Source organism: Notechis scutatus, chromosome 14, assembly GCF_049901735.1.
Source record: "Notechis scutatus isolate UNSWTSFEM ecotype Mainland chromosome 14, rNotScu1.2, whole genome shotgun sequence".
Classification (NCBI taxonomy): Eukaryota; Metazoa; Chordata; class Lepidosauria; order Squamata; family Elapidae; genus Notechis; species Notechis scutatus.
In genome coordinates this window covers 4,860,656-4,982,551 of record NC_142022.1, presented here as the reverse complement: position 1 = coordinate 4,982,551, position 121,896 = coordinate 4,860,656, and the positions used below count along the sequence as shown (strand labels likewise).

At 45.8% G+C, this 121,896-nt stretch overlaps 6 protein-coding genes across 9 annotated transcripts; 4 read left to right on the top strand and 2 right to left on the bottom strand.

Moving 5' to 3' along the window:
• Window positions 1-586: 586 nt before the first annotated feature.
• On the bottom strand, window positions 587-5,111 carry CCDC85B (coiled-coil domain containing 85B). The gene is made up of 2 exons (XM_087943702.1): window positions 5,039-5,111; window positions 587-3,822 (listed from the first exon to the last, which is right to left on the bottom strand). Exons 1-2 carry the CDS (start codon window positions 5,109-5,111, stop codon window positions 3,110-3,112), a joined length of 786 nt encoding a protein of 261 aa, XP_087799828.1. The 3' UTR covers window positions 587-3,109.
• A 4,774-nt stretch (window positions 5,112-9,885) lies between these two features.
• FIBP (FGF1 intracellular binding protein) lies at window positions 9,886-26,544 on the top strand. Of its 3 annotated transcripts, none has more exons than XM_026687574.2 (11): window positions 9,886-9,933; window positions 10,735-10,884; window positions 12,151-12,349; window positions 13,996-14,122; window positions 15,236-15,336; window positions 17,707-17,840; window positions 19,342-19,450; window positions 21,772-21,835; window positions 22,859-22,945; window positions 24,497-24,594; window positions 26,239-26,544. In XM_026687574.2, exons 2-11 carry the CDS (start codon window positions 10,800-10,802, stop codon window positions 26,306-26,308), a joined length of 1,074 nt encoding a protein of 357 aa, XP_026543359.2. In that variant the 5' UTR covers window positions 9,886-9,933; window positions 10,735-10,799; the 3' UTR covers window positions 26,309-26,544. The 3 variants fall into 3 exon arrangements, with proteins under 3 accessions (XP_026543359.2, XP_087799653.1, XP_087799654.1); XM_087943527.1 differs by having other exon boundaries at window positions 9,886-10,129; XM_087943528.1 differs by having other exon boundaries at window positions 9,886-10,241.
• A 2,656-nt stretch (window positions 26,545-29,200) lies between these two features.
• EFEMP2 (EGF-like fibulin extracellular matrix protein 2) lies at window positions 29,201-51,607 on the top strand. The gene is made up of 12 exons (XM_087943526.1): window positions 29,201-29,523; window positions 33,571-33,656; window positions 36,186-36,234; window positions 37,710-37,946; window positions 39,535-39,657; window positions 41,041-41,157; window positions 41,751-41,870; window positions 43,989-44,108; window positions 46,727-46,853; window positions 47,615-47,810; window positions 49,410-49,626; window positions 51,165-51,607. Exons 2-11 carry the CDS (start codon window positions 33,579-33,581, stop codon window positions 49,569-49,571), a joined length of 1,329 nt encoding a protein of 442 aa, XP_087799652.1. The 5' UTR covers window positions 29,201-29,523; window positions 33,571-33,578; the 3' UTR covers window positions 49,572-49,626; window positions 51,165-51,607.
• A 2,481-nt stretch (window positions 51,608-54,088) lies between these two features.
• Window positions 54,089-76,941, bottom strand: MUS81 (MUS81 structure-specific endonuclease subunit). 2 transcript variants are annotated; one of them, XM_087943525.1, is made up of 17 exons: window positions 76,850-76,941; window positions 73,214-73,390; window positions 71,964-72,111; window positions 70,990-71,120; window positions 69,059-69,157; window positions 67,652-67,732; window positions 66,372-66,460; window positions 65,002-65,187; window positions 64,434-64,538; window positions 63,963-64,090; window positions 63,731-63,843; window positions 62,530-62,646; window positions 60,713-60,808; window positions 59,623-59,745; window positions 58,369-58,472; window positions 56,153-56,236; window positions 54,089-54,569 (listed from the first exon to the last, which is right to left on the bottom strand). In XM_087943525.1, exons 2-17 carry the CDS (start codon window positions 73,325-73,327, stop codon window positions 54,503-54,505), a joined length of 1,785 nt encoding a protein of 594 aa, XP_087799651.1. In that variant the 5' UTR covers window positions 73,328-73,390; window positions 76,850-76,941; the 3' UTR covers window positions 54,089-54,502. The 2 variants fall into 2 exon arrangements, with proteins under 2 accessions (XP_087799651.1, XP_087799650.1); XM_087943524.1 differs by lacking the exon at window positions 76,850-76,941 and having other exon boundaries at window positions 73,214-73,497.
• Window positions 76,942-85,880: 8,939 nt separating this feature from the next.
• Window positions 85,881-94,578, top strand: CFL1 (cofilin 1). Its single transcript, XM_026687592.2, has 4 exons — window positions 85,881-86,060; window positions 89,705-90,012; window positions 91,470-91,546; window positions 93,928-94,578. Exons 1-4 carry the CDS (start codon window positions 86,058-86,060, stop codon window positions 94,038-94,040), a joined length of 501 nt encoding a protein of 166 aa, XP_026543377.2. The 5' UTR covers window positions 85,881-86,057; the 3' UTR covers window positions 94,041-94,578.
• A 22,045-nt stretch (window positions 94,579-116,623) lies between these two features.
• Window positions 116,624-119,920, top strand: CD248 (CD248 molecule). Its single transcript, XM_026692809.2, is given in 3 exon segments — window positions 116,624-116,864; window positions 116,867-118,243; window positions 118,246-119,920. Coding segments are annotated over 3 exon segments (2,145 nt in total). The 5' UTR covers window positions 116,624-116,626; the 3' UTR covers window positions 118,776-119,920.
• Window positions 119,921-121,896: the final 1,976 nt, after the last annotated feature.

Here is a 121,896-nt window from a genome sequence, read left to right as displayed (position 1 = left end):
AGTTGCTTCTCTCCTTGGTTAGTTCCCATCCACTGTTTCTTGTCCTGCCTTCAAAATGCTCTGGAGAATAGCTTGACTCCCTCTTCTTTGGGGCAGCCCCTGAGATATTGGAACCCTGCTATCATGCCTCCCCTAGTCCTTCTTTTCATTAAACTAGACAAAACCCAGTTCCAGCCACCGTTCTTTATACGTTTTAGCCTCCGGTCCTCTAATCCTCTTGGTTGTTCTTCCCTGCACTCTTTCCAGAATCTCAACATCTTTTTTACACTGTGGGGATCAAAACTGGAAGCACTATTCCAAGTGTGGCCTTATTACCAAGGTATTCTAAAGTGGTATTAACACTTCACGTGGTCTTGATTCTACCCGTTGACGCAGCCTAGGATTGCCTTGGCTTTTTTGGCAGCTGCAGCACACGGCTGGCTCATGTTTAAATGATTGTCCACTAGGACTCCAAAACCCATCTCAAAGTTTATTGCTATTGAACCAGACCTGTGGATTTGGTTTTACTTCCCTAAATGCTCATCAAGAATCTCCGTCCAGGGGAATAAAGGCAAATCCCACCCACCCAGAAATGCTCCCTTCAAAGTTGTTGTTTTACAGAGATTTATTGACATTCACGCTTTCAAGAGGAAGAATCCTGACCTTCGTTTTTTTCCTTTCTCAAAAAGATTAAGAGGCCCCTTTTCCCTTTTGTCCTTCCCGGGATTCCAGGCGTTATCAATTCAACCAGATGTTGTTTCCTCTTTAAAATATATATTTATATCCTGCCACCCAGCTGCACTCAAGAGCTTGGGGGAAAATAATTGGCAGTACAACAGGGGTGTAATCAGGATTTTTGGGAAAAGGCCGTACTCTGACTGGCAAAACCATCGTATTATTTAATTTTGGTTTAAAAAGGAAAAAAAAACAGACCTCTTTTACGGACACAAGCATTCTGCAACTACAGGTAGCTCTCGACTCGCAATGGTTTGTTTAGTGATCGTTCGAAGTTATAACGGCATTGGAAAAAAGTTGACTTATGACCGTTTTTCACACTTATGACCGTTGCAACATTCCTGTGGTCAAAATTCAGATGCTTGGCAAATAGACTCATATTTATGACGGGGTGGAACAAAAGTCCAAGAGGGAAGCCAGATTCACTTAACAACCATGGTGGCCAAAGATCGTAAAAGGGGATGAAAACTCCCTTAACGCATGTCTCATTTAGCAACGGAAATCCTCCAGCCCTTCCCTTTGCCCTGTCTGGGGTGAATGGGGAGGTGAGGGGGGGGGTGTCACACAACCATCTGCGACCAGAGTAATAAACCCCACGCCATAATTTGCACTCACATTCCATTTTGGCACACGCAAAAATCAAGTGGCAACGAGTTCCTCAGACCACTCTCCTTTGAAGCTCCCCCTTTGGAGTCCAAAGCTGGATTTTAGAAATATTGCTCATCGGAAAGGGGGGGGAAACGGGGACACCCACCCCCTGTATATATTCTATCGAAATTCAAAGCCCCCTCCCCTTACGCTTCCCTGGGTAGAAGGGGAAGGGGGAAAAAACCAAGGCGCAGGACTTCGAAAAAGTGCAGCAACCCATTTCACGGCCTGCTAAACTCGGTTTAGCGAAGGCCCAGCCAACATTGTGCGCCCAAATTCTTAAAACTGGGGTATCTTTCAATCACAAAAAGGCACCCATAAAATTCCTATTTTTTCCCCATCCCCGTTTTGAATTCAAGCCTTGGCATTGTTACGAAGAAACTGGTTCAAACCTTTCAGCCAGGGAATAATACATTTTGAAATAGTTTGGCAATTTTTGTCCCCCCAATACTGGTGGGTGAATAAGTGGGATCCACCCACAACAATACACCCTAAATTTGCACCTCCTGCCCTCCAGCTCTGTTCCAATCCTGCCGTGCAGCGGCTGTCACTCAACACGGCTGCAGTTTTTATAATATTTTGCCCCCAGGGGTTAACTTTTCCGTAGCTTAACCTGTTGGGTTGTTTTATGTACGATCCCACCATCGTAATCCCAAAAATTCAGAACAAAGGATGGATGCAGTCATCTTTAAAAGTCCTTTTTGGAGTCAGGGATCCCCAGGGATCTCTTGGTGGGATCTGTTCCTTTTTTTGCAGGAATTAAAACAGGGAGTCAAAAACAGTGGATAGAAATGTCCCAAGGAATCACACACCCCTTTTCCCCCCCCCCACCCACCCCCAGATCCTATCCAAATTCAGGCTATAACTAGATTCGTGAACGCCGGTTCCGGGCAGCGAGAATAAAACTAACAAAATGGGGATTCTTTTCCTTGCAAAGTTCCCAGCAAATTGGCAAACTTGTCAGTCAGATTCCGAGCTCCATTTTGCCTGCAGGAAAACCAAGAGTGCAGGCAGATTTCTCCTCTTTCCTTTCGCCTTTGCCCAACAACCACCCTGCAGGGTAGGCCGTCCCCGAGGACATGCCGAGAATTTTCTGATCTGGATGCGAGGAAGTCGGAAAGGCGTGCAAAGAAAACTCACAATCCCAACGGCCTTTTGTGTTTCCCCGCTACCAAGCAGACCAAGGGGTGCCTTTTGAAAGACTCCTGTGAGACCCCCAAACCTTGCTACTCTCACTCAAGGGGGGGGGGTGGAAACAAGGGGGAATTTAGCCACAAAAAGTCCTCATCATATTTGAGAAGGAGGCGACGATTTTTGCTTCTTGGACCATCCTGCTTTTCCTGTCCAGCTGCCCTCAAAGGAGCTTTTCCGGCACCTGGCCTGACCCATCCAAGCGTGGTGGCGGGTTCGAACTATCCCCAGAAGAGATCCCTTTTTTTGGGAGGGGGGATGTAAAATCAGAACCCCGTGGAGGTAAGCAGCCTGCCGTGCCAGCCTTCCCAAACAAGCCTTCTAAATTTAAAATCCCCGCTGCGGAGTCCTGTGTGATCCAGAAGCTGGCTGCGTTTGTGCGGCAACTCTGGCCAGCCCAGCCTTGGGATCCTGGTTAAATACAGGGAAAGCGGGGGTTGGCTTGCCTCGCCTTCCTGCCTGCCTTCCATCCTTTCCCTGCCTCCCTTCTTCCTCTCCGCGGGGTTCCCACGCTCCAGGCTGCCATCCGTCCGGTGCAGCATCCTCCTCCTCCTCCTCACTCGTCGGGCGAGCAAGCGGGGTGCGGCTGGTCGGGGCTGCCCACGCTGCCCGTGCTGGAGCTGCCGTCGCCCAGATCGCGGGGTCCGCAAGGCAGGCTGAGCTCCGACGAGCCTCCGCCCGGGCTGGGGCTGGCATCGGGTCGGGCGGCGGCGGCGGCGGCGGTGGCAGCGGCGGCGGCGCAATCCTCCAGCGCCAAGCAGAGCTCCTTCAGCTCCAGGTTGTCCTGCGCCAGCCGCTCCTGCAGCCCTTCCAAGCCGGCCAGCTTGCGCAGGCAGCCGGCCACCTCGTCGCGCAGGACTTGCGCTGCGTGGTGCCCGAAGAGCTGCCAGTGCCGGGCCAGGCGCTTGGCTTTCAGCCGGTCCTCGTCCAGGAAGCAACAGAGGTCGCGCAGCTCGCGGTTCTCCGCCTGCAGCCGCCCGTTGACGGCTTTCAGCTCGCGGATCTCGCGCAGGTGCTCCTGCAGCTGCCGGTTCACGCCCTGGATCAGCCGGCCGCGTTGCACCAGCGCCGCCAGCTTCTCGGCCTCCTCCCGGCGCAAGCGGCGCACCAGCTCCTCCTTGCTGCAGCCGGCTAGGTCCGCCTCGCTGGCCGGAGCATCGGACGGCGGAGGAGGAGGAGGAGGAGGAGGCGGAGGAGGCGGCGGTGGGCTGGAGGACCGGCCGACCGGGGGCGGCGGCGGCGGCGGCGGCGGCGCGGGAACATCGCTCGCTCAGCTCCGGTCGGTGCAAAGCGGCGCGGGGGAAGCAACCGGTTAGCCCGCCCGTGCAGCGGCATCTTTGCAAGGCTGGATGCCGGGAGGAGCGAGCCGCGCTTTTGCAGCGGGACCTCCCTCTTCCTCCTCCGCCGCCGCCGCCGGGATTAACGGGACGGATGCCCGGGCGCGCTGCACCTCCGCCGGCCGGGAGCAGGTGCAGCAAAGGGAGAAGGGCGCCTGCGCGGCGGAGGGCGGGAGTGAAAGGGGAGGAGGGAGACGGGGAGGGGGCTGGGAAAGGATGCCCTGTCGGTGCAAAGTGGGTGGGTGGGGGAGCGGGAGCGCGCGGGCGCGTGCACGGGAACGGACCGACGGCGGGGGTGGAGAAAGCAGAGCTGGGGGGGTTGTTGTTTTTAATCCCCCAAGCCGGGAAAAATTGGGGAGAGGATGGGTGGGTGGAGGGAAAACGGAGCAGGCTTGCACCCTTTCCCCGCTTGCAATCCGGATTAAGGAGTCTCTTGCACCCACCCACCCAGCCTGGGCCACCCACTCACCCCCGGCAGCCTTCTGTGGCTTGGCAAGGGGCGCGCGTGCATTGGAGGAGGAATTGTGGTTAGGGGGCGTGGGTGGGTGGGGTTTGTACCCTTTCCCCACTTGCAATCCGGATTAAGGGTTCTCCTGCACCCACCCACCCAGCCTGGGACCACCACCACCCCAGCAGCCTTCTGTAGCTTGGCAAGGCACGAGCAAGCGGTGGTTCCCGCGCAAGGATGCGGAATTGGGATTGGGGGCGTGGGCGAAACGGAGCTGACTTGCACCCTTTTTCCGCTTGCAATCCGGATTAAGGAGTCTCCTGCACCCACCCACCCACCCAGGGACCACCACCACCCCCGGCAGCCTTCTGTAGCTTGGCAAGGGGCGCGCGTGCATTGGAGGCGGAATTGGGGTTAGGGGGCGTGGGTGGGTGGGGAAACGGCTTGCACCCGTTCCCCGCTTGCAATCCGGATTAAGGGTTTTCCTGCACCCATCCACCCACCCACTCACTCACTCCGGGGGCTGGGACCCTCTCCCCCTTCCAGCAGCCTTCTGCAGCTTGGCAAGACCCGGGCAAATAAAATTGGGAAGACGGTGGGTGGGGTGCGTGGGTGGGTGGGTGGATTGGGGGAGAAAATGGAGCAATCTTGCACCCTTTCCCCGCTTGCAATCCGGATTAGGGAGTTCTCCTGCACCCACCCACCCACTCCGGGGTCTGGGATCCCCGGGCAGCCTTCTGCAGCTTGGCAAGACGCGGACAAACCGACTCCATCCGCGCTCCCGCGGCGGGATGCGGAATTGGGGCAGGGGGCGTGAGGATAGGGATCATGGAGTGGGGGTTTGGCGTAGGACGCTTGCCGGGATGGGAGGGTTGGAGGAATCGGTGCAAAAGTACGATCGGGGGTGTCGGATTCAATTTGCGTGGGAAGGAAGAGCTGGCAACCCCGGTGGGTCGTGTGAATGCGGGCAAGCCTTGCTTGAAGACACAGGATGGGCTCAATCGGTGAGGAAACATCGAGGGCTCGTGATTTCTAGGCTTGGGTCTCCGAAAGGGGCTGGAGAAAGGGTCGAGGTTGCCCCGTTCTGCGGTTTGTGTCTTGGCCCCTGGTGCAGCAGGCTTGGGTCATGTGAACTCTGCCAATGGGTGAAAGGAGAAGGTTGCAGGAACCCATTGCCTCTGTCTGGCTCCAGAGAAGTAATTTCCTTTGCATTTCTGTGGGAAACCGGCTCTGAATCATTTGGCTGGCTCACAGACACATCCTGTCTGGCAACTTTTGTGTTAAAGTGAGCATTGTCTTAGTTTGCAGGATAAGATCCCAGACCTTGATTTCTTAAAACCCAGGGTTGGTTAGACCATCACAAACCAGGTTTAGCTTGATGGGCGAGTGGGTCCAGAACTAATTTCCCCCTTAAATCTAATTTTCTATTGGTCTGTTTGCAGGGGGATAAACCGAATTCCTCTTTAGGATTGCTTTGTCAAACGCTGTTCCCTCCATACCACCAAAAAAAAGGATTTAAAAGCCAAACTAAAAAAAAAAAAAGATTTAAAAGCCAAACTTTTAAAAACTTCAGTTTTATTTTTCCCTCTGCAAATCTTTTCCTTCTTGCCTTTATCAAACTGCAGCCCCAAAGCAGGGACCTTCTTTTGACTTAAACCTGATTATAAAAGGTAAATAAAATCTCAAAGAGGTAGTGATCTATTCTTTTATACCAGAATAAATCCAGTTTGCTATCCTGGCTTGAAACCGAAGGACAATATGGCTGATTCCCACCATGGTTAGCCAAACTATAGTTTAACCTTGTTAAATTACAGGTAAACCTCGACTTACAACAGTTCATTGAGTTCAAAGTTAGAACGGCACTGAAAAAGGGACACAGCCATTTTTCACACTACAACACCATTGTAGCACCCCCATAGTCACGTGATCAAAATTCAGCCACTTAGCAATTGATTCATATTTATGACAGTTGCACTGTCCTGGGGTTATATGATCCCCTTTTGCAACCTTCTGACAACCAAAGTCAATGGAGAAGACAGATTCACTTAACAACCGAGTTACTAATTTAATGAGTGATTCACTTAACAACTGCAGAAAGAAATAGCGATAGCCCTTAGACTTATATACCGCTTCACAGTGCTTTACAACTCTCTATTAAGAATCAGCCTCTTGCCCGCAACAATCTGGGTCCTCATTTTAACGACGGAAGGATGGAAGGTGAATCAATCGAGCTGGTCAGAACTGAACTGCTGACTGGGCAGAATTAGCCCACATTCTAACTGGGAAGGAAAAGGAAGATAGCAATAGCATTTAGATTATATACCGCTTCCCAGTGCTTTCCAGCCCTCTCTAAGCGGTGTACAGAGTCAGCCTCTTGCCCCCAACAATCTGGGTCCTCATTTTAATGACCTCAGAAGGACGGAAGGCTGAGTCAATCTCAAACTCGACAGGATTGAACTGCTGACAGTGGGCAGAATTAGCCTGCATTCTAACCACTGGGAAAGAGAAGGAAGGAAGGACTTATATACCGCTTTACAGCCCTCTCTAAGCGGTTTACAGAGTCCGCCTCTTGCCCCCAACAATCGGTCCTCATTTTAACAACCTCAGAAGGATGGAAGGCTGAGTCAACCTCAAACTGGTCAGGATTGAACTGCTGGCAGTGGGCAGAATTAGAATAGAATAGAATTCTTTATTGGCCAAGTGTGACTGGACACACAAGGAATTTGTCTTTGGTGCAAATGCTTTCAATATACATAAAAGATGCATTCGTCAAGAGTCAAGAATCATCGGGTAGAACACTTAATGATAGTCACAGGGTACAATACTGCATTCTAACCACTGGGAAAGGAAGGAAGGAAGGAAGGAAGGAATAAATACCCCTTAGACTTTATATCCCGCTTCACAGGGCTTTCCAGCCCCCTCTAAGTGGTTTACAGAATCAGCCTTTTGCCCCCAACAATCTGGCTCCTCATTTTGCTCACTTCAGAAGGATGGAAGGCTGAGTCAAATTCGTAAAATGGGGCAAAACTCACTTCTCAAATGTCTTGTTTAGCAACAGAAACATCGGACTCTATTGTGGTTGTGAGTTGAGGACGATGGAGTTTTCTGCAACACGCTAAAACCTAAACTCTGCACGGAGCTCCTTTGGAGTTCTGTCCATGATCCTCCTGGCTAAGGCCGGCCTTGATTCTTAGCACGCTGCCAACCCTCTGCAAATTTCCACACACACACCTTTTTTTTTTTTTCCTGTCGGGAAAAGACGGATAAGGGAGATGCACAGGCCAAGACACCCTTTAATTTGTTTTTCTCCGGGATTGGCAAGGTTCAAAGGGATGCAAGCCAGGCCATAAACCTTAAAAGAAAGGGAGAGAGAAAAATCCGATTTATTTTTTTGACATGCCTGGGTGCCATGCCAAGTAGAACTTGGTGTCTTCCTGGTTGCTTGAGGGTTTTGACAGCTCTGGCATTAAGAGGAAAGCAGAAAGGAACTCCTGCCTGGATGGAGTCTGCAGGCAGAAACACGGGTTTTTTTCAAAATGGGGAGAACCCCAAAATTTGCTGCAAAAGGGAGAAGGTAGCAGACGGCTCTACCGGTGGAAGGCTTGGGGTGGGTGTTTATTTAACATTGTCCCCTCCATCCCATCAACACCCCAACTGATAACTAAAGCCACTGTTCTGACCTAGGCTTTCCAAAATCATGAAGCAGACTCCTTGTCCCGATAAAACCCCTTTTATTTAGATTAAAGTGAATTCCTCGCCAGCAAAGTCCCGGCAAACAGTATTTTCATGAGATTTCACAACGACGGACCTTTATCAGGCTTGGAGAGTTGCCAGGCCAATAGCTTCTAAACGCCACACCATAGCGGCAATTACTTGGCAAGAAGTCAGGAACAGATCTTCACTCTAATGAAGTGAATTAATTGTCTCCTGCTAACACCACTCTCCTTGCTCCTTTTATTCCCTATGGGAGAGGCCATTCTCTGTCCACCTGTGTCCTTACTCCGGAGTCAATCCTTGTTCCATAACTGTTCCCTTCTCCTGGCAGCTCTGTGCATGCGCACATTGGGAACAGGCTCCAGCTGTTCTTCCTCACTGATCTCTGACTCTGAAGGGAGGGCCCTGGCCCCATCTGCGCCTCCGATGCAGAGCCCTCGTAAGAGCCTTCCCCAGACTCCAGGACTGGCCCATGTTCCTCCCCAACCTCCTCACTGCCCGAGTGTGATGGGCCACAACAGCCACACACCTCTAGGCACCGCATAAGTACAGTTAGTCCTCGACTTATGACAATTCATTTAGTGACCATACAAAGTTATAATGGGATTGGAAAAAAAGTGACGGTTTTTCACACGACCATTGCAAGAATCCCAATCAAAATAGAGACACTTGGCAACTGCCGCCTATTTATGATGGTGTGGCACCGTCATTGTACTCGGTGCACATTGGCTGGGGATGATGGTCCTTGTAAGCCTTATCTGGATGATAATATTGTTCAGTTATAACACTCCTCCTGCTTTCCAAGTTAACCGGTCTGTTTCAGCCTTTCTCCAGCCTGGTGTGCCCAACCAGCATATTGAGTGGCATCTCCCAGCACTCTACGCTTGCAGCTGGGGATGAGTGGTTTGGTAGTTAGAGAAATCCCTGTTTGGAAAGGCTTATTCCGTGGATTACAAATGCAATACTTGGTTATAATGTGAGTAGCCAAAACTCCAGATGAGCCCCATGCTAAGAGAGGACAGAATAACTGATGAATAAATGAGATTTTTTATTTAAAAGCACAAAGGGATCGATGTTCTTCAATGCTCAAAGCAATGAATTAATCATGCTTCTAGTCCTCAGCTTCTAGCCGCGAAGCCCGAGGGGATCCACTTTTTTATATGCACAATGAATTAATCATGCTTCTAGTCCTCAGCTTCTAGCCGCGAAGCCCGAGGGGATCCACTTTTTTATATGCACAATGAATTAATCATGCTTCTAGTCCTCAGCTTCAGCACTATTTCCAGTCCCAAAGCCCAAAGGGATCCACCTTTTTATATGCACACAACAGTGAATTAATCATGTTTCTAGTCCACAGCTTCAGCACTATTTCCAGTCCCATAGCCCAGAGGAATCCATTTTTAAAAAGTGCACAAAACTCATTAATCATGTTACTAGTCCTTAGTTATTTTCCAGTCCCATTTTAGGTCTCAAAATATGCAAGTATGCTTTTTTAAATTTTATTTGATGCTGCTCCTTCCAGAAGGCTTAACCGCCCTAAGGAAGCCTCCTCTGAAATGCATCGGATCATAACACCCATAAGCCCCATCCTAGGCTTGTTATGACCCATCTATGAACTATAACGATGGATGGAGTTTGCGCACGCGCTGTCTCCCCCCCAAAAAACCTAGTCTCGGTTTCCATCTTTACCACTGGCAAGCGCCGCCTGACAGGCCTTCGTGCACCTGCCGCTCATGCCAGCGGTAAAGATGGAAACCGAGAATACGGCGGGGGGGAGGGCGCATGCGCAAATCCCATCCAGGCCGGCGGCGACCCGGAAGAGATTCTGCTCGTGGTGGTCACGTGATAGCGTTCCATCTAAACAGCTGCAAATGGCTGCTGGTGGGTTTTTTTTGCAGCTGGAAAGGGGAGAAATGGATATCGAGGGGGGCCGTTTGGGATTTGAGGGGCCGTTAGGGGCTTGACTGGCTCGCCTTTTTGTGCGGACGTGGGCCGCTGAACGAGACGGGGAGGTTCTATCCACCAAGGCGGGGGGTGGGGTTGTTTTGTCTTCCAAGACTTGGGTGCCTCTGAGCATGTACAGAGTGCCTCGCCTCTTCCTTTTCTCGGGGAAGCAGAATGGTTGGCGAGGAGGGAAATAAAAACACAAGAAGGGCATTCAAGAAAAGAGGAGGAAAATAATAGCTATTGTGAATATTAATCAGATTTTTAGCTCCTTCTGTAAAATAGCATTTAAAAATAAGACTTTTCCTAGAGTGCATTATTTCCTGTGATTGAATCCCCATCCCTTTCTTTGGATAAAGTTTTTTTAAGGGGTCCATCCCCCAAAATGTGTAAAAATTGAGTACGGTTTTGTCGATTTCTCATATGAACATTTTAAAAAAATTAATAAATTTAATACACCACTTGTGCTTGCTTTTGGACAAAAAGGGTTTAACCACTCTCCTTTCTGTGGTGACCAGAGTGATTTTATTTTAATTTTTTCCCCATCCTTCAGTATAATATTTTTTGGGGTATTTGGCTGTTGAATTCCTCAAACACCATAAAACACAAGAACTTACAACCAGGTTGGGAAAACTCTACAAATGTGGGAAGAATTATTGGATGCTGTGGCTGGGAAGGTCTCAGAGATGGAAAAAAAGCTTGTGGGCTAGAACCATGACTTCTCTGCTTTCCTTCCAGGCTGAGGAGTGCAGCCTGATGCCGGCAAGGGATTTTGTGCTGAAAGAGAGGGACTCCCATCAATCATGACCAGCAATCTGGACATTTTTGTGGGTAACACCACCTTGATCGATGAAGAAGTCTATCAACTGTGGCTAGATGGATATTCTGGTAAGTCTCAATCTTTCACATCTGTTGTCCGTTTCTCATGAAAAAAGACAGTTTGAAACGGTGTCTCTCAGCCATGGCAACTTGAAAATGAGAGAACTTCAATTCCCAGAATTCCTGAGCTGGTTGGGGGAATTCTGGGAGTTGACGTCCACCCATCTTAATAGCTGCCAAGGTTGAGAAATCCTAATCTAAGGCAGGGGTCCCCCACCATGGCAATTTTAAGACTTGTGGACTTCAACTCCCAGAATCCCCCAACCTGCATACTTTAAGATGGGCGGACTTTATCTCTTAGAATTCCCCAGCCAGGAGTTGAAGTTTTCCTATCTTAAAGCATGTTGGCTGGGGAATTCTTGGGGAAATGAAGTCCACCCATCTTCAAGCTGTCATGTTTGAGAAACTTTGGAGTAGATGATCTCTAAAGTCCCAATCCTGGCAACCTAGGAGAATATAAACTAGATTCTTGCATGTCTTTCATTGTAGGTGTGATGACCCAAAGGGGCGTGACACAAAAATAACCAAGTCACCAAAATAGAATAAAGTTCCTTTAATGCCTCCAACTTGGCCCCAATGTCCAATTATCTTCCGCTGGAAGATAACTCTTAACTCTTCTTAACTCTTAAAGAAAAAAGTTTACGGAGGGAGTAAATGCAGTCCACACCCGAAGTAAAGTTAATTCAAAATAAAAAAAAACCAACACAAACCACACTGAAGTTATTACTATGGCAGGCAAGGATGATTAATTGCAGACTTCTACCAGATAACAAGGCAACCACAGTTGGGAGGAAGCCAAAACACAGATAAGCTCCGACAAGAATAATGCACACTTTGCTTCCAGCACTGGGCCATGCGCAGTTTGTCCTTTTAAACAGTCCTCACAGCTGCAGCCCATGAAGGGCATCAGGGCCCCTTCCTCCCCCATAGACCACGCCATTCACATTTTTCCCTTATCTGCCTTTCCCTGTGTGCCCTAGGATGAAGAGGGGATGGGCCTGGGTCTTCCTCTGAATGCCCAGCCGGTCTGTGCCCTTCCCCAGTTTTCTCCACAACCTCCGGAGCCACACTCCCACTCCCTGTCGGCTGTTGTTCCTGTCCCTTGGAGTCAGACTCCAACAGGGGCATGAGAGTAGCTCTTTGCATGCTTTTTCTTGGCTGTGATTGGTCACACTAGCCTTAAAGCCAGGCACAAATACTTTCAGTCCATGAATCTTCCGTCAGTGTGAATCTTACTTCTTCAGAGACAAACTTTTCCCTCTTGGCTTTCCCCAGTGGATGATGCCGTCTCTCTTCGGCTGCGTTCTGGCATCCTGGAGCAGACCGGCGCCACGGTTGACGTTCTCCAAAGCGACACCATGGACCATTACCGCACTTTCTACATGCTGGAACGTCTCCTCCATTCTCCCCCCAAGTTACTGAACCAGCTGCTTTTCCAGATCCCGCCTTGCCGGCAGACAATGCTGATCGAGAGGTAGGCTTGACAAATGGGGCAGTGGAGGAAATGCCCTGTAAGCTCCTGCCTCTCCTTCTCACTCGAGAAAGTAAAAACTCTTGAAACTTAGGTGCTTCAAAAGGAACCTTTTGCCAAGAACCTTCTGCTAAGTGATAGCAGAACAAAAGCAAAGCAGACTCTAAATCCCCTCTGGCAATACAGTTATAAATAAGGCATAAAAAAACCCTCCCTCCAGACCAATGTGGATTCAGCCAATCCACAGGTGTGGAGATGTTATTGTAAGGGCAGTCCTGAGAACCAGGTAAGCAAGCATTCCCAGGGTCATCTTCCGCTGGCTTTCAGAGTGAATCAACCCACATGGCCCTCCCCCCTTTGTACACTCCCCAAAAGGTGAGAAAATCTCAGGGCGCTTAGGTGCCAGGATAAAGGTTATAAAATAGCAGTTGTCAGAGGTATAAAAAAAGAATTACATTCAAGGTGTCCCCCCCTCCCCCCAGTTGAATGGCAGTATCACTCTAGGGGTCTGTTCTGACCCAAACCTTGTTCCAAGGAAACAAACACCAAACAGAGGTAACAGCAAAACTTTTTAATGATTCTTTACGAATTCCGTTCCTTCCCGGTTAAAAGGCTGTTTCAAACTAATGGTCTCTGATAAGAACGAGCCTTGCAAGGTGGTGCAAGGCTGCCAAGAACACTAGATAAAGTTACCAAGAAATATTTCAAACACAAAGAGTCTCCAAACACCAACCAAGATACTCCGGACGTCCACAAGGCTTGAGTGCGAAAACTTCTTTGCTTCCTGCAAAGAACTCCAGTTTCTCAGCTGGCTTTTATCCCTTGAGGGAGGGGACATTACCTTGCAGCCTTACTCCTGAGTTGCCCATGCTGCTGCGGCTGCTCTTTCCTTTGAGCAGCCCTGCGTGCACGAACACTGGGCACAGGCTCCTCGGGGGCCTCTTCATCACTGCTGCCAGCCTCCACACTCTCCAGAGGCAGCATTCCACTCCCTGATGGTCCTGGCCCCATCCCTGCATCACACACAGGCTCCTCATCTGAGTCCTTCATTCTCTGAGACCTCAGCCATCCGCACCTGCTGCTGGTGAACCACAACAGGATCTGACAGGGTCCCTGGGTTGGATTTGGGCCACACACTCACTTTGTGGCAACCCAGCTATTGTTTAGAAAAGTACTATATGCGAATCCAGTCCTGTGAGTCACTGGAGGTTTTTCATGAAGAGCCACTTGTCTGCAACAGTGCAGATAGTCCTTGACTTACGACCATAATGGAGCCCCAAATTTATCTTGCTAAGTGAGAAATGTGTTAATGGAGTGTTGCCCCATTTTAAGACTTCCCTTGCCACATTTGTTAAGTGGATCATTGCAGTTCTTCAATTAGCGACACGGCTGTCTGGCTTCTCCACAGACTTTGCTCGTCAGGCGGTCGCAAAAGGGGATCATGTCACTCCGGGACACTCCCACCGTCATAAGTATGAGTCAGCTGCCAAGGTGGCTGAATTCTGATCACGTGACCATGGAACGGTCATAAGTGTGAAAAACGGTCCCTAAGCCTCTTTTGTCAGGGCCGTTGTAACTTTGAACGGCCGCTCAAGGAACTGTTGTAAGTCGAAGACTACCTGTAGTAGCAGTGTTTTATTCCTTTTCAGGTACTATGCCTTCAATGCTGCTTTTGTGCGTGAGGTGCTGGGGAAAAAGCTATCGAAAGGGACCAAGAAAGATCTGGATGATATCAGTGCCAAAACCGGCGTGACTCTTAAAAGTTGCCGCCGGCAGGTAAGTTGAGGCCTGAATTCCCAAAACTAGCTTTTCTCTTGTTTTCAGTAACTCTGAACTGACTGGGGTGAAAGGCAGATATGTTTTGCAGATGCTTGATGATCCAGTATCCTGTAAATACAGTTTGTTTGTAATGAAGGCGGGATGCAAATAAATAAAATCGGTTAGATGGACCAGGGGCTGCAACCCCAGACCAGCATGGTTTGTCTCCCAAGATGACGTAAAGCAAGGGTCTTCCAACTTGGCAAGTTTTAGACTTGTGGACTTCCAACTCCCAGAATTCCCGAGGTGACATGACTGGAGGGGGAATTCTGGGAGTTGAAGTCCACAAGTCTTAAAGCTGTCAAGTTTGAAAACCCCTATCTATCTATCTATCTATCTATCTATCTGTCTGTCTGTCTGTCTGTCTGTCTGTCTGTCTGTCTGTCTCTCTAATCAATATATCTGTTAATCATCTATATCCTCTGTCTCTAATTTATAACATCTGTAGATCTGTCTATCTTATATCTGTCTATCATCTATATCCTATCTATCATCTGTCTCTAATCAATATCTGTAGCTATCTGTTAATCATCTATCATAAGGGTCTTCAAACTTGGCAAGTTTAAGACTTGTGGACTTCCAACTCCCAGAATTCCTGGGCTAACATGACTGGAGGAGGAGAAATTCTGGGAATTGAAGTCCACAAGTCTTAAACTTGCCAAGTTTGAAGGCCCCTGATTATCTGTCTATCTATCTATCTATCTATCTATCTATCTATCTATCTATCTATCTATCTATCATCTGTCTCTAATCAATATATCTGTTAATCATCTATATCCTCTGTCTCTAATTTATAACATCTGTAGATCTGTCTATCTTATATCTGTCTATCGTCTATATCCTATCTATCATCTGTCTCTAATAAATATCTGTAGCTATCTGTTAATCATCTATCATAAGGGTCTTCAACCTGGGCAAGTTTAAGACTTGTGGATTTCAACTCCCAGAATTCCTGAGCTAACATGACTGGAGGAGGAGGAATTCTGGGAGTTGAAGTCCACAAGTCTTAAAGCGGTCAAGTTTGAAGGCCCCTGATGTAAAGCGTTGTTTTTTTCCCCCCTTCTGTTTCAGTTTGACAATTTCAAGCGTGTTTTCAAAGCCGTGGAGGAACTCCGCGGGTCGTTGGTAGAAAACATCCAGCAGCATTTCTTGCTTTCCGACCGGTTAGCCAGGTACGAAACTAAGCATGGATGATGTAATGTGCTCAAGGAAGAGTAATTAGGACTCTTTATTTTGGGCAGGGGGTGGGGGTTAGACTAGAAGATCTCTAAGGTCTCTTCCAGCCCTAGGATTCTGTGAATCCCAGAGTGTGGGCATCTAATCCACCGGAGAATTCATTGAGAGAATTTGGATCCGTCTCTGTTTCTCACACATTCTCCCTCCTTCCCTCCCTTGAGTCTACCCTGCAGAGTTTTTGTGCAATTCAAGACCTCCCTCCTCTTCATCTCTCTCTCTCCCTCTCTCTCCCACCTGCTCTTTCTCCCCCTTTCTCTCTCCTTCTCTCCTCTCCACCTCTCCCTCCTGCTATCTCTCCCTCCCTCCCTTTCTCCTTTCCATCTCTCTCTCTCCCTCCTTCTCTCCTCTCCACCTCTCCCTCCTGCTCTCTCTCCCTCCCTCCCTTTCTCCTCTCCATCTCTCCCTCCTTCTCTCCTCTCCATCTCTCCTGTTCTCTCCATCCCTCCTCTCCATCTCTCTCTTCCTGTTGTCTCTCTTCCTCTCTCCCTCCTTCTCTCCTCTCCATCTCTCTCTTCCTGTTGTCTCTCTTCCTCTCTCCCTCCTTCTCTCCTCTCCATCTCTCCCTCCTGTTCTCTCCATCCCTCCTCTCCATCTCTCTCTTCCTGTTGTCTCTCTCCCTCTCTCCCTCCCCATTCTCCTCTCCCTCTCTCTCTCCCCCTCTCTCCCCTTCCTGCTCTTCCTCCCCTCCTCCCTCCCTCCCTCTCTCGCACACACGCTACAGCACTATCTCTTCACCTTAAGACATGCGGACTTCAACTCCCAGAATTCTCCCGCTGGCCTTCCTGGCTGGAGAACTCTGGGAGTTCAAAGTCCACACCTCTTAACATTGCTAACGTTGAGACATACTGATCTAGACCGGAGACTCCAGAGGTGAGGTGAGATCTCAGTAAAGAATAACACCATTTGGTCCACGTACCCCACTCGCTGTGTGGTGTGGTCTGGCATGACAGGAAATCTGGGGTGGAGGGTGCAGAGATTTGAACTGCTGCGGGCACCCTTGCTGGAGGATGTGCTCCTGAGCACGGTCAGAATACAACACACACACACCCCACCAAAGCCGTAAGCAGGAAAAGGCTCACTCCCAAAGAAATAGAATAAGGAAATCTTATTTTTTCCCCATCTAAACTACAGCTTGGAGAGAGAGAAGCCATTTTGTGCCTTAAGCAGAAACCTTAAGCCTTTTGTGCAGCATGGACCTGCAAAACTTGGGCCGATAGATCAAGACCAGGGGTGGGATTCAAAAATCCCAATAGCCGGTTCTCTGCCCAGTTGCTGGGTGGGTGTGGTGCACAGTGGGCGTGGCCTATCAGAACTTCCCAGAGGGCCTTTTTTTTTTTTTTTTGCCTTCCCCAGAGTCCGGAGGCTTCTCTTGGGCCTCCCCCCGGGCTCCGGAGGCCTTCCGGAAGCCGGAAACAGGCCCGTTTTCCTACTTCCGGTTCGGTCCCTTTTTCGCCCCCCCCAGAGCCTCCCCGCAGACCCTACACCTACCTGCATCCAAAACGGACCACCTGGAGACTTCGGGGAGGGGCTGGGAGGGGCCAGCCAGTTGGTTCAACTACTGGTTCAGCGAACCAGATGTAAACTTAACATCAAAGATCTGGAATGTGAATTATAAAATAACCGAATCGGCGGAATATAAAGAAAACCAACATAAAATGTTGTATCGTTGGTGTTTGGCACCCTCAAGACTGGCTAAGGTTTACCCAAATTTAAAACCAAATTGTTGGGAGTGTGGGCAACAGCAAGGTACCTTCTTTCATTCTTGGTGGACATGCCCCAAAGCGGAAAAAAAAATACTGGAAAATGATTCAAACGTGGTTAGAAGAGTTAACTAAAAACAAAATTGATTTTGTCCCGGAATTATTCCTCTTAGGAATAATAATAATAAAAAAAACCTATAACAGAAAGACAAAATATCTTATATTTACATATATTAACAGCAGCAAGAATTTCATACGCTCAGTACTGGAAGAAAAACTCCATACCACCTGAAGGCTTATTAATCAAAAAAAAAAATTTAGAGTGTGTGGAAATGGATAAATTAACTATGGAATTAAAAGGGAAAGCAGACACAGAATATAATGCAGTATGGGAAACATGGTTTATTTGGATCGATAATAGGTATAAGAATAGAAAATGTAAATAATGTAAACTTAATATCCAGTTTCACCAAACCGGCCTGAACTGGCTGAATTCCACCCTGGTCAAGGCCCTTCCCTTTATCCTTGCTGACCAGCTGCCCTAGTGGTTAAGCTGCCCTGCTTAAACCCCCAAACCTTCTCCATTCCCCCCCTCTGCCCCACCAGGGACTACGCCGCCATTGTGTTCTTCGCCAACAGCCGCTTTGAGACCGGGAAGAAGAAACTGCAGTATTTGAGCTTCGAGGATTTTGCCTACTGCGCTGAGCAGATGATCGAGAATTGGACTCTGGGGGCCATGGGTAAGAGGGCAGATCCTTCAGGGCAGGGTCTCCAGCAGGAATTCAGGGACCGTGGTACCCGCAGCGAAGGATTGTTGTAGGTTTAACAGCAGCACTGACCCCATTTTCAATCTTCCTTTTTTAGTTTTAGGGAGGTTTTGCCCTAACTTGCATCGGGTTTAACCAGACAGGAAACACAACCAGATAAACTAATTCTGCTTTATTGTAAAGCAACATTAAGAGAGTCGTGCAAATCTGAAAGTGCAATTCTTTCTCCTCCCCATATAAGGTAAAGGTTCCCCTCGCACATCCATGCTAGTCGTTTTCCGGCTCTTAGGGCACGGTGCTCATCTCCGTTACAAAGCCAAAGAGCCAGCGCTGTCCGAAGACGTCTCCGTGGTCATGTGGCCGGCATGATTAAACAATGAAGGCGCACGGAACGCTGTTCCCTTCCCACCAAAATGGTCCCCATTTCCCTACTTGCATTTTTTACGTGCTTTCAAACTGCTAGGTTGGCAGAAGCTGGGACAAGGAACGGGAGCTCCCTCCGTGACGCGGCGCTGGGGGTTCAAACCGCCGAACTGCTGGCATTTCTGATCGACAAGCTCAGCATCTTAGCCCCTGAGCCACCGCGTCCCTGCCCCTATACAACCTGAGAAACTAGGGTGGGTCTCTGCCCAGCATTTGCCCGGTGCCTGTAATGCAACTGAAGGCTAAGTAGCCTTTTATCTGACTGTTCCTGGGCAGGGTCTCTGCTCTCGTCTCCTGAGGTCTTCCCCTCATATCATTACACATCCCTGCACACACTCTGAACTCTTTCCATAGATCTGAATTCTCTCCCCTTCCCCTTGGAGCCTGAGAAACTAGGGCAGGTCCCTTCTGAGCCTCCCGAACGTCTATTACTACCTACATTCACCACCTTGGGTTCCTTATCTTCTATATATATATATAAAAGTGAAATACCACTCACACATCATCACAAAATCTCCAGAACCGTAAAGCCTACAAACTTGAAATTTGGCACATAGATTTCTCTTGGCTTCTAGGTGCTCACTAAGAAAGGATTTTTCTAAATGACCATCAGAGCCATAGTATTTCCTATATTATTATTATTAACACGCTCTGATGCTAAGGAGCTCTACTCCCCCTCCCCACCTGAAAAGAAATCTCTTCCAAATGCAAAACACAAGCAGAGGAGAGGAGTTGCAGTTTCAGTTTCACAGCATCAAGCAGCTTTAGTACAGAACAGTTGAGTTAAGCCATGCCCAGGCTCATTGCTGTCTCTTTGTTCACACAGCAAATACTGTTCCAATTTCCAAACAGCCCTCAAATCTCACACACTGACAGGACGCTAGCCAGATGAATACCAATGGATGCTGGTAGGCAGAGGCAGAATTTTTTTTCTCCTCCCCAGAAACTAAGCCCGACCACATAATTTCATAGTGAAGCACAGATAATGAGCTACTAAAAGTGGAAATGAACAAACAGATCCATAAATGACTCACTTTATTTGTCCCGGCAGATACCAATGTGGACGACATGGACGTCGACTTGGATAAAGAATTTTTACAGGGCCTGAAAGAGTTAAAAGTTCTGATTGCAGATAAAGATCTTTTAGATCTGCACAAGAGGTATATGGAGGCAGGGGATGTGTGTGTCCTGGGAAGGAGATTGGCAGAATATTCAGAGTTTTGGCGCAAGGGCAGTTAGAGTTTTGCACTTTTCCCTGCAAGGCAGGTGAATAAGTTGTTAGGAGCTGGCCGGAGGTGCTGTGAATTAAATATCATTTGACGACTTTTCATTCTCTCTTGTCAACTCATAAAATATTTCTCTGGTCTTTTTAGAGTTGCCAACAGAAAGGGAGGAGGGAAAGGGGTTGGAAAGAGCAATGCTGCAGCTTGCAAACCGAAAGTGCATTCCATAAATGCTTTCAAAGATAGTAACTAGGTGACCGAAGTTTCTGCCAGGCAAAATTCTAACCGGAGAACATGATTGATGACTCTGGGCTATGGAGGTGTCCCATTGGAGAATATGAATTAGGATACACCCAGGGGATGGAGGAAAACCAGGATCAAGGGGGACAATGAATGATGTGTCTCAGAGTCGGCTACACCCAGGCAGTGCCGGCATGGTTACTCCTAATAAATCCTCTTTAAGTTTTGGAAGTTTGGCTCGAGGCTCATGATTTAAATGGGGGAAACTGCCAGAGCCCTGACACTCTCCCAAGACTTTTGAGTGGTTCACCTCAGCATCCAAGGAAAGCAACACAGCTCCTTTGGTGAGGTATAGCAAGCTAAAGGGCAGCCTCAATTCCTCGGAGAACGCTGAGGACTAGCACCTTGTCCCTCAGTTTGGAGAGAGAAAGAGCAGAACGCGCCGGGTCGAAGCAGAGATTGGATTCTTCCCTGCTAGTAGATTTTGCAAATTACAGGCAACTCCTCGAGTTAACGACTGGTCCTTATAGCAACCCGTTCAGAGTTACGACCTGCCCGATAAAGGGACTTACGACTTGGATCTGACATCCCACACAATTGTACTTTGAATGCTGAGCAACAGATCATCTTAACGCACGGTTGCTTTCGCCTGCATTTGCGCCTCAGTTTTTACCGTGGTTTTTGCCAAAAATCAGCCATTAATTTCCAATTTTCTTTCTTTTCTTTTTGTAAAAAGTTTTTATTTTTTATATGCAACAGATCCATTCCATTTCAGTCATGTGTCGATTAGGTACATATTTCAATTGATAACCATTATTAATAATATTCTTCTTATCAAACTTAACAATACAACAATAATCACATTCCCATATATATAGTATAAATGAGATCCAATATATCTATTACAGTAGTTTCTCTTATTGTTCTATGAATACATCCAATCCCTTTTAATTTGTATTTTCTATCCATTGATAAAACAAATCCCATACCATATAATATTCAGAATCTTCTTTAATGTCTAGTGTCAGTCTATTCATTTCTGCACATTCAAATATTTTTTCAATTATTTTTCCCTTTATTGGTATCCTATCACTCTTCCAGTTTTGGGCAAATACAATTCTAGCCACTGTTAAAAACATGTATAATTGATTAAGTCTTTTCTTTACCATAACCTTCTGGTACCATTCCTAGTAGGAATGTTTCAGGCTTCAAATCTATATGTTGTTTAATCATTTTTTCCAACCATGTGTGTGTTTTAGTCCAATACCTTTTAGCTTCTGTTATTAATTTCCAATTTTCAACAAACGGAGGGAATGGCTTCTGTCAGTGACTGCCACAGTCACATTGTAAAACCTTGCCAGTCGTACGGCCAACCCTGTTTTACGACTGTTTCGACTTACAACCGAAGTGGGCAGCCTCCTTTGCAGTCGTAACTTGAGGATTCTCTGTATTTTGCACTTTGGGTTTAAACCCTTGCTGGGGGGTGGCAGGTGGGGTAGAATTTCCATCTTAGAGGGTTACGCATTTGGGGAGGAAGCTTTTCACGTTTTTTTTTAATAAATATAGTTTATTAATTTTTACAATTAAAACCAGTCACAATACATACACAAATAAGCAAAAGAAAGAAAAAGAAAGAAGAGAGAAGAGGAAGAGAGGGAAAGAATTTTGAGAAAAGAAAGAAAAAGAAAGGGGGAAGAAAGAAAGAAAGAGGTTACAAGATAAAAAGGGGATACTTTTTATCTTGTAACCGCTTTTCACGTTTTAAAATAGTTCTGAAATTGTTTTAAAATAAATAAACCAGTGGAAATGGCTTGTCTCCAGAAGTTGCGAGCGCTCCAATCACTTGGGGTTTTAAGAAGTGACTGGACAGTCACTTGTCTGGAATGGTATAGGGTCTGCTTAAGCTGGGGGGGGGGGGGTTGGACTAGATGACCTCCAACCTTGAAATAGGCTCATGGGTGGGGGTTTCTCTAAAATTTCCTGAATTCTTCCTACTACTTCCTTTTTATACTTCACAGCCTGGTGTGCACAGCACTGCGGGGGAAAATCTCGGTGTTCAGTGAGATGGAAGCCAATTTTAAGGTGGGTCCTGCAGGGTCCCAGGCCCAGAGTTTGAATCCTGGCATACCTCCTTTTGTTCCCACAACCTCCTTGTTAGGTAATAGAGAAATAAAACAAAAAGTGGACAGGATCTGAATTTTTCTCCAGATTCCTGTGAATCGGGGAAATGCTTTGTGAGCTGTTATTTATTGGCTGGCCACACGGGGGAGCCATTGCGCTTTGGGGAGGGAAAAACCCACCTTCTAGTTGAACCACAAAATGTGGATTTTGTAGAAAAGATTGTTTAAAAAAATGTCTTGACCACTTTAAGATGAGTGGACTTCAACTCCCAGAATCCCCCAGCCAACATGGCTGGTTGGGGAATTCTGGGTGTTGAAGTCCACAGATCTTTTAAATTACTAAGGTTTGAGAACACTGTCTTAGAGATTCCCTTGTTTACATTTTATTTTATATATATTTTATAGATTTATATTAATATTATATTTATATTTATATATGAAGAAACAGACATCTTGTGATCTCCGGAACTAAAATTGTATTTATTATACTTAACTATGTTTTTGTCAGCCTCTGCTGACATCGTCAGAGTATTAAACTACCATTACAGAGATCTATGCCTTTATATACCATTAATCAATTTAGCCCTTGCTAAATAGGCCCTTCCAACCGCCTCCCACCTGTAATTAACTCTAGAAGGGCCTATTATGCGTACAAGGGTAACACTGATTAATGATTAATTAATAATTCCTTTATATACAGTATATAAAGGCATAGATCTCTGTAATGGTAGTTTAATACTCTGATGATGTCAGCAGAGGCTGATGAAAGCATAGTAAGTATAATAAAATATAATTTTAGTTCCGGAGATCGCAAGATGTCTGTTTCTTCTCTTACAAGTAGACCTGGAACTTGTATTTGTAGAATAGTTTGTAATATAAATATATAAATATTATATGTTGTTTAATTTTTATTTTACTTTACTTTGTTTGTTTTATTATTTTTATTAATCAAATTTGTATTTGATCTCGCCCATTTCCCTTGCAGAATCTCAGTCGGGCTTTGATCAACATTGCCTCGAAGCTCACCCACAGCAAAGACGTCCGGGATTTTTTCATTGATCTAGTGGAAAAGGTAATAGGAGTCACTTCCCAGCCCTGGGAATGTGGGTTTTGAGCTGCCTGACATTTATACTTTTTAGAACTAGGCTTCCAACTCCCATTATTCCCCAGCCAGCCTGTTTTAAAATGGTGGACTGAATTCCCCAGCCAGCATGCTTTAAGATGGGTAGATTTCAAGTCCCAGAATTCCCCAGCCAGCATGCTTTAAAATGCCTGGACTTTAACTCCCAGAATTCCCCAGCCAGAATACTTTAAAATGAGTAGACTTTCAACGCCCAGAATTCCCCAGCCAGCATGCTTTTAAGATGGATGGTCTTCAGCTCCCAGAATCCTCCACCAAGTTTGCTCTAAGATGGGTGGACTTCAACTCCCAGAATTCCCCCAGCCAGCACTGTTGGGCTAGGGAATTCTGGGAGTTGAAGTCCACCCGTCTTAAAAGTTGCCAAGATTGAGAAATACTATCCTGGAGGGCCAACAGGTTCTAAGAAAATGTGAATGAGGCTCCCTCCAATTCATCCAGGAATTAAATATTAATATTAAAGCAAGAGGACATGGTGAACTCAACGGAAGGCTCCTTTTTGCCCTCTCCCCTCTTTGGAAGAGCTTTATAGCTCCCGCTGCCATAAGAAAGTTCAAAACATCCTTAAAGATCCATCTCATCCTGGGCACCTTTTTTTTTTTTGAGCTATTACCATCTGGCAGAAGGTACAGGATAATAAAAACAAAGACAAATAATAGGCTGAAAAACAGCTTCTATCCCAGTAACTCTACTGAATTCTACTTTATAGTGCAATATTAATGCAATATCAGTGGTTTTCCATTCAGTTTTATAGGATGCGAAGGATGTGTGTTTGTGGTTTTTTTTCGTAGTCATAAATTGTACACTGAAGATGGCATTTAATGCCGTTGTATGAGGTGCAATGACAATAAAGTCAACTAAACTTGAGGCCCTGCACCGAATCCACTCAGATTTTATTCGAGCTGCCTCTGAATTTGTGGGATCTGGGATCTTCCTCCAAGTCTCCCCCTCCTTCTGGGATCGCAGCCTCTGCCCCTTTTCCAAACCTCGCCGGGGGTTCAAGCCCAACCACTCCTTTCCAAGACTCGTAAATTATTACTTTTCCTACCAGGAAAATTTGATTTATTTTTAAAAATAAATTCATTCAGCGTTTTAACATTTAAAAACAAATTTCCACACTTTACAACATTACAATAGCAGTGTTTATACTGTAAATATCTTCTATTAACGTGTTATACATCTCTATATTTGCTTCTACGTCATTCTAGGCATTTTGTACATGCATACGTTTTTATTTACATTTATTTACACGACAACCTTGTTGTTTTATGGTTTTGTAGTATGACATAAACCATTTGACACCTTTGCGTCTTCTTCTTATCCATTTGTACCAAACATCCCATATTTTATAATATTCTCCTCCTTCTTTATCCTTCAATAACTTTGTTAATCTATCCATCTCTGCACATTCATATACTTTATTAAATAATTGTAACTTCTGATTTTTATTCTCTTCTCTCTCTTTTTCCCCCCCCCACAAAATAGTTTGTAGAGCCGTTTCGGTCGGACAAATGGAGTTCCAATGACGTGCAGCTTTTCCTGACCCACTACACAGCCAGCGCACACTCGTTGGAAGTGTTCAGGTGTGTAAAGCGCCCCTCGCACGCTCCTTTGCTTTCTTGCAGTGCCCATAGTCCTCGACGTATGACCTCCATCGAGCCCGAAAATTTCAGTTGCTAAGCGAGACCCTGGTTGAAGTGAGTTTTGCCCCGTTTTACAACCTTTTTGTTGATAAGTGAATACCTGCTGTTGTTAAATGAGTGACAACAGTCGTTAAGTGGATCTGGCTGCCTTCCCTGGACTTGTCAGAAAGGCACAGAAGGGATTGCCAGGACACGTCGTAAATGTGAGTCAGTTGTCAAGCATCCAAATGTAAATCACGTTGATCGTGGGGGTGCTACAACCGTTGTGTGAAAAACAGTCGTAAGTCACCTTTTCCAGTGCCTTATAACTCTTTGAACGGTCACTAAATGGACTGTTGTAAGTCGAAGACTACCTGTATTTGCACAGTTTCTCATGTCACAGGAAATCCTCAACTTACCACTAGTCATTCAGTGGTCGTTTCAAAGTTACGACGGGTCTGAAATACGGGACTTATGACCCAGTTTCAGAGTTCTGACGGTCGGGCTCCCTCCTGAGTCATTATGATCGACCTTCGGGCCCTTAGCAACACCATCTGCATGTCCAGCCGTTTGCAGCACCCCGCTGTCACATGATCACGGGGACGCAGTGACGGTCATAAGTCTGAGGACCAGCTGTAGATCACTTTTTTCCCCAACTTTGAACGGTTGCTAAATAGATCCTAGTAACTCAAAGGACTGACAGAATTTTTCCTCGGTTGAGCAATGTTATCTTCGACAGGGAATTTTTGACTTAACAGCCACCACCGAGCCCAAAAAGTATGATGCTGCTAAGCAAGACACGGAGAACGGAGTTTTGCCCTATTTTTAGGCCCTTCTTGCCTCAGTCATTAAGTGAATCCCTGCAGTTGTTAAATTAGTCACAGTCATTAAGTGAATCCGGCTTCCCCGTTGACTTCGCTCGTCGGAAGGTCGCAAAAGGGGATCTCAGGACCCCAGGACACGGCAAACCATCATAAATACGAGTCGGTGGACAAGAATTTTGATCACGTGACGAAAGGGAGGCTGCAATGTGTCCGGATTCCAGCAATCGCCCTCATTAAATCATGATTCTCGAGCCAAACTTCAAAAAACTCCAAAGGATTCATTAGAGGCGACATACTGGCCCTGTCCTGTGTGAAGCCAACTCTGGCCTATGTCATTTACAGTCCCCTGTGACCCTGTCTCCTCCCTCCCCACTGGGTGTGTCATAAATCACATTCTCCAATTGAGCACATTCACAGGCTGGGTGTCATCAATCACGTTCTCCAATTAAATATATTCGCGGGCAAAAACTCTGGTAGTTTAGTTACAATTTTTTAAAGCTAAAAGTTGGAATGTGCTTTCGCTTCTAAACTGCTGCCCTGCTCTTCCAGATTTCCTTCCTCCTTTCCCCCTCCCTTTTCTATGGCAACTCCTAAAACAGGCATAGGAATGATTTATGAGTTGACACAATGGTTTTAAGTGTGAAAAACGGTCCTAAGTCACTTTTTTGCCCTGTTGTAACTCTGAACCCTCACTAAATGAGCAGTTGTACGTCGAGGACTTGCCTGCATTTATTTTCAATTCTCTTCACCTTTTCAGACCTCTGACTTTCTCCTCTTGCAGGCATCAAGCACTTTGGGAACGGTACATGGGCACCCTCAAGGCCTGCCTACTGAAGATATACCATGATTAAACCCCACCATTTTTGATTTTTTTAAAAATTGGGGAAAAAAAACCCAGATGTTCCTATTTATTTCGGGTGGGACACCCTCAAGGCCAAAGTGCCTGCTCTCCTCGCACCTGGGACCCAAAGCTCATCCTTCCACTCCCCCTTATCGTTTTTCACAATGAGGACTAGTCAATTATTTTGACTTGTTGTTTTGTTTGTTTGTTTTGCTCGGATGAAATAAAGAATCCGTTTCATCCCAAGCTGGAACATGGCATTGATTTTGGGCTGGCTGGACATTTTACAAATCTTAACATTAACAGTACAGTGACATCTGTGATGACCCAAAGGGGCGTGGCACAAAGGCAACACAGTCAAATAAGCAGGAAGAGTCCCTTTAATTATCTCCAACTTTGCCCCCAATGTCCAGGTTACCTTCGGCTGGAGAAAAAAACTCCCAGGAACAGCCTTTAAGTGGAGGAAATTCAGTCCAAAAACAAAGTACATATAAACTGTAAATAAAAATCTAAACAAACCACGCTGCAGTAATTAACTTGACAGGGCAGGGGAAGGAATTGCAGACTTGAAAGCCCAGCCAAACACACACAGTTGGGAAGACGGCAGGAACCCAGATAAGCCTCAACGATACCAGATATTTCATGTTTTGCTTCCAACAACTTGCTGTGTTCCTTCCCTTTTTAAACACTGTGTTCCCAGCTGCAGTTAATGAAGGGAATCAGGGCCCTTTCCTCCCCCATAAGCCATGCAATCCATGTTGCTCCCTTCTCCATTCCTCCCTACATGCCCTAGGATGAAGAGGGGGTGGGCCTGGGTCTTCCTCTTGAACTCCCTCTCCCTTGTTCTACCTCTTCCCTGCTCTGCCCAGCCAGACTGTGCCCTTCCCCAGTTTCCTCCACAGCCAACAGAGCCACAGTCCCGCCCCCTGTCAGCTGTTCGTCTTTCTCCTTGGATTCAGACTCTGACAGGAACATGACAACATCCTTATTTCATATATACATACATACATACATACATACATACACACACACACACACACACACACACATTTATGTACATTCATATACTTTTGTCTACGATTTTCTTATCTCTATTATTATTATTTCTATTCATCCATTTGTACCAACTGTCCCAAACTTGGTATGACTCTTCTTTATCCTTCAGTTTTAACGTAAGTTTATCCATTTCAGCACAATCTAAGATTTTTTGAATTACTAACTCCTCCGACAGCGTATTCTTTTGTTTCCAACATTGCACGAAGGCTATCTTCGCTGCTGTCAATATATGTAGTAAGTTATATTTAATGTTTTTACTACAATTCCCTTTTATTATTCCTAACAAGAACAACTCTGGTTTAAACTCTATCCGATCTTTCACTATTTCTTGGATCCAACTCCAAATTTTGGTCCAATATTTATGGGCTTCCGGACATAACCACCACATATGATAGAAGGTACCTTGATTTTTATTGCATTGCCAGCATCTTGGATTCATATTAGGGTACATTTTGGCCAATTGGAACACGGAGTCTTAAAAGACAGAAGGCTATGTCTGGGGGGTGGGGGGATTATGGGGGTTATTTTCTAGCCAATCCTGCAAGGAAAGAGGGGTTTCGGCGGTCTGAATTAAAACGGGGGGACTGGCTATCTTTTGAAGGGGTGGAATTGCTAGAAAGAAATCTCTGCTCACAAAAAAAGGAACTGGCTCGATTTGGCTGGCCTGTTGGTTGAATTAGAGCGGGGTTTAAAGGGGAGAAGGCTGGGCCTGGTGGGGGATTATGGGAGTTGTCATCCAACATATCTGGCAAGGTTTGCCATCAGAAGTTGTGGGTGCTCCAATCACTAGAGGTTTTCAAGAAGAGATTGGAATAATAAGGGTATACCTGAGGGTCTCTGGCTTGACCAGAAGGTTGGACTAGATTACAGGAGTCTCCAACCCTGGTCTGGCACTGGTCTGCAGCATGCCAGAAATCAGTCTGCGCAAACCAGTGAGGCCCCATCCATCCACGGGACACAACCACGTTCCCTCCGGCCTGCAGAACAACCTCCATGGAATTGGTCCCTGGGGCCCAAAAGGTTGGGGACTACTGGACTAGAACAGTGGTCACCAACCAGTGGGCCGGGGACTACTGGTGGTCCACGAGAAAGTTTTGGTGGTCCGCAGAGAAATGTCACCCCCAAAACAATTAATCCAGGCTGCGGGGGAACACAAGGCTTGCGTTGCTTGCATTGCTAACAACACGAGGTAGTGAGGGGAGGGGGGAAAGGGGGGGGGACTTGCCCCACACGCCTGGCCTGACCACCGGGCTGCTTCTTTCCACTTCTTTCTCCTGCTTTTGGCTGCCTGCAAGGAAAGCAGCCGAAGTCTTTCTTTCTCTCCCCCAAATTCTGCCAGAAATGAGTCTTTGGGACCCTGCAAGGCCTCCTGCTCCAAGAGGCTGCACTGGCAAAGACTCATTTCTGGCAGAGTTTGGGGGAGAGAAAGAAAGACTTCTGCTGCTTCTGCTGTTTTCCTTGCATGAAGCCAAAAGTCTCCCTCTCCCCCCCCCCGAGAACAGAGCTGGAGATGGTATCTGCGATCCCAAATAAAGAATGATCGATCAGTAGGAAAACGGGGTGGGGGATTTTCCTGCAGACTTTTGGGGGGGATTTCCCCAGGGTCTCTGGTCCACGGGATTCAAAATTATGAGTTTGGTGGTTCCTGAGGTCCAAAAGGTTGGCGACGCCTGGACTAGATGACCTACAAGGTCCCTTCCAACTCTGCTGTGCCGTTATTCCGTTCAATCGCTTTCAAAAGCTAGATTCTGCCACCACTGGCAGCCACCATGCTAGGGTGGGGTGGGGGGAGTTTTCCCTTCCCTGAGGGGTGCAGTAAATGGGGAGGGGCTGCAGCAAACAGGAAGGGGACCAAGGCTGGTTTGGCGAGTCCCCGAGTCCTCCTTAACGGATGCAAACAGCTGGCTGGTCCCGAAAGGGTGTTTACTGCAAGCTAAGTCAAAACAGATGTTGGCCGCCAGCCTTGGACAACATCTGTTTGTCTCGGGCCAAGAATTTGGGGTGGGGGGCTGAATGTGTGTGGGGGAGAACCAGCCAGCCCACTCTCCCAGGGCACACCCGCCCGTCACTTCTCTCTCTCTGCTCCGCATCCGGCCAGAATTGGGGGGTGTTTGCCTGGAGACGTGTGAAGAAGGGGTGCCAGAGACCGTGCCAAGCGCTTGTCAAGGGGTGAGTGATGGGAGTTTTTTTCTGGGGTGGGGCTGGGGGCTGGGAAAGGGGGCCGAGAGGGGGATAGAGAGCCAGGCCAGGCCTGGGAGAAGGAGAAGGAGTTGGGAAGGGGAGGAAGGAAAGTCGTATGTGCGTAAGTGGCAGAAAAAGAGGTGCGTTTTTCGTAAAGTTGCACCAAAGGGGCCTTCGTTCCATCTAGTGGGGGTCCAAGCCCTGAAGGAGAAAAAAAAATAGGGGTGCCCCTTCTCAATTTGGGAGGGTTTTTTTTTTGCACCAGAGAGAGTGAAATAATATATTTCCAGTGCCTTAATTTTGTGCCCAGCCGTTCTAAGCCATGATCTTTTGACAATCCTGGATTGTTCTGCTGCCCGAATGCTCTAGAGGACTTTTGGGAAAGCGAAGAACTGGCCTGTTTTCCCCACAAGGCTCTCTTAGGTTTGAGGGGTGGGTGACATTTGTAGGCAGTGCACTGAGGACAAGATAGTCCTTGGGGTGCTCGGTAACACACACACACACACACACCGAGCCTCTAAAGTGTGCCAGCAAACCGGAATGCATGTCCTTGCAAGCAAATGTTGAGAAATCTGGAATTTGATGTTTGTTCTGACTCTGCTCCGGGCCACTTTTTCCTTCTCACCGGCACGTTGGTTCAAAAACGGAGATAATTTGACTGGCTATCTAAAGTTTATTCTGTACATGAAATTAATAGTCATATCCATGGCGCTTTGGGTTTATGTCCCAGGCAAAAACTGCAAAACGTATTATAATTCACCTGATTTGCACTTAAAAAGGACCCTTTCCAGATTGTTCACGCTTCAAATCACACAGACACACACACACACACACACACACACATATATGCCCCGGGGTCACATGATCCCCTTTTACCACCTTCTGACAAAAGCATCGTCAATGGGGAAGCCAGTTTCGCTTAACGTCCGGGTTACTCACTTAATGGCAGTGATTCACTTAACAACTTTGGCAAGAAATGTTGCAAAACAGGCTTAACAAATGTCTTGCTTAACAGCAGAAATTTTGGGGTCGTGGTCATAAGTCGAAGATTACATATAGATTTTTTCTATCTATCTATATCTATCTATCTATCTATCTATCTATCTATCTATCTATCTATCTATCTATCTATCTATCTATCTACCCTGTTTCTCCAACAATACGGCCTCCCCCAATAGGAAGTCCCAGCATGTTTTATAGGCATGAAATGAAATTAAGCCCCTCCCCCCAAATTAAGGCCTATATTAAAACATGCGAAATGGGGGGGGAATGGTGGGGGGGCTTGCCGTTAGGAAGTACTTTTGTTGCACACCCGGATATGGTGCTGCCTGCATTGACCCTGATATGAAGTGCCCCACCAACGCCGAGGTCAACATCCAAGCCGTCGCCGCCCACCCGCCTGAAGATGCAAGGGGGGGGGGAATTAAGTCACCCCCGAAAAGACGGCCTAGCCATTTTTTCGGGGCTCAAAAAAAAAAAAGACCTGGCCTTATATGAGAAACATGGTATCTATCTATCTATCTATCTATCTATCTAGCTAGCTAGCTATCTAGCTATCTAGCTATCTAGCTATCTAGCTATCTACCTATCTACCTACCTACCTACCTACCTACCTACCTACCTACCATCCTGTCTGTCTTTTTATCTATCCATCCATCCATCCATCCATCTTCTTCTAGACATAAACACTTAGCCTGGTACTAGGTTATCCGTTTCTGCAGGTAAACCTGACTTATGACAATCGGGCCAATATGACGACCAAATATTTTTGTTGGTCTCAATGGTCGAAGTTATAACTTTTTTTGCCCTCGTTGTTAGGCCAATCCCCGCCAATGTGAGTCACACAATGCACAAATGGGGTTGACTTTGCTGGGAAGGTCACAAATGGAAGTCACGTGATTGCAGGGAATGGCTGCGAAGGTTGTAAGTACGAGGACCGGCCGTAATCAGCTGTCAACTCATAAAATATTTCTATGGTCTTTTTAGTGTTGCCAACAGAAAGGGAGGGGGAAGCAGTGCAGCAGCTTGCAAACCAAAAGTGCATTCCATAAATGTTTTCAAAGATAGTAATTAGGTGACTGAAGTTTCTGCCTTGCAAAATTCTAATTGGAGAGCATGATTGATGACTCTGGGCTATGGAGGTGTCCCATTGGAGAATATGAATTAGGATGCACCCAGGGGATGGAGGGAAAACCAGGGTCAAGGGTGACAATGAATTCTATGTTTCAGAGTCAGCTACACCCAGGCAGTGCCGGCATGATAACTCCCAATAAATCCTTTTTAAAGTTTTGGTAGTTTGGCTCGAGACTCATGATTTAGGTGGGGGTAACTGCTGGAATCCTGACATCAGCGTCGTTGCAACTTTGAACAAATACAAATAAACTAAACAAATATTGGTTATAACTCAAGGACAGCCTGCCTAGCTTCACCTTTCGCCTTGCCAGCCAGCTTTGAGCCAGTGAGAGAATTGGATGGCAGGGGTTTAAAAAAATAAAACTAAAAATAAATGTTGGATAAACTTAAGTGGCAGGTTGACTTTTACGTATATTGTGTGTACCTTTGTCTGACGAAAGGCTGTGTTTAGCCTTCCTTAGAGACAATAGCTCTCTTGTGTAAATAAATATACATACACACATCTCTGGAGGAGTTTTCTTGCAATCAAAGTCCTCGGATTCATCCAGGCACAGAAAACGGATTTAAAACGGAATAAATCCCAGCGTTTTGGAGGAAGGCGTCCCGCCGTTATCTCTTTGAGTAAAGCCAAATTGGGTATATTTATTTTATTCCTCTCTTTAACTTTTGCATGCTGTTAAAAAACAACAACAACAACAAAAACGGAGCGAGTTTGGGATCGGAGAAGATTTTGTTCAGCCTGGTATGTTAATCCTGCTATAGGTAGTCCTTGATTTACAATGGTTCATTTAGTGACCACTCGAAGTTACAACGGCAATTAAAGTAGTTGCCTCTTGAAAAAGCAGTTTTGGAGGACCTGGATGACTGAGAATATATATAGACTACAAGCTGCAAATATTTTGAATAGATAGATAGATAGATAGATAGATAGATAGATAGATAGATAGATAGATAGATACCGTATTTGCCGGCGTATAAGCGACCCGGCGTAGACGACCCCACCACCACCGGAACGCCCTCCAGAAATCCCGGGCTGCAGCGGCAGGGCAGAGTGCCAGGGGCCGTGGGAAGAGCAGGAAGGCTGCAGCCTCGGGCGGAGCGGGCGGCGGGATGAAGCGGGCGCGCAGGGGATCAGGAAGCCAGAGGCGCCGCTCGTCCAACAAGCATCCGCGGCAGTGGATATCGGCTATAAGCACCCCCACTTGGAGGCATGTTTTGGGCAAAAAGTGTCTTATACGCCGGCAAATACGAGATAGATAGATAGATGATAGATAGATAGTATAGATTAGATATAGATATGATATAGATATAGATATAGATAGATATAGATATAGATATAGATATAGATACAGATAGATAGATAAAAGCAAAATGCCACTCACGCATCATCACAAAATCTCCAGAACCGTAAAGCCTACAAACTTGAAATTTGGCACGTTATGTTCCTCTTGGCTACTAGGTGCTCACTAAGAAAGCATTTTTCCAAATGACCATCAGAGCATTAGTATTTCCTATAATATTATTATTATTAGCACGCTCTGATGCTAAGGAATTCTACTTCCCTCCCCACCTGGAAAGAAATCTCTTTCAAATGGTACTTTCACAGCGCCAAGCAGCTTTAGTACAGAACAGTTGAGCTAAGCCACGCCCAGGCTCCTTGCTGTCTCTTTCTTGCTCGCACAGCAAATACTCTTTCAGTTTCCAAACAGCCCTCAACACTCTCACACACTGACAGGACGCTAGCCGGATGAATACCGATGGATGCTGATAGGCAGAGGCAGAATTGTTTTCTCCTTTATTTTCCTCCCCAAAAACTAAGCCAACCACATAGTTTCATACCAAAGCACGGGTATCGAACTAGATTTTAAATAATTTTTTCATTGCTTGTTCTTCTTCTCCCAGGTGTGAAAATGAAGTTGATTTCCTGCATCTTCCTGGCCACCCTGCTGAAAGCTGCATTCCCCCAAGAGGACCCCAATACTTACACGGTAATAAAGGGGGCCGAATCAAAGCTCCGAGGGTCCAAATTCCTAAAACAGAAACAAGATTGGAACCCCCCAAAATTTGTCTTCCATGAGCCCAGAACTGCATTCTTAGTGGAGGTATTGAGAACAGGGTGATTGTGGGAATGCTGTATTCAAACTGGGGAAATCAGATTATATCCTTTGCTCAGATTTTCTGGAGAAAACCAGAAATGTGTGCCTTTCTCTCTCTCTCCCTCCCTCTCTTAGCCTAAACCAGGGGTGTCCAACCTTGGCAACTTTAAGACTTGTGGACTTCAACTCCCAAAGCTGGCTGAGGAATTCTGGGAGTTGAAGTCCACAAGTCTTAAAGTTGCCAAGGTTGGACACCCCTGGCCTAAACTATCCTGCAGGGTTGTTGTTAGGATATGGAGGGGAGGGAGAGGACCATGTAAGCTGCCTGTAAATAACATTACAATACAGGTAGTATCGACGTACAACCACCATGGAGCCCCAGATTTTGTGTTGCTAAGAGAGACACTTGTTAAGTGAATTTTGACCCCCTTTTATGACCGTTCTCGCCACCGTTGTCAAGTGAATCACTGCAGTGGCGAAGTTAAGTGGTTTGTTAAGTGAGCCGGGCTTCCCCATTGACTGTGCTTTTTGGGAAGATTGCGTGACTGTGATGGCCCGGTGTGTAACACAAACGTCACAAAATCCAAAACGTAAATAAATGTCCTTTAATGCCTCCAACTTGGCCCCACTGTTCAATCCTTCTCAGTTGGAGATAAAACGTACTCAAAAATAGCCTTCAAAGAAAAAGCAATACAGTCCGAACTTAATGAGCAGATGGAGGTGAAATAAAAAACCAAAACAAACTACAATGAAGGAAATTCCACAACAGACCAGGATAAGTAATTACCAACTTCAAGGAGATAACAAGGCACAGTCTGTTGGAAGGATGCCAACCAAGATAACTTCAGCCCAAAATAACACACGCTTTGGTTCTGGCAATGCTGTGTTTTAACCATCTCTCTTATATACTATTCTCCCCAGCTGCAACCAATGAGGGGGATCATGGCCGCTTCCTCTCTCGTAAGCCAAGTTCCTCCCTGCGTGCCCTAAGATGAAGAGGGGATGGGCCTGGTTCTTCCTCTTACTGCCCAGCCGACCTGTGCCTTTCCCCAGCCTCCTCCACAACCTCCGGAGCCACACCTCCACTCCCTGTTGGCTGTTCCTCCTCTCCCTCAGAGTCGGACTCTAACAAGGGCATGACAGTGACCCCAGGGAGGCTGCAACCATCATTAAGTCTGAAAATGGTCCTAAGCCGCTTTTTAAAAATGCCATCGTAATTGTGAGCAGTCACTAAACGGATGGCTGTTTAAGTCAAGGACTTACGGCTGCTTCGGTTGGACGTGAAAATAAAAACCAGAAAGGAAAACCAGATAGAAAACCAATTTGCAATTCCAAAGATTTTGTTTTGCAGGAAAGGATTTTAGTCTGTCTCCAGTGCCATGAATCCAAATTGGGGGAGAGTGAAGGGGGAAGTAAAAAGGCCCTGAGCAAATGCAGAGTGCTTTGCCATCACAAACAAGGAAAGGCCAATTCACATCTGAGAGTCGTTTCAATAACCTTAGAGTTATCCTTGACTTACAATCTCATTCGTTTAGCGTCCTTCGAAGTTACAACTGGGGAAAAAAGGGACCAGTCCTCACAGTTATGTCCATCGTAGCATTCTCCATGGTCACATGATCCAGATTCGGGCGCTTGGCCACTGGCATGTACTTACGACAGTTGTAGCATCCCGAAATCATGCAAATGCCATTTTTTTGACCTTCCCTGCCAGCTTCGGATGAGTCAATGGGGAGAAGCCGGATTGCATAATGACCGCGCAATTCACTTAACTACCAAGTTGGTTCACATAACAACGGCAGCTCAAAAGCTCATTAAAAGGTGACACGATTCAAAGGTGGCATAGATGGTACATGTGGCTAGAAAAAGAGAGATAATTAGAAAAGATGATTAAATAAGAATTCTCAAGAAAGTGATACACAAGATATAATAGGATAGACAGAAGGATCAAAGATTTATAATAATCAGTGTAATATACGTATTAAAGATAGGTATGAATAGATGTTAAAAGAATAAGACAATATTAAAGATGTATAATAATAACTATAATATAAAGGCAATATGTATTGAGGATTAATGACAAAGATAATGTAGACTAAGATAGGTACGAATAGATGTTAAAGTATAAGACAATATTATACGTGGATGTCAATGTTGTTGAAAAAGTAATTAAGATTTGTACTGGTGGAAAATAATAAAAATTTATTGGGGGGGAAAAAAGGTGGCCTAATTCATTGAGCAGCCACTTTGCTTGGCCCCAATTCTGGTTGTACAGTCGAGGAGTTAAGTAAAGGGAACTCTGAGCATATGCAGAGGGTGCGTCTTCTAGTCATTTATTTAGAATTAAAAATGGCTTTTATAAAGGATTAAAAATGGCTGCAATCCAGAATCTGACCAGTTTCTTTCCATTTCTCCCCGTCGTAGGAATGCACCGACGGCTATCAGTGGGACGCCGAAACTCAGCACTGCAAAGGTAAAACACAGCCGCCACCCCCCAAACCAGTGAAAAACAGACACAGAAACAGATGAACAGAGTTGGAAGGGACCTTGTAGGTCATCTAGTCCAACCCCATGGCCAAGCAGGAGACCCTACACCATTTCTGACAGATGGCTATCCAGTCCCTTCTTAAAAGCCTCCAGGGATGAAGCTCCCACAATGTCTGAAGGCAACTTTTGTTCCATGGGTTGATTGTTCTCCCTGTCAGAAAGTTTCTCCTTATCTCCAGGTTGAATCTCTCCTTGTTCAGTCTCCATCCATTATTTCCATCCATTATAACAGCATTCAGGCTACATTCCACTGCCCCAATCTTTCAGTGATTGGGTCAAGGGGTTGTGTGAATGAGACTTACATGGTGGGGTGGAGGAAAAAACAACAACAACGATAGAAAATAATGTTTTTTTCAAAATTTCTGTCTGCCTCAAGAAACAAATGGATGGAAACTAATCGAGGAGAGAAGCGACCTAGAACTAAGGAGGGATTTCCCACAGTGAGAACAATTAGCCGGTGGAACTGCTTGCCACCAGAAGTTGCCAGTGCTCCATCACTGGAGGTTTTTAAAGAAGGGATTGGACAATGAGCTTTGAAGTCAATTGGTTTGGGGCAGTTTCACATGTGCAAATCCTGTTTGATTACCATTGTGTGTCTCTGTGTTATGGTGGTTTGTGACCTTAGAAATCAGGAACCAGGTTTAGCCCAGTTGGGTGAACCTACCGGTGATAACCTGGAGATTGGGTCCTCATTTTACCAACCTCAGAAGGCCGAATCAGTCAGGATCAAACTACTGGCTGTGGGCAGAGTTTGTTTGCAATTCTGCATTCTAACCAAAGGGAGGGAGGGAGGAAGGAAGGAGGAAAGGGAAGGAAGGGAAGGAAAGGAAAGGAAAAGGAAGGAAGGAAGGAAGGAAGGAAGGAAGGAAGGAAGGAAGGAAGGAAGGAAGGAAGGAAGGAAATGGAAGGGAAGAATGAAGGAAGAAAGGAAGGAAGGAAGGAAGGAAGGAAGGAAGGAAGGAAGGGAAGGAAGGAAAAGAAAGAGAAAAGTGAGAAAGAAAGGGAAATGGAGGACAAAGAATGATAGGAGACAGAAACAGGAAGGAAGGAAGGAAGGAAGGAAGGAAGGAAGGAAGGAAGGAAGGAAGGAAGGAAAAAAGATAGCAATAAACTTCTATACCACTTTATGGTGCTTTCCAGCCCTTTCTAAGCGATTTACAGAGTCATCCTCTTGACCCCAACAATCTGGCTCCTCATTTGGCCGACCTCGGAAAGAAGGAAGGTTGACTCCACCTTGAGCCAGTCAGGATCGAACTGCTGGCAGTCGGCAGAATTAGCCTGCAATCCTTCCTTCCCAACCACAGTGCCCCCTCCCCCCACAAGGCGGAATCATTGCAAGTGGACAATTTGAAAAAAAAACATTTTAATTTTTTAACTTCGGAGAGGTTTCTTCCTGTCCAGATATCAACGAATGCGAGACCATCCACCACGCCTGCAAAGGGGAGATGAAATGCATCAACCATTACGGAGGCTACCTGTGCCTTCCGCGGTCCGCCTCGGTCATCAACGATGTCAACGCTGAACGAGCCCCTCTTGACAGCCCCCCCAGGCCGAGACCTCGCCCACCGGTCCAGCCCTCCGGCCGACCTCACACTTGCTCCCAGGGCTACGAGCCTGACCACTATGGATCGTGCGTGGGTGAGTTGGCCGGGCCTGAATTCCAGGGGTGGTATTCAGCCGGTTCGGACCGGTTCTGCAGAACCGGTAGCTGCAATGTTGAGTAGTTGGGAGAACCAGCCAATCCCACCTCTGACTGGCCCCACCCCCATATCTATTCTCCGCCTCCCGAGTCCCAGCTGATTAGCTGGGTCTCCTTTGGTTGCCCTGCACAGGAGAACGGATCTGGAAAGCAGGTTAGTGGGGTGGGAGAGATTTTGCAGTATCCTTCTCCTGCCACGCCCACCAAGCCACACCCACCATGCCATGCCATGCCCACCAAGCCACGCCCACACAACACCACGCCCATCAAGCCACGCCCACAGCTGATCAGCTGGGTCTCCTTTGGTTGCCCTGCACAGGAGAACGGATCTGGAAAGCAGGTTAGTGGGGTGGGAGAGATTTTGCAGTATCCTTCTCCTGCCACGCCCACCAAGCCACACCCACCATGCCATGCCATGCCACGCACCACCATGCCACGCCCACAGAACACCACGCCCATCAAGCCACGCCCACAGCTGATCAGCTGGGTCTCCTTTGGTTGCCCTGCCCAGGAGAATGGAGCTGGAAAGCAGGTTAGTGGGGTGGGGAGGGAATGGAAATTTTGCAGTAACCTTCCCCCTGCCACGCCCACCAAGCCACACCCACAGAACCGGTGGTAAAAAACTTTGAATCCCACCAAAGCCGAATTCCCAGAAAGAAAAAATTTAACGCACAATTTGGAGGTGTTAAAATGACTCGGCTGCATCCGAGATGGTAAAGAAAAACCCGGCTATGCAGATGTTGCTGAATATAAATTGAATATAGATTCTACAGCAGCACAGGTAGTCCTCGACTTACGACAGTTCGTTTCAAAGTTACGGCGGCACTGGAAAAAAAGTGACTCCTACACTTATGACCACTGTCGCCTCCTTATGGTCGCATGGTTTACATTTGGGACGCTCAACAACTGGTTCACATTTATGACGGTCGCTCTATCCCAGGGTCTCATGATCCCCTTTTGCGACCTTCGGACAAAGTCAGTGGGAAAGCCAGATTCACTTAATGACCGTTAACAACTGCAGGGTTTTCAACTTAACAAATGTGGCAGGAAAAGTCGTAAAATGGGACGAAACTCGCCAAACACATTTCATCATACATTTGGGGCTCAACTGGGGTTGGGAGTGTGGAGGGCTGCCTTGTATTCCTTAACTTTGGCAGCTGGAAGACGGGTGGACTTCAACTCCCAGAATTCCCCAGCCAGCCGGCCCAGAATTCTGGGAGTTGAAGTCCACCCGTCTTCCAACTGCCGATGCTAAATATCCACGCTCAAATCTAGATATATATATAACAGCAGAAAAGTTGGGCTCAAGAGTTGGTCGTAAGTCGAGGACTACGTGTATTTCATGGACAGAAAGAGTCTGGATTTTAAGATGCACCCGAAATAAAATCCCGATTTTCTTCCAGGATGGGACTATTGGGGAGTATGGAATTCCCACGAGATCCCTGCAAGTTTCCACTCCCCTTCCGCCATTTTTTCCCCCCTCACAAACCTTTGACGTTTGCTCTGCCTTTTGTGTGTCCCGTGTAGACGTGGACGAGTGTGAATATGATTTGCACGACTGCCAGCCCAGCCAGCAGTGTATCAACACCATCGGTAGTTTCCACTGCCAGTGCCCGGAGGGCTACCGGAAGATTGGCACGGAGTGTGTAGGTAAGTGTGTCGCACACACGCTGGCCCCGCCTGAAACGGGGTTATGTCAGGCACTGCTTAGTGTGTTGCTGGAGCTCAGGTGTCGCCTGTACCTACAGCATAGCCCTACTACCGGAATGCCTGCAATGGTATACGGTCTACTTGAGCAGGAGGTTGGACTAGAAGATCTCCAAGGTCCCTTCCAACTCTGGTATTCTGGATTCTGACAGGGTTGGACTAGAAGACCTCTAAGGTCTCTTTCAGCTCTGTCATTCTGTATTCTGACAGGGGATTGGACTAGAAGACCTCTAAGGTCCCTTCCAAATCTGTTATTCTGTATTCTGATGGTGTCATGCCCCTGGTGGAGACTGACTCAGAGGGAGAGGGGGAACAGCCGGCAGGGAGTGGAAGTGTGGCTCCGGAGGTTGGGGAGGAGGCTGGGGAAGGGCAGAGGCCGGCTGGGCAGTCAGAGGAGGACCCAGGCCCATCCCCTCTCCATCCTAGGGCACGCAGGGAGGAGAGGATCAGGGTAAAACGTGGTCTATTGGGGAGGAGAGGGCCATGATCCTCTTCATGGGCTGCAGCTGTGACAACTGGATAAGAGGACGGACATGCGTATGGGCCAGTGCTGGAAACAAAGCTTGGAAATATCTCTATGGTTCCTCTCTGAGTTTGGCGTCCTTCCCAGCGTGTGTTCTGATATCTGTGGATGTTCTCCAGCCCTTATCATGCCTGGTTTGTGTTGTTTTTCATTTATAATTTAAACAGCATTTCCTCTTTGTTGTTATTGCTTGTATGGCAGCTTTTTTGTCTCCAGTCAAGGATATTTGGAGCTTGGAAGCAAAGTGAAGGAATAAAAGGGGCTTCACCTGTATTTTTGTAACTGTTTATTTTGTATCCCACCCTGGGGTTGGACTAGAAGGCCTCCAAGGTCCCTTCCAACTCTGGGATTCTGTTACTGGGACGTTGTTTAATGTATCATGTGGACCTTAATTATCACAAACATCTTTTTGGACATTTTTCCACCTTGGGTATGATGTCCCCACACATTTTACCAGCAAAATGTATAACAGCTACATGTACACAACCCAGGAAACTTAGTTAGATTTTAAACTAGCTCCAATCCTGATTTCTTTGGGGAGCTTCGCATGTTGTGCAGGGCTAAACCTGGCTCGTTGGAGCATTCTTAGGTTTCTACGAACCATGAAAGCAGGTCAACCTGTGTGTATTTTTCGGGCAATTAAAAAACAACAACAACTCAAATCTGAAAAGGATCAAGTCAGTGTCTCAGAGAAGAAGGCGAAACCCTCTGCACATGTCCAGAGGCAGAGCAGGGTGGATATAATGTCATAATCCCATTCAGAAATTCCTTCTCGTTTCCCCCCCCCCTCTTTTCCGCTACAGACATCGACGAATGCCGCTATCGCTATTGTCAACACCGTTGTGTCAATTCCCCAGGATCTTTCACCTGTCAGTGTGAATCTGGATTTCAGCTCGCCAGTAACAACCGCTCATGTGTCGGTAAGAGAAAATTCACACACACGCACCCTGGAAATCCTATGGTCCTTGACTTACGACCGCAATCGTGCCCGAAATTTCTGCTGATCCGTTATTTAGTGGCCCTGGTGGGCAGGTTTAAGAGACCCAAGGGAGTGTTTTAAAGGTAGAGGGTGGCCCTGCAACCCCAAAGACTCCCTATATTTTAAGTCTATTTAGCGAGGATTGTATTTGCACAATATTGGAACAAATGAAGAAACACCGCCGAGATGAAGAGGTAATTAGAAAGATACTAGACTGTGCAAGCAATGGACAGACTTGCACTGAAGATTAAACAGAAAGAAAAAAACAGAATGCTATCAAACATGGACTTTATTTTACCAGTGGTTGGGAAAAAAAAGAGGTGGAGATTAAGAATGTATTCATGTATTGTTAAGCAAATTAAACAACCCGGACAACACAACGTTAGTAAAGCACTAACAAAACATAAACAATAGAAAAATCAATAAAATCGCAAAGGGGGAAAATAAAGTCTTTTAGCAGCGTACAAACCCTCAGGGTCAAGTATTATTATGGGATGCCAAGTTTGACCTTTTTTTTGCAACTTCCTCTCCCAGATGTGAACGAGTGCGAGATGGGAGCCCCTTGCAAGCAACGGTGCTTCAACACCTACGGAACTTTCATCTGCCGTTGCAACCAAGGATATGAGCTAGACCACAACGGCTTTACCTGCAAAGGTAGGCTAGTTTAGCCCCACCCCCTTTATTCTTCCCACACCTGGTGGCAAGCTTCTCCCCCTTCCTCTTTGCTCTTTGCTGGTTGCTGCGGTGGGGAAACCAGGAGGAAAGAGAGAAAGAGAAACGGATCAATTCGCCGCCTTGAGTTATTTATAAATATATTATTATTATTATTATTATTATTAATTATTATTATTATTATTATTATTATTATTATTATTATTATTATTATTATTATTAAAAAGTACTTTATTAAAGTTCAGGATATTAAAAAGTTTACAAAAAGTAAAATGTTAAAAAGCTTTACAAAAGTTTCTGTAATAGAAATTATATCAACATCTTTCAATATCGTTTTCTTGGCAGTACACTAAGTACCATATGTACACTTAGAATTTAACAGGTTTTTTTTCATATTAACTATATTAATTCACAGTTCTTAATGTTAATAAACAAAGCTATATCATCTGTATAGGTCACTAATTCAAGTAAAAAGGGAAGAAAAAAAGAGAGAAAAAAGAATATCATTGACACTTAATATATGTATATATATATCTAAAGCAAACATCAAGAGTATTTATAGACAATGTGCTGTAGTTTAATATTCCGTAAGTATGGGAGGAGGAAGGGAACACATTTATATCATTCATTATTGCATATTTCTGTATATCTCTACAGTATATCTAGGTAATTATAAATCCTAATCTGGATGTCTATCTAAATCTCGCTTTTTTTCCTAGCAGTTCCTCAATTTCTATAACTTCTCCCTCATCCTGTCTGTTTGCTAGTATTCCAATTTTATTTCCCTTTTTTCTTCTTTTTAAATTCCTTTTGTAACCTTTCTTTATTGTACTTTACTGTCTAACCATTGGTACCAAATGTTCCAAATTAAATAATATTCTGAGTCCTCCTTATCCTTTAATTTCAGTGTGAGCCTATCCATCTCTGCACATTCTAAAATTTTGTGAATTATAACCTTGTTGTTATTATTATTATTATTATTTAATGTAGTGGCATGCAGGTTGCCCTTGATGAATGGCAACTGAACTGAATATTTCTGCTGGAGATGTTTGTTAAGTGAGTTTTGCCCCCATTTTGCCACCGTTCTTGCCACCGTTGTTGAGTGAATCACTGCAGTTGTTAAGTAAGCAACACGGTTGTTAAGTGAATCTGTGCTTCCCCATTGACTTTGCTGTCGCAAAAGGGGATTGCATGACACTCCCCCCCCCGGACGCCGCGACCGTCATAAATAGGAGCCAATTGTCAAGAGTCTGAATTTTGATCAGGTGACCAGGGGGACGCTTGCAACGGTCATAAGAGCGGAAAAAACCCGGTCGTTTTTCTGTGCTATTATAACTTTGAATGGTCACCGTAGTAAGTCAAGGACTACCTATACCAGGCCAGAGAGTCTACAATGTTTTTACACACAGTAGAAGTCCTGGCAGTCGACAATCACTAGTAAAGGCAGGATATAAACAAAGAGAGGAGGAGGGAAGAAAGAAAGAAAGAAAGAAAGAAAGAAAGAAAGAAAGAAAGAAAGAAAGAAAGAAAGAAAGAAAGAAAGAAAGAAAGAAAGAAAGAAAGAAGAAAGGAGAAAGAGAAAAGAGAAAAGAGACAAAGAGAAAGAAAAAGAGAAAAAGAAAGAAAAAGAAAAAAAGTAAGAGAGAGAAAGAAAAACAGAGTGAAAGAAAAAAGAAAGAGAATTAAAAAAAGAAAAAGAGAAAAGAAAAGAAAGAGAAAATTAAAGAAACAAAGAAAGTAAGAAAGACAAAGAAAGAAAAGAGAGAGAAAGGGAAATAAAAAGAAACAAAGAGAAAGAAAAATAAAGGAAAAAGAGAGAAAGAAAAAGAAAAAACAAAGGAAGTAAGAAAGAAAGAAAAAAAACAGTGAAAGAAAAAAGAGAAAGAATGAAAAAGAAAGAGAAAAAGAAAAACAAAGGAAAGAAAGAAAGAAAGAAAAGAGTGCAGTGATTTGCTTAAGAACCATGGGAAAAAAGGTGTAAAATTGGGCATAGCTCCTTGAACAACCGCCTTGCTTAGCAACTGGAATTCTTTTCTCAGTCGTAGTCGTAATGCCGGCCGACCTGTAACGATCCTACTTTTTGTCCCTTCTCCTGCTCAGATGTGGACGAATGCAGCTATTCGAACTACTTGTGCCAGTACCAGTGTGTGAACGAACCCGGCCACTTCTCCTGCATTTGTCCTCAAGGTTACAACCTCGTGAGCACCCGGCTTTGCCAAGGTAACTGTCAGGATTTGGGGTTGGCACCAGGGAAGAGGGGTGGGTGGGGAAAAAAAAACAGGTACCAGGACTCCCTTGAATCAGGTTTGGAGAATGGAATAGACTAGAATAATAAGAGAAGAAGAAGAGGAGAGGAGAGGAGAGGAGAGGAGAGGAGAGGAGAGGAGAGGAGAGAGAAGAGAAGAGAAGAGAAGAGAAGAGAAGAGAAGAGAAGAGAAGAGAAGAGAAGAGAAGAGAAGAGAAGAGAAAACACAGAACGCAGAATATATATAATATAAATATAAGTAGAATAGAATACAATTCGGAATGGAATGAAAAAGAATAGTAAAATAAGAACAGAGTAGAATATAGAATAGAATAGAATAAAATATAGAATAAAATAGAAATAGAGTAGAATATGATTTGGAATGGAATGGAATAGAATAGAATAAATAGGATAGTAAAATGAGGACAGAATAGAGTAGAATATAGAATAGAATAGAATAGAATAGAGTATAGAATAGGAATAGAATAGGAATAGAATAGAAATAGAAATAGAAGAATAGAGAATAGAATATAGAAAAAATAGAATAGAATTCAGAATAGAATAGGAATAGAATAGAATCGAAATAGAAGAATATAGAATAGAATAGAATAGAATAGAATAGAATAGAATAGAATAGAATAGAATAGAATAGAATAGAATAATAGAATAGAATAGAATAGAATAGAATAGAATAGAATAGAATAGAATAGAATAGAATAAGAATCAAATAAGAATCGAATAGAGAATGGAATGCAATGGAATAGAATAGAGAATAGAATAGAGAATAGAATAGAATAAGAATGGAATGGAATGGAATAGGAATAGAAGAGAGAAGAGAAGAGTAAAGAAGAGAAGAAAGAATAAAATAGAATAGAGAATAGAATAGAATAAGAATAGAATAAGAATAGAATAGAGAATGGAATGGAATGGAATGGAATAGACTAGACTAGAATAAGACTAGACTAGACTAGACTAGAGAATGGAATGGAATGGAATGGAATGGAATGGAATGGAATAGAATAGAATAGAATAGAATAGAATAGAATAGAATAGAATAGAATAGAATAGAATAGAATAGAATAGAATAGAATAGAATAGAATAGAATAGAATAGAATAGAATAGAGAGTGGAATGGAATGGAACAGAATGGAATAGAATAGAGAATGGAATGGAATGGAATGGAATGGAATGGAATGGAATAGAGAATAGAGAATAGAGAATAAGAATAGAATAGACTAGTCCAGCTCTTTGCTCAAACAGGAGAATCTATACCATTATATTTTGGGCAAGGAGTGACTGCAATTTGCCAAAGTTAATTCAAAGGGGATCCTGCGTGGGTCGGGGAGGGGGGAAAGGACCTGGCTGGGGAGGGAGGCTGCTGGCAGTTTGGGGTGCCAAAGTGAGTAAAAGGGAATTTTTGGTGGGAGGGAGATGCCCTCTTTGATCCAACTCAGCCCCCGTTTTGGTTTGCAGAATTTGCCCAGCCCTGTCTGGGGGCTGGGATGTTATTGGGGCCACTTGGTTTTTGCAGTTGTTGTTTTTTTTTATAAAAAAAATCTCTACACTTCGGATAAAAATGCTTTCTTGTACATATAGAGATCTTTGTGGTCCTTTCTGCACCAGAGTTCAGCTAAATTAGAACCATTTAGAGAGAAGCTCAAGAGAAAATCCAAGGATGGTGACTGGGAAATATTGATTGAGAAAAGGCCAAACAAAGGCAGGGCCAAAATAATTTTGGCAGTATTTGAAGCCTGGATTTTTAACATTCCTTCCTTCTTTTCTATCCTCTTCTTTCCCTGAGCTCTTTTCTGTTCCCTTTCCTTCCTTCCTTCTCCTTTTCTCATTCCTTCCAATTCTTTTCCCCTCCCTCCTTCCTCTCTCCCTCTCTTCCAATTTCCTTCCTTCCCATTTCTTATTCTCTTTCTTTCCTCTCTCCCTCCCTATTCCTTCCTTCCCACAATTTCTTCATCCTTCATCCCTTTTTCCCCCTTTCTTTATCCTCCCTCCCTCCCTGTTTCTTTTCTTCCTTCCTTCCTACCCTACCCTCCTCTTCCTTCACTCTCCCTCCTTCCCTTTTTCTTCTTTTCCTTCCATCCTTCCGTCCCTCCTTCCCTTCCTTCATCATCCCTCCCTCCCTCCTTTTTCTTCTCTTTTCCTTCCTTCTTCCCTTCCTTCACCCTCCCTCCCTCCCTTTTTCTTCTTTTCCTTCCTTCCTTCCATCCCTCCTTCCCTTCCCTTCCTTCATCATCCCTCCCTCCCTCCTTTTTCTTCCCTTTTCCTTCCTTCCTTCACTCTCCCTCCCTCCTTTTTCTTCTCTTTTCCTTCCTTCTTCCCTTCCTTCACTCTCCCTCCCTCCCTCCCTTTTTCTTCTTTTCCTTCCTTCCTTCCATCCCTCCTTCCCTTCCCTTCCTTCATCATCCCTCCCTCCTTTTTTCTTCTCTTTTCCTTCCTTCCTTCACTCTCCCTCCCTCCCTTTTTCTTCTCTTTTCTTTCCTTCCTTCCATCCCTCCTTCCCTTCCCTCCCTCCCTCTTTCTTCTCTTTTCCTTCCTTCCTTTCTCCATCTATCGGTATGTCTATCTCCGGCACCCACAGACATTAACGAATGCGAGACAGACAGCCATCAGTGCACGGAGTCCCAGAACTGTGTGAACTTTCACGGAGGGTATCGGTGTGTGGAGAAGAAACTCTGCCAAGAGCCTTACATCCATGTCTCTGAAAAGTGAGTGGGGATAGGTCTGGAGGGTTGGGAGAGCGAGGGGAGGAAAAGAGGAAAGGAATTATAAACAGACCTTGTTGGGCTTGGACTGGGGCACAAAAGCTCCATTATACCGCCCGGAGTCAGTCCGATTGCAGCAATTTGGAAACGCCGCTCAGTGATTAACCAACCTGCAGAATGAGAAAGAAGAAATCCGGTGCTACATCCCATAAAATGGGTTCACACAGCATTCTAAACCCAGGTTCAGAAAACCAGGTGCTTGCATAATAATCTGCCACATTTATATGACGGGTCATGATTGCATGGGCTGGTATAAGCTGCTGTTTTTCATCCTCCGCAATTGTAAGATGGACGGACTTCCACTCCCAGAATTCCCCCACCAGAATACTTTTAAGATAACTGGACTTCTACTCCCAGAATTCCCCCACCAGAATACTTTTAAGATAACTGGACTTCCACTCCCAGAATTCCACAGTTAGCATGCTAGATGGGGAATTCTGGGAGTGGAAGTCCAGTTATCTTAAGATATGCTGGTGGGGGAATTCTAGGAGTGGAAGTTTATCCACCTTCAATAATCCCGGCTGGGGAATTCTAGGAATTGAAGTCCCTCTGTCTTAAAGAATGCTAGCTGGGGAATTCTGGGAATTGAAGTTCATTCACATTAAGACAGCAGCCATGGTTGAGAATCCCTGGTTTAGCAACCAGCTGAGACAGCACAGCTGGACCCCAACCAACCTCCTTCAACCAGTTTATTCCTCTTGCAGCCGCTGTCTGTGCCCGACCACGAACCCCCTTTGCCATGATAAACCTTCCTCTGTTATCTACCGGTACATGAGCATCTTGGCCGATCGGCCAGTGCCCTCAGACATTTTCCAAATTCAAGCCACCACCTTCTATCCAGGAGCCTACAACACCTTCCAGATCCGTTCAGGCAACGAGGATGGAGAATTTTACATCCGGGTAAGTCCGTATCCTAGCAACAGCCAATCACAGTCATTTTTCTGTGAGGATGCCGGCAGGTTGAATCTGGTACCCGGCTTTCTAACACGGATGCTTTCAAAGAACAGAGGTCTCCAAATGTGCCAGCTTCAAGACTTGTGGGCTTCAACTCCCAGAATCCCCCCTGGCTGGGGAATTCTGGGAGTTGAAGTCCACAAATCCTAAATTAACCACGTTTGGAGATCCTGACTTTAGGATTCTTAATAGATTTTATTTATTTATATTTTATTTATCCATCTTCAGTAATCTTGGCTGGAGAATTCTGGGAATTGAAGTCCACAAGACTTAAATTTACCAAGTTTGGAGACCCTGGCTTTAGGATTATTAATGGATTTTATTTATTTAGTGGCCAATTGCTTGGTTTGGCCTTCTCATACCACCCTTTTTGGTCCCTCTGGATGGAAAAACCAGCTCTTAATCCAATGATGGTCATCACAAAGTTCCTGGGTGTTGGTTTTTTTTTTTACATCCTTAGGAAAAAAATGTTTGGATAATTTACAGCCATAATTGGAACTAGAATATCCCTTGCTAAGCAAGGAGTTTGTTCAATGAATAATGCTTGGCTTTATGACTTCTTTTGCCATGGTTGTTAAGCAGATCACCACAACCAATGGACTCCAATTGTAATCTGTAATTGATCAATGTAATCATCCTGCCAGAGCGTTTGCAGCGTGACTATTACTATGAGATAACCCACGAGCAAAACTCAGCACACAAGAGATCTAGACATTTAACAGTGGTTTATATACAAGACATATACAGTAATATACGTGGTAGGTGAATACCTGACAAGCAATCAATCTTCTTAACTCTACACTCTATCACCACTGCTGCAAGGTTAGCTTTTGCCCAAAGATGGAAAGGTAATGAAATGCCAGATGAGATGGAAATCATTAGGAAGATTTGGACGTGTCCTGAAATGGATAAATCAACTCCAGAATTAAAAAAATAAGACCGAACCTGATTATAAAATTTGGGAGGAGTTTTACCACCGGTTGAAAAAAAAGGAATAAGTGTATCAAAAATGACTAAGGTTTATGTATATATGTAAATTTGTATTATTTTCTATATTACTTAACGAGGTAAGAGAAGTAGGTGTGTCAGGATGTTCATTGTTTTTAAATGTTTTTAAATGTTTTAAATGTTTTTAAAAACCACGTTCATTGTTTTTAAATGTCTTTCTTTTTTGTTTAATAAAAATTTAAATTAAAAAAAAAAGAAAACGGAGCTCGGGGTGGTGGTGAGTGGCCTGCACACGCCCCCTGGGTTCTGTTTTCGGCCACGACAGCCTCCTGCAGCCCTCTTCCAGCAAAAGTGGATCTGGGGATGGGTGGGCAGAACACACGGGCCGGTCCTTCGCTAGATCTAAGCACACACACCTCCACCGCGGGCCAGATGTGGCCCGTGAGCCTTGAGTTTGACACCCCTGACTTAGCGGGTTGAACCGATGTCGCGGGCTGGCGGGGGAAGCTTTGGTTGATTGGATTGTTTGAAAACTAAAAAACATTCTTCTCTCCGGAAATCACGAAGGCGCTTTTTCACCTCCGTTTTCCTCTCCAGCAAATCAGCAACATCAGTGCCATGTTGGTCCTGTCGCGGGCCGTGGTGGGTCCCCGGGAGTTTGTCCTGGATTTAGAGATGGTCACCGTCAATAACTTGATGAGCTACCAGGCCAGCTCGGTGCTCCGCCTCACCGTCTTCGTGGGGGCTCACCCGTTCTAATGGGGGGGGCAGATCTCCTCCCCCCCCCTTACCTGGCGTGGCAAGGAAAAGAGGGGTAAGTTGGCTTTGGGAATAGGGTGGGTCTCCGGTGGAGGGGAGAAGATGCACAGCACTGGGGTTGGAGTCTGTGCTTTGAGCAGAATAGAATAACCCAGTTGGAAGGGACCTTGGAGGTCATCAAGCCTAACCCCCCCTCCCCCTCCCCACTCAAGCTAAACCATTCCAGACAGGTGGCTGCCCAGCCTTTTACTTTAAAACCTTCCAGTTGATGGGAGCACCTGCAACTTCTTATTTTTTAAAAAAAATATTTTTATTGAACAATTTTCCTCATTTTATAACACCATTTTCATTTTTTTCAACGCTTCAGTATCGGTATACATACAATTTCCATACATTTTTATTGCATGTGTGTTTGTGTGTATATATGTATATGTATGTATGTGTGTGTATGTATATATATATATACCCACAAACACACACACTCTCCTATATCTGTTATTCCACTAAAATATGTACAATATGTATTTCTTACGCCAAATGTTTTTCCCTTTTACATGTTATGCATATTTTACATTTTATTATCCTACCTGTACTACTTCATATTCTTTATTTATCTTTATATCGACTGTTTAACCAATTGCGCCAGGCATTCCAAATCAAACAGTATTCCGTTTCTCATCTATCTTTTATTTCCATTGTCAATCTATCCATCTTGACACACTCTTAATACTTTCCTCGATTGCGCTTTCCTCAGACGTTAAGAGTGCTGCTCTCCCCCCCCCGCCCAATTTTGCGCATAAACAATTCTGGTCGCTGTTATTAAATGGAGCCCCTGCAACTCCGGAAGGCAAGCTGTTCTACCTGTGTGTGATGACCCAAAGGGGCGTGGCACAAAGGCAACCCAGTCAGATAATCAGTAGGGGTCCCTTTATTAGCCCCAACTTTGCCCCCAATGTCCTGGTTACCTTCTGAGCTGGAGAAAAACTCTCCCAGGAGCAGCCTTTGGCTGCAGAGAATCAAGTCCAAAACATGGTCAACACAAACTGTAACTATAAGTCCAATCAAGGCAAAATGAGATAATTAGTCTGGCTGGGCAGGAGAAGGAATTCCAGACATGAAGGAAAGGCAGTAATTCAACCCGGTTGGGAAGACGCCAGGAACGCAGATAATCAAAGGCAACACAAGATAAACTCATGTTTGTTCCCAGAAGCTGCCACACTCAGCTTGCATCTCTTTTAAACTCGCTTCCCAGCTGTGGCTAATGAAGGGAATCAGGGCCCTTTCCTCCCCCGTAAGCCACACAACCCACGTTGCTCTCTGCTCCGTTCTTCCCTGTGTGCTCTAGGATGAAGAGGGGGGGGGTGAGCCTGGGTCTTCCTCTGAACTCCCCTCTCCCTTGTTCTACCTCTTCCCTGCTCTGCCCAGCCGGATCTGCCCTTCCCCAGTTTCCTCCACAGCCAACGGAGCCACACTCCCACTCCCTGTGTCAGCTGTTCGTCCTCCTCCTGGGATTCAGACTCCAACAGGGACATGACACTGTGTATTCTGTTCTACGACCGATCTCTTTCCCCCCCCCCCCTTTCTCTCTTGCAGAAACGTCTGTCCAAGATGGAGAAACAATGAAGACAAACCGAGGGACACACAACTCTACAGGTGTGAAAAATGGAGTCCGATGCCCTCCGTGGACTTCCCCACCAACTGCCCATCAGAATCACCGGTGGCCAAGCCTGGACAAGGCCCCGCAGAACCATAGTTTAAAAAGACGTTGGACCCAATCCACCCTTTCTTAGCATCATCCCTTGACCCGTAACGCTGGCCAATAACGCAACCTTTTTCTCCTAATTCCCCAGGGAAGAACAAGTGGGATCAAAGAACCCATCCCTGCCCTGGGATGGAGGGAGGACATTGGAACAATTTCAGTAGAATTCCATTTTTATTTCTCTGGTTGGAAGAGAAAACGAGAGAAAGAGAGAGAGAGAGAAAAGAAAAAAAACAAGACCAATGAGGTTTAGTAAAAAGTTTGTTTTCTGGAAAAAGGAAAGACTGCAAAGGAGGGGATTTGTGGTGTCTGTGTTGCTTGACTGGTTTGGGAAAAATGGGAGCAGGGTGAAGTAAATGGAAAAATCAGCTCAGGTTTAGGGTCAGCTGTGGAAAGAGTGGCTTTACTCAAAGAGCAATTGTAGACTGGGTGGCTTTTGCAAAAGTTTGAGTAAAGTTATCTGTGTTTTAGGGGAGGGGAAGAGTAGAAAAGCACACCAGGAGGTGGACTTAACCAGGTTGATCTTGCTCGACTTGGGAGCTCAGTAGGATGCGATGCTTCAAGAGATTATCAGAAAGAGGTTTCGTTCAACCTTGGCAACTTTACACACTGTGGACTTCATGGCTGGCTGAGGAGTTCTGGGAGCTGAAGTCCTCAAAGCTTAAAGGCTGCCTTTGGCTAAAGTTTCTCAACCTTGGTAGCTTCAACTCCCAGAATTCCCCAGTCAGTATGCTTTAAGATGGCTGGATTTCAACTCCCAGAATTCCCCAGCCAGCATGCTTTAAGATGGGTGGACTTCAATTCCCAGAATCCCCCAACCAGCACACCTTAAGATGGGTGGACTTCAACTCCCAGAACCCCCCAGCCGGCATGCTTTAAGATGGGTGGACTTCAATTCCCAGAATTCCCCAGCCAGCATGCTTTAAGATGGGTGGACTTCAATTCCCAGAATTCCCCAACCAGCAGGCTTTAACATGGGTGGACTCCAACTCCCAGAATCCCCCAACCAGCAGGCTTTAAGAGGGCTGGACTTCAACACCATGATGGCTGGGGAATTCTGGGAATTGAAGTCCACCAATTTTCAAGTTGCCAAGGTTGAGAAACATTATCAGGTAGCTTTCAACTTACAATCATTCCTTTAGTGACCGAAGTTCCAACAGCGTTGAAGAAAGTGACGGTCAACCGATCCTCGGACTTGTGTCCATCACGGCATCCCCATGGTCATGTGACCAGAATATGGCTGCTTGGCAATTGGCAGGTATTTGCAATGGTGGCAGCCTCTCTGGGACACACGAGCCACCATTTGTGACCTTCCCACAAGCAGAGTCAGTTGGGGGTGAGGGTGGTAAGGCTGGATTCGCTTAACGGCCATCTGATCCACTTAACAACCGCAGCAATTCACTGAACCACCAAGGCGATAAAATCAGGCACAACTCACCCCAGCCATGAAATATCTAGTTCCAATTGTGGCCGTAAATATATACCTAGCCTACTATTTTGGAATAAATGAGTGTTGAGGAGTCACTTTATAAGAGGTGACTGAAAGTAGCCTCTGAAGCTAATTTAATTTGTTCCCCCAAGGTATGAAAAGTCCTGGGTGGAATTAGAGCATCGTGACTAAAAACAGACGTTAATTTGGACTCTGCAAGAAATAATATTTGCCTTTCGAATATTACAAATTCTTCCCGTGGTCATGGGGCTAAAGAAGGATTGCAAGTTATTTTTCTCTCTGACTGCCCAAATTTTTTTTTTTCCTCTTCTTCCCACTTGTAATATTTGAAAGCATCAAACAGGCAAATGACTACTCATCCTTAAGTCTGAATATTACTGGGGATCCTAAAATGGGGATTTTTAAAAATAACAATAATAATCCAGCCGATTATGGCAGTTCGAATCTCACCAGGCTCAAGGTTGACTCAGCCTTCCATCCTTCCGAGGTGGGTAAAATGAGGAGCCAGATTGTTGGGGGAACAAAAGGCTGACTCTGTAAAACCGCTTTGAGAGGGTTGGAAAGCACTATAAAGCGGTATATAAGTCTAAGTGCTATTGCTATTCAGCTCCAGCTCAAATCAAGGAGGGTTACTTTAAAAACGGTCATGTGGAATCCTGAAACATGATTTTGGAAATTATGGTTTATTAAATAAACCATAGTTGGCTGGCTTCACCCATGATGGCTTAGGACCCTGTAGGAAATTGGAAAAGGACTTGGCTGTGTTAGATCAGGAATTCTCTTTTCCTGCATTTGTCAACTATAGTTAGTCCTCGACTTATGACAAAAATTTGCAATTTGGAGATAAGGAGGGTGGGGAAGGAAGGGAAGGAGGGAGGGAGGAAGACTGGGAAGGAAGAGAGGAAGGGAGGGAAAGAAGGAAGGAAGGACATGTGGGAAGGAAGAGAGGAAGGAAGAAAGGAAGGCATTGTGGAACAGAAGAGGGAGGGAGGGAGGGAGGAAGGTATTGTGGGAAGGAAGAGAGGAAGGGAGGGAAAGAAGGAAGGAAGGACATGTGGGAAGGAAGAGAGGGAAGGAAGGAAGACATTGTGGAAAGGGGGAGGGAGGGAGGGAAAGAAGGGAGAAAGGAAGGAAAACACATTGTGGAAAGGAAGAAGGAGAGAAGGAGGAAGATATTGTGGGAAGGGAGAGAGGGAGGAAGACTGGGAAGGAAGGGAGAAAAGGAAGGAAGGAAGGAAAGAAGGAGGGAGAAGGATGGGAGGGTTGAAAGGAGAAAAAGGAGAACCCTTGTTAAAAACTACTAGAAACTTTATTGGAGTATTAGGACAATTAGGATTTTATTAGCATGTGAGGTAGTAGTATCTTTCTTAGGTTCTTTTCAGTCAAACAGGACAGAGTTAGACAGGATTGGGCACTGAAGGGAACTCTGACAGCATTTGTCCAAACCCTTTTCTGGAGAAAGTGTGTGTGTGTGTGTGTGTGTGTGTTTGAGTGCAGGCAGAGATGAAAAAAACAAAACCCTCCCGGGTTGTGCAAGGACGTGCAAGCTGGGAAAGAAATCTTGCCTACACGATTCGATGCACGCTCCTTTCCTGCTGTTTTACAAACAGTGTCCAACTGTGGGCATCTCTCTCTTCATCGACAGCACAGTAAATGTCATTCTTTTCTCTCTCCCACACACAAACACACAGCCACTGCACACTTCTCACAACCTCTCGATCTTCAAGGCAGCGGTCCAGGCGTGCAGTACAATTGAGCCAGCGTCTTGCTAAGAGAAGGACCCAGGTTTCTGCAGAAAAACAAGGGGAAAAGAAAAGAAGAGTCAGAGATTGTTCTAAAAGGCAAATTCTCAGGATCCTTTGGTCATTTATTCATTTATCCATCCAATTTACAGGGCGCAACTCTCTACCAACCCCCATCAGCTTACAGGTAGTCCTTGAGTTAGGACCACGATGCGTGATGACCCAAAGGGGTGTGGCACAAAGGCAACACAGTCAGATAAGCAATAAGAGTCCCTTTATTAGCTTCAACTTTGGCCCCAATGTCCAGGTTACCTTCTGGCTGGAGAAAAACTCTCCCAGGAGCAGCCTTTGCAGAAAATTCAGTCCAAAACAAGGCACACACAAACTGTAACTTAAAAGTCCAAACAAGCCAAACTGAAGTAATTAGTTTGGCATGGCAGGAGCAAGAATTTCAGACTTGAAAGCACAACAAAACTCACACATGGCAGGAACACAGATAAGCCACCTCCATACAAGATACAGTCACGTTTGCTCCCAGTAGCCTGCCTCTCTTTTAAACTCCCTTCCCAGCTGTGGCTAATGAAGGGAATCAGGGCCCTTTCCTCCCCCGTAAGCCATGCAACCCATGTTGCTCCCTTCTCCGTTCCTCCCTGTGTGCCCTAGGGTGAAGAGGGGGTGGTGGGCCTGGGTCTTCCTCTGAACTCCCTCTCCCTTGTTCTACCTCTCCCCTGCTCTGCCCAGCCAGACTTTGCCCTTCCCCAACCTCCTCCACAGCCAACGGAGCCACACTCCCACTCCCTGTCAGCTGCTCATCTTCCTCCTCGGATTCAGACTCCGACAGACTCCAAGTTTATCCATCATGGTCGTAAGTGATGATGGTTACAGAAGGGGGTCAGTCACATATGCGAACCAATTGTATGACTCTTTTTTTTTTTTGCAACGGTCGTTAAAGAAGTGTGCCAGTTGTTAAGCAAACCATGCGCATGGTTTGGCTGCAAATCTAAGGTCACATGATCAAGTTGTGGACACTTGGAAACTGGCATGGACTTACGATGGTTGTAGATTGCATATTTGCCACCTTCCTGGCCAGCTTCCCACAAGAAAAGCCAATGGGGGAAAACTGAATTCTCTTAACGACCATGTGGTTTCACTTAACAACCGGGGCAAAAAAAGGTTGAAAAAATCAGGCATGGCTCACTTAATATGCGCCTTTCTTAGTTCAGGGAGTCCTTAGCAACGGTTTGAAGTTTCAACGGCACAGAAAAAAGGGACCTAGGACCGTTTTTCACACTTACGACTGAAAATCCAGATGCTCGGCAACCGACTCATATTTATGATGGCTGCAGCGTCCCGGGGTCACGACCGTCGGACAGTCAGTGGGGGAAGCCAGATTCACTTAACAACCGTGTCCCCGACTTAACAACTGCAGGGATTCACTTTTAATGATGGCGGCAAGAAACGTGAAGTGGGGCAAAGCCCACTTCACAAATGTCTCACTTAGCAACAGAAACTTTGGGGTCAATTCTGGTCATACGTCGAGGACCATCCATGTTCTGGGTTGGGGGCTGAGGGAGCTTGTGAAAAGAGGGAAGGTGAGGAAAGAGGAAAGACCACCAACTCCAATACTCACCTCTGGAGTTGGCCACATTTGATGGTACTCAGAAGATACTCCTGACTTTCTCCATCCGGACACGCAGCGTAAGCCTCCATTAGGCTGAGAATGAAGGACACCAGGGAAGGTTACCGGATCCCACCGTCGTAAGGTAAAAGGTAAAAGGTTCCCCTCGCACATCCGCGCTAGTCATTTCCAGCACTAGGGGGCGCTGCTTATCTCCGTTACAAGGCCGAAGAGCCAGTGCTGTCCCAAGACGTCTCCGTGGTCTTGTGGCCGGCAGGACTAAACGCTGAAGGCGCAGGGAGCGCCGTTCCCTTCCCACCAAAGGGGTCCCTATTTTTCTACTTGCATTTTTTAAACATGCTTTCGAACTGCTAGGTTGGCAGAAGCTGGGACAAAGAAACGGGAGCTCACTCCGTGACGCGGCGCTAGGGATTCAAACCGCCGAACTGCCAATCTTTCTGATGGACAAGCTCAGCGTCTTGGCCACTGAGCCACTGAGCCCTTGGCCTGTCCACCGTTGACATGCCAAGAAAAAAAAAATCCCTCCATGTTTCATCGTACATGTGAATCTTAGACTTCGCCATGTAGGATGTTGCTTTAAACCAGGTTACAGCATGGTCTGTTTTGCCGGCAACCAGCCTCTAAGGCCGTGTTTCTCAACCTGGGCAGCTAGAAGATCTATTATCTCAACATCCAGAATAAATAAATAAAGGAATAATTCAGAATGTTATTGTCCAAACCATATTCTGTTTCTGTTATATTATTCATTCTCTTCGAATGAATAAGAAATCTTTAGGTGGACCACAAAGATGTACAATGCAACTACAATTCTAAGGGAGAAGTTGGTTAAACACAATGTTGACATCCACATGAATTTATTTAGTGTTAGTTAGCCAAGGTATACCGCATTAAGGGGTGGGGATTAGTTACTTTGAGTTGGCTAGCTGAAGAATTCTGGGAGTTGAAAGCTCACCCATCTTAAAGCAGGCTGGCTGGGGGATTCTGGGAGTTGAAGTCCACCCATCTTAAAGCAGGCTGGCTGGGGATTCTGGGAGTTGAAGTCCACCCATCTTAAAGCAGGCTGGCTGGGGGATTCTGGGAGTTGAAGTCCACCCATCTTAAAGCAGGCTGGCTGGGGGATTCTGGGAGTTGAAGTCCACCCATCTTAAAGCAGGCTGGCTGGAGGATTCTGGGAGTTGAAGTCCACCCATCTTAAAGCAGGCTGGCTGGGGATTCTGGGAGTTGAAAGCTCACCCATCTTAAAGCATGCTGGCTGGGGATTCTGGGAGTTGAAGTTCACCCATCTTAAAGCATGCTGGCTGGGGATTCTGGGAGTTGAAGTCCACCCATCTTAAAGCATGCTGGCTGGGGGATTCTGGGAGTTGAAGTTCACCCATCTTAAAGCATGCTGGCTGGAGGATTCTGGGAGTTGAAAGCTCACCCATCTTAAAGCATGCTGGCTGGGGATTCTGGGAGTTGAAGTTCACCCATCTTAAAGTTGCTAAGTTTGAGATACACCGATCTAAGTTACTTTGAGTTGGCTAGCTGAAGAATTCTGGGAGTTAAAGTCCACCCATCTTAAAGCAGGCTGGCTGGGGATTCTGGGAGTTGAAGTTCACCCATCTTAAAGCAGGCTGGCTGGAGGATTCTGGGAGTTGAAGTCCACCCATCTTAAAGCAGGCTGGCTGGGGGATTCTGGGAGTTGAAGTCCACCCATCTTAAAGCAGGCTGGCTGGGGGATTCTGGGAGTTGAAAGCTCACCCATCTTAAAGCAGGCTGGCTGGGGGATTCTGGGAGTTGAAGTCCACCCATCTTAAAGCATGCTGGCTGGAGGATTCTGGGAGTTGAAAGCTCACCCATCTTAAAGCATGCTGGCTGGAGGATTCTGGGAGTTGAAAGCTCACCCATCTTAAAGCATGCTGGCTGGGGGATTCTGGGAGTCCACCCATCTTAAAGTTGCTAAGCTTGAGATACACCGATCTAAGTTCATCATAGAAACTGATCTTTCCCATCAGCCAAATTTTAACCTCGGAGAGATTAAGGACAGAATCTGACCAAAACAAACAGGCCAACCCAGCCTTATGAGGCCATTATGAACAAACACCCAAGCTGTTGTCGCTGTTCCCTGCAATGTGGGAAAACTACAAGTATCGACTCAGTCCACACATTATGCGAAATCCAGGTTAACAGAACTAACCACCTCCAGCCTTCTTCCCCCATCTTCATACCTGGCGGGCGTCTTGTATTTTTCCAAAATGGCAGCTGCCTTTTCTCCACTGAGGCCGCTGACCTGCATCAGTTGCCTTGCGAAGACTTCGTACACCGTCTGTGCCTGGGAAAAGGAAGAGGGAACCGGGTTAGAAAAGAAGCGGGCTTGCCGATTGTGTGAACGCAGCTCTGGTTCAGCAAGAGGGAATCTTCTTCCCTGGTTTGTGGTTAAATGTCTGGACTAAATCCATGCAGCGCTGAAGGCACCGGGTTAGCAACTGGGAGAATTCAAATCCTGCCTCGGGCTTCGAGCCAGCCACGCTCTCTCAGCCCTAAGAAGGAGGCAATGACAAACCAAATTTAAAAATCCTTCCAAAAAGAAGAAAAGAAAAAACTCAGTGAAAGGGGCTTAAGACAAGCCAAAGGGGGGGAAAAACATAAAAATAAAAATAAGCATCCTGGAAAAGTTGGAAATGTCTGACCAGGTTTGTTAGAATAATAGAATAGAATAGAATAGAATAGAATAGAATAGAATAGAATAGAATAGAATAGAATAGAATAGAATAGAATAGAATAGAAATAGTAGAATAGGAATAGAAAGAATAGGAATAAGAATAGAAATAGAGTAGAATATAGAAATAATAGAATATGAATAGAACTAGAATAGAATAGGAATAGAATATAATAGAATAGAATATAGAGGATAGAAATAATAGAATAGGAATAGAAATAGAATAGGAATAGAACAGAACAGAATAGTAGGAATAGAATAGCATAGCTTAGCATAGCATAGCATAGAATAGAATAAGAGGATAGAAATAATTAGAATAGAATAGAATAGAAGTAGGATATAATAGAATAGGAATAGAATATAATAGAATAGAAGATAGAAGATAGAAATAATAGAATAGAATAGGAATAGAAATAGAATAGGAATAGAACAGAACAGAATAGTAGGAATAGAACAGCATAGCTTAGCATAGAATAGAATATAGAGAATAGAAACAATAGAATAGAATAGAATATAGAAATAATAGAATAGGAATAGAAATAGAATAGAATAGGAATAGAATAGAATATAGAGGATAGAAATAATAGAATAGAAATAGAAATAGAAATAGAATTCTTTATTGGACACACAAGAAATTTGTTAGTCACTAGGTTTGTACTTAGTGCAGATTGGAAAAGCAGGTAGAGAATTGTTTTGGCTATTTGCAGTTTTGCTATTCATGGGCCAGGTACTGACATACTTGTTTGTTTGCCGAATTCCTCACCTTATTTTTTACAGCCCCTTCGTTAAATTCAGCAAATGTCAGAAGCCTGCAGATACCCGCCCTGGGCTGCAGGGGGCGCTCATCCTCCAGTTCCTGCTTGGTACAACTCAAAAGCATTTTGTCCTACAGGGGAAAAATAGAGGGAAAAAATAATTTACTTACTTACAGATTAAGAGTCAGAAGGGACCTTGTAGGTCATCTATCTAGTCCAACCCCTCCTTAGAGAGAAACTCTTATCTTTAACTCGTCTTTTTCTCCATCATGGCTCTGGGTCTTTACAAGCAGTTGACTTACGTCCGATCCTTGACTTACGACTTATCCCACCCACTCCCAGAGGAATTCTGGGAGTTGAAGTCCACATGGCTTAAAGCAGGCTAGCTGGGAATTCTGGGAGCTGAAAGTCTTAAAACGCACCATCTTACGGTGGCTGAGGTTGAGAAATATTGATTTATACATGAAAAATAGCTTAACTTCAGGGCTCTATCCCCTCCTCCTCCTTTCTATGAATTTTGCATTCATATTAAAAGTGACTGATACTTGAGAGAGGGAGGGAATAAGATAAAATATAGTATATAGGGTTAGAGTTAAGTACAAATATAGGGTCTTCTGCTTGACCAGGGGGTTGGACTAGAAGACCTCCAAGGTCCCTTCCGACTGCTGTTCTATTCTATTCTATATTTCTATCCTTTATATTCTATTCTGAATCCTATTCTATTCTACTCTATTCTGAAATCTATTCTGAATTCTATTCTATTCTGTTCTATTCTAATTCCACTCTGTTATTTTAAAATATTGTTTTAATCAATTTAATTTAATATAGCAATTCCTCATTTTTATTTTCCCCTCATATTTTTTACAAGAAATTGGTAGAAATAGGCTTAGCCGAAGAGCATTGCGTCTGATCACAAGAGTTCTATCTAGCGACCGTTTGAAGTTACAAGGGCACCGGAAAAAAAAGTGACTTAAAACCGGGAAGGTTTCACACCCAAAATAGAAGTCTTAATGCTGAGATAAACAAAACAAAACAAAACAAAAAGGTAAGAGGCTAGTCCTCATGAGGTCCAAGGAGTCCACATTGCTCCAAACTTACCCTGTACTGTCTGGTCAAATGACGGGTCATGATGGTCAGATAAGCAGCAGATTCCCGAATGTCACGGGTACGTTTGACAAAGAAGCCATCTATCACCTGCCGGAAATAAAAGATGTCATCAGGATTCTGGAGATCGCCCTAATTAACTCATGAGCCTTGAGCCAAACTTCAAAAAAACTTCAAACGATTTATTAGAAGCGAACATGTCGGCATGATCTGTATGAAGCCGATTCCGAGACACATAATATAGTATCACCTATGACCCTGTTTTTCCCCCACCCCTCTGGGTGGGTCATAATTCATATTCTCCAACAAAATATGTCCATAGCCAAGAGTCATCAATCATGCTCTCCAATTAGAGGTTTGGGGCCGGCAGAAACTTCAATCACCTAGTTACTATCTTTCAAAAACTCTTTATGGAATGCACTTGATGAATGCAAGGATGGAAGGCTGAGCTGAGGCCTTGGGACAACCCAATAGTCCACAGGAACTGCCTCCAAAATTGAGCCTCTGTCTGAGATAACAGATGATTGATGATCACGGGCATCTCCAAGTTGATGCCCCTCAAAACCCCTTTGGAGGTACAATTAATGCAGCTAAAAGGAACAAGGTAGAAGAAGCAGCAACATCTGGAGCCAGATTTGGAACAACAGAGTTGGAAGGGACCTTGGAGGTCTTCCAGTCCAACCTCAATAAGAAGACCCTCTAACATTCTAGACCAATAGCTGTTCAGTCTCCTCTAGAAAACTTCCAGTGTTACAGCACCCACCACTTCTAGAAGCAACTCTTGATTGTAACTTGTTCTCGCTGACAGGAAATTTCTCCTTAAGGCTAGGTTGGATCTTCAGAATAACAGAATCTCTTTAATGATCTTCCACCCATTACTGCTTGTCCAGCCCATTGGTGGTTTGGTGTATAAGTCAACCCCCTCTTCTCTGGGACAGCCTCTTAGGTAACAGGATCACAGGGAAGAGAAATAGAAATAAAATACATAGAATAATGGAATGGAAAATAGAATAGAATACAGAAGAAAAGAGAAGAGAATACAGGATAGAATAGAATAGAATAGAATAGAATAGAATAGAATAGAATAGAATAGAATATTGGAATAGAATAGAATAGAATAGAATAGAATAGAATAGAATAGAATAGAATAGAATAGAATAGAATAGAATAGAATATTGGAAGGAATAGAATAGAATAGAATAGAATAGAATAGAATAGAATAGAATAGAATAGAATAATGGAATGGAAAATAGAATGGAATGGAATGGAATGGAATAATAACAGAATAGAGTAGAGTAGAGTAGAGTCAAGTCGAGTAGGGAATAGAGTAATAGAATAGAATAGAGCTGGAAGGGACCTTCGAGGTCTTCTAGTCCAGCCTCCTGCTCAAGTAGAACCTATGCCATCTCAGACAAGTGACTGTCCAGTCTCTTCTTAAAAGCCCCCAGTGACGGAGCACCCACAACTTCTGGTGGCCAGCTGTTCCACTGATTAATTGTTCTCCCAGTCAGGAAATTTCTCCTTATTTCTACGTTTCTCCTCTCCTTGATTAGTTTCCATCCATGGTTCCTTGTCCTGCCTTCTGCTGCTTTGGAGAATATCTCCAAAGCAACCCCGCCCCCCTTCTCTGTGGCAGCCCCTCAAATACTGAAACAGTGCTATCATGTCCCCCCCAGTCCTTCTTTACTCTAGACTAGCCAAACCCAATTCCTGCAACTATTCCTCATACGATTTAGCCTCCAGTCCCCTAATAATCTTCGTTGCTTCTGGAGTTTGAGACACAAGGAATCCCCTTCGCAGGTGAGCCTCACCTGAGTATTGATAATGGCTTGTTGCAGAGTCTTTTCGGGAAGGCTGAGGTGTTGTGCAGAATTTGCATCTTCTACCAGGTAGATGGGGTGGGAAAGACCGCACTGTCGCAGGCGGAACTGGATTCGAGACATCAGTAAAATAAAAGAATTTAAAAGTCCTTCCTGATTCTATCGCTCTGCTAAACAAGTAATTCCCTCAACACTGTCCAACTATTTACAAAGTCTACGCTACTATTCATATTAATCTTCTCATCACTCCTTATCGCCCATCCCCTCCCACTTGGGACTGTATGACTGAAAATTTGTCACTTGTATCCTTACGATTTATATTGACTGTTTCCTAGGATGATTTGATTTCTTATTGTACCCTATGACTATTATTATTATTAAGTGTTGTACCTGATGATTCTTGACTCTTGACGAATGTATCTTTTCTTTTATGTACACTGAGAGCATTTGCACCAAGACAAATTCCTTGGGTGTCCAATCACACTTGGCCAATAAAAGATTCTATTCTATTCTTTATTCCGATATTCTATTCTATTCTATTCTATTCTATTCTATTCTATTCTATTCTATTCTATTCTATTCTATTCCATTCCACTCCACTCCACTCCACTCTATTCCATTCCACTCCACTCCACTCTATATTCCATTCCATTCCATTCCATTTTCTATTCTATTCTATTCTATTCTATTCTATTCTATTCTACTCTACTCTATTCTATTCTATTCTACTCTACTCCATTCCACTCCACTCCACTCCACTCCACTCCATTCCACTCCACTCCACTCTATATTCCATTCCATTCCATTCCATTTTTCCATTCCACATTCTATTCTATTCTATTCTATTCTATTCTATTCCCTCCATCCCTCTATTCCATTCCCTCCACTCTACTATCTACCATTTCTACTCTACTCTACTCTATTCTATTCTATTCTATTCTACTCTATTCTCTATTCTTCCACTCCACTCCACTCCATTCCATTCCCTCCACTCCACTCCATATTCCATTCCATCCACTCCATTTCATCCACATTCTATTCTATTCTTCTATTCTATTCCATTCCATTCCATTCCATTCTCCATTCCATTCCACATTCTATTCTATTCTATTCTATTCTATTCTATTCTATTCTATTCTATTCTATTCTATTCTATTCTATTCTATCAAGTCCGGAATTTGGAGGCTGCTACCTTTTGTTCCCGGAAGCGACCGTCAATGATGCTACTGCATAAATCCGGCATCCGTTTCCGCTCTACCACGTAGTCTAAAACCAGCTCACGAGCCGTGGTTGGCGGCAAGAGTTCTGGGAAAAAGGAGATTAGAACAAGAATTGAATCCCGGGGAAGCAGAGAGTGGAGCTCTTCTCCATTTAGGGATAAACGTTTTAGGTTCACCAACCCCTGCCAGGAATTTCTCACCCACCTGCCCCATGGGGACCCCGCTCTCTGGCCACCCAGAGGAAATCACCAACGTGGAGCTTCCGGATGCTAAACGGGACGTTGTGACCTTGGAGTTCGCGCACCAGCTCCTGTTTACGGGACGTGGGGCCGCTGAAAGCAGGAGGGGGAAAAAGCGCTTTTCACAATCTATTTTATGGAGGAATTCCTTCCCCCCCCCCCCCTTCTTCCTTTAGTTGTTTTCTTGCAGACATTTCATGACCAAACTAGAGGACATCATCAGTGCTGGAAGGGAGGAGGGTTGTGGAGAGGAGGAGGAGGAGGAGGAGGAGGAGGACTGTGGGGTCCTTAGTGCTTGGTGGTTTTCTTGCAGACATTTCATGACCCAACTGGGGAACATCATCAGTGCTAGAAGGGAGCTGGGTTTTGTACAGCAACACCCTCTCCCCCGTGCCTATTGCACACAGGCTGTGGTTTTAGCGTGGCAGCTGCTTACCCCGTGGTCTCGATGAAATCCACGCAAAGGATCACATCGAACCCTCCAGGTCGCAGCACAAACTGGGGTTTCGACAGCCCCAAGTTAGGCCTTTCACAGCTAGATCTAGAAAGAAAGAAGAAAGAAAGAAAGAAAGAAAGAAAGAAAGAAAGAAAGAAAGAAAGAAAGAAAGAAAGAAGAAAGAAAAAACAAAACCACCAGAGATGTGACCGCTGGGCCAGGTGTAAATTTTTAGGTAGTCCTCATCTTATGACCGTAATAAGAGCCTGCCCACGAGAGTCGTTCAGTCATGACGACGGCAAAATGGACCATTGCATTCACTGACCTGATGTTATGGCCTGTTTTTGTAGCTGGGTTTTTTTTTTTAAGCAAATCGCTACCACGGGGAAGTGACTCTGCCATCGTTATGTGAACTCCACGGACGTTAAAGCGAACCCGTTGTTTGTTTGGTTCTGGAGCATTTGGGGCTTTTTTGGCCAAGAAGCCATGGAAATTTGGAATGGAATTTTTGCCAATTCTTTGCAGGGGAAATTCCGGTTTCGTTTGCGGCCGTTCAGTCAAGAATTACCTGCATTTATTGGTGGGGCTGCTATCTGAATTTTCTGAGCCCAAGGAGCTTCCGTCGTTTTCCTCCACAACAGCTTCTCCAGTTTGGGGTGTTGTGGCTTTTGTGGTGCTGGAATTGTTTTCCTCCAACTCTTCGAAGGCTCGCAACTCCTGGGCTACTTTCAGCCCTGCTTCGGTCAGCGAATATCTGGTTGGAAAAAGAGTTTGCAAAATCAAAATAGTTCTGGGGCCCAGTTCTCTTGAAATCCCTACTCACAACCTCCCCTGACAATTTTAGCCTTCCAAATGTTTAAATTTGGATGTTCCCTTTTAACTTGTACTATTGTACCTTTGTTCTTCATTGTTTTTTTAAGTGTGCTTTCAGTTGGGGTCTGACAAGGTTTTAGTGCTTTATGGTAAACCACCCAGAGTCGCTTAGGAGAGATGAGGGGTGTAGAACTTTTAATAAATAAAATTAGTGAAATAAAATGAAGGGGGGACAAACATAGTCCTAAGACAAATTTAACCCTTGATTGGTGCTTCTCTCGTGGTGGAGCCTTTCAACCATCTTCCTGAGGCTTTGAATAGCTCCCTCCATTGATCCATCCACCCATCCTTCCATCCATCCTTCCTTCCATCCTTCCATTATCCATCCATCCATCCTTCCATCCATCCTTCCATCATCCATCCATCCATCCATCCATCCATCCATCCATCCTTCCTTCCATCCTTCCATCCGTCCTTCCATCCATCCTTCCATCATCCATCCATTCCTTCCATCCATCTTTCCTTCCATCATCCTTCCTCCTTCCATCCATCCTTCCTTCCATCCTTCCATCATCCATCCTTCCATCATTGCTTCCATTCATCCTTCCTTCCATCCTTCCATCCATCCATCCCTTCCATCCCTTCCATCCTCATCCATCCGCCTTCCATCCGTTTCCTTCCATCCATCCTTCCATCCATCCTTCCATCATCCATTCATCCTTCCATTATCCATCCATCCTTCCTTCCATCTGTCCATCTTTCCATCATCCATCCTTCCTTCCATTCATCCTTCCTTCCATCCTTCCATCATCCATCCTTCCATCATTCATCCTTCCTTCCATCCTTCCATTATCCATCCTTCCATCCATCCTTCCATCATCCATCCATCCATCCTTCCTTCCTTCCTTCCGTCCGTCCGTCCGTCCTTCCTTCCTTCCATCCATCCTTCCTTCCTTCCATCTGTCCATCCTTCCATCATCCATTCACCCCCTATTCTCTCTTGGACTTACAAGCATAGATTGTCAACAGTTGCGCCAACACTCTTAAAACACTACAAGTTCAAGAAAACCAATGAGGTGCAGGTAGATTCTCCCCACTCCCACTCTTTAGTATAACATAATCAACCTGGCTGGAATATTAGTCTTGAGGACTAGCTCCTTGCGAATCAGAGTGCTGACAGCAGACCAGGTGGTGTTCTTACTTCCAGGATCGGCCTGTAATGGAGGAATCAACAGGGAAAATTGCTAGCCTAAATAGCAATAGAATTATTAATACAATATCACATACAATAATGCTATAGCTGCCATCAAGTTTGGTCTCGTGGTTAAGGCATCAGGTTAGAAACTGGGAGATGGTGAATTCTAGTTCCATTTTAGGCATGAAAGCTGGCTGGGTGACTTTGGGCCAATCACCAGGAGACGGTGAGTTCTAGTCCTGCCTTAGGCACGAAAGCCGGCTGGGTGACTTTGGGCCAATCACCAGGAGACGGTGAGTTCTAGTCCTGCCTTAGGCACGAAAGCCGGCTGGATGACTTTGGGCCAATCACCAGGAGACGGTGAGTTCTAGTCCTGCCAGGCACGGCCGACTGGATGACTTTGGGCCAATCACCAGGAGACGGTGAGTTCTAGTCCTGCCTTAGCACGAGCCGGCTGGATGACTTTGGGCCAATCACCAGGAGACGGTGAGTTCTAGTCCTGCCTTAGGCACGGCCGGCTGGATGACTTTGGGCCAATCACCAGGAGACGGTGAGTTCTAGTCCTGCCTTAGGCACGAAAGCCGGCTGGATGACTTTGGGCCAATCACCAGGAGATGGTGAGTTCTAGTCCTGCCTTAGGCACGAAAGCCGGCTGGGTGACTTTGGGCCAATCACCAGGAGACGGTGAGTTCTAGTCCTGCCTTAGGCACGAAAGCCGGCTGGGTGACTTTGGGCCAATCACCAGGAGACGGTGAGTTCTAGTCCTGCCTTAGGCACGAAAGCCGGCTGGGTGACTTTGGGCCAATCACCAGGAGACGGTGAGTTCTAGTCCTGCCTTAGGCACGAAAGCCGGCTGGGTGACTTTGGGCCAATCACCAGGAGACGGTGAGTTCTAGTCCTGCCTTAGGCATGAAAGCCGGCTGGGTGACTTTGGGCCAATCACCAGGAGATGGTGAGTTCTAGTCCCGCTTTAGGCACAAAGCCAAGTGGATGTCTTTGAGCCGATCACTCTCCCTCATCCCTAGGAGGCAGGTGATGGCAAACCAGAAAACTATGCCAAGAAAATTACAGCGACTAACCCAGGCAGCCACCAGGAGACAAAAACTGACTTGAAGACACACACACACACAAAGAATCAATCTTCAATCAATTTAATCCCTTAATTGTTAATTAATTGGTGCAATAACAAGCAGGGAGAGGATCAGCTTACCAAAAAGAAGGATTTATCACAGAGAGGCTGAGCACTTTTCTGCAGTTCTGGTTTGGTCAGGTAGTCCCGAGACTCAGGTTTCTAAGAAAGAAATGCAAAAGACACCACAAACATTCAACACAACCTCCAGCGTTTGCTTCCTTGTTTCTACCTTCGAGTCTAAATTCACGCCGTTTAAACTTCTCAAGCTAACAGCCGGTGCACAATTAATTATCCCATTTCCAGAAGTCTTCAAAGGGTGCCATGCATCCCCTACCATCCCCCCCAAAATCTTCCAGGTTCCCAAGCACCCAAATTTGGATCGTACGACTGTGGGGGATGGCGCAATGCTTGTAAACTGCGAGGACTGGTTGTCCGTCTCTTTTTTTTTCAGGGCCTTCGTAACTTTAAATATATATTTTTTATTTTTTATCTTTTAAAAGCATCTCCTTAGATGAACAATGGGGTTCCAGGTTTTCACATTTTCATACAGACGTGACCAGCTTTCATATCCAAATTTCTATCATATTATTACTTATGACCATTTTCTCTAAGTAATCTCATGCATTACTTAACAGCATTATCCTTATTCTTATTCAATTTCTATATTCATTACTCTTATTTTATACAATCTCATTTCATATTATAGCTTACTTCATTTTTCTTTAAATATTCTCATTTAACAATTTTATCCATATTCTTATTCAATTTCTATGCACATATATCAACTTTCATATCCAAATTTGTATCATATTATTACTTATTAACTTTTTCTTTAAATAATCTCCTGCAGTATTATCCACATTCTTATTCAATTTCTACATTCATTTACTCTTATTTTATACAATCTCATTTTACATTATAGCTTCTTTCATTTTTCTTTAATTTTTTTTGTAACTTTAAATGGTCACTAAAACGAACGGTTGCCAGTCGAGAACGATCTCGATGTAGATCTAGATCGCAACCAGATGATTCAAGCCTAATGTCAACTCATAAAATATTTCTATGGTCTTTTTAGAGTTGCCAACAGAAAGGGAGGGGGTTTGAAAGAGCAGTGCAGCAGCTTGGAAATCGAAAGTGCATTCCATCAAGAGTTGTTCAAAGATAGTAACTAGGTGACTGAAGTTTTTGCTGCGCAAATATGTTAACTGGAGAGCATGATTGATGACTCTGGGCTATGGCTGTGTCCCATTGGAGAATAGGAATTAGGATACACCCAGGAGGTGGGGGAAAACCAGGGTCAAGGATGATAAGGAATTATGTGTCTCAGAGTCAGCTACACCCAGGCAATGCTGGATCTTTTAACTCCCAATAAATCCTTTTGAAGTTTTGGAAGTTTGGCTCGAGATTTAATTGGGGTGGCTGCCAGAATCCTGACACCTGAAATGTTTCTGCAGACCAGCGAGGTTGGCATCAACTGTATCTTACCAGGGTGTTGTGATAGAGCGCCAACAGCACAGCATAAGCTGGAGATCGCCGAGTTGGCATGTAACCCCGGGCCCGGTGCCGTGGAACAGTCTGCTTTTTCTGCAAAGAAAATGAAATAAAACCAGGCATGTCTTTTTTAAGGGTTGGAGGGAGTTATTATTGCTATTGTTTAGACCAGGGGTGTCCAACCTTGGCAACTTTAAGACTTGTGGACTTCAACTCCCAGAATGCCTCAGCCAGCTTTGCTGGCTGAGGCATTCTGGGAGTTGAAGTCCACAAGTCTTAAAGTTGCCAAGGTTGGACACCCCTGGTTTAGACTGTATTTAAAGGGACACGGTGGCTCAGTGGCTAAGACGCTGAGCTTGTCAATCAGAAAGGTCGGCAGTTCGAGTCCCTAGCGCTGTGTAAGGGAGTGAGCTCCCGTTACTTGGCTCAGCTTCTGCCAACTTAGCAGTTCGAAAGCACGTAAAAATGCAGGTAGAAAAATAGGGACCCTTTTGGTGGGAACAGCGTTCCGTGCGCCTTCGGCATTTAGTCATGCCGGCCGCATGACCACAGAGACGTCTTCGGACAGCGCTGGCTCTTCGGTTTTGTGACGGACATGAGCGGCGCCCCCTAGAGCCAGAAACGACCAGCACGGATGTGCAACGGGAACCTTTACCGTTACCTTGCTAAACTGTATTTGGCATTTTTGTCCACTGATAATCTATCAAGAACCAACCTAGAACTAAAGAAAAATTTCCTGATGGTGGGAACAATTAATCCGTTTATGAATTGTTTGCCTCTGGAAGTTGTGGGAGCTCCATCACTGGAGGTTTTTAAGAAGGGACTGGAGAGCCGTTTGTCTGATATGGTATAGGGTTTTCTGCCTAAGCAAGGGGCTGGACTAGAGGACCTCCAAGGTCCCTTCCAACTCCACTATTCTGATAGCAGTCTTGTAACATTTGAGGGGCTGTCACAGAGAGGAGCAGGTCACCTTATTCTCTGACACACCTGAAGGCAGGAGAGGAAGCAATGGATGGAAACTAATCAAGGAGAGAAGCAACCTAAAACTAAGGCGAAATTTTTTAGATAGGGAAAACAATTAACTAGTGGAACTGCTTGCCACTAGAAGTTATAGGTGCTCCATCACTGGAGGTTTTGAAGAAGAGACTGGACAGCCGTTTGTCTGAAATCTTGTATAGAGTCAATGGATGGAAACTGATCAAGGAGAGATTCAACCTGGAAATAAGGAGAAACTTTCTGACAGTGAGAACAATCAACCAATGGAACAGCTGTGAGAGCGTCATCACTGGAGGCTTTCAAGAAGAGATTGCCAGAAATGGTGTAGGGTCTCCTGCTTGGGCAGGGGGTTGGACTAGATGACCTCCAAGTTCCCTTCCAACTCTTGTTATTTTATTTTGCACTGTTCTGAGTCGAAGCTGGAAAGCAGGTCAGTGGGGTGGGGAGGGAATGGGGATTTTGCAGTATCCTTCCTCTGCCACGCCTACCAAACCACACCCACCAACCATGCCACACCTACCAAGTGACACCCACAGAACCGGTAGTAAAAAAAGAAATTGAATCCCACCACTGGTCTGGTTTGCAGGACGTCAGCTCTGCCGAGTAAAGCTGCCTTTCGCAATTGACTGACAGTGATTTCGGGGTCAATGCCGATCCATGAGTTACAGAGTTGGAAGGGACCTTGTAGGTCATCTAGTCCAACCTCCCCCCGGCCCAACTATGATCAAGAGGCGCTCCAGTTATTTTCAGATTGCACGCAAGGTGCCTATTGTCGTTATAAAATTTATTTGTCGTCCATCTCGGGGTTCAGGGGACTCCGAGTTCTCTCCACCCCTCTCCCCTGTCCATCAAGAATTACCTGCATGCACAAAAAGTTGCAAACATCCCCGGAATGAGCGGAGGAACACTATCCATACCGACTTCCTCACCTTTGAGGGTTGCTCTTGAGGCTGGACTGGCTCCAGAGAGGACAGGGCAGGTGGTAGCACCAGCCTATCGCTGTAAGTTGGATCATCAACATCTTCATGACCTTTACAAGGAGACGTCAGGATTGGCCCACCTGGAATGCATGTTACAAACTCTTTCAACCAAGCTTCTGAGCCATGAAGTGTGTGTTCTGACCCAACCTGGTTCGAAGAGAGCCAACACCAGACAAAGGCAGCAGCCCCCACTTTTTAAGGTTTCATCTACGAATTCTGTTTTCTTCATAGATAAAAGGCTGCTTTTCCAACTAATTAGCTCTGACAAGAAAGAGCCTTGCCAAGTTGTTTTTCAAGGCTGCCAAAAACCCACAGATAATAAATAGTTTACAAGAGTTTTCAAAGACTAACTATAATGTCCACAAGGCTGAGTTTCAAAACGTCTTTGCCTTCTGCAAAGTACATTTGTTTCACAGCTGGCTTTTATCTTCTTGAAGGAGGGGCCATTACCTTGCAGCCTTACTCCCAAGTCACCCATGCTGCTGCAGCTGCTCTCTCCTACGAGCAATCCTGCGCACACGCGCACTTGGCACAGGCTCCTCAGGAACCTCCTCATCATTGCTGCCAGTCCGCACAATCTCTGAAGGCAGCAGTCCACTCCCTAATGGTCCTGGCCCTTCATCTGAGTCCTCGCTCTCCTCAGCCATCCACACCTGCTGCCGGCTAACCACAACGGTATGTCATGCTTATTCAAGCTTTTTCAAAGGAACATTAAAAAAAATGAACACCAACTCAGGTGGTCCTCGAGTTACGACCACAATTTGAAACACCCCGAATGCAATCGCGTGAACATGGGTACGGGGCCCTCCTGTCTGAATCGGGGTCATAAGTAGCCTGGCGTGGGTCCTAGTGAACGGTCGGTAAGCTACTGTTCGTAAGTTGAGAACTACCGATAGCGATCACAGGCCCCTCTCCTTCCATACCGGCCGGTGCTGTATCGTCTTGGGTGCTGCGGTGTCTCTCCAGCTGTTCATCCAGCTGACGGCAGATCTTCTCCCCAAAATACATCAGAATCCGAGCCTCGCGGCCACTGCGCAGAGGGAGGGGGTACTTGCGGAGGGAGCTCAGGGCCTGCGCACGACAAAGAGAGATGGACTCTAGATAATTGTGATCAGCTAAGAATCACCAAAATTGTTCCTGGTTAGTGCACCAAAGTAGAATAGCATAAAATGTAGAATAGAATAGAATGTAGAATAGACTAGACTAGAATAGAATATAGAATAGACTGGAATAGAATAGAATAGAATAGAATAGAATAGAATAGAATAGAATAGAATAGAATAGAATAGAATAGAATAGAATAGAATAGAATAGAATAGAATATAGAGTGGAGTGGAGTGGAATGGAGTGGAATAGAATAGAATAGAATAGAATAGAATAGAATAGAATAGAATAGAATAGAATAGAATAGAATAGAATATCGGAATAAAGAATAGAATAGAATGTAGAATAGAATGTAGAATAAAATAGAATGTAGAATAGAATAGTTGGAAGGGACCTTGGAGGTCTTCTAGTCCAACCCCCTGCTTAGGCAGTAAGCCCTATACCACTTAATACATTTTTAATTTCATGATTCATAAGCAGTCATCTATGTATCACTATGATTATAGTGATACATAGATTATTATTATTACCCTGCCTTTCGGATCCACGCTGACATTGGTATGATGAATAATGGACATAAAGACATTATTAATTGGCTTAATGGTATTAATATAACCACGCTTACCAATTCTCATGACCAATCTAATTAATATACTGATTAAAACACAAATGGTTACGCTGGTCTCACTTACACTCAAAACTCTGCTCTTATTAAGCGAAGTGCACTAATAGATATGCTGATTCCTGCCTAATTGCATTGATTGCTATGATAACAACTATTGTAAATGACCTTGTAGCAAAAGCTGGGCTAATTATTGCATCTTTTATTATATATATATGTATGTATGTATGTATGTATGTATGTATATATGTATATATATATGAATATATATGTGTGTGTATATATATGTATATATATCGTTATTCTCCCGCTTGAGCGGGGGGGTTGGACTAGATGACCTAGAAGGTCCCTTCCAACTCTGATTATCTGTTATCTGCCTTAATAGAAAATGTGTCCCAAGACAGACACTCATGGGAGGCGGGGCTTGCTGCGGTGGGCGGGGCTTACACGTTCATAGGCCCGTTGGCTCTTGAGGCGTCCGTTCTCCTCGGCCTGGTCGCGCCATTCCTCCAGCCATCGCGTAAATAAAGGATTCGGGCCTTCCTGCGGCAGTTTCGGCATTTTTCAAAGGCCGGCAGCGGCTTTTTTCTCCCCTCCGCTTTCTTTCCCTTTCGCGCTCTCGTGCTTTTAAAAACAGGAAACCATCGAGTTTTTTGCACCAAAGAGTTGCAGGCGGGCAGAGCGCCTGTGCGCCGATTGGTCGGCGCAGCCGCAGTTCGTCCGTGGTGACTCTTCGGAGGAAGCCATAGAGATAGAAAATGTAGAGAAGTCCTTACTGATTTCACCAATGCTCCTAATTGCTCTTTGCAGAAAATATACTACAAAATTCAATATTTTACTGCGCTTGGCCCATCTTACTCTGTATATAAAGCAAACTATACAAAAAAGCATCACAAATCTGCCTCTTTAACTGTCCTCTCCAGTCTTAGGAATATTTTAAATCTTTAGGAGGTTTAATATAGACTTCAATTTTTGAATTCCCAAATCAGCATAATTCTGGGGAAACAGACACTTGGTAATTATGTCATTCTCTTCAATCAGTGTTTCTCAATCCCTGCATTTTGGCTTGCAGAATTCCCAAGCCAGCGTGGGAATTCTGGGAGTTGGGTTCATACTGCTCGTAAGGCATGCTGGCTGGGGAATTATGCGAGTTGAAAGTCCTTAAAGCTGCCAAGGTTAAAAAATACTAGCCAAGAGGCGTGTACAATATTTACCATGGGCAACTGTTAAGGAAAATAAATATAAAGTAGCAATGGTGTATAAACACATCTGCCCATAATCTAAACTTATAAATCTATTCTTTGCTCCAGGATGATAAAAAGCATGTGCTCTCCATCTATTTTTTTTAAGACATTGCTTTCCTGTTGGGAATAAATGAATGAATGAATGAATGAATGAATAAATTCCTGCTTCAAACATTTCAAATTTATAAGCTAAGAAGAATAGGACAAGAAAAATTTGCTGATCATCTTACCCAGTCTGGTATCAAAAGTTTCAGAAACTACTTTGAAACAAGTTTGGAGAGCAAACCACTGCCAAAATCTAAAACCCGAGCTACTTTCTATTATTTCAAATGCTAAAATGTCTCTGCATTAAATATGGGTCATGTATTTTCAAAATACTGGGGCCTATGTACACAGTTGCTATGTGCAATATTACTTATTCTGGACAAGCATAAACTGTTCGATGGAATCAGAAGTTTTTTGGGGGTGGATCAGTCTTCAGGTAAGCTGCTTATCCCGGTTACAAGCCTAGCTGTTTGTTCCTGTTCATAATAATAGTAAATCTATTTATATCCTGATTTTCATCAGAAAGGTCTCTTTTTTCCCATCATCTGCTAAAAGATCCTTTTCACTGAAGAAGTTACAAATAAGAGATATTATTTCCAAGCATTTTTACTGGAATAAATCTTTCTGCCGCCCCACAGATTAGGGCTTTCCTGTTACAGATTAGTTATACTTTAACCAGATTTTAAAACTAGTTCTCCCACTATCACCGAAACAGCATGTGAGATTCAACAGGCCTTTGATCTGATTTAGCGCCTTAAGCTCTACCAATTTGTTCTTTGGGAGAAAAAGCTGGCATTTAAAGCCAGCCTGGATTATTAACCATGAACAAAACTAAGTCCCTGTTTAGAGCACAAGGAAAGGAGGGGCACCCCAGGTTTTTTTCCTTCCAGCAATTATACTTTTAACTCTTTCACAGCCATGCCTAACATTATTAGATTTTCCCCATATTTGGCCTCTGTTCGATTTTAATCTGCCTTGTTTTTTTTTAAATGTTTTCATCACCTAGGGCAGTGACTAATGTTTAAAAGTTTGGTTGGAGGGTGTTGCCCGAAATCACATTTATCATGGTCTCCTGGCATAAGATGTTTGCTTCTGACTCGTTGCTGTCAATCTGCTTCAACCCTTGAAGTGATTTGGGAAAAAGGGTTCTTGAGCGGAGAAAAGGAATAAAAACTAAAGAATAAAGAGTGAAAACTGCTTATGGGTTTGAAAAGATTGGATGGGTTATTTTTGTGTGTTAATTTCATGACAATAATTGTGATATGAGGCGGAGAATGCAACATTTAGCGAAAAAAATGTTGGGTAGAATGCCTTATTCAGGAGCTAGGATGTGGGGTTGGATTTAACACGAGTGGAACAAAAAACTGAGTCAGCCCTCCCCCCCCCCCAAAAAAAACAGGCAGCAATCTATACAGGTAATCCTCAATTTACAACACCACATTTCTGTTGCTAAGGGAGATGTTGGTTAAGTGAGGTTTTTTGCGCCATTTGTTAAGTAAGTTACATGGTTGTTAAGTGAATCAGGCTTTCCAATTTGCTCGTCAGAAGGTCACGCTACAACCGTCATAAATACGAGCTATTGATGTCCTTGATGTACAATAGAGCCTCAAATTCCTGTGGTTAAGCAAGAAAGTTATTAAATTGTCCCAGGGTACAACTGTTTATTGCCCAGAGTTGTTAACTGAATAACCCTCCAGTGATTAAGTTAGTGACCCGGTTGTTAAGTGAACCTGGTTTCCCCATTGACTCTGCTTATCAGGTCACAAAAGGAAACCCGGAACACTGCACTGCAACCGTCATAAATACGAGTCAGTTGCCAAGCGGCTGAATTTTGATCACATGACCACAGGGATGCTGCCAGTGTGAAAAATGAATCAAGTGGTCGTTAAGCAGTTGAACTGCACCCATCTTAAAGCACGATGACTAGGGAATTCTGGGAGTCAAAGTCCACCCATCTTCAAGTGTGCCTACTGGGGAATTCTGGGAGTTGAGGTCCTGCCCTCTTAAAAGTTGCTGTTCATCCATCTATCCCTGCATCTCCCCTCCCTCCATGCTTCTCCCTTCCTCCATCCTTTTCTCCATCCCTCCATTCTCCATCCTTCCATCCATCCCTCTCTCCAGCCATCCACCCCCCGCCTTTTCTCCATCCATCCATCCTTTTCTCCCTCCCTCCCCATTTCTCCCTCCCTCCCTCCCTCCCTCTGTCCATTCCTCTCTCCATCCATCCCTCCATCTATCCTCTTTCCATCCATCCATCCATCCATCCAATCTCTCCATCCACCCCCTCTCCCTCCCTCCAACCATCCATGATCTCTCCCTCCCTCCATCCCTTTCTCCCTCCCTCCAGCTCTCTCCATTGTCCCATCCCTTCCTCCCTCCATTTCTCCTTTCATCCTTTTCTCCATCCATTCCTCTCTCCATCCATCCATCCATCTATCTATCTATCCCTCTTTCCATCCATCCTTCCAATCTCTCCATCCAACCCTCTCTCCCTCCCTCCAACCATCCACGATCTCTCCCTCCCTTCATCCCTTTCTCCCTCCCTCCCTTTGCCCCCTTCCTCCATTTCTCTCCCTCCCTCCCTCTCTCCATCCATCCATCTCTCCCCTCCATCCTTTTCTCCCTCCCTCCATCTCCCTCCCATATCCCATCCCTCCCTCCCTCCATTTCTCCTTCCATCCTTTTCTCCATCCGTTCCTCTCTCCATCCATCCATCCATCCAATCAATCTCTCTCCCTCCCTCCCTCCCTGTCTCCTTCCTTTTGCAGCCCTATCCGCACCGGGCGCTGCCCACCTTCCCGACTGCGGTACCCGGGCGATGCGGCCGGAGGGCGCCCGTGTGCCAGGCGCTGCGCTTCCCCCGCGCCCTCGCTTCAAATGCCCATATAAGGGCAAATCGGGCTGCGGGAAAGGAGGCGCTGACGGGGCTCGATCACACCTTATTTGGACTCGCTTCGCAGCCTCGCGGAAAGGAAGGTGGCGGGGAGGGAGGGGGGGGAGACGGGCGCGCGGCTCTTCCTCGCCCGGCCCTGCTTTGTTTTCCGCTCCTGCGCTTGCCCCGCGCTTCAGCCGCCTTGGCCTGGGCTGGTCCCTTCGCCTGCCCACTGTCCGGGTTGCACAAGCCCTCTCTCGCCACCCTCTCTCTCTCTCTCTCTTTCATATTCTCTCTCTGTCGCTTTCTCTTTCTCCCTCTCTCTCCTTCTCTCTTTTCTCTCTCTCTCTTCTGTCTCTCTCTATCTCTCTCTTTCTCCCTCTCTCTCATTCTCTCTTTCTCTCTTTCTTTCTGTCTCTCTCTCTCTTTCTCCCTCTCTCTCTCTCTTTCTCTCTTTTCTTTCTGTCTCTATCTCTCTTTCTCCTCTCCCATTCTCTCTTTTCTCTCTTTCTTTCTGTCTCTATCTCTCTTTTCTCCTCTCTCTCATTCTCTCTTTTCTCTCTCTCTCTTTCTTTCTGTCTCTCTCACCTCTCTTTCTACCTCTCTCATTCTCTCTTTTCTCTCTCTTTCTGTCTCTTTCTATCTCTCTCTTTCTCCCTCTCTCTCATTCTCTTTTCTCTCTCTCTTTCTTTCTTTCTGTCTATCTCTCCCTCTCTCTCATTCTCTGTTTCTCTCTCTTTCTGTCTCTATCTCTTTCTCCCTCTCATTCTCTCTTTTCTCTCTCTTTTCTCTCTTTCTCCCTCTCCCATTCTCTCTTTTCTCTCTTTCTTTCTGTCTCTATCTCTCTCTTTCTCCCTCTCTCTCATTCTCTCTTTTCTCTCTCTCTTTCTTTCTGTCTCTCTCTCTCTTTCTACCTCTCCCATTCTCTCTTTTCTCTCTTTCTGTCTCTCTCTATCTCTCTCTTTCTCCCTCTCTCTCATTCTCTTTTCTCTCTCTTTCTTTTCTTTCTGTCTCTCTATCTCTCCCTCTCTCTCATTCTCTCTTTTCTCTCTCTTTTTCTTTCTTTCTCCATCTCTCTCTTTCTCCCTCTCTCATTCTCTCTTTTCTCTCTTTTGCTGTCTCTTTCTGTCTCTCTTTTTTCTCTCACTTTCTGACTCTTTGTCTTTCTCATTCTCCTTCTTTAGCTCTCTCTTTCTTTTTCCCTCTTTCTCTGTCTTCCTTTCTCTTTCTGTCTCTTTCTTTCTGTCTCTCTCCCTCTCTGTGTCTCTTCCGCTGTCTTTTTCTCTTTCTGTCTCTATTTTTTTTCTCTCTCTCTCTCTCTCTCTGTTTCTTTCTGTCTCTTTTTTCTCTTTTTCTCCCTCTCCCCCTTTCTTTTCTTTCCCACCTTCCACATACTTCTGCCCATTGGTGCTTTTCCACAACTGCCTTGAGGAAGAGTGCAAAGTGGCCGGTTGGGTTAACAAAACCGTGTGAACCGGATCCGGGGAAAGAGCAAGTTAAGAGTCCAATGTATTGTGAGAACCCAGCCTCCTCGCTCTGCAACTTTGCACTTGGCCACACCATTCCTTAGTGCAGGGGTGGGCAAACTTTTTGGCTCGGGGGCCTCATTGACTTTTAAAATTTGACAGACGGGCCACCACCTGGTGTCGAAATGCCTGTCATTACAAGTCAAAATCAAATGAATGCAATCATTCAATCATTCACATCAAACCTTAATTCTGTACCAATCTTCGGCGGGCCGGATTAAAAAGACCAACGGGCCGGATGTGGCCCGCGGGCCGTAGTTTGCCCACCCCTGCCTTAGTGCCTTTCAAAGCCTCCGAGGAATCAGAATAGAGCTGGAGGGGACCTTGGAGGTCATCTAGCCCAACCCCCCTATGACATTGTACCCTATGACTATTATTAAGTGTTGTACCTTATGAATCTTGACTCTTGGCGAATGTATCTTTTCTTTTATGTATACTGAGAGCATTTGCACCAAAGACAAATTCCTTACTTGGCCAATAAAGAATTCTGTTCTATTCTATTCTATTCTATTCTATTCCATTCTATTCTACATTCTATTCTATTCTATTCTATTCTATTCTATTCTATTCTATTCTGTTCTGTTCTGTTCTGTTCTGTTCTATTCTATTCTATTCTATTCTATTCTATTATTCTAATTCTACTCTATTCAATTTTTTCTTTGTTCTATTCTATTCTATTCTATTCTATTCTATTCTGCAGGAGAACCTATTCAGACAAATTTCTGTCCAGTCTCTTCTTAAAAAAACTCCAGTGATGGGAGCACCCACAACTTAGGGAGTTAGGAACAGGGCGGAAAATAAATAGGGCAAGCCTGGGGTGCGAGCTGTCGTGTGTGTGTGTGTGTGTGTGTTAAGTGTGAGACTCACAACTCAAGAGCTGTGTTCCTTTTCTGCAAGAACGAAAACCGAAGTCCCAATTTTGCAGGAGGGGGCCCGCAAAACTTACAGAAGAGATGCCCACCTCCCTTAGGGCTCCGCAGGAGTGCGGGAAAACTTATATTTTTGCAGCGAAGAGAGAGAGAGAGAGAGGACCGGTGGAGGAGATCCGTGCGATAAGCACCCAGCACCACCAGGAAACCGAAGGCACTTTTAAACTGAAAAGCGATGGGCGTTTCCCCCCCTCCCTCCCCACTCCTTCACCGGTGGCGTCTTGTTTGTTCTATTTTTATTTTGAGCGGTGTTTCGGGAAGGAAAAACTGAACGGCCTCGTCGAGAAATACCTTCTTTAGGCACAGTCACGACGGGGTTGCCGAGGAAGGAATGAATGGAAGGAGAAATTAAAAAGTCCCCGCGAGCCGCACAAAAGTACCTTTCTCATGAAAAGCCAAGGCAGCTCGCTTGAACGCCTCCGTTTTTGCTGCGGTTGCACAATGAGGCGATTGATCGGCCCACCATATGGGCTGGCTTCACACACACACACACCACAGGCCCAAGGTTTGTGTGCAGGGGGGGGGGGGCACCTTCGGATGGTTGGCCGGTCGGGTTGAGTTGCTATGGGGCAACGGTGGGGGCCCAACACTGTCAGGGACAAATAAGGAACGGAATACAGCCGGTCCTCGACTTATAACAGTTCATTTAGTGACCGAAGTAACAACGGCCCTGAAAAAAGTGACTTACGGCCGTTTGTTTTTTTTTTTTCATGCTGCAGCATCCCCATGGTCACGTGATCAAAATTCACCGACTCCTATTTATGACGGTTGCCGTATGATCCCCTTTTGCGACCTTCTCTGACCAGCAAACTCAACAGAGAAGCCAGGTTCATTTTAACAACCTTGTTCCTAACTTAACAACGGCGGGGACTCCCTTAAACAAACTGTGGCAAGGAAGGTCGTAAAATGAGGCAAAATTGTCTCACTTAGCGGGGCTTCCTAGGGCTGGAAGGGGTTTTGAAGGTCCTCTAGTCCAACCCCCTGCTCAAGCAGGAGGCCCTATACAATTCTGGACAAATGGCTGTCCAATATCTTATTAAACCTCCAGCAATGAAGCACCCACAATATCTGAAGGCAAGTCGTTCCACTGTTTAATTGTGTTGGTTAATTGCGGATGGTTTTGTCCTTGATTAGTTTTCCACCCATTACTTCTTGCCATGCCCTCAGGTAACTTGAAAATAGGTTGTCCTCCTCTTCTCTGTGACAGCCCCTCAAATATTGGAAGGCTGCTATCCTGTCACCCCTAACCCTTCTCTTCAATAGACTAGGCATACCCAATTCCTGCAGCCGTTTTTCATATCTCTCTCTATAAAAGCGAAATACCACTCACGCATCATCACAAAATCTCCAGAACTGTAAAGCCTACAAACTTGAAATCTGGCACATATTTTCCTCTTAGCTTCTAGGGGCTCGCTAAGAAAGGATCTTTCCAAATGACCATCAGACCATTAGTATTTCCTATATTATTATTATTATTATTATTATTATTATTATTATTATTATTATTATTATTAACACACTCTGATGCTAAGGAGTTCTACTCCCCCTCCCCACCTGAAAAGAAATCTGCTCCAAATGCAAAACACAAGCAGAGGAGAGGAGTTTCAGTTTCAGTTTCACAGCACCAAGCAGCTTTAGTACAGAACAGTTGAGCTCAGCCATGCCCAGGCTCCTTGCTGTCTCCTTGCTCACACAGCAAATGCTTTTTCAGTTTCCAAACAGCCTTCAATTCTCTCACACACTGATAGGACGCTAGCCAGATGAATCCCGATGGATGCTGGTAGGCAAAGGCAGATGTTTTTTCCCCTTACTTTCCTCCCCAGAAACTATGCCCGACCACATAGTTTTGTAGCGAAGCATGGGTATTGAACTAGTGTACCAGTGCTATACTAGCACTGATGATGTTACCTAGTTAGGGTAATGAAATGTCTGCAAGAAAACAAGCAAACTCAGAGAACACCCAGGACCCCTCGTTCTTCATATGTTTTAGCCTCCAGACCCCTTAATCGTCTTCGTTGCTCTTCTCTGCATTCTTTCCAGAGTCTCAATCTCTTTTTTTTGTATCGTGGTGACCAGAACTGGATGCAGCATTCTACGCTTGGTCTCGTAATATAAAGCGGTACTAATTTCTCCTATCTCTGCTTGGGCAGTGAGAATTCTGCTTTTTTTAATCCCTCCCCCCCAAAATAATAATACAGTATTTGATTTCAATTCTGTGTTTGGATTCCAACGTGGGAAGAACAGGGATCTAATCTCTTCATTGGGAAGAGATCCCTATTCGGAAAACTGCAGTGGTGGTGAAGAAAAGGGGAAGGGGATCGAGGCTTTCTTTCCACCCACTCTGGCCCCTCCCTTCCTTGTGCAGCAGCAAATTAAAAATTAATTGCAGGATGCAACTCCCTCACTTTTTCTTTCTCTTTCTCTCCCTTGTGCTTCAGCCTTGGGGTAGTGGGCAATAAGACAGGGGAAAAGTTGGTTTTCTTGTTCTCCTGCGGAGTTGCAATTGTTTACCTGTAGCAAAACCCCAACCTCTCTGAATGCTGCCCCTTCCTCATGAAAATATAGATCGCTGAAACAAAGGAATTGTGAGGGAGGGGAGAATAGAAGCAGGTTGAATGAAATGCGGGAAGGGAAAAGGAGAGGAGGAAGAGAAGGGAAGGAAGGAAAGGAGAGGAGGAAGAGAAGGGAAGGAGGAAGGGAAGGAAGGAGGAAGCAAAGAAGAGGAAGGAAGGGGAAGGAGGAAGGGAAGGGAAGGACAGGAGGAAGGAAAGGACAGGAGGAAGGAAAGAGAAGCGGGAAAGGAGAGGTGGAAGGGAAGGGAAAAGGAGAGGAGGAAGGGAAGGGGAAAGGGGAAGAGAAAGGACAGGAGGAAGAAAAGGACAGGAGGAAGGAAAGAGAAGAAGGAAAGGAAAGGAGGTGGAAGGGAAGGAGGAAGGAGAGAGGAAGGAGAAGGGGAAAGGGAAAGAAGGAGGAAGAGGACAGGAGGAAGAAAAGGACAGGAGGAGAAGGAAGGAAAGGAAGAGAATGTAAGGAAAGGAAGAGGAAGGGAAAAAGGAAAGGAAGGAAAAGGGAAAAGGACAGAAGAAGAAAAGGACAGAGAAGAGAGAAGAAAAGACAGAGAAGAGAAGAAGAAGAAGAGAAGAGAAGAGAAGAGAAGGAATAAAACATAGTGGAAAACCCCAGACTCATAACCTGGGCAGAAGCAGTAGCTTAGCAAACAAATGATTGCTCAGCAGAGCTCAAGTACCTTAACTCGGTTCCTGAATTACCCCACTTCCTGGTTTGAGAAAACAGCCTGAACCCTCAAGGAACCAAGCTGGCTTTGCATAACATCTTGAAAGTACCCACGGCAAGGTTTTAGCCTGCCTACGCAGCTCCAGCGGCTGAGCTTTGAACCAAGTTAAGAGTTGACCAGAAGAAGGGATATGTTGGTCAAAGCCCCATCTTCAATGCCCTCCCCTGTTTTGGTTCAAAGAGTGGTGGAGCGTCGAAGGAGAAAAAGAAAAGGTTAACTAAGGAAACCCCAACAGGACAATGCAGCTGGATTGATGTTAAACAGGGTTTTTGTGAATTTGGGCAGAACCCAGTCAAAATATTCAGGGTATGCTTGTTTCTGCTTCACGCTGTTTTTAAACTGGGCAGTTTTCCTGCTGGCAAACCAGAACCCTTTTCATTGCCTTTTTCGCCCCCTAAAAAGGGCATATAATTTATGAGTGCCGCTCTCTCTCTCAAAGAATGTCTGTTGCTTTTCTTTTTCCAAAATAAAATATGAAGAATGGTTGCAGGGACCGGGCATGGCTAGTCTAGTGAAGAGAAGGACCAGGGGAGACATGAGAGCAGGCTTCCAATATTTGAGGGGCTGCCACAGAGAGGAGGAAGGGGTCAAGCTATTTTCCAAGGCATCTGAAGGCCAGACAAGGAATAATAATGGATGGAAACTGAATAAGAAATTCAACCTGGAAATAAGGAGGAATTTTCTGATAGTGAGAACCATCAACCCGTGGAACAGAAGTTGCCTTCGGAAATTGTGGGAGCTTCATCCCTGGAGGCATTCAAGAAGAAACTGGACTGCCATCTGTCAGAAATGATGTAGGGTCTCCTGCTTGAGCAGGGGGTTGGACTAGATGACCTACAAGGTCCCTTCCAACTCTGTTATTCTGTTAAAATCTAGTCATTCTATTTCTTTCTCTTTAAAAAAAAACATCTTAGCAGGGTGTGGGGATTTTGCAAAAGAGTTTAAAACTGCAAAGCTATGACTTTTCTTTCTATACCTTTCAAGGTTTCTCCTCCGCAGCAGCATCGGAGAGCTGATTTAGTTGCACCTGCTGGATTCTGGCCAGCCCTTGTCATTGGGGCAATCTTGGCTTTTCACCCATTGCTCATCTCTAGGAAATCTGGAGGAACCTGCTGTGTTCTCCGGCCCATTTTAGCATTTATTTACTTTTCATTTTATTTTATTTATTTATTTTAATTTAGGATGAATTATACTCGGTCACTGTTCAAGTCCAGATTACAGATTATAAATAACCAGTTGGAAGGGATCTTGTAGGTCATCTAGTCCAACCCCCACCCGCCTGAGCAGAAGACCCTACACCATTTCTGACAAATGGCAGTCCAATCTCTTCTTGAAAGTCTCAAGTGATGATGCTCCCCTTTGTTCAGTTCCCCCTTTGTTCCTGCCCCTCTCAAAAAAGTACAGGTAGTCCTCGATTTACAACAGTTCATTTAGTGACCATTCAAAGTTACAACGGCATCCAAAAAACGGACTTATGACCGTTTTTCACAGATACGACCTTCCCAGCATCTCTGTGTGATCAAAATTTATATGCTTGGCAACTGGCTCATACTTATGACTGTTTCTGGCTTCCAAGGTCACGTGATCCCCTTTTGCGACCTTCTGACAAGCAAAGTCAATGGGGAAAGCCCAATTCACTTACCAACCAGGTTACTAACTGATCAACTGTAGGGATTCACTTAACAACGGAGGCAAAAAAGCTCGTTAAAATGGGGCAAAATCCACTTAACAAATGTCTCACTTCACAATAGAAATTTTGGGCTCAATTGTCAAGGACTACGTGTACAGTAAGACAAATGAACTGTGTTCACTGCTAAAGACCTACAAAATGCATTTTTGTAAATCATGGTTTCGGTTAGGGTTATCTTGATCAAGTTTTTTCCCCCCCCTCTGCCAACCCAGCTTGTTTTCTTCATTTATGCTTCAAGGCAACTTAGAAAACAATTTAATTTGGATTAAGCATTAGCTTTGTGCTTTCCCTTTGAAGCAATGGTGGGTCACTCAGTGCATAAGCTAGTTTTTCGGCTCTTGCTGCAGTGAGAGTTGTGGTAGTGATAAAAATTGCTAAGTGAGTTGTTTCGCTCTTCTGAGGTTGCTGGTGGAAATATAATCAATCAGCCAATCAATAAAAACCTACTTCCTTTTGACATTTAAAAATTAAAAAAAAAGAGGCTCTTGCATTTTTGGAGAAGACATTGCTTATGCTGAAATCATTACAAAAATTATTTTCAAGTGAAAATAAAGATTAAGTATCTTTTCTCTTTATTATGTAAAAATCCTTGCACTCTGCAGAAGCTCAACCCAGTTAAAAAAAAGTTTTATGATTTTTGAAACTGCCTGTCCTCCTTTTGTTGTGTTTTTATTCCTAAATAAAAGATTGTTTTTCCATTCTAACTGTTTTTCCCATGGCTTTTTAAAATCCATGCCGGATAACTTCAAAATAAAAACTTTGTCCTCTTGAACTGCAAAATCAAGTTGGGAGAAAAAGGTGAACAAAGATCTGGGGAAAAAAACAAAAGATTTCCCCCTCTTTTCTTTATTACGATTCTGTAAAGAGGCATTTGGAACAGATCAAAGCATTATTTAGCAAGGAAAAAGCAGTTAAAATGTTCTGCACAAGCTTAGCTGTGCCTCTTACATGAAGTTTTGGGAATTAAACCGGCAAATAATCCGGAAAGTCTTTAATTAAAAAAAATAAGCCTCGAGTGACATCTTCCCTCCTTAAAAAAAATATATATCATTAATTCACTTTCTCCCCCAGTTTCTCTTCTTCCTCCCTTTTCAGTGTCTTTAAAAACGACATTTCCCATGTATCCCCGGGACGTCGTATGAGCCTTTTCAAGCGCCCACGAGGAGACAGGCAAGGGACAAAAGACAGCTCGTACTATGTTTTTAGTCATCTCCAAAGGGACTAATACAGAATTATTGATTTTTTAAAATAATAATAATACTAATTCGACTTTTTTTTTTAATAGCTGGAATGAAGGAAATGAGAAGGCCCGGGGAAAATGGCTTCCCGTTCCTATGGCAACCACGCACTCCCGTCGCCCCGCCCATCCATTCAACAAGAAAGCGGCCTGGCGTCCGAAAAGAAGGAAAGTGGAGGGAGGGGGCAGAGAAATTGGACTAGCTTTCCCGACATGCTCCGCGCCGCCGGGCCGGAAGCGGCTTCTCCTCGGGCGGTGCCTTAAAGCGGAAGGGCCAAGGCGGGGCGGGGCTGCAGTTCCTTTCGGGCCTCGCCAGTCTCGCAGCGCCAGTCGAAGTCGCCGCGGAGCTGTCGAGGCGACGAACCCACACCTACCGCCTCAGCCCGGACCACCGAAAGCCCCGCCGCCTCCGCCTCCTCTTCCTTCTGTTCGCCTCCTCAACCGCCCGGCGCCATGGTAAGACCCGCCGCTCGCCCTCCTCTCCACACAACACCCCCACCCCACGTTAGGCCGCCATCTTGTCATCCGGCCGCCATTTTGTGGGGGCTTCCTCAGGGAGGAGGCGGGGAGGCCGTTGTACCCCTCCGTGAGGTGGGGGCCTCCCTATTTTGTCTTCCCTGAGGGATTCCTCCTCCGTTTCATTCTCGGGGGTGTCAATATTCCCTTTATATTCCCTTTTCTCTCCTTCCCCTCTTAGAGCTGCTTCCAATTTCTGAGGGGGTCTCCTTTCTTCTCCCCACCCTGCAAATCAGGGGGCTGAAGGGTCTCTGCGCCCCCATCTTCTTCCCTCAGTGCCTTTTCTCTCCCACCCCTTTTCTCCCAATTTTGTGGGAATCTCCTCCCCCCAAATATGAGGGGACATGGTGTATCCTCTATGCCCCCCACCTTAAAACGATTCATCCCCCCTTGATGACTCCTCCCAATTTCTGGGAGGTGGGGTCTCCTTTCTCCCCTCCTTGCAGATCGGGGGTTATAGGAGTATCCCCATAGCCTTTGTAACAACAACAAAACCCCCAATCATCAGTGTTTTTTTGTCTTCAACCCTTTGACCTATTTCTCCCATTTTGGGGTGAGGGTCTCCTTCCCTCCCCAAATGTAAGGAAGCATGAAGCATCCCCATGGCTTCCTCTGTGCCCCCATCTTAGAAGAAAAGATTCCTTCTCTCTCCCGCCCCCAAAAAAACCCCTTTCTGCCTCCTGGCAATGGGGAGAAGCCAAAATGCAACCCCATCTTTCCTCCCCCCTCCTTTTTCCTTATCCTCCTGTTTCCCCTCCTCCCTTGGAGGGGCGGTTCCCCCTAAACCTGAATCCCCTCCTCCCTCCATCAAATTTCCTGCTCGATTTCATTTCCTGGCCCAAAGTTACCCTCTTTTCACCTTTTTTTTAACCTCCCCCCATTAGGAAAGACTGAACCCCAATGTCTTAATGGCTTCATTACCATCCCTTTTTTCCCCCTTGGTCTTTTGAAGTGGGATGGAAGGGGTCTATTTCCCCCTCCCAAATTTTACTCTCATTTTTTTTTTGCCTGGTTTTGTAGCCTTGGCCAGCTTTTGGGTGATCTGGTGGCTTTGGGGGGGGTGTATTCACACACACACACACACACACACACTTTCTCTCTGTCCTGTGGTTATTTTCCACTTCCATCCCTGGGATTCACTGGCCTGGTCCCCAAGATGGCTGGAAGACAAGGGGCTCATTATCCCCGGCCACACATGGCTGAGAAAGATGGCCCTTGTGTGGCTTTGCATGCCTGCGCCGCTAAGGGCTGTGCGTGGTACAGTGGAGGCAGGAGAAGGAACATGGGCCATCATGGATCGGAGGGGGACGGGACTCCTTTCTGGTCAGGGGATGATGGGAACTGTAGGCCCTGTGAGGGACACTGTCTGAAGTCCCCCCTCAGTTCTCCGCTAGCGATGGGGAATCTTTCACATATAATGTCCTTATATAGGAAGTAACAATAAATACAGAATATCCCTCGGTGTTTGTGACTGTATTTAGGAGAACAAAGACTGTGGAATTACCATGTTACCTGTACTATTGTTTCAGGAAGCCCTCATCCCCCTAAATTTCTCCTCCTCCTCCCCATCTCATTTTATATCTCCTCTCCCTTTCTCCCCTGCCCCAACCTGTCAAAAGACCCCCTTAGGTCTCTTTCTGGGTTGAGTTAAGGGGTTGGACTAGAAGACCTCCAAAGTCCCTTCCAACCCATTCAGTGGGTTGGCGAATCCCCCAGGCTTCCAACTCTGCAATCCTGAATTCTTTTCCTCCATCTCAAGATTTCCCTTTGCAACCACCCCTTGTTCGCCAGCCTCCCCCCCACTCTGCGGCAGGGCGCCACTTCCCTTTCTGCAGCCCAAGCACCATCTGGCAGCTTTGGGCCACCTGCTCTTTTCGGCCTGTACTTTTTTTTCCCTCCCCAGCAAGCTACGATAGCAAACCCACAATTCCTCCCAGGGAAATCTGGAAGAGGGGATTGCCAAAGGTGGCCCTTGGTTCCCTTCCTTTCTCTCTCTCTGGGCTGGTGCCACGCCTTTCTCTCCTGCCTTCGGTGGGAGCAGAATTTGCCTCCGGATTGCTTTTCTCGTGAGGCTGGGTGCTTCGGCCAGCGTTCTTCGGAAAGGCTTGCTTTTAAGAAGTTGAGGCTTGCGATGGAGCCAGCTGGAGGAAGGTGTCCCTTTCATCCTGCTGGTTTTTCCAAACAGACTCTTCAAACTTTTCCCCTGGCCCCTGTAATCACAATTTTATGCCCGGGCTGGAGAGCTGCCATGACATGCAAAGCTTAAACCCTATTCTGGCTTCTTGCTTGCCATAATTGTCTGGGCTCCTGCCCCAAACAACAAATAATCCGATCCCACTTGAGCCCAGCCTAACATGTTGTGCGAACTCGGCTGCCGCTATCCTGAAATGGGTCTTCTACAATCTTCTTCAGAGAGGCTTCGATCAGTCAGTCAGTTCCCTTTTCACAGCCGGAGTTTGCACTCTGTGGGAAGGAAGTTGCAGAGGTGGGCGGTGCAGTCTTTTGTGGCAGTCCAGTCCTTGTCTTGGTATAACAGAATCAGAAGGGACCTCGGGGGTCTTTTAGTCCAACCCCCTCCTCAAGCAGCAGATCCTACAGTATTCTGTCCAGTCTCCAGTGCTGGAGCGCACACAACTTCTGGAGACAAACCTAATTAATTGTTCTCAATGTCAGGATGCTTCTCTGCTGTGATTAATTTGCATTTGTTGCTGCTTGTCCTGCCTTCAAGTGATTTGGGGAATAGGTGGCCCCCCTTTTCTTTGGGACAGCCCCTCCAACATCAGAATATTGTGCAGAATAGGGTAGAGCATTTGAAGAGCATCCTGGCTACTAGTTTAAATTCTTTATTGGCCAAGTGTGATTGGACACACAAGGAATTTGTCTTTGGTGCATATGCTCTCTGTACATAAAAGAAAAATTTGTTGGCTCTGCTTTTTAGTTTAGCATATTTGTTTGGTAAACCTGATTTAACCAACTGTGACTGATAAAACTCAGCATGTGCCTAGAATCCCCCACTGCTTTCTTACCTGTAGTAATCTTGCACAGCGGTCACCGACTTGGGATCACAATTAAGGTTAGAATTTCCATTGTTAAACAAATCTGTTATTAATCGGGTCATGTCTGATTTTGCAACCTTTTTCTGCCATGGCTGTTAAGTGAATCACTGCAAAGTGTTTAACAGTTCGAAGTTATAACACCCCTGAAAAAAGTGACTTGGGACTATTTTTCTACACAACCATTGCAGCATCTCCACAGTCATGTGATTTATATTTGGATGCTTGACACTTACTTGCATTTATGACTGTTGTAGTGTCCTCGGGGTCACATGATCCCGTTTGGCGACCTGACAAAAGTCAACGGGGATGCCGGATTCACTGACTAATTTAATGCCTGCAGTGATTCATTTACCAGATGTGGCAAGGAAAGTCATAAAATGGAGGCGAAGCTCACTCCACAAATGCCTCCCTGAGCAGCGTAAATGTTGGGCTCAATTGTGGGCGTAAGTCGAAGACTCCCTGCATTGTGGTCCCCTGGTTTGGGGGGCCGTCATCGCTGAGTGTTTCTCTCCTTGGTCCCCCTGCCAGGCCTCTGGGGTCACCGTCTGTGACAAAGTCATTCAGGTATTCAACGACATGAAGGTGCGCAAACATGCCCCCCAGGAGGAGCAGAAGAAGCGCAAGAAGGCTGTCATCTTCTGCCTGAGCGAGGACAAGAAGAAGATCATCCTGGAGCCCGGCAGGGAGATCCTGGTGGGCGAGTTGGGAGACACCGTTGATGACCCCTACCTGCACTTCGTCGGTATGCTGCCCCCCAGCGACTGCCGCTATGCCCTCTATGACGCCACCTACGAAACCAAGGAGAGCAAAAAGGAAGATCTGGTCTTCCTCTTCTGGTGAGGCCCCATTCCCCTCCCCTCCTCCTCCTCCGTTGCCTCTTCCTCCTCTCTTCCTTCCTGTTTCTTCCTGTTTCTTCCTTGTCTTTTCCTCCTCCTTTTTCTCTTTCCTCCTCGTTTCCCTCCCTCCCTTTCTCCTTCCCCCCCTCCCTCCCTTTTTCCTCCTTTCCTTCCCCTTGCTCTTTCCTTCCTTGCTCTTTGTCTTTCCTTCCTTCCTTCCTCTTTCTCCGTTTCTCCCTCCCTTCCCAGCCCCCCTTCAAAGACCCCTTCAAAGACAAAGGCTGAATACTTCCCTATTTCGGGAGCTTTCCTGGTGGTCATTAAACCAAACCTGCTTCCAGAGGCCAGAGTGGGCTTGGGCTGCCCGCTTGCTGGTGGGTGGTGAATGGGGCCTTATCCCCAGCCTCTTATTGGTGGCTTCCGTGACCAAAGCTGCTTGGCCGTGTGCCATTAAGGAGGTGATTTTCCTCCCATCAGCATGTGAGGTGGGATAGGGCCACGGCTGGCCCCTCCCAGATTGGGACAGAGGGTGTGTGTGTGTGGGTTGAGCTCTCTTCCCCACCTTTAACAATAAAGCACTGTAGGGAGACGGCCCCTTAGCCTGCTTGATCTCCTCTCCTTCCCAACCTCTGTAACTGGGGAATAGACTTGTAGACCGTTTCACTCCCAGCGTGTTAAACTGGGGTGAGAAAACAATAATTAACTTGGGTGATCTGTACGATTGAGGACCTGAAGACAAGGGGTGTCTGGGGCTGGCCTCTCTTGCAGCTCCTTGCCCATCACAGTTGGAGCCTCCCTGAGAAGAGTGCGCAGGGGAGGGTCTCACCCCATCCTGTTGTCCTCCAGTCTTCCTATAAGTGGCTTAATTTTAAAGGTGCACCTCCTGTCACCAGGTATGAAGCCTAGTCTGAAGGTGGGGAAGCTTCTTGGCTCCTTGGGTTACCTCTCCCAAGCAGCCGTGCTCACATTGGGTTAGGGGTGACGGAGGGTTCATGTGAAGTGCTCCTCCTCCCGAGAATGCCCCCATTTGAGCCACGGTGGCGCAGCGGTTAGAGTGCAGCATTGCAGGCTAATTCTGCTGACTGCCGATTGCTAGCAGTTCGATTCTGATTGGCTCAAGGTTGACTCAGCCTTTCATCCTTCCAAGGTCTGTAAAATGAGGACTCAGATTGCTGGGAATAAGAGGCTGACTCTGCAAACTGCTTAGAGAGGGCTGTGAAGCACTCGAATTGCTATTGGGGTGGGGGGTGTTTATTGATGAATAACATCTACCAAATTTGCTTCTTTTTGGAAACCTGGCTTCTTCTTCCACAGCATTGCTACAGGAGCTTGAGTCGCGTGGCAGGGAGATGCAGGTAGCATAAAACACTTAATAAACGAAAAGAAATGGCAAACTGGCCAGTGGGTGGAGGCCAGTAACATACCCAGTGTGTGAATCCTTCTGTTTCTCCCTGCAGGGCGCCCGAGAGCGCTCCTTTGAAGAGCAAGATGATCTACGCCAGCTCCAAGGATGCCCTCAAGAAGAAATTTCCAGGTGAGAGCTGGCAGGTGTGAGCCCAGGTAGAGGCAGGGCTTGTACCACCAGGCTTCTGGCTTGGGGCCCAGGTTTGACAGGTGGCCCTGTTGGCATCTTCCTTGGTGGATGCCCGGCGTGAGAAAGTTCTCTGCCGCTCCCCGGTGGCTGGAGGGAGGCCCCCAACGTCTGCGGTTAGGAGCAGGGAGCAGGTTGCATGAAATACAGGCAGCCCCCGACTTAACAACGGTTCATTTAGTGACCGAAGTTGCAACGGCACTGAAAAAAAAAAGCGACTCTGGGCCGTTTTTCCACACTTCCCATTTGCCTTGCCTCGCCTCCCCTTGGTCACCTGATCAAAATTTGGACCCTCGGAACCGGACTCCTATTTTATCCCGGGGGTCACAGGGTCTCCTTTTGCGATCTTTGGATAAGCCAAAGTCAGCGGGGAAGCCAGATTCCCTTAACAACAAAATAAAACTGGGCTTAACCAACTTTACCTCACTTAACAAACGTTTCACTTCAGCGATGTAAATTTGGGGCCGTGGTTGTAAGTCAAGGACTAGCTGTAATATCCCAAATTGGGCCGGTTCCTCTGGGCTTTAAAACCCCCCAATCTTCCAAAAAATAAAAAATAAAGGCTCTGGGATACTGTGATAGGATACTTAAACGTCGGTCATGCGATCACGCAATTTGGGGGCTTGGCCCACCCGGCGTGTATTTGTTTGCAACCGTCGCGAGGGTCCCAAGGCTACGATGATCGCCGTCCGCGGCTTCCGACAAAGTGGGTGGAAGTTTAAGTTTGCATAATGACCGTGCGATTCACTTTGCAACCACGGTGGGTGTATGGTTAACCGATGTAGCAAGAATCATAAAATGGGGCACGGTGGCAGCCTTGCTTAATGGTGGAAATTCCTGGTCCCTCTTGGCGTAAATTGAGGACTAGCTGTACAGCCAACGTGGGTCTTTCCAACCCCTCCCTCCCTCCCCACTTTCTCCCTGTCTCAAAGGGGGCACCTCTTCCCAGCATCAAGGAGTTTTAAAAGTTGGACATGACTGAGGATTAGCTTCTTCAGTTCTGGTTGGGGATTCTGGGGTGCAGCTGTCGCCCCTTTTTCCCAGCAGTTTAATCTCCCAGCGCAAGCATGGGGGGAGGGTAGGATTTGATAGGGAAAAAGGGGGCACTTTTCTTTGGAGGAGGAAACTACTTCGAAATATTTGTTTTCCTAGCATTTAAGCCAGGATTCTGTTCTCTGGGCTCTGCTATTGGGGTGGGGGGCAGAGGGAAGGGGGTCCACAGCCGGTGTGGGATCGGAGATAATGGTATTACAAGGCAGATCTGGGTATTTTATGGCCCTCCTGTGTCAAATCCGGCCCTAATCCAGCCTGTCGGGCCCTGACTGACTTGCACGGTTCGCAGGTAGTCCTCGACTTACGACCACAGTTGAGCCCAACGTTTCTGTTGCTAAGCGAGACATTTGTTAAATGAATCTGGGCCCCTTTTTCTGACCTCTCTTGTCCCAGTTAAGTAAATCACTGCAATTGTTAAGTTAGCAACCCGGTTGTTAAGTGAATCCAGCTTCCCCCATTGACTTGTCAGAAGGCTGCAAAAGGGGATCCTGTGACACTGCAGCCGTCATAAGTACAAGTCGGATGTCAAGCACCTCAGTTTTCATCATGGGAATGCTACAACAGACATAGTCATTGATTACTTTTTTAAACTGCCATTCTAACTTTCAACGGTCACTCAATGAACTGTTGTAATTTTGACTTACCTTTACTTTTAGGTGTGAGTAAAAGTACTTTTTCGTGTTTTTTATAAAGCCTTTTTATGGCCCCAGGCTACATGCAGCCTCATGGCTGTCCCTCTCTGGTCTGCGTGGATTCCTTTTATGAAAGACACTGCAATATTTTCACCCCCATAATTTAATATATGTGCACCTGTGCATGCCTACACACCTTCTCAACCCTATCGGTGTGGCTCTCTGCCACACTCCCAGTTTTTCACGCAGCCCCTTGGGAAAATAAATCGCCCGTCCCTGGTATATCCTGCCTTGAAGCAGGAGGGGTGGGACTAGAAGACCTCTGAGGTCCCTCCCAGATCTATCATCATCTAACAACCCCATAATCCCTTTGCAGGAGGGAGTCTGGGCCACTGAATGGAGCTAGCAGAGTGTTTTACTGGCCGGATGCCCTTCCTGTCACCAATGCAGAGTTTTAATATTCCCAGTGTGCCCAGAGAGAGAAATATCTGCCTCTACCTAGGATTGAACTCCCTTCCGGCTGTACGAGTCCCACAAATCTAAGACCCAGCCTTAGGTGCCAGAGTGGGAGGGGGGCAACCTCATGCCCCGCCATCCCCTCAGATCTCACCCCTCCTCCCTTCCTTCTCTCCCTCGCAGGGATCAAGCACGAATGGCAAGCAAACGGCCTAGAAGACATTAAAGACCGCCAGAGTCTAGCGGAAAAGCTGGGGGGCAGCTGCGTCATCAGCTTGGAGGGCAAGCCCGTGTGAGACCCCCCCACGCCTCCCCTTCCCAGGTCCCCTGTCGTGCCAGTGACTCTGGAGCTTCCATGTTAATGGCCCCGTGCTACTGTTGGGGGTGGGGGGTTGGGGGTGGGGTGGTCCTTCCTTTTCTCGGTTCCATTCCAATTATTATTTTTTCTGCCTTCTCATCTTCCCTGGCCTGGTTCTCTCTCTCCTCCTGTCTCAGCAGCTGGCTTGCAGCCTGCTGTTCAAATTTGCCAAACGTGCTACAGCTATTCCCCCCGCCCCCTCCAGCTCTTTCCTTCTTCCTCTCTCTTCCCCCCCTTTCAAACCCTTGAGGTGACATTCCTAAAGGAGGGGCTGGGTCTCCATCCCTCAGCCTCTTCCTTGGTTTCTTTTGGTCCACCTGCTTCCTCCAATTCCCCTCCTCTTCCTCTCATGGGTAGGGGGGGATGGCGGTTAGCAGCCAATGGTTGGGATCGATGGGGACCCTAATTTCCAGAATTAGTCCGTTTTCCAGTGTGTACAAAAAGAAAAGGGTTGTTTTTTTTAAAAAAAAAGAAAAGGGTTTCTGTACGTGTGTGGGGTTTTTTTTTTCCCTTCGAGAAAGTGTGGAATGGCAACTGCGTTCCCCGCCCCTCTTCCCTGTGATGACTTCCTCTCCCCAAGTTCCTTTCCTTAACTGCCATAGTAGCTCTGTGCTTGTCTGTAGTACTGTGTACAAATAAAATATTGTGGAAAACAGTTGCACCCACCTCTACGTTGGGGGTGGAATTAACAAACTTTATGGAAGCAGTACCACCAAGAACCTGAATTCAGTAATAAAAAAAAAAAAAATGCTACCTTTGGCGTCTCGCCTCGTTTTATTTGCTCGGGCTCTGGGGGAAGAGGCTGACGTCGAAACCGGGGGTCAGTTAGATCTTCGTTGATGGAGCGGAATATTTGTAGCTCAGGGTTGAACAGTGGCATCTGAGCTGGGTGGTTTCCTTGCAGACGTTTCATGACCCAACTAGGGAACACAACCAGTGTTAGGAGGGAGTTGGTTTTGCTGCAAATGCCCCCCTTTTGCACTGATGATGATCCCTAGTTGGGTCATGAAACGTCTTAAAGGAAACCAACCTCAGAAAGCACCAAAGACTACAGTTAAAATCTTGCGTTGAGTTGGTAGGATGTTCTGTCAAATCCTACCTCAGATCCTACTTTTGTGTAGAACAAGGATCTACACAAAACTTCCTTTTTCCTCCCCAATCTCCCCAAAGGGTTTTATCTCTCAGCTCTGGACTCCTCAGAAACTAAATTCAATTTTGAAATTTTGTGTATTTTTTAAGGTTAGCATTCTGCCCCCATTTTACTTTACATGTAAAAACAAAGAAACAGCCAGTTGGTTCTTCTTTCTCCTCTTAACCACTATCCCAGTTAAAACCCTACATTTGGTTAACTTTATTTGACGAAGTGAGCGAGCTAACAATTTCGCCTTCTAATAAAATTTTGAAAAGGCATCTCACCTTTTTTAGAGCGATTTTTCCTCGTGGGTCTAAATATTCAACCTTAGATGTATGGACTTCCAACTCCCAGAATTCCCCTGGGAGTTGAAGTCCTCCCGTCTTCAAGGTTGAGAAACAAAGCTCTTAAGTTTCAGGCAGGGACAAATTAAATTGACCACCTTCTTGAACATAGTTAATATCTAACCAGGTTGCCTTCAGGGTTTGGCAGGAAAATCTCCAGCAATCACTAATCTAGGTTTTCTCTTGTCCCACCGAACTGATTTCCACGCAGGCTTCAATACAAGTCTCAATCCTTTTTTCTCACGGTGGGTCCATCCAGGTTCTGAAACTCGGGGGGGAAAAATTGTGGTTTGTTTTTAAATTTAATCTGTCGTGAGGAAACTCCGCTTGGGTGCGGCTTTGCAAAAGGTAAGCCATTTTGCGACATGATTCACCCCAGGCTTCACACAGACGGTCTTTAACTTAACAATGATTAATTTAATGACTTCAAAGTTAGAACAAACCCTGGAAAAAAAGTCACCGCCCTTTTTTTCCCCCCACACTGACCACTGCAGCAGCCCCAAGGTCGTGCGATCAAAATCCGGCCGCTTAAGCCACCAACTCAATATGACGGTGGCTGCATCTGTGTGTGTGGGGGGGTCAGGCTTTGGCGGCCTACGAAGCGAACTCAAACTGGGGAAGCCAGATTCGCTTAACGACCGACGTTCACACGCTTAAGTGGCAAGAAAGGGGGGGGTGAAAAATAACCTTGTCTCATTTTTTAGCCACAGAAATAAGCCTGTAAAGTGGGGGTGTCCAACTTTGGCAACTTTAAGACTTGTGGACTTCAACTCCCAGAATTCCTCAGCCAGTCCACAAGTCTTAAAGTTGCCAAGGTTGGACACCCCTGCTGTAAAGCAAAGCAGCTGTAAGTTGAGGACTATAAAGGAGACTGCAAAGGGTCGTGGTTGGTTAGGGCCACCCTTCCTATTTGCAGAAAGCGGGTTCCTTGGCACAGTCTCCTAGGGACGGAACCCCAAACCCCCCCCCAAGACAAGCGAGTTCTGGCAATGGCCGGGCTTTGCCACCCAAGAGGCTCAGCTCAGCCTACCTGCTTTCAGGCTCCTTGGGCGCGGCTAATCCGGTTCCCGCAGCCCCACCAGGTGAGGTCAAAGTCCTGCCTGGGTGGGGCCTTCTGCAATCTCGATCAGTCATGGGCGCCTTGGGCAGCCCGGAGCTGAATCACCTTGGCGCAGCCAGGCTGGTTCCACCTTGGTAACGTCAGCGGGGGCACCCAGGCGGGGGAGGAGAAGTCACGTCTTGGCCGCCTGGATGATGATGTCCTTGGCATGAAACCAGAGCGGCAATACCCCCCGCCGGGAGAAATCCCACCTCTCCAGGCTCTGGTGGAGAGATCTCCCTTCCGAAGGGGATGTGTTTAGCTCAAGGTTGAACTGGGAGTGTGCTTGGTGCTCTCTTCAGTTTTCTCGCAGACGTTTCACGACCAAGCTAGGTAATGTCATCAGGGTTTGAATAAGCAAAGTCCCCTTCCTTTCTAGCATTGATGACGTTACGTAGTTTGGTCGTGAAACGTTTGCAAGAAAAACCCCAAGCTCAGAGGGCATTAAGAACCCCATAGTTGTCGTCTCCTCCTCCTCCTCCTCCTCCTCCGTGCACAACCCTCATCTCCCTTCTAGCACTGATGATGTTCCCTAGTTGGGTCATGAAATGTCTGCAAGAAAACCACCAAGCTGAGAGACCACCAAGGACCCTACAATTAATCTCTTGCATTAAGTTGATAGGAGGGTCATTTCTTTTTTCTTTTCTCTTCTTTCTTTTTCTTTTTTCTTTATTTCCTTTCCCTCTCTGTCTTTCCCTTTCTCTTCTTTCCTTTTTCTCTTCTGCTTCCTCCTCCTCCTCCTCCTCCTCCTCCTCCTCCAGAACCCCCACTCCCAAATGTCTGTGGATTGACTGAAGTCTCTACCCAGTATTCCCTCAACTGCCACCTTCACGCTCGTAATGCTGAACTATTCCAGAATGTTCTCGTTCTCTTCCGCTGTCTCTTCCCAACCATCCCGCGAAGTAGGCCTTAGAATTCACCAGTCCTTTTGCACAGTCCAAAGGATAGTTGCATTTAACAAGGTGGAATAATTCCTACGGAGAATAATCCCATTTAAATAAGGACTCTGGTCGTTCGCAATTACAGCTTGGCTATTTCATTAGACTTTTACAAATTGCGATGGCTTGTGTGTGTTTGACGGGAAGACGTTAGAGCCCAGAAGCTTAGCGTGATTCAAAATTAAACTGAAAGCAAGCGAATTATATTATTTTTCGGACAGTGCAAAATGACTTTAAAAGGAAGGCAAGGAACGTCCGTACGTGTTCTTACACATTGCATTAAATCCTTAATGTGGATGATTTGGGTTTGGGTGGGCATAAGAGGCAGACCAGGCCAAACATGGTTTGTTCACAAACTGGTTAGGGAAACACAGCTTTGATAAATAGGCAAGCTGAATCAACATACTGCACTCTGGTGAATTTTCTGGGAATTGAAGTCCACAAGTCTTAAAGTTGCCAAGGTTGGACACCCCTGCTGTAGGCACTCTACTGTACTCTAATAAAGTGATGCATTTATTTATTTTTGCTTGTTAGGAAAAAAAAACACCTCAGATCGCTTTATTATTCTGCATTTTGTTATTCTGATCCTTCAATACTGTGACCCGCAACCTTGCGGGGTAGGCTTCATGACCTCACCGTTGCCTCTTTAGCTCAATCCGTTTTGCTCAGGGGGCTTAACCAAGCCTCCAATGCAGAGCTAGCTAGCTTTGCGGTCCTTTAAAAGCATAAAATAAAATAAAAAATCATGAGTAAGGTTATTTTCCTGCCGCTCCTTCACCAGCCAGGAAATTCCCGTTAGAATTCAGCTTTGGGAAAAGAAAAGAAAAAATTGTTTGAAGCTGACGTCATCCTTTCATAACAGTTCCTATAACTCGCTGCAGGGTTTTGTGTGTTGTGTGAACCCCTTGCGGCTTGTCCAGGGAACCAGGGCTAAGCAGACACTGATTCTAGATATGGTAGAAGGGGGTCTTCCTATTTTCCAAAGCGCCAGAAGGCAGGACAAGAAGCAACGGATGGAAACTAATCAAGGAGAGAAGCAACCTAGAACTAAGGAGGAATTTCCTCAACATTAACCAGTGGAACAAATTGCCTTTGGAAGTTGTGGGTGCTCCATCACTGGAGGTTTTTAAGAAGAGACTGGACAACCATTTGTCTGGAATGGTGTTGAGTCTCCTGCTTGAGCAGGGGGTTGGACTAGAAGACCTCACAAGGCCCCCTCCACAATAACTCATTCTGTATTCTTGCATTCAAAGATACCAAAAAATCCCCTTCCAGCTCTAGGATTCTATGTTCTATCCTTGAGGGCCAAAACTGGTGGCAAAAATAATGGAGGCTTTTTAAAGAAGAGACTGGACAGCCACTTTGTCTGATATGGCATAGACTAAATCTTCTGTTTGAGCTGGGGGTTGGACTAGATAACCCCTGAGGTCCCTTCCAACTCTGTTATTCTGTTATAATGGACAGGCTTTGTGTCGTTCCCACGCTAAATCCTTAGCTAAACTCAGGAGAAAACTGGGTGTATCGGCTTTCAACCTAAACCAAATCTCCATTTTAGGGCATCTCTTGCCCTGCTCTGAGTAAACTCGGCTCCTGAGCATGTGTTGAAAGAATCCGCTTCCTTTCCTCCTTCTCCTGAACTCGTGGTTCAGCCTTCACAACCTAAATTGGTTTCTCTCTTCATGACTGCATGCCAGATTCTGGTCTCGGTGGCTGAGTTTCTCAAATGAGTCACGCATGGCATTGAACCCACGCAGAAACTCAGGGTGTACCTTAAAAAAAAAATGTTTAGAGGGTGCACCAGAGCATGTACAGAGTTCCCTCCCCCACCCCACCCCAGAAGGGAGACCCGAGATAGCTGTAGCTTTTGCATGCAAAATATATTACTAAAAGAGATGAGACGCTGTGGGAACTCCATCCCTGGATGCTTTGAAAGAAGAAATTGAACAGCCCCTTCTCTCAAATAGTACTGGGTCTCCTACTTGGGGGGGGTGGACTAGAAGACCTCCAAGGTCCCTTCCAGCTCTATTCTGATTGCTTGATTGTCTAGCGGGAGCGTGGAAGCACACACTGGAACTCTCCCGGTCTGAGAAAAATGTAGGGATTATATGCAATTTCGTTAGAGAAAGGAAGTGAGGTCATCCGTTGCCCCAAAATTGTGTTCTGCTGCCCTCTGCGGGATATGCAAAATAGCTGCAAATCCAAATTTCTCCACTAAATTTGCTTTTTTGAATGGAATCCAATCAAGGCTCCTTCTTTTGTCATCCAATTGCAGAGGCTAGCAGATCCATCTCATCCTGGGCACACACACACCCTTTTTTTTTTTGGAACTATTACCATCTGGGAGATGGTACAGGATAATAAAAACAAGGACAAATAGACTGAAAAACAGCTTCTATCCCAGTAACTATTGAATTCTACTGTATAGTGCAATATTCGTGCAATATCAGGGGGTATTCAATTCAATTTTATAGAATGCGAAGGATGTGTGTTGTTATTAATCTTTATGTATAATGTATACTGAAGATGGCATTTAAGTTCGTTGTACGAGGTGCAGTGACAACAAATTAAACTAACTAACTAACTATGTCTGGCAGGCTTAAATCAGATTGGGCGGTTTGTGTCAAGTTCACCCTATTGTGGGATGGTAGGAATGAAACAGTCGCAAACCATCATGCGAAAGCACGGAATTTATTTAACTTTTCATAGAAAGCAACCCAAACAGAAAGCGGGAAAGAGATTTAAAGGAAGCACAAATGAACAAAGCAGGGATTTTAACATGTCACCTACCACTAATAAATGATGGGTGATTGAATGTATTTTTACAAAAATATAAAAATATTTTTAAATATTTCTCTCTCTCTCTGAGCACAATGAGAATATACCTGCTGAACATAACTCCGCATTGGCGACAGGAAAGGCATCCGGCCAGTAAGCACTCAGCTCCATTCAGCTGCTCAAACTCCACCTCGCAAGGGATTATGGGGTCATTAAATGAAGATTTATTCCATTTTTAAGATGTCCGTCTTCCCTACAAAGTGACTCTGAGCAGCTTAATGCATTATAAATTATTATTATTTTTAAACCAACACTAAACGGGGAGTAAACCAAGTGGGCAGCTTTTTTTTTTAAAAAAGCGCATTTTTCTAGAGGTACAGTTTTTGCAAAACTGGACAATTAGATCACCCCAGAAGCTTCTGCTGCAAATAGAGGCAACGCCTAGGAGGAAGGTTGTGTGATTGCAGACGGAACAAGCACGACACTGTTTGTCAAGGAGAACCAGCTGCCTTGGCAAACCCGAGAAACGGAATTATTTTTATTTTTCCACCCGTGCAAAGCTGATCGAGCAGTTCTCGTATCAACAAGAAAGAGATGGAATTGCACAATTCCCCAAGCTCCTCCTGTTCTTCGCCGCCTTCGGTTGTTTCTAAAGGAAGGGTTTGCACTGTGTGCTTAAACCAGGTTAAGGCAGTTCGGCTGAAAAACAATCCAATGCTTGGTAAGGCTAGCTGGGTTGTGTCGGTTTGGTTAGTATAGGGCGGTTTATAAACCTTCCCAGCTTGGAGATGCGGGGACTTCAACTCCCAGAATCCCCCAGCCCGGCATGGGTAGCTGGGGAATTCTGGGAGTTGAAATTCACCCATCTTAAAGCATCCTGGCTGGAAAATTCTGGGAAATGGAGTCGACCCATCTTAAAGCATGCTGGCTGGGGAATTCTGGGAAATGGAGTCAACCCATCTTAAAGCATGCTGGCTGGGGAATTCTGGGAAATGCAGTCCACCCAACTTAAAGCATGCTGGCTGGGGAATTCTGGGAAATGGAGTCGACCCATCTTAAAGCATGCTGGCTGGGGAATTCTGGGAGTTGAAGTCCACCCATCTTAAAGCATGCTGGCTGGGGAATTCTGGGAGTTGAAGTCCACCCATCTTAAAACATGCTGGCTGGGGTATTTTGGGAGTGGAATCTCATACATGTTCGAGTTGCCAAGACTGAGAAAAACTGGTATAAAGGACCACATATTTTGTCAACCGGGAAAGTGCCAGTTTTGAGAATAGTGGCTCCACAGGAAGACAGACAGACAGACAGAGAGTGTCGTTGTATGTGTATAAGAAATACAAGAATAATCAAAGCATTAGCTGTGTGGGTGGCTGAGGGAGTTTTATCCTGAAATTTATTGCTTCAAATGGCAATAAATAATGATAACCTTTGTAGGAACTGATCCTTATCTAAGCTCTGTGACCTCTAACGAAATGAGCTCATTGCACAAGAAATACGATTCCGCCTTGTTTCCCTGGGTCAGTTCACCACGGGGACAACTCCTGCTCTGCTATTCTCTTTCAGCTGCCGTTATTAAATCATTATACTGATAGTCCTCGGCTTATGATGACAGTCGGGACCAGGATTTCTGTTGCTAAGCAAGCCGGTCATTAAGTAAGTCACCTCCCCAATTTGCTACTCTTTTTTGGCCAGGGGTGAATTGCTGCAGTCTGTTAAGTGGATCACATTAAACAAATCCAACTCCACCATTGGCCAGAATAGTAAAAATGTATGGTACTCAATTGTCTGTATGTTGGAAATGTTCGAAAGAATTGGGTACTTTTTACCATATGTGGTGGGCCTGCAAAAAAACACAGGTGTTCTGGAAAAAAATTGGGTTATGGTTGGAGGAAATGTTGAGACTAAAAATTAGCCTTACACCAGATACCTTTTTATTAGGAATAATAACAGAGAACCTTAGCAAAGCAGATATTTGCTTAACTATACATGTAATTACAGCAGCAAGAATACTTTTTGCCCAAACTTGGGAAACAAAAGAAATTCCAAATGACAATGCTATAATAGATAAGATTTTCCAATGCGCTGAATTAGATAGTCTGACTCTAGAATCGAAAGACCAAGATAAATCAAAATATTATAAAGTATGGAAAAAATTCTACATATGGAGGGACTTGAGAAAGGAAGTCTATAAAACTGAAATTAGACTTTAAAGCGAAGTAGAAATGAGGTATATGAATAAGACCTAAAAGCTGCTGATCCAGTTCTACAGAGGAATGATTGAGTCTGTCATCTGCGCCTCTATAATTGTCTAGTTTCGTTCTGCAACCCAACAAGAAAGACACAGACTTCAGAGAGTAATTAGGACTGCAGAAAAAATAATTATTACCTACCTGCCTTCAATTGAGGACCTGCATACTGCACACGTCAAAAAGAGGGCTGTGAAAATATCTACAGACCCCTCACATCCCAGACATAAACTGTTTCAATTCCTAACCCTCAAAACGACGCTGTAGGGCACTGAACACTAGAACTACTAGACACAAGGGGAGTTTTTTCCCCAAACGCCATCACTCTGCTAAACAAATAATTCCCTCAACCCTGTCCAACTATTTACAAAGTCTGCACTACTATTACTATTAACCTTCTCATCACTCCTTATCGCCCATCCCCTCCCACTTGGGACTGTATGACTGTAACTTTGTCACTTGTATCCTTACGATTATTATTGACTGTTTCCTAGTATGATTTGATATCTTATTGTACCCTATAACTATATTCTATTTACTATATACCCTATTACTATATAACTCTATGACAATTATTAAGTGTTGTAGCTGATGATTCTTGACTCTGGACGAATGCATCTTTTCTTTCATGTACGCTGAGAGTATTTGCACCAAGACAAATTCCTTGTGTGTCCAATCACACTTGACCAATAAAGAATTCTCTTCTCTTCTCTTCTCTTCTCTTCTCTTCTCTTCTCTTCTCTTCTCTTCTCTTCTCTTTATTCCTTCCCCCTATTCAGCCATATCCTTATATCCTTGTATCCTTACGATTTTTATTGACTGTTTCCTAGTATGATTTGATTGCTTATTGTACCCTATGACTATCATTAAGTGTTGTACCTGATGATTCTTGACTCTTGACTTTTATGTACACTGACAGCATTTGCACCAAAGACAAATTCCTTGTGTGTCCAATCACACTTGGCCAATAAAGAATTCTAATTCTAATGATACAAAGCCTAAACGGATAGATGTATGTATGTATGTATGTGTATGTGTATGTGTGTGTGTATATATATATATATATATATAGATAGATGATATAGATATAGTGATATAGATATAGTATAGATATAGATATATATATAGATATATATAGATGATATATATAGATATAGATATAGATATATATGTATGTATGTATATAAATGTTTAAATTTTCTTTTGATTTTTTTTCAAATGTAAAATGTAAAGACTGAAATGTATGTCAAAGAAAGTCCACCACGTTCAATATTTTTAATGTTTATTTTCAATAAAAAATTAAAACAAAACCAAAAAACCCCAAATCCAACTGCCCCCATGGGTGGAATCCAGCTGGGAATGGTAGTCACCCATGTGTTGTAATGACGAGGCAGTCGAGTTGTTTGATCATGAACAACTGAATCATGATGATCTTTATTGGAGTCTAGTCTTGCATTTATACACATTTTTAGTTATCCTCCATCACTGGTTAACTTTGGTTACTGCTCAACTTTGGTTACTGTTTAGCACAGTAATTAATACAATTAATTATCTCTAGTTAAAGTCTAACTTATGTTTACTTCCTCTCTCTAATCCTCCTTTAGATTAGTGACTTTGTTTGCCTGAGTTGTAATTGCTTGGAGACATTCTTTTCTCTGAGGTTTGCCATCCGAGATTGGAACATTCCTGCAATTACAACTCTACACACACGACCCGCTCCCAGCTCCACCCAGGATGCTGCCACCATCATAAATACAGGTAGTCCTCAACTTACAACAGTTCATTTAATGACTGCTCAAAGTTACAACAGCACCGAATAAAGCGATCGAGGACCGTTTTTCAGACTTACGATCGTTGCAGAATCTCCCCCCCACCCATGGTCACGTGATCAGAATTCAAAGGCTTGGCAGGCAACTGCTTCATACTTATGACCGTTGCTGTGTCCCGGTGGGGATGTCACATGATCCGCTTCTGCAAAAGCCTTCCTGGCTTTGCCTTTTGCCTCCAAACGGATCCCTCTTCACCAGCAAATACAGAGCGAATCAATAACTAAGAAACACTCCTTCCCCCAGGTTTCCTCTTGATTTCCTATCCTATTTTTTAAGCCCCCTAACCAGATTCAAATTTTTTTTACTACCGGTTCTGTGGGCGTGGCTTGGTGGGTGTGGTGAGGCTTGGTGGGCGTGGCTGGGTGGGTGTGGCAGGGGAAGGATACTGCAAAATCCCCCTCCCCACCCCACTAACCTGCTTTCCAGCTCTGTTCTCCTGGGCAGGGCAACCCAAGGAGACCCAGCTGATCAGCTGTGGGCGTGGCTTGGTGGGCGTGTTGTTCTGTGGGTGTGGCTTGGTGGCTTGGTGGGCATGGCTTGGTGGGCGTGGCAGAGGAAGGTTACTACAAAATGCCCATTCCCACCCCATTAACCTGCTTTCCAGCTCTGTTCTCCTGGGCAGGGCAACCAAAGGAGACCCAGGCGATCAGCTGGGACTCAATGGGAGGCAGAGACGAGATGGGGTTGGCGGGGCCAGTCAGAGGTGGGATTGGCCGGTTCTCTGAACTACTCAAAATTTCCACTACCAGAACTGATCATAACCAGCTGAATCCCACCTCTGCCCCTAACTTAAAAAATACCAAAATAAAACAGGTCAAAAACTGGTGAGTTGCAATTTGCCTCCTGGGCCACCAGAGGGCGTGTTAAACCCACTTTTATGAAAAAATAAATAAATACATCCAGGAATAATATTCTGTAATTTTCAGCAATAACCTTCAAGAATCAGTTGAACGACAGGGTGCTGCGACTTGCACCGGGGGGGAAAATAAAAGGGAGTTTGGGAAAAAATGGGGGCGTTTTTAAAGCCCCTCTGGGAATTTCTGCAGGCTCATTCGGTGCATCCTGTAACCTTCTGGCTGGCCACAGTTTTGTTTCGAGCCTGGAACTGGGAAACGTCCCATCTTTGAGCGTGCAACTCGGCCCTGACAATCCCAAAGGAACTGAGTATGTTTATTTTTCTAAGAGGAAGAACCAGCTTCCCCTTTTTGCTCTTGGAACAGTGTGTAAAAGTCTCACTTCCCTCGGAATTTGCAAAAAAAAAAACCTCCAGAGGTGAAAAATTCAGGCTAACTTTTCACTCCCACGCATCCATGCAACCTCACCGTGCAACTTTGCACTGATGTGTGAGGCGCATCTCAGATTCCTGACGCTGCTGTAGTCATTTTGCAGGGTTTTGTTCCTTGCTCTTCAAAGCCAGCTGAGAATTATTTGTATCCTGCCTTTATATTTTTACAAATAATACATAGTAGCAAACCTATCCAATACACTTCTCCTGTTTTCCACCGCAACAACAGTCCTGCGAGGTGTGTTGGGCTGAGAGAGAGGGACTGTCCCAAAGTAAACAAATTGGCTTTTGTGCCTACAGTGGGATTAGAACTCACCGTCTCCTGGCGATTTGCCCAAAGCAGGGGTGGGATTCAAAATTTTTAACAACCCGTTCTGTGGACGTGGCTTAGTTGGTGGGTGTGGTTTGGTGGTCATGTTATTGGCTGGGCATGGCCAACTCAATATCACTCACATCGAGGCACGCATCTCCTCGCCTGGCCTCTCATGACTATGGGGATGCTGCAACCGTCGTAAGTGTGAAAAATGGCCATAAGTCACTTTTTCCAGTGCCATTGTAACTTTGAATGGTCACTCCACACAAGCAAAGTGCCAGCAAAGGAGGGGGGAAAAACTCCAGAGAAGTTCCTGAGACAGGAAGTCTAGTCCTGCCAAGAATGGAATAAGGGTTAACGGAGAGGCAGTTTCTGTAAGCAACCCCAGAATGTTTCCTTCCTGCCTTCCTTACAGGATTAGCCCAGTAATTTCTTCTAACAACCGCTTCTCCCAACTGCTTAGAATGTTCTCAACTGGTTCTAGTGAATAGGTGCGAACTGGTAGAATCCCACCCCTGGCCCAAAGTCACCCAGCTGGCTTTCATGCCTAAACTGGGACTAGAACACACTTTCTAGCCTAGTCCTTAACTTCTTGGTGAAAGCAGCCCCTCAAATATTGGAAGATTCTATTATGTCTCCCTTAGTCTAGATAAGCACCACTCCTGCAACCCTTCTTCATTTGTTTTAGCCTCCATCATCCAATCCTCTTTGTTGCTCTTCTCCTCACTCTTTCCAGAGTCTTCACAGGTTCAATAGTTAGTTTAGTTTACTTGAGACTTTCAAGAAGAGGTTGGACTCCCATCTGTCAGAAATGGTGTAGGGTCTCCCACTTGGGTGGGTGGGGGGTTGGACTAGATGACCTACAAGGTCTCTTCTGTCTATACAAGGTCTCTTCTGTCTCTACAAGGTCTCTTCTGTCTGTTAAATCTGTTAAGTTTAGTTTAGTTTATTGTCATTGCACCTTATACAACGAAATTAAATGCCATCTTCAGTGTACATTATGACTGTGAAAATAAACCCAAACACACATCCTTCACATTCTATACACTGAATTGAAAACCCCTGATATTGCATTCATATGTGATGGCGAACCTATGGCATGCTTGCCCCAGCCAAACGTACCTGCACTGTGCACGCGTGTGCCTCCCTGCTGATTTTTGGCCTGTTTGAGGCCGTTTTCACCCTCCTGGAGGATCGAGAGAAGCCTCGGCCCGTTTGGCACTTCCGGTGTTTCAGCAAGGCCCATTTTTCATTTTTGATTTCTTCAAGCCTGTTCTGTTTTTTAATTGCTGGCTGAATATAAAGACAGACAGACTACAAAGGCTTCCATACGAAGTTTCTTTATTGGGTCACAAGGCATCCTCAAATATAACTCACGGTTATGTCGAGATCCATCCAATGTCCAATTCTTTGCATAGTTGACATCATAGTGTAAAATTATAATGGTCTTTCATCCCATAGAGCAAAGGGTGCTGGGTTCCAAACAAGAGTAAAGGAAACTCCCCCAATCCAACCAAGGGTCAATTCAGTGACCAATCAGGATTACAGATGTGACCACATGACATGAACTACATTTCCCATGATGCATTAACTACATTTACCATGAGGCATTCCCTTAAGGGGACAGCTCCCAATTCTAACTTAACTATCTCAATTCCCAATTACCTATATACGGTCTGGACAGCACAAAGCCAATTACTAATTTTCCTCCAATACTTTTTTGTTTTTGGACAGGACCACCACATATAGGTGCAACATTCTACTGTAAGTGTGGTCGATGTCCTTGGCCTACGTTCCCAAGTTGCTTTTATATTTTGTGAACTAATATTAAGCATTTATCTTCATTGTAGATCATTGAAAAAGAAGTTGAAAGACCAGCCAGGCAAACTTCTTTATCTTGATCCATTTGGCTTCATCGCCTTCTCCCCTTTGTACAGGACAAATTTTTTTGGGGGGAGGGCCCCAAATCCTCCCTTTTCCCTCCTCCTCCTCTCCGTCCTGGGCAGATGGGAAAACTCCCAACTCGTGAAACTTGAAACCTGATTTTGGGATGCTGGAAACCGGCTGGAAAAAGGGGGCAGGAAGATCACAGTTTTCTGTGAAACCCGAAGCTCCAACAGCAGAAAAATAGAGACAAAACTTCATGTGTTTCTCCGTTCCAGGACTTTTTAATTTTTTTTTATAATTTGATAATAACCTCATCGGTTTGGCCTGCCGCTAAGGGACTTGTACGATGCTTTTCTGCTTATTCATGGATGTTCCTGCACACGCTACATACTCCGAGGTGACGGATTCTTTGCCCCCACTTGAAGGCACAAATCTGAAAGGACAAACTGTTTCTTCCCTCTCTCCATCCCACCCTGTCCCAAAGGTGCAGGAGGCTGTCTTGTAAGGATGAAATTATGATATATATCTACATGTCTATATTTTTAAACGAGCTGCTCAAAATATGCCCCAGTGTGTGTGAGCAGCAAAACCTGATCAGCCACGTCAAAAAAAAAGGGAATCCAGAATCCAGAAAATCAGAGTTGGAAGGGACCTTGGAGGTCTTCTAGACCAACCCCACTGCTCAAATCTCGCTTTTGAGGTCAGACCCCAGAAATGGAGAAAAAACAACAACACACACACACACACACACATTCCTAGTGAAATTAATGGGTTGTGATTTTGGTGCGTTCCCCCAAATGGTTGGAAAATTATCAGCCATCATTCCAAGCAGTCTGGTTGTGGCTGAAGCTTTGTTGCAATCCAGCTGGGTTTGGGACTACAGCGCCTATCACTCTCTCGCTGCGGGATATGGGGACTGTCATCCCCACAGCAAAAAAAAGGGGAGCATGGATAGGGAGGTCTTTGGTGCGTCTTTGGCTTTTGGCTCCAGCCCCAAGTAAAAACAACAGAATATCATAGCTGTGTAATAAAGTTAGTGTTGTGGGGGCCTTTGGGTGTCTCTAAGCTGGGTGGTTTTCTTGCAGACGTTTCATAACCCAACTATGTAATGTCATCAGTGCTGGAAGGGAGTAGGGTTTGTGGAGAGGAGGATGAGGAAGAGGAGGGAAAGGGAAAGGATAAGGAAAACGGAAAGAGACACAGACAGACAGAGAGAAAGAGAGAAAGGAAAGGAAAGGAAAGGAAAGGAAAGGAAAGGAAAGGAAAGGAAAGGAAAGGAAAGGAAAGGAAAGGAAAGGAAAGGAAAGGAAAGAAAGAAAGAAAGAACCCCAAAACGTGACTGAATGCGCATTAAAGCCCCTTCAATGTTCATTCTTTTTCCCTCCTGCAAAATAATTTATTTCTCCCATTGCTGATTTCACAGCCAACAGCTTGTTTAGCTTAAGATAGGCGCAGCCTAAAATGGCAGCTGTCAAACACGCTTCAGAAGTAGCAGGGAATGAAACAGCAGGCTGATTAAATCTGTCCTGCTTTGGAAGTAATGGTATGTGAGCAGGAGATGCTGAATTCAAGTTCTGCCTTAGGTATAAAAGCCGGCTTGGTGACTTTGGGTGAATCACCAGGAGACGGTGAGTTCTAGTCCCGCCTTAGGTATGAAAGTCAGCTGGGTGACCCTGGGCAAATTACTATCTCTCAGCCTAGTCCACCTCAAAGGGTGGTTGTTGTGGGGAAAATAGGAGGGGGCAAAATGTACTGGATATGTTCAGCTACCTGGAGTTATTTGTTGAAATAATAAGGGTGGGATATAAATAAAATAAATAAATAATAAACAGGAAGGGAGGATGGAGAACAAGGGAGGAAGGAGAAAGAAAGAAAAAAAAGAAAGAAAGAAAGAAAGAAAGAAAGAAAGAAAGAAAGAAAGAAAGAAAGAAAGAAAGAAAGAAAGAAAGAAAGAAAGAAAGAAAGAAAGAAAGAAAGAAAGAAAGAAAGAAAGAAAGCTAAAAGATAAAAGTGAATCGGAATACTATCTGGTCTGGGACACTTGGTACAGATGGTTAGATAAAAATAAAAGTAAAGATTAGTAATGTAATTGTGAGGTATATACATGCTGTAACATTGTAAAGAGTGTGTATATATTTTTAAACTGCTGAAAAATGTTTAATAAAATTATTTTAAAAAAGAAGAAAAGAAAAAGAAGGAAGAAAGGAAAAAAAGAAAGAAAAAAAGGGAAAGAAAAGGAAGAAAAAAGAGAAATAAAGAAATAAAAAGGAAGAGAGAGAGAGAGAGAGAGAGAGAGAGGAAGGAAGGAAGGAAGGAAGGAAGGAAGGAAGGAAGGAAGGAAGGAAGGAAGGAAGGAAGGAAGGATGGATGGATTTGGCATGTTTCAGGCCCATTGACTGAATCCAGGAGAGGTGCCCCATTGCGATGCCAGCTCTCCAAACATCTGCCACGCTCCCTAAGATTTGAACTGCCCCTACCCTGCTCAAATCTTAGAGGAAGGTGGGGGGCAGCTGTTCCAGAGGCCTGTCCTTTGGAGACTTAGCTCTTCCCCCAGACCCCAGACCCCCAGGTGGGGAGTGGGGTGCTCCTTTGGGGAACAGGAGGTTGTCCAAAGAGTACATATTTATAGCTCTCTCTCTCAAGCTATCCAGCCTTTGGAGCGTTTATTATAGTGTTTTTAAAGATGGATACGCAGCCCAGTCGCTTGTAAACTTGGACGGCTTTTCGACGTTTGACAAATAAATAAATAGAAATAAACTAGGCCCAGCTGGAGGGAGCAGCAAACGGGCTCGCTGTGGGGCGTATAAAATATAGCAAAACCACAGAGCCACTTCGAAACAAAAGGAAAATGGCTGGGCGGAGATAGGATGAAGTCTTCGACTCTTCTCCCTGGCACAGCTGGGTTTTTCCATGAATTGGTTGAAATGCAGTGCATTTGAACGCAACCAGACGGGCAAGGGAAGAAGGGCTTCCCACGCCAAAGGAATTCCATTTATTTCCTCCATGTGTCGACAAGCCCCCCTCTCCCCAAAAATCTGCCCCCCCCCCAATTTCCACCCTCCACCCACCTTGGCCCCGTCTTGTCAGTCAGATTCAACTGGGAAGAAGTGTGGCTTGGTTCACATCTAAGAGGCTAAGAGAAAAACCGAGTGGTGGATTTTTTCGGGCTAGTTGAAATGAACAGCCTGTAACAGAGTTGGAAGGGACCTTGGAGGTCTTCTAGACCAACCCCACTGCTCAAGCAGGAGAAATCTCATGCAGAAGCTTTTGAGGTCAGAGCCCAGAAACGGAGAAGAAAACACACACACACGCACACACACATACACACCCTTCCCGGCGAAATTAGGGGGCTGCGATTTTGGTGCTTTCCCCCAAATGGTTGGAAAATGATCCGCCATCTTTCCAAGCAGTCTGGCTGTGTCTGAAGCTTTCAATCCAGCTGGGTTTGGGACTACAGCACCTATCGCTCTCTAGCTGTGGAATATGGGGACTGTCATCCCCACAGCAGAAAAGGGGAACATGGATTGGGAGATCTTTGGCTTTTGGCCCCGGCCCTAAGTAAAAACAGCAGAATATCATAGCTGTGTAATAAAATTAGTGCTGTGGGGGCCTTTGGGGGGTCTATAAGCTGGGCGGTTTTCTTGTAGATGTTTCATAATCCAACTAGGTCATGTCATCAGTGCTAGAAGGGGGTAGGGTTTGTGGAGAGGAGGAAGAGGAAGAGTCAGGGAAAGAGAAAGAGAGAGAAAGGAAAGAAAGAGAGAGAAAGAGAAAGAAAGAAAGAAAGAAAGAAAGAAAGAAAGAAAGAAAGAAAGAAAGAAAGAAAGAAAGAAAGAAAGAAAGAAAGAAAGAAAGAAAGAAAGAAAGAAAGAAAAAGAAAGAAAGAAATGACCATCCTATCAACTTAATGCAAGAGGTCAATTGTAGGGTCCTTGGTGCTGTCTGAGCTTGGTGGTTTTCTTGCAGACATTTCATGACCCAACTAGGGAACATCATCAGTGTTAGAAGGGGTAGGGTTTGTGGAGAGGAGGAAGAGGAAGAGTCAGGGAAAGAGAAAGAGAGAAAAGGAAAGAAAGAGAGAGAGAGAAAGAAAGAAAAAAAGAAAGAAAGAAAGAAAGAAAGAAAGAAAGAAAGAAAGAAAGAAAGAAAGAAAGAAAGAAAGAAAGAAGAAAGAAAGAAAGAAAGAAAGAAAGAAAGAAAGAAAGAAAGAAAGAAAGAAAGAAAGAAAGAAAAAGAAAGAAAGAAATGACCATCCTATCAACTTAATGCAAGAGGTCAATTGTAGGGTCCTTGGTGCTGTCTGAGCTTGGTGGTTTTCTTGCAGACATTTCATGACCCAACTAGGGAACATCATCAGTGTTAGAAGGGGGTAGGGTTTGTGGAGAGGAGGAAGAGGAAGAGTCAGGGAAAGAGAAAGAGAGAGAAAGGAAAGAAAGAGAGAGAGAGAAAGAAAGAAAAAGAAAGAAAGAAAGAAAGAAAGAAGAAAGAAAGAAAGAAAGAAAGAAAGAAAGAAAGAAAGAAAGAAAGAAAGAAAGAAAGAAGAAAGAAAGAAAGAAAGAAAGAAAGAAAGAAAGAAAGAAAGAAAGAAAGAAAAAGAAAGAAAGAAATGACCATCCTATCAACTTAATGCAAGAGGTCAATTGTAGGGTCCTTGGTGCTGTCTGAGCTTGGTGGTTTTCTTGCAGACATTTCATGACCCAACTAGGGAACATCATCAGTGTTAGAAGGGGGTAGGGTTTGTGGAGAGGAGGAAGAGGAAGAGTCAGGGAAAGAGAAAGAGAGAGAAAGGAAAGAAAGAGAGAGAGAGAAAGAAAGAAAAAAAGAAAGAAAGAAAGAAAGAAAGAAGAAAGAAAGAAAGAAAGAAAGAAAGAAAGAAAGAAAGAAAGAAAGAAAGAAAGAAAGAAAGAAAGAAAGAAAGAAAGAAAGAAAGAAAGAAATGACCATCCTATCAACTTAATGCAAGAGGTCAATTGTAGGGTCCTTGGTGCTCTCTGAGCTTGGTGGTTTTCTTGCAGACATTTCATGACCCAACTAGGGAACATCATCAGTGTTAGAAGGGGGTAAGGTTTATGGTGTGGAGGAGAAGGAAAAGGGAAGGGAAAGAGACTCCGGCCCCAAGTAAAAACAGCAGAATATCATAGCTGTGTAATAAAATTAGTGCTGTGGGGGCCTTTGGGTGTCAAGCAGGGAACCATTCTGTCCAAACAGCTGTCCAAACTCTTCTTTAAACAAACAAACAAACCTCCAGTGATGGAGCACCCATAATCAGAGAAACAAAGCTTAAGAACACATAATCTAAGATTAGAAAACTAAGCAAGGAGAGAAGCAACCTAGAACGAAGGAGAAATTCCCATGGCGGCGAGAACAAAGAATGGCCGGCCTTCAGAAGTTGTGTTGCTACTCGGCCTTTTGGCTAAGATCAAGTGTAGTATCTTCAGAAGTTGTGGACGCTCCGTCACTGGAGGCTTTTAAGAAGAGATTGGGCAACTAGCTGCCTGCTTAACCAGGGGGTTGGACTAGAAGATCTCCCAAGGTCCCTTCCAACTCCGATACACGGTTATTTCCTGTCAGGGAGGACAATTAATCAGTGGAACGGCTTGCCTCCAGAAACATTACAAACACGAAGAGCTTTTTAAGAAGAGATTGGGCAACCATGTGTTTGAAATGATATAGGGCCTCCTGCCTGAGCAGGGAGGGCTGGACTAGTTGACCTCTGAGCTCCCTCCCAGCTCTGTTCTGATTTCTTGGCTGCTCAAAAGGCACGAGGGAATTGTGCGGCCAAGGGTAAAATCTCAGAGCGAGGAGACTGGGTTCACACAATACGCTGAACTTCCAATTCTGTATTCCGTTATCCTGGGGCCGGAAGGGACCTTGGAGGTCCTCTAGTCCAACCCCGTTTAAGCAGGAGCCATCATACCAATTCAGGCCAATGGTTGTCCCATCTCTTCTGAAAACCTCCAGGGTTAGGGCACCCACAACTTCTATAGGCAAGTACGGTAGATCCGCTGGTTGATTGTTCTCACAGTCAAGAAATTTCTCCTTAATTGCAGGTTGTTTCTCTTCTGGATTAGTTTCCATCCGTTGCCTCTTGTCCTGCCTTCAGTTGCTTTGGAAAATAGGTCGAACCCCCCCTCTTCTTCTTTGGGGCAGCCCCTCAAATATTGGAAGACTGCTATCAAGTCCTTCCCTTTTTAAAAAAAAAAAAAAAAATTAACAGAGCACTGCTGAGTTCATTTAAATCTTGGTTCTCTGCTTTGTAATTTAGGGCATCCGCTTCCCCACCGGTTGGCGTCTGATCATATCCAACTGATTTTACAGACTGTGATTAAATCCAGTAGCTGAGCTACATCTGGTCAGCACCGGCCACACTGTGCAAAAACTCCACTTTACAATGATGCACCAATAATAATAATAATAATAATCATTTTCCTGCAAAGGGCTTTCTGGTTTTTTGTTTTTTTTCTACTTCATCTCCAGTAAGCTGGAGAATTCCCTTCCAATTTCTTTGAATCCATGTTTTTCTCTGTCCTTCCCTATCTTCCTTGGCACCCGTGCCATTAAAGTAAAATAATAATTAAGCAGGAATAGGTGGGAAGGCATGATCTTGTCATGGCAAGAAAAGTTTAGGAAAAGTTGAGGATAAAACACAGTGGGCATTAGATCAAAACAGAGACCGTTTCCCAGTCTAGCTTAATCCTGGATTAATTGCCCCGAAATTAGATGTGTGCTTTAGGATGGAAGCAGCTTTGTTGCTTAATTCTCCTGTCTTTGGGAAGGCCCACCCATCCAGCTTCCAGGGCCCTTGGTGACTGTGTAGTGCGGTTTAAATCCAAGTCAAATCTGGTCTGTTTGGCAGGGACCCAAACCAATTTCCCCACCCCGGCCAAAAATATATATATATATACATGGACGTGTCTCCAAATCCGAGTTCTACGCGAGAAACGGTTTATCATTACCTAGGCGCATTGGGGTTGGATGCAGGGACTTGAGCCAATTGGGGTTCCTGGTGTCAGAGCTTGCCAAAGCAAATTGCAAAGCATGTGTGTGTGTGTATGTGTTTGTGTTGAAAGAATCGGTCACTCTTTCGGATGGAGGGCCTCCACTGTTTTTGGTCACTGTGACCAGAACTGATGCCCAGGTATGATTGACATGGCACGAACGCAGAGCTATGAAGGCCCCGAGCCAGATACCAGGCACAGCTGATGGAATTTGTGAAGTGCAAGAGGATTTGTAGCTTGTAGCAGAGAGGAATTCTGGCAGGGATGAAATGCAACCACAGCTTAGTGTGAAGTTAGTTTTGCAAGGTTTCCTTTAGGTTTTTTTTTCCAATCGTGACAACTTTAAGATGCATGGACTTCAACTTGCCAGAATACCCCAGCCAGCATGCTTTATGATGGGTGGACTTCAACTCCCAGAATCCCCCAGCCAGCATGCTTTAAGAGGGGTGGACTTCAATTCCCAGAATCCCCTAGCCAGCATGCTTTAAGAGGGGTGGACTTCAATTCCCAGAATCCCCTAGCCAGCATGCTTTCAAAGTGGGTGGACAGTAAACTCCACACAGAACACAGAATAACGGAGTTGGAAGGGGCCTTGGAGGTTCTCTAGTCCAGCCCCCTGCTCAGAATAACAGAAAACATGAATGTTGTCTATAATTATATGTATGCCCATATACTTAATAGGGACATAAATAAATGAATATAATTATCAATATGATTAGAATTATTTTGTGATATTATTATTATTATTATCAGTATAGGTGTTATCTTTTTCCCCCCTTTCCTTTTTGTAAAATGGTATACCCGGACAATACACTGTATTCAAACTACTTATATATAAATTAAAACAAACTTGACTCAAAAAAAAAAAAAAGAATACAGAATAACGGAAGGGATCTTGGAGGTCTTCTAGTCCAACCCCATGCTCAGGCAGGAGACCCTATATCTAGACCATTCCGGATAAGTCCAGTCTCTTCTTAAAAACCTCCAGTGATGGAGCACCTACAACTTCTAGTGGCAAGCAGTTCCACTGGCTAACTGTCTTCCCTGTTAGGAAGCTTCTCCTCAATTCCAGGTTAGTTTCCATCTTCTTGTCCTGCCTTCAGATGCTCTGGACTGAGAACAGGTTGACCACACACACACACACACACACACACACACCGTCTTCTTTGGGGCAGCCCCTCAACATCAGTTTCAGAAGCCCAGACCCCTCCCCACTTTCTCCCATCAAGCCCACCTGCCATCCCGCGGCAGGGGCTGAAAGGTAGAGAAGCCCCTCCAGCTCCCAGAGACAGCGCCCTCTAGTGGTTAGACCAGCAGAGGCCCGGCAGACAGCTCCGGCGGCCTAGAGGTGGAGCAATCAGGAGGCTGGGAGTTCGATCCTAGGTAGAGGCTAATATTTGGAATAGACTCTCCTGCCCGAGCAGGGGGTTGCACTAGATGACCCCCAAGGTCCCTTCCAACTCTGTTATTCTATGAATAGACGCTTCCACGACCCTCGAGTGGGGCGGGGGGAAGCAGGCAGCGGGCGGACCCTCTTCCGCCTTGCTTTCCCTTTCCCTTCCCTTCCTCCCCTCCCTGCGTGTCTGGAGTTCAGATCCGCGCCCTACAAGGTCCGGAGGCGGGGATCGGGGAAGCGGAGCGCCTCCTCCCCGGACGGGGAGGGGGAAGAAGGCCGGGGATGGCGGGGGCGGGCGGTGGGTTTGTCAGAGCGCCGGAGGCCCACCGCGCAAGCACAACCATGCTCGCCCCTCGGCTGCCGCTCGGCCCGGCCGGGCTGCTGCTGCTGCTGCTGCTGCTGCTCTTCCAGCTGCCGCTGCCCGGCCGGCCGGATCCTGAAGCCAGTTGCGATCCCGACGGCTGTTACGCGCTCTACTCCCAGCCGCGCAGCTTCCTCGAGGCCTGGCGGGCTTGCCGGGAGCAAGGGGCAACCTGGCCACGCTGAAACGAGCCGAAGAAGCGGCCCAGGTGAGCCAGCTGCTGGCCGGCAGCCGCCGGCCCGGCCCGCCCCGTCTCTTCTGGATCGGGCTGCAGCGCCAGCCGCGCCAGTGTTTCCCGCAGCGGCCCTTGCGCGGCTTCAGCTGGGTCACCGGCGAGCAAGAGACGGCTTACAGCAACTGGGCCCGCGCCGTCGGGGCGGCTGCGGGAGCCGCCGGCTGCGCCGCGCCGCGCTGCGTGGCCTTGGACGACCGCGACTTCCAGTGGCTGGAAGGCTCCTGCGCGGGGCCCGTGGACGGCTACCTCTGCCGCTTCGGCTTCCGAGGGATGTGCGCCGGCTTGGAGGCCGGCGAAGAAGGGGCCAGCGTGGCCTACGAGGCTCCCTTCGGGCAGCTGGCCGCCTCTGCCTCCGCCGTCGGGGCTCCCCCGCGTTTCCTGCCCTTCGGGACCGTGGCCTCCGTGGGCTGCCCGGGCGGCTCCTCTCTGCTGTCCCTGCTGTGCCTGCAGAAGGAGGACGGGCGCGTGGGCTGGTCCAAGAACCCTCCGCTGTGCCGGGACCCGTCAGGCGCCGCTGCCTCCTCTTCCTCCTCTTCCTCCTCCTCCTCCGCGGCGGCCTCGGCTTCTGCGGCCAGCTGGTGCGAGGGAGACAACGGCGGCTGCCAGCAGCTGTGCGTGGACGAGGGCTCGGGCTACGCCTGCGAGTGCCACGCCGGCTACCTGCTGCTCCCCGACGGCCACTCCTGCGCCGCCCACGACCCCTGCCGCCACCGGCCCTGCCAGTTCGACTGCGTGGCCGAGGAAGAGGAGGAGAGTGGGGACGGCTACAGGTGCCGCTGCCCGGCCGGCTACGAGCTGGCTTCCGACGGGCACCAGTGCGAGGATTTAGACGAGTGCGTGGAAGCGCCGTGCGAGCACCAGTGCGAGAACACGGAGGGCTCCTTCCTCTGCCGCTGCCACCTGGGCTTCAGCCCCGCCGAGGACGAGCCCGGCCAGTGCGTGGACACGGACGAGTGCCAGATCCCGGGCGTCTGCCAGCAGATGTGCGTGAACTACGTGGGCGGCTTCGAGTGTTACTGCACCGAGGGCTTCGACCTGGAAGCCGACGGCATCAGCTGCAGCCCCGTGGACGGGCTGGACGGGCCCGACGCCAGCCCGCCCGAGGCCTGGCCCGACGACCCTGCTTTCCACGTGCGCTTCACCACCAGGGAGGCGGACGACCTGAGCGCACAGCCGCCGCAGCCGCCGCCGGCGGTCCGCTTCTCGCTTTTCCGCGACGGGGAGGCCGGCTCGTCGTCGGATTCGGCCGCTTCGTTCTTGTCGGTGCCCGACCGGCTGGTCTTCCCTCCTCCAGTGCCGTCCACGGAGGCCCCGAGTTCGACGGCGCGTGGGACGGCCGCTTTTCTCCCCTGGAGCACGGGTTTCCCGCCGGGGCACCCCGAGGTCCTCCATCCCACCCCGCGGCTTCCGATCCTCCTCCTCCTCCTCCTCCTCTTCTTCCGACGTCTCCTGCCGTCACGCCCACTCCAGATGACCCCACGGACCCTCCGACTCCCCCTTCTCCCTCCCTTTCGGATGAGAAGGGGGACCCCGTCGTTGAGGGAGTCAGGGCGGCCCTCCCCACCTCGCCTCCCCCCAGCCCGGCTTCTTCTGGGGAGGGACGGCAGAGGAAGGACGACCGCTGGCTCTTGGTGGCTTTGTTGGTGCCCATTTCGGTCTTCCTGGTGATCATGTTGGCTCTGGGCATCGTTTACTGTACCCGCTGCGGAGCTCAGGCCAAAAGCAGGCGCGTCACCCAGTGTTACCGCTGGGTGGTCAACCCGTCGGAGAAAACCGCCCCGCCCGCCTCGGCCAACCGACCTTGCCAACCGGCCACTTGCCGGACCAGTGTTTGAACCCCCGAGCCGCAGCCCCCGGGAAAAGGCGGGGGGAGGGAGGCGAGATGGCCTTGCTTGCTCCCGAGCCAGGTGGGCACACAAGGACCCCCAAACTCTGCAAATGCCAGAGAGGGTTCCTCCCCCTCCCCTTTGCCACATCTGGGACAGCCTGCCAGGATGCAGAGAGACCCAGCTGGAGGCCGGTTTTCCTCCCCCACCGCACCGCACCCCAGGCTCGGGGTGAGCCCAAAAACCGACTCAGAACTTGCTTGCTGGAGTAAAGAGACTTTTTGGGGGTGGGGGGAGATGGGGGGGGCAGAAGCCCCTTCCTATTGCAACGTGGCGCCCCCTCCCCCTGGCTTGCGACCCGGTGCTGCTGGAGACCTGGAGGTGCCTTTTTTATCCAAAGAGACAGTGGAAATGAAGGAAAAAAGAAAAAGAAAGAAAGAAATAGGTTGGTGTTTTGCCAAGCCGGGGAGGGAATGAAACCCGAGACGAATTTGTGCGCCCACTGCCACCCCCTCCCACCCAACGCGGGTGGTTCCGCCAACCCGGGGAATGTGCGTGTGTTTTATAAGTTTCTAGTCCTCATGGCTTCGGAAGAAACCGGATTTCCCTCCTTCCCACCCTCAAAGCTTCTTTTCGCACCTGGAGTCACGGATCCACGCAGAGCTCAGGATGATTTCTCCCACTCCGGAACTTTAAAAACTAAAACATAAAAAAAACTTTAAACCAAAAAGTTTCTCGTGGGGTTACAGCCCAGTTCAATACACTTCATCGGCTGGACAAAGCGGGCCTTCCCGAAACTTTCTCTCTCTCTCTCTCTCTCTCTCTCTCTCTCACACACACACACACACACACCGTTCAATTTGTGAAGGAAACAGAGGGAGGGGCTCCCTGGAGAGCCGGGCATCTGGGATGAAGGCAGGGCGGGCTGCCTCGTTGCAAAAAAAAAAACGGAGTTGTGTGTGGGGGACCCTCTGGATCTGCGATGTGTGTGCGTGTGTGTATGGGGGGTTTATAGTCATTGACTGCGACCGCCGATGTGGTCTCCTTGGTGGGGTCGAAGCAAAAACAAAACAAAACAAAACACACACACAAAAACTCCCGAATATTGTGTGGGTGCGTTTTGCGTGACAAATAAAAAGGACTGGATTTTCTAACGGGCTGGAAGTTCAAACAAACAAACGGGAGGTGCCTGGGGAAGAAATGCAAAGTGTGGGCGCCTGGGTTGGGGGGGAGAGAGAGCGGGGGGGCAAGGCAACGAAGTGAATGTTCGCCTGTCTTTTTTTTTTTTAGCTTGAGAAAAGGTTGAAAAACGGTGCCTCCCATCTCATCCCCTGGCAAGACATGACGAGGTTTAAAAGAAGGCAGTGCCAACTGGGTTAAAAAGACGGTGTTGCTTCAAAGGGTTGGGAAAGAAAAGAAAAAAGAAAGAAAGAAAGGAAAGGAAGGAAGGAAGGAAGGAAGGAAGGAAGGAAGGAAGGAAAGAAAGAAAAGACGGAAGGAAGGAAGGAAGGAAGGAAGGAAGGAAGGAAGGAAGGAAGGAAGGAAGGAAATAGAGAAAGGAGAGAAAGAAAGAAAGAAAGGAAGGAAGGAAGGAAAGAAAGAAAGAAAGAAAGAAAGGAAAGAAGGAAGGAAGGAAAGAAGGAAGGAAGGAAAGGAAAGAAGGAAAGAAAGAAAGAAGGAAGGAAGGAGGAAGGAAAGAAGGAAGGAAGGAAGGAAAGAAACAAACAAAGAAAGAAAGAAAGGAAAGAAGGAAGGAAGGAAAGAAAGAAGGAATGAAAGAAAGAAAGAAAGGAAAGAAGGAAGGAAGGAAAGAAAGAAGGAATGAAAGAAAGAAAGAAAGGAAAGAAGGAAGGAAGGAAAGGAAAGAAGGAAAGAAAGAAAGAAGGAAGGAAGGAGGAAGGAAAGAAAGAAGGAAGGAAGGAAGGAAAGAAACAAACAAAGAAAGAAAGAAAGGAAAGAAAGAAGGAAGGAAAGAAAGAAGGAATGAAAGGAAGGAAGGAAAGGAAGGAAAGAAGGAAAGAAAAGGAAGGAAAGAAAGGAGGAAGGAAGGAAGGAAGGAAAGGAAATAGAGAAAGGAGAGAGAAAGAAAGAAAGAAAGGAAGGAAGGAAAGAAAGGAAAGAAGGAAGGACGGAAGGAAAGAAGGAAGGAAGGAAGGAAAAGAAAGAAGGAAAGAAAGAAGGAAGGAAGGAAAGGAAATAGAGAAAGAAAGAAAGAAAGGAAGGAAGGAAAGAAGGAAGGAAGGAAAGAAAGAGAAAGAAAGAAAGAAAGAAAGAAAGAAAGAAAGAAAGAAAGAAAGAAAGAAAAAGAAAGAAAGACAGGTTTTATATCTGAGAGTCATGAGGACTAGCCACCTAGGGGAACACTAAAAAGTCAGCCTAAAGGGTGCAGCTAAAAATTTCACAAGAAAGCTGGTGGTTTGTGGCTGAACATCGAACATTAGAACAGCGGGAGTTGGAAGGGACCTTGGAGATCTTCTAGTCCAGCCCCCTGCTCAGGCAGGAAACCCTCTACCATTCCAGACAAATGGTTATCCAGTCTCTTCTGGTGGCAAGTTGTTCCACTGGTTCATGATTCTAACCATCAGAAAATCTCTCTTTGTTTTTGAGTTGCTTCTCTCCTTGATTAGTTTCCATCCGTTGCTTCTTGCCCTGCTCTCTGGTGCTCTGGAGAAGAGGTGGACCCCCTTCTTCTTTGGGGCAGCCCCCCAAATATTGTGAGACTGCTACCATGTTACTCTTCGTCCTTAACAGAAATAACAGACTAACAGAGTCGGAAGGGACCTTCAGAGGTCTTCTAGTCCAACCCGCTGCTTAAGCAGGAGATGTCATATCAATTCAGACAAATGGTTGTCCAATGTTCTTCTCATTAGACTAGCCCTACCCAAATCCTGCAACTGTTCTTTGTTATGTTTTACCTTCCAGCCCCCTCATCCTCTTGGTTGCTCTTCTCCGCACTCTTTCTAGAGTCTCAATATTCTTTTTTTTTTTAAATAATATGGTGACCAAAACTGGCTGCTCTATGCCAGGGGTGGTCTTAACTAAAGCGTTATAAAATGGAATGGACCCTTCTTGATTCTCTCCCCATGTTAATGCAGCCTAGGATTGCAAGGGTTTAACAGATTAACAGAGT

What these genes read in the sequence shown, in the direction of transcription:
- CFL1 (XM_026687592.2), top strand. An exon ending in GATCTGGTCTTCCTCTTCTG is followed by an intron (nt 90,013 to 91,469) that starts GTGAGGCCCCAT and finishes TTCTCCCTGCAG; the next exon opens with GGCGCCCGAGAGCGCTCCTT. An exon ending in CCTCAAGAAGAAATTTCCAG is followed by an intron (nt 91,547 to 93,927) that starts GTGAGAGCTGGC and finishes TCTCCCTCGCAG; the next exon opens with GGATCAAGCACGAATGGCAA.
- FIBP (XM_026687574.2), top strand. Translation starts at nt 10,800, where the DNA reads ATGACCAGCAATCTGGACATTTTTGTGGGTAACACCACCTTGATCGAT. An exon ending in CTTTCCGACCGGTTAGCCAG is followed by an intron (nt 15,337 to 17,706) that starts GTACGAAACTAA and finishes CTGCCCCACCAG; the next exon opens with GGACTACGCCGCCATTGTGT. An exon ending in AGATGGAAGCCAATTTTAAG is followed by an intron (nt 21,836 to 22,858) that starts GTGGGTCCTGCA and finishes TTTCCCTTGCAG; the next exon opens with AATCTCAGTCGGGCTTTGAT.
- EFEMP2 (XM_087943526.1), top strand. Translation starts at nt 33,579, where the DNA reads ATGAAGTTGATTTCCTGCATCTTCCTGGCCACCCTGCTGAAAGCTGCA. An exon ending in CAACGGCTTTACCTGCAAAG is followed by an intron (nt 41,871 to 43,988) that starts GTAGGCTAGTTT and finishes TCTCCTGCTCAG; the next exon opens with ATGTGGACGAATGCAGCTAT. An exon ending in TACATCCATGTCTCTGAAAA is followed by an intron (nt 46,854 to 47,614) that starts GTGAGTGGGGAT and finishes TTCCTCTTGCAG; the next exon opens with CCGCTGTCTGTGCCCGACCA.
- CCDC85B (XM_087943702.1), bottom strand. Translation starts at nt 5,111, where the DNA reads ATGGAGTCGGTTTGTCCGCGTCTTGCCAAGCTGCAGAAGGCTGCCCGG. An exon ending in CCAGACCCCGGAGTGGGTGG is followed by an intron (nt 3,823 to 5,038) that starts GTGGGTGCAGGA and finishes ACCGGAGCTGAG; the next exon opens with CGAGCGATGTTCCCGCGCCG.
- MUS81 (XM_087943525.1), bottom strand. Translation starts at nt 73,327, where the DNA reads ATGCCGAAACTGCCGCAGGAAGGCCCGAATCCTTTATTTACGCGATGG. An exon ending in GTGATAAATCCTTCTTTTTG is followed by an intron (nt 66,461 to 67,651) that starts GTAAGCTGATCC and finishes CCTCCATTACAG; the next exon opens with GCCGATCCTGGAAGTAAGAA. An exon ending in ATTTGACCAGACAGTACAGG is followed by an intron (nt 59,746 to 60,712) that starts GTAAGTTTGGAG and finishes TTTCCCCTGTAG; the next exon opens with GACAAAATGCTTTTGAGTTG.